Source organism: Melospiza melodia, chromosome 6, assembly GCF_035770615.1.
Source record: "Melospiza melodia melodia isolate bMelMel2 chromosome 6, bMelMel2.pri, whole genome shotgun sequence".
NCBI classification, from domain to species: domain Eukaryota; kingdom Metazoa; phylum Chordata; class Aves; order Passeriformes; family Passerellidae; genus Melospiza; species Melospiza melodia.
The window spans coordinates 20,473,436-20,575,151 of record NC_086199.1 but is presented as its reverse complement, the minus strand read 5'-3'; the positions used below and the strand labels follow the sequence as shown (position 1 = coordinate 20,575,151).

General features: G+C 39.8%; 2 protein-coding genes and 2 long non-coding RNA genes across 5 annotated transcripts; 1 reads left to right on the top strand and 3 right to left on the bottom strand.

Annotated features, from left to right (window-relative positions):
• The first annotated feature begins 10,003 nt into the window (after nt 1-10,003).
• On the top strand, nt 10,004-54,667 carry TSHR (thyroid stimulating hormone receptor). Its single transcript, XM_063160171.1, has 10 exons — nt 10,004-10,194; nt 20,513-20,584; nt 22,490-22,564; nt 31,652-31,726; nt 32,807-32,881; nt 35,589-35,666; nt 36,636-36,704; nt 43,290-43,367; nt 52,027-52,215; nt 53,006-54,667. Exons 1-10 carry the CDS (start codon nt 10,019-10,021, stop codon nt 54,408-54,410), a joined length of 2,292 nt encoding a protein of 763 aa, XP_063016241.1. The 5' UTR covers nt 10,004-10,018; the 3' UTR covers nt 54,411-54,667.
• LOC134420235 (uncharacterized) lies at nt 30,980-51,469 on the bottom strand. Of its 2 annotated transcripts, none has more exons than XR_010028285.1 (3): nt 51,427-51,469; nt 44,547-44,718; nt 30,980-31,164 (listed from the first exon to the last, which is right to left on the bottom strand). It is a non-coding gene; the product is annotated as an uncharacterized LOC134420235 (long non-coding RNA). The 2 variants fall into 2 exon arrangements; XR_010028286.1 differs by lacking the exon at nt 51,427-51,469 and adding an exon at nt 50,271-50,356.
• Nucleotides 54,668-56,215: 1,548 nt separating the features above from the next.
• LOC134420234 (uncharacterized) lies at nt 56,216-59,117 on the bottom strand. Its single transcript, XR_010028284.1, has 3 exons — nt 59,032-59,117; nt 58,385-58,436; nt 56,216-56,676 (listed from the first exon to the last, which is right to left on the bottom strand). It is a non-coding gene; the product is annotated as an uncharacterized LOC134420234 (long non-coding RNA).
• Nucleotides 59,118-63,654: 4,537 nt separating this feature from the next.
• Nucleotides 63,655-88,483, bottom strand: GTF2A1 (general transcription factor IIA subunit 1). Its single transcript, XM_063160170.1, has 9 exons — nt 88,327-88,483; nt 81,186-81,287; nt 79,335-79,539; nt 76,979-77,043; nt 74,748-74,823; nt 73,349-73,482; nt 72,143-72,463; nt 71,163-71,252; nt 63,655-68,172 (listed from the first exon to the last, which is right to left on the bottom strand). Exons 1-9 carry the CDS (start codon nt 88,354-88,356, stop codon nt 68,065-68,067), a joined length of 1,131 nt encoding a protein of 376 aa, XP_063016240.1. The 5' UTR covers nt 88,357-88,483; the 3' UTR covers nt 63,655-68,064.
• Between the last annotated feature and the right edge of the window lie 13,233 nt (nt 88,484-101,716).

The window sequence follows — 101,716 nt, the reverse complement described above, 5'->3', positions numbered from 1 at the left end:
TGAACCTGGCTATGTACTATGCTCTAACCCTCTGTAGTTTCTTCTGGCATCTACATTTGTCACATCAGAGCTCGTTTGTAATAAGGCTGTTTCCTTTGGTATCTGTTTACAGGCCTGTAAACCCTCAGTTTGTATAATCGTGTGTGCCTTCCCGACCTCCTAGCAATGATTTTTGCAGGCTTGCTTCTGAGAGTGTAAAAGTGCTTTATTACTACTCTGTGGTTTTGCATAATTTAAGGGTCCTTGCTGAAGACTGTGCTAAAGGCAGATTGAAAATCTAAATAAACTGTGTCTAGAGTTCTGTTGACAGCTTCAGATGACTTTCAAAACATATAAGGAACATCTGTCCTTCAAAAAAGCTGTTCTGATTCTTCCTTCAAAGAGCATGCATATATTAATTTTATTCTTCCTAGTAGTTTATACTTATGTACCCACTACTGTTCTGAGTTATGTTTTTGGAGTTGTTTATTTGAAGCTAAAGAGTATTGTGATTTTGTTTGCTTGTTTGTTTCCTTTTTTCATAAGGATGTTAAATATGTTCATAAGATTGCTACAATACATCTTCAGTTTGGAATGAGGATGATGAGAAATGATTTAACTGTGCAAAACAAACTACTATACTAGACAAAATTATAAAGAAGTTGTTTAACTTTATAAGAACAGAACCCTTTAATTTTATTAGATGGATTTGAAAAGTTATATCCCAGCATTCTGTTATCTGAAGTGCTGTGTTAGACAGTAACATGACAGTGCTTGCATTTAGAGAGGCCAGCATGGTCTTTTTACTTTGGGTTAGTGCTGCTTGATTAATGCTGTTGTGCCCCTTGAGTAATACAAATATATAATACAAATACAGATCTTGGCTAAAACGTAAAAAAAAAAAAAAAAAAAAAACAAATATTATTCTGACCCATTACATATATATAAATAAATGTGCATATATATTTATAAATAAATGTGTATTGAGTCTGAGGACACATACCTTAAGAGTAGAAAATCCAGAAGGACTATAACTTTTTTTTTAAGCTTAAATTCAATTTTTTAAATTTTTGTATTTGTCACCAATGATACCTTTTCATGCTATACTACTTGTCCTCCATGACAAGTCATTATTCATGTAGCTTTCAGGAAATTGTTTTGCTATTTCTTTCACAAGGCTATCAAAAAAAAAAGACAACACAAAATAAATAACTGTCCTACAGATTCATCTTTCATGGTACTCAGAAAATGAGTTCTTTTATGAACAGCCAGCATAAATGCATAAAAGAGGAGAAGCACCATGTGGTAGATGAATTGTCACCTAAGTCAGTGAGCTTGAAAGCCATTTTTTATTTATGATTGTTGTAATAAACACTCAAACTCCTCTATTAAACACGCTGGTCTCCTTATTAAAGGAAGTATGTGCCATGATCCAAGTCAAAGAAAAGTGCAAGATCTATCTGAAGTCTGAATTATGAGGGCAAATTCATTTTTGCTAGAGGTTATTTCTAAGGAAGTCAGAGATGACTGGAAAGCTGACTTTAGATGAAGAGGCACAGGGAATGTAAGCCTGAGGAAAAAAAATATACAAAGAGAGACATAAGTCCATAGGCCCTGGGATGCACCCATGGCTGCTGAGGTAGCTACTGGCAGGATGATGGACACCAAGATAATTCATTTCTCCATTGAGGAAAAGCTGAGAAAGCTGGGCTGTCTAGCCTGGGGAAGAGAAGGCTTGGAGGATCTCATCAGTGTGTGTAAATACTTGAAGGGAGAGTGTCCAGTGACAGGGCAAGAGGCAACGGGCACAAACAGAACAGGACTTTCTGTCATCATCGGGAAACTCTTTTCAGTCTTGAGGGTGACCAAACACTGGCACAGGGAGCATGAAGAAGCTGTGGATCTACATCCTTGGAATAATCAAAAGCTGTCTGAACACAGTTCTGGGGAACTAGCTCTAGGTCACCCTGCTTGATCAGGGGCTTGGGCAGATGGCTTCCAGGGCCCTTCCAATCTCAATGATTCTGTGACTCGGTGATTCAATAACTCTTTCTGTAGACGAATATACTGCCTGAAAACAGCTCTCATCATTCTGACCTAAACTAATTGCTTAAGGCCAAGAGATAGTTTCATCTTGCGCATCTCTCTGAGCACTCTTAGAATTGACAGCCTGAGGCTTTATAAGGCTTTACACAGCAGTACCTCCTCTTTATCCTGCAGCCTACTGGGTATTTCAATTTTCACAGTTTTTCATGGATTTTTCTTACAGTAAGGAAAAGCACAAGAGTTCCTCAATATCCCGTAACCATAAAACTCCAAAACTACCTTGAAATAGAAGACAGTTTTTTTATATGAACATGAATCTTCAAGAACCTAGAATAAAATTATTTCATATAGCTGTTCAAACACTTGATAAATGATGCTGTGTCAAAGCAGTGTGTCTAATGTATTTTTTTCTGAGAGGCCAGAAATTATTTGCAATACTGAAATAGAAACAGGTAGGAATTGGCATATCTTCCAAGCATCGAGTATGTCAAAACACATGGATTAGTCAGAAAAAAAATCCCACCAAGTCTTTTAATCTACTCTTTACTGATTTGTTTTCCCAGTTTAAACATTTCCTCATGCAGATGTTCCTAGATGTGGCTGTTGATACCTGGTGATCTATGTGGAACATTAATTAGACCTAATTGCTTCTCTGTTATAACCTGTTGTGGTTTATCTGATTTGTGTATAAACCATATAAGCAGTGAAAGGATAAGAGAGAAACTACATCAAATCTGGCAGATGATAATAATGTTATTTTTTTCAGAAAGCACCACAAAAATGATGGCATTTGGAGCCTTGCAATGCTTGAGATGATATGTACTAAATGACAAGCTGTGGCTGTCACTAGAGGGAGTGCCTGTAACAGTGGAAAAAATGCCTGCCAAGCCTTGCTGTGTTTAAATTAATAGAACATGCAGGGGTCTCTGAAAAAGAGCCAGAAAAAAAAAAATCTGCAATATACAGTGATTTAAAAGTGACTTTCTTTCCTATATGTTTATTTGAATCAGAGCACAAGATATTCTAATTGATAAAAATTACTTAATTTCTCTAGCCTCAGGGCATACAGGATTTTGCATGTCTGTTCTTAGGATTATATTTATAATTGTGGATTTACACTTGTTGGTAATACTTTTAATACATTAACTGGTTTTAGTATATAAAAGAGAAACATTTATTAATATTCTACAGGGTTGAAAAGTTGCCAGTCGCTCTAAGCTGCTAGACGCCATCACTTTTCAAAACTGATGTATCAAAACTATTGATTATTGTTCTTTTCTACAGCGTAAAACAGTTGCAGTCTTAACTAAGATAAGCAATTGTGTTCTATCATTCCTTCAGTATAGGTCATGTTTCTAAACCTACTATTTTCCTTACTATCCTGTCAATAATCCTGTTTGTCTACTTCTTGATGATGAAGTATTCCAGACAGTGCTAAAAATGCAAAATGAGATTGAATAATTGCAACATATTTCCATATTTGTGCCATGCAGGGTATGTCTTATTGCATGTAGCTACCTGTATTTTTCTATTTAGAATTTATTTTCTAATCCAGAGTTCAGAGACCTCCCTAGCCTGGGGTTATCTGTAGACTTACAAATACACTCTTAGTTCCCCCATCTCACTGGACGTGTTCTTGAAAAAGTTGAACAGAAGGACTGGGAACTGACTAGAAGAAGCCAGAGCATAGCAATGCAAGGCTAGCAGCTCCCTCAGGGCAGCACCAGGAGCCACAGAGGATCCTCCTCGAGCAGCAGAGAGGCCCTGGCAGCCCATTCCATTCCATTCCATCCACCAGCCCCACTAGGGGCTGGGCTGCTGGTGGCCTTTGGGGCAGCTACATCCCCAGGTACTGTCACCTCCTTGGGGAACTGGGACAGGCTAAGGCTGGGCCAGGATGGCAGCCTGGGTGGCAGGGCTGGCATAGCAGGGCCCATGTTTGTGTGTGGTGGTGCTGGGGCAGGACTGACAGCCCTGGAGGCTGACACGGTCCTGGGTTTTGTGCGGGCTGGAGGAAGGGCCTGGTGGAGGCCAGACAGGGGCAGTCAGGGCCATCAGTGCTCTCAGCTCTGACAGGCCGCTCTAGGAGGGGACTGCAGGCTGTGAGCCAGGCATGGCCACAGCACAGAGTGGCCTTGCCAACAGGACACAGTCCTGCAGCATCTCAGCAGGACTGGGTTGGTGATACTGACAGTCACAGCAAGGCAGGGAATGAAAATAGATCCAGTGTCCATTTATGAGGAGCAAGAGACAGCTGGAGGCAAGACTATAATGTATGTCCAAGGTCTGCCAAGGAGACAGGACTGGAGAGAAGACAATGCTACCACATAGGTCTCCAGTAAATGCAGGAAAACCAGTCAGCAAGACGGGGCTGTGGGAATCAGGCTGGGAATGAGTTCAGTGTTTGAATAGCTCAGACCTGAGCTGATCCAGACCCCAGTGTTGTAATCATATTGTTGTTATTATATTTCTAGAGTCCCATACCTTTCTGGCTGGATTTCTCATGAGCAGTTCTTCTCAGCAGTGCTGTTCCTGCTACTTCATCAGAACTCCACCAAGGCTCTCCCTGACAGGTTAACCCACCCCCATTTATCCCAGTTGCCTTCATGAGCCACAGCTGCTGCCCAATTAAGGACTTCACAGCTGTAGCTCATTTAGAACAACTAGGATCTGGGCAAGGCCACTTATACAACATATATGCTTTACAAGGACTCCTACTACACCCTGGAGCTCCTAGAGAGGGTCATGGTGCTGGCATGGTTGGGTTGGCCAGGCCAGAGCCCTGACAGAGGCAAACAACTGAACAGTGATTGCAAACTTGTAACCAGAAAATTCCTTAAACATGCTAGAAACTACAATGCAAACATCATTTTGCTTAGAACGTAACTTTTCCGAGTGAAGCCAGTACCCACAGAAACACCATGTGGTTAGCAACAGTCATTTTTCTACCCAAACTCTGTTGATGTTCCTGGCTCAGAATGTGCAAGCCAAGTCTTGAAGCACAGAAGGAGGTGTATCCAGACCTGGAGCTCTTCCCAGCTGAAGGTGCATGTTCTGTCCTGTTTCCTTCAAAGCTATCAGGCCTTCAATGACAGGAGTCCCTTCATTCTCTCATTTATGGTTCAAGCCCAGAAATCATGTATTAAGCAGTTCTTATTTATTTTAGAGTCTATTCTGAACATCTTTGTGTCAGCTTTGCCATTTTTTATATGGAATCTTTTATAATTTCCATTTTTGATCCCTTAGAAATAGCTGGGAAGATACTTTTCCTTCCATTAACACTTTCTGAACTATCACCACTACCACAGAGCTGTTGGCATGCCAAAGCTTCTGATGCCAGTATTTATGTGCATGCTCCTTTTCCCTAATAAATGAAAGGTATTCCAAAATACTTTGCTCTTGGTGAAAGAGCAACGAAGCAAATTACCCTTCCTCTTGTTTAGGAATCTGAAACACAATTATCATGGAGTAGCTAATTCAGGTTACCCTATTAGTAATGGTAAGTACACCAGACAAGGACTCCTACTAGACAAGTGAGTAATTGGTTTATGATAGGCTACTGAAATGACTCCAATCTTGGAACTACTTATCTTCCCACCAATAAATCTGTTTTTCCTTTGCTTTGTCCATACACAGTGAAATATAAAAAGTAACTCTGAAGCTGGAATAAAAGAGGGAGAGAGGCAGGCTGCCAGAGAGTAACACACAAGATACGGCAACAAATCACTCCAGCAGTACTGTAATTAGAGACGGGATACACATCTCTGGTCTTTTCTGGCAAACTAGGTCATGTTGTGAGAAGTAAGAACTCTGTTGTGCTCCGAGTCGTACTAGGTCATCAAAATTGGTTGTGAGAAAACAGAGATTAAGCTGGAAGATATTTGAAGCTGACAAACTGTCTCTGGACAGTGCCAGGCAATATTGTCAGGCTCACATCAGCTTCCACCAAAGGGAAATCCTGGGGTCCCCCTGTCACACCAGCAATAGAAACAGACTCTGTCCCCACATGTCTCGACGGAATTAATGTACATTGAGCACCAGTGTCCACCAAAGTTTATACTCTTGTGGTTCAAATGTGTCAGGCCAACAAATCCACACAGTCCAGAAAACACAGTTTTCCCATGCCTCTACCTGGCTAGAGGCAGGGCTCCTCTAAGCCTGGTTATCCTTCTTTCCCTGGGCATATGCCTTGGATGTTCCTTCAAGGGGATCGGACATGTCATCATCATCATACCTGGCAGTTCGGCTACGGGCTACTGGAGCTGCTTTCCTTCTGGTGGAACTCCCTCTCTCAGCCCTGTCTTCCTTCAATTCGCACACTCATTGTACCAGAACAGCAATTGGTTTTCCATCCCAGCTCCTCACGTTTCTTCCACAATCATGCAGGTAAAACCACAGCTCAGCTTGTGGGGTGTACCTTCTCTCACCATCTGGGAAACGTCTGCCTTGGGTACCAGAACCTCTGATCTGTACTGCCGAGGTTTGGAGAAGGTCTTGTTTAACCTCCTCTCTGAGCTTCTTGTGATTCTCCTCTATCTTATCCTCTAATTTCTGCAGACGTGTTTCCACCGCTGCGATTCTGGCATGTGTTGGGCCATGCACAGGATCTGCATATGCTCGGAGCTTCCTTGCCATGTCAAGCACAGTCTCACCCCTCTCATCCCTCTTCATGATGGCTAAGGCAGAAGCATATTCATGTGGCCCAGGTCGCACAAGTTTTTGCCACATCACAGACGTGCAGGATACCAAGTCTGGGTTCCTAGTTGTTATGTCGTCTGAGAAGATAATCTGAGAAGCTAGAGAGAGGTCCAAAAGACAACAGAAATTCCTTTGATGATACATTTGTTTTGCTGGATAGTTTTGTATGCTTTGTTGTCAGCCTGTGCCAACAAAAATATTTCTTTGCCAAAGGCAAAAGGTGCAAAGAGTTTAATTTCTCATTTTTAATAAGGTATACAGTGTCCCTGGGACAAGCTGTTACTTTGGCAGTAAGAAGAAAACCAGAGGAGAATGTAAACAGGTATAGCACTGCATGATTTTTGTAACATGTAACACATTAGGTGAAATTTAAGTGGCTGATTACTCCCATTGGGTAGAGGATCCAAGGCAAGCCTAAATCCACTAAACTTTTATGTTTGTTTGATCTCTGATATATCTGCATTTAATTTTTAAAAATTATGGTCATGGGAACCACAACAGCATGAGAAGAAAAAAGAAGGCAAGTCCCACAGATCCTGGCAAAAGCCTCCCTTAGTACAGTTGGACTCTGAGTTGGTGTTTCCAGATCTGGGAAAGATCAGCAGGATTGAATGGAGCACACAGTACAGAACCCTGAGCTTGCCCCGCTATCTCATTCTGGTGATTTGCCCTCAGAGATCAATAAGATCTCAAATTATTATGAAATAATACAATTGTGTCCCACAAATGATATCATTGGTGGATAAGAATTTTTATCTTGTCTGTGGTTCCAAAAACAGGAAGACAGGCTATGCTTCATGAATGCCAGGCAATATTACCCTGAGTATTGGACAAGTGTAGGTTTTGCAGATTGTAGCAACTGTGGTAATGTTGTATTTGCTGACTCTCAACTATGCCAAACAGTATATGTGTGTGTTAGTTTCCACAGAGGACAAGATGGGTGGGACAGGACCAGATGGGGTAGCAGCACAGAAGTAGACATGTTTCCACTCTCAGAACCTGTACTGCTTTGTGTCTTTCTTCTTCATGAAATGTGTCGTTAGCTCTTGGCTGGGAAAGAACATGATCCCGCTGCTGAGAGATGGCAACCTTGAACACCTTGGCAGCAGCCTCGAGCCAGCCAGTCTGGCTTACACCTTGATGGGGTTGTGTCCCTTAGCACTGGCCACAGGGTGAACAGTTACAAGCCCCATGGTCTGACTTGGCAAGACTGAGTCACAATTGTGTCTCATCTGTGCCTCTGTGGACTGTGTATCTCCCTTGTTCATTTACCTTGAAATTCAGTGCCTGCCTGTGGCTTCGTTGTTATTTAGTCAGGTTGGTACAGACACCAAAATGTGGTGGTAAGTGGTGGCTCTCAGGGCTGCAGGTGAGTTACAGATGTGAGCAGTGTGTCAGAAGGACATGACTGAACAGGGCAGAGGATAGCCAGTGTTTCTAAGGGAATTCATGCAATGCAGTGTGAAATTCTCTAGGACACTTGTGAGTGCTTCAGCTTGACCTCTCTCTGGGACACCCCCAAAGAATACACCATCCTAATGGGATAAGTGTAACTCATGGGATTCCTCACTTACACAAGATTTAACATAAGCCCACAAGATCAGGATTTATATTAAAATTTCTTTATGGCCATGGTATCACTTGCTTACCTTAAAAAAAGATGTATTGAGGGGATTAATTACATTTAGGAAACACATACTGGTGAACTGACTTAAAGTACTTTTAAAGAGCTATATCAAAATAGTGTCTGATGTGTTGTACTCAAAATGTTTGAATAACTAATGTAGCTGGAGAGGAACTAATTATCCAAGAATAATGTAATCTAATTTATACTGTGCATAGGTTACATTTTCGAGTTTCCTCCTCTGAAGACTACAAACATTTATGTTGACATTTGTCTTCTTGTATACCTACTTAAGGTGACAATAATTCCACTTCATTTCTGTCAAGATTAGATTTTTTTTCCCCCATTTTTTTTATTTGGTGGATGGATTTTATCTTGTCTGATAATGTGGGAAATGCTACTGTCTCCTCTTTTGCTCTATCCTGTCATTTTCAAAATCACTCTTTTGAACTTTCTGTGCTTTTTAAACAGCTATACATTTAGTGCATGTCTAACTTGCAGTCACCGAATATTTGCTTGTTGCAAAGGCCTTCTTTAGCTTCACCGCTTTCACAGGTGAGTTAGTATGGCTCTTACTCAGCCCCCTTCCTCCTGTTCCTTTTTGCAAAGATGCCCGGAGGAATGGTCGGGGTCCGACGTTTCGCCGCTGCCTTCTGGGGCAGCTCGGCGGGCCGGTCCCGCTGCCGGCGCGGCGCTCGCCCCTGCTGGGCAGGGCAGGGCTGGACAGGGCAGGGCTGGACAGGGCAGGGCAGGGCAGGGCTGGGCTGGGCTGGACAGGGCAGGGCAGGGCAGGGCTGGACAGGGCAGGGCAGGGCAGGGCAGGGCAGGGCAGGGCAGGGCAGGGCAGGGCTGGACAGGGCAGGGCAGGGCAGGGCAGGGCTGGACAGGGCAGGGCAGGGCTGGACAGGGCAGGGCAGGGCAGGGCAGGGCAGGGCAGGGCTGGACAGGGCTGGGCTGGGCAGGGCAGGGCAGGGCTGGACAGGGCAGGGCAGGGCAGGGCTGGACAGAGCCCGCTGGCCCCGCGCGGTGCCGGCCGCCCGCGGCAGGCGGCCCCGGAGGGAGCGCGGGCAGCGGCGGGGTCCGGGAGCGGCGCGGCGCTGAGAGCCGGGCTGAGAGCCGGGGAGCGGGCGCTGGGAGCCGGGAGCAGGCGCTGGGAGCCGGGGAGAGGGCGGTGAGAGCCGGGGAGCGGGCGCTGGGAGCCGGGAGCGGGCGCTGGGAGCCGGGAGCGGGCGCTGGGAGCCGGGGAGCGGGCGCTGGGAGCCGGGGAGCGGGCGCTGGGAGCCGGGGAGCGGGCGCTGGGAGCCGGGGAGAGGGCGCTGGGAGCCGGGGAGAGGGCGCTGGGAGCCGGGAGCGGGCGCTGGGAGCCGGGAGCGGGCACTGCCGGGGAACGGGCCCCGGGATACCCCGCAGGAGGGGTGCGGAGGAGCGGGGGGCCAGGTCCAGGATGGCGGGCCGGATGGGCGCACGGCTGGGGCAAGGAGAGGACCCTGCCCGATGGCGAGGGCGCTCAGGGCTCGCTGAGACCTTTCCTGACCCCGCTCAGGGAGGAGGCGGCGTTGTCCAGCGCAGGTGCCGCCTTTCCCCGGCAGCTTCTCCCGGCGGGGCAGCGCGGTCTGCCCGTGCAGCTCTGGGATCTCCTCGTCTCCTCGGAGAAGCGAGGGACGGCGGAAGATGCTGTGCCTCATGGTAGCCTTCCTTCACCAGTTGCTGCTGGTGCTGGTGCTGTGCAGCCGGGGCACGGAGAGGTGTCCTTCAGCCTTCTGCGAGTGCTCTGACTGGGAGGACTACAAAATCACTTGCAGGGACATCTACTTTATTCCCAGCCTCCCGGAGGACACCCAGACCCTGTGAGTACGTGGGGATGGTTTAGGGAAGCCAGCTGTGGGTGTTCACACTTTGCAGGCAGGAGATGCTCTGAGCTGATGTCCTGTGAGATGAGGAGGTGGTGAGAGGGCAGAGGTGCTGCAGATTACCTGGGCAGTACAGGAGAGTGGAACAGCAGTGTGCAGACTCTGCGTGTGGCAGGAGGTAGGAAAAGTGACTCTCAAACCTTCAAGAGCTGTGAAGAGATGGTTCATTGGATCTTAAGAGTTCTGTGAAAAATGTAGGAAAATAAGTAACTGGGCTGTTTGTGGGCAAAGTGAGCAGTAGGCTGGATGGATTCTGTGTGGCAAGTGCTTAGGGGATGAGGGGCAGGAAAGGTAGATCAAACACAATTTTGTAATTAAAAACCAATAGGAACTGGATGGGTCACCTCACAAAGACTTCCACAAAATCCTCTGTGCATTTTCAGTTTCTTTGTCAAAGGAAGAGAAAAGGAATCCGTGAGAACTGAGAATCCAAGAATACTGTCTGGGAGACAGGGCGCTTCAAATGAAAGTGTGGAGTATGGGATAAAGCAGCAAATTTAGAGCTTGCCAAAGGGATGGAGTAATTCAGGTAGCTCAGCCTAAGTGTTTGGTACATTGTGGGCACAGTAAGAGATCTTGTCCGGGTTCCTGCTGCCACTCCAGATAAGCATCTTGTGTCATATCTGAGAGTCAAATACTGTAATGAGACTGAAATGGCAGCTGCCAGCTGCAACTGAGCAGATGAATCACTCCTGCCTTTCACTTTGTTTCTTGAGGTACAAAAGTTTTATAGTCTGTATGGAAGTTTTATAGTCTTTATGGAACTTTCATTTGTAAATATAGATTACTTTCTGACAAAGTAAATTAACTCAAACTCAGTTGATTTAACTGCAAGGTAAAGTAGTAACAGATTGATTCATTTATGTCTTGATAATGATTCTCAGGAGACTTTATATAAATAAGAACCATTAAATTATTTGCACTTATTTGAATGCTTCTCAGATTTTTTAACACTGAAAGTAAAAACTTAAATTGGTCACTTGCCTAGAAAGAAAGAAAAAATATTGATGTTATTTCCATTATTTTTGCTTGCCTTTAATTTTTTGGATGGCTAGACTGCAGTATTTCAGTTAATAAGAGTTTAAATTATACACTTTTTTGTTATTATACTTTTATATACACAGTTTATTTAGGTTGAAATTGCAGTAATGCTATGGCATGCACCAAGTAGTATGTTCTTTGAAATCTACCATAAGTTAGAAAATATAGCAGTTTCAGTTTATGGGAGAAAATACCTTTGTACAGGCATTTAAAATAGTTAATAGAAACAATGAGATCACATAATGAAATTTGATACTTCCCTTGAAATATGCTGGTTTGATGGCTGAGAAGTACCTCTCTGCATACAGATCCGCAAATAAAGCACTTTGGCCACTGGAATTCTAGTGTTTTAAACACCTGTAGTAATGGGGGATGTAAAATAATAAGCCATTGTTTTGAAAAGACAAAAACACCCAGTGAAGATATTATTTCCATGGGAAAAGTAATTAATGAAAACAACAGAGAAATATTTTTCTGTTTATTTGGGGTGAAATTTAATCATGTGCACCTATTGGAGCGACCATTGCAAACTTCTCAAGATGTGTACTCCCTGCCATGTCAAGAAAATATTCCATGTAATGACAATTGTGATTTTATAGTGTATGGTAAAAGTGGTAGAATGTGTGCTGCATAGTCTTTTATTTGAAAGCAAATGGGAGAATTATCTGAAGAAATAAGGAAAACAGAATTTTTACACACAACCTTCCCAAACAAACAAGCAGACAAAACACAACCCAATCAAACACAAAAAAACCCCAGTTTTTTACTTCAGTTTGAAGTTTTCTCTCTGGATAAAGTGTGTTTATTTTCCTCCTATTCTCTTATTTGAATTGCTGGTGGATTGTACCCAATTCTGTAGTCCCTTGCTCTCTGCAAATGTCTTAATATTTCTTTCCCTCCATATGTTAAGTGGGAGTTATAACATTTACCTATATGTGGTTTTTGTTCAGAGTGCTTTCAGGTACTTCAGGTACTTCAGGTACTTCAGGCTGGATTATTTGCACTGGCAGTTAAAACACCACACAGAATTTTGTGAGATTGTAAAGTGTGTGCCCCTGATTCTGTCATGTTTTCATCTTTTTCTGTACAATAGGCAGCAGTTCTGAATCAAAGCCAAAAGATTCCAAAATAATTGGAGTTTCTGTTAACCTTAAGAAGAAATAAACTCTTCTTTGAGGTGAGATATGTCGCTGTACATATTGCACCGTTTGTGTTTAAACTCTCTACAATTTTCCCTAAATGCAGCAAGTTTGTTACTTTTAGGCAAAGTAATTCTGCTTCTTGGTGGTAATGAGTGAACCTCAAGATTGCCAATTTAAAAACTTTTTTGTGTGGCTATTCAGGTTTGTAGGGTTTGTAGGACTAAGAGACTGGTGAGACTAGGAACACTTTGCCAGCTTTTGGAGATGATGAGCTCTTTTCAATGCACAGGATCTTGAAACTCCAATTAAAGTTTCATTCTGATTATTCAATCAGAGCTGTTCTCATTTCTCTTTTACTACTTTAAAAGAATGGAGCAAACCGTTTTTTAAGAAATGCTTACAAGAAATTCCAATAAAAGTTTATTTCTAACTCTTTTAGTAGAAAAGGGGCATGAACTTAAGCCAGAAAAGTGTGTTCATTTTAAACTGTTATTTATCTAAATATAGTTAATGCAGGTACTTATCCAGAATTCCTGAATGCACAGATATTGATTTTGAATATGACCTTTTTTCAGTATAAGACTTTTTTTTGCTTACACATACAGATCACCAAAACCCCATGGAACATTTTTTCAAAGATATAATTGCATCATAATTCTTGAATTATTGTAATATGTTTCTTGGCATCATTCTGATGACACATTCATGATCCCAGCATCACCTCAATGCACTTCTCAATTATTTTCATTTTATAAATCTATTGCTAATTGGTTTTAATTCTTTTTCTTTGACAATAAAACTAATAAAGTTGTGCTTCTTATTCAGTGTGCATTACATCTCCTACATTCACTTACAAAAATAACCTAATCTCTCCCCTTCCCTTCCCTTCCCTTCCCTTCCCTTCCCTTCCCTTCCCTTCCCTTCCCTTCCCTTCCCTTCCCTTCCCTTCCCTTCCCTTCCCTTCCCTTCCCTTCCCTTCCCTTCCCTTCCCTTCCCTTCCCTTCCCTTCCCTTCCCTTCCCTTCCCTTCCCTTCCCTTCCCTTCCCTTCCCTCAATAAGGTTTCTATCCTGTACCCAGGTGCTATTTTCATATCAACATAATCAAATTTGATTGAAATTGAACAAGAGGATGTTAGGCAAGGACAGGGGAACTGGTATATAAATAGATACAAAACCAGTACAGTCTTCAAGACTATGCTCTTTAGATTAGATACTAAGCTACAGTTCTGCATTTGCTCCTGTAAATTTGCCGTAGGTAGGGTACTGCCTTCTGATTAATGCCCATATATTCTGTATATTCTGTAGGTAATATAGAATGGCTACACATTTCGAAATAATTTTTTAGTTGCAATTAATTTGTTTTCCAAAAAATATGTGATTATTTTCATTTGTAAAAGTATTTTACTATTTCTGAAGACAGAGCCAGATTTGAACCTTCTTAAAATAATTAATAGTTTTTTTTACCAAACACCATTATACTTACCAAGTCCATGAAATCGTTTTATCAATTGCCTTTCAGATAATGATTGAAATAATTCTATGTACGTGGCTGCAACATGAAATTTTTCCTAAATATTGTATTTTGCATAAAACTATACTTTCTTGTCAATTCTGATGCTTGTAATTGTACTTACCTACATATTTTGCTTAGAAAGGCATCGTTTTGCTTCTATAATCCTGCTATTAACACACAACAATCCTGCATTTGACATACAGTAGGTCCAATACGCCAGGTCAAAAAATTAATGTGTATCATTGTCTCAGTTAAATTGAAATGTGACAGTGAAAGGATTTGTCCACAATCCCAATGGTAAATTGAAGCACTCTTCTAAGGGTTCTTGAAGTAACTTACAAACTGTGCACTGATTTTCTGTATATACACAGGCCAACTCAAAGTGAGCAGATGAAGAACAGGATTGAGGGACTAAGGGAATAGAGAAATATTACCAAAATAATACTTTGTGAACATTGAATACAATATTTTCTTTCATTCCTTATCAGTCATTGGATCAGTAACATTTCTTGTACATTTGAAACATTTAAATTTCCTGTGTCATGGTACAGAAACCAGTCAAGTGCTAGGAACTGACAAGCACTCATACAGAAGCAAGCACTACTTCACCATTTTTGAACTACACACATAGTTTGCTCAACAGAAAGCAGGAGGACTGCAAGTAGTTATTTTTTAAATGCTGTGAAGAGATTAACCTCAATGAGAATATCACAGATTTTTACAGAAGACACTGGTGATAAGGCAGTAGAAATTAATTTGTATTGTTTCCTTGTTTGAGAAGATGATGAGTTTTGATCATCATAGTAGCAAAAGAGTTGTTTATACCAGAGTTAAAAAACCTCTTATTTTTGGAATTGATTTCAACAGTGGTTTAACAGACTGATTTTGTAAGTGTTACACTACACTGAATCTTGAATTGCTATTATAATCAGTTTTCATTACAGTGTTTTCTTTTGGCATAACATTTCCAACCCATTACACTTCAGAAGCACACAACAGCCTTCTCTTGAATTGGGAAACAGAGTTTATTGATATATCTGTAAAAGGAAAGAAAAAACTTAAATTTTGCCAAAAAAAAAAATCTATGTGACTACTAAGGAATTATTTACAGATTTTTTTGCAAATAGCTAATATCAGTGGAGAGAGCAACTTTTCATGAATCTGACTCAAACAGTCTGTTTATATTTGCAAAATCAAGAAATGTTTGATGTTTTCCTTAACATGGGTTTACAGAACCTCCAAAGAAGCTATAAAAGGTGATATTATATATAAAAGGTGATATTATATTTCAATTATATATTGAAAATTGAACTGTCTCAGGAAGTGTTTTAAAAATGTCTAAATGATCTGCCTTCATCACCAAGTGTGACTGAACCTTCCCACATGCAGTTCAGAGAGACTACTCTGAAATGCTAATCTGCCAAACCGGGAATAGGGAAAATGAAATACAGTCTCAGTTCTTTAAAAACTCAACTTTAAACATGCTTTTGTGTTCTGCTGGACTCAGCCCTTACATATCCTTATGTTCACAGACTACACAAGAAAGAGTCTCAAAAAAATTAACAGTATGTATTGTGAAGCTGCTAATGGCATAGCAGCTTCTTAACCACACTTAGGTGGCTACTATGTGGTAGCCAAAATTTAGAGAGTAGAAAAAGTAGCTTGTTTTACTCAAAAATGAGAAGTGAGCCATCTGCAAAAGGCCATTTTATGTCAACACCTTTTATTCTATTCAAGATTGTGCAAACCAGTCAGTGCCCTGGTACCTTTCCCAAGTCAATGGAAAACACTCAGGATTTTGCCAAGTGCAATGCTATGGACTCAAACAACGAAGCAATGAGACCAGCTATAATAAACACTACAATTTAAGCCTAAATGAGCTGCGGACACATACTAAAAGAAGATTAGTTCTCTCTTGAACTCCAGCTAGTGGGTGTCATCTCTGTGAATGCAAAGAAATAGGCATTTAAATTCAACCTTTCTCTTTACAAAGAAAGGTTGAATCACACAACATGAAAAGATTGAGCTAGTTTTTTCTCACAAATAAGTAGATACATAAATATAGAATTGAATAATTGAATTGAATTGAAACCTAATACTGTAATTTATCACAGACTCATACAATAGTTTGGGTTAGAATGCACCTTTGAAGACCATCTAGTCCAACCACCTCTTGAAGGAGCAGGGACATCTTCAACTAGATTAGGTTGGTCAGAGTACCATCCAGCCTGACCTTGAATGCTTCCAGAGATGATTTAGCTACCACCTATATGAGCAATCTGTGCCTGGGTTTCACCACAGTCATTGTAAAAATGTTTTCTTTACATCTAGTCCGAATTGACCATCTTTTAGTTTAAAATCATAATGCCCTGCCTTATTGCAGCAGGCACTACGAAAAAGTGTGTCCCCAGCTTCGTTAGAAGCCCTCTTTCAGTACTGGAAGGCTGCAATAAAGTGTCTCTGGAGCCTTCTCTTCTGCAGGCTGAAAAAGCCCAGCAAAAGAAAGCTCAACCTTTCCTCGCAGAGAGGGATTCCAGCTCAACCTCAACCTTTTCTCACAGAGAAGGGTTCCAGCTCAACCTTTCCTTGCAGAGAGGGGTTCCAGCTCAACCTTTCCTCATAGAAAGGGGTTCCAGCTCTCTGATCATTTTCCTGGCCCCCCACTGAACCCGCACCAGCAGGTCCACATCTTTCCTGTGCTTAGTACTCCAGAGCTGGATACAGTACTCCAGGCGGAGTCTCACGAGAGCAGAGGGGCAGAATCCCCTCCCTTGCCCTGTGCACTTGGAGCCTTGGATAAATGACATCTGCAGCCCTTCCCTTGTCCCCTGATGTAGTCATTCCCAGGCCACTGGGTTGGTCAGATGAGATCTGCCCTTGGTGAAGCTGTGCTGTCTGTCTCAAATCACCTCTCTGTTTTCCATGTGCCTTAGCATAGCTTGTGGGAGGATCTTCCCAGGAACAGAGATGAGGCTGACAGGTCAATAGTTACCCCACTCCTCCTCTCCACCCTTTTAAAAGATTCAATGCTTCGTTCAATGCTTTGTCCTTTCGGGTTGCTTGGAACTTCACCTGATTGCCATATTAAAACACTACACCCTCATATTTTCGTGCATTGTGATCACAGACGTACCTATTTAATTACTTTTGAACTAAATTTTGATTTTGACCTAAACTGGGTACTGCTGCCTCTTTTACCCTGAACTTTAAATTTTTATGATGGCCTGCTATAAAATGTACTCTAACTACAATAGAGAAGAGCTGTGTTTCTGAAATATTGAACTAAAAGCCTATAAATTTCTGCAAAGAAAGTTCAAACAGGATCATGAAATTTCAGAAAAGAGCAGTCAGAAGAGGCTCACATCCTACAGGGAAAGAGAGTAAGAATAGGCTGTAATTGCTGGCTACTGTTGCTTTTAATCAGAGAACCTCTAAGTGCCTATAATTGCTGCCAGCTGCTCAGCAGAGGTCAAAAAGTGAAACTGAATGTATGAATTATTAAGATAGAAATATAGATGAAAATAAAGGAATTTTTTTTTTGCCTCTGATCGTGTACATCGCATCTGCAAAAGGACATTCAAATGTATGAAATTACTTGCACACAAAAAATAACTACATAGCAGCGACTACTCTGTGTTTCCTCAGATCCTCCTTTTTGCCTCACTGGAAAATGTGTATGCTGATTTTTTTTTTTTCAGACATAACCTCCCTTGATCACCATGATATTTTAAAGATGATAGGGTAGCCTTAGAATGATATCATGGATATCGTTGCCCTTAGGTGCAACATCTCAGGTCCCATGGATTGATGTATGTCCAGTACATTTCAGTGCTTCTTTGGTCTATCCTCTACTTCAATAATGCTCCATTTCCTCAGGCTGCACAGCCAGGCAAAGGACTTCAGTGGCCTGGATGCAGATGAAAAGAAAAAAAAAAAAAAAAAGTTGCAGAGAAGTGGCCTGATTTTGGCTGGAATAGAGCTAATTTTCTTCATAGTACCAAATATGGTGCTGTGGATTGGATTGGATTTGGATTTGTGCTGGGAAAAAAGTTGGTTATTCAGGGGATGTATTAGTTATTGTTGAGCAGTGCTTAGAAAGTACCAGCCTTTTATGCTTCTCACGCTACCCCACCAGGCTGGAGGTGCACAAGGAGCTGGGAGGGCACACAGCAAGATGTCACTTTGCTTTGTTGAACCTCACACAGTTGCCTTGGCCCATCATTCCAGCCTGTGCAGGACCCTTTAGAGAGCCTTCCTACCCTCCAGCAGATCAACATTCCTGCCCATCTTGGTGTCATCTGAAAACTGACTGCGAATAGGATCATTCCTTCCTGTGAAGTCTTTTTTATTTCAATCCAGTCAGAAGCACTGGGTGATCACAAACTGAGCAAGGATTAGCTCCAACATTGTGGATTGGGGTTTTCTGTTTGCTATAAATTCACAAGTAACCAACCTAAATTCTCTCCTGTCAGTCTGAGAGTGTCCATATGTACCTCAGTTTGTAGGTAGAGGATACATTACTTTCAGTACTACTTGTTCCAAACACTGACCTGTACAATTTCATTTTGAAGGAATCTAGTATTTCTTTAATTAATTAGGGCTGGGCCAGTTTTGAGCGATACTTTATGTTATTCTGTTGGACTGCTAGTTGTAGGAAAGCAGCTGTGTAGTCTTGCATATTCAGAAATGATTCCCTACTTGCAGAGTTCCTTTGCTGTGTGAATCATTCCCCCCTTCCTACCACATTGGTAATACTAGCATTGGACACTAGGTGGTAATCATCTTCTGGTAAATTTAGCACAAATTTCACTATGTGAAATGCCTTTTTATAGCTATTTTTGCACCACTGAAAGACTATAATGCATTTATTTCAGAATAATTTAAAATATTGTTGTTTGTGTTGGATTTAATTGGACATAAAAAACTAGAAATGAATGTGTCAATAGCTGTTTACCTAGCCATTACTTTGTTGTCATATTTATTTCTCTTATGTAAAAGCTAAAGGTCATTGCTTCTTATAATTTTCTCAGAAAAATGAATTTTGAATGTAAAATTTTTTACTTTGTTTCAAATTGACAAACTCTCTCATATTGACATATGGTAAAATTTCCCCCCTGTATTGGTGGAAAATAGTTCATTAAAATACATAAAGCTTTTGTTGAGATGATTCAAATTATAAATCATATAATTTCAATCTGAAATTCTTTGGGTGGTATGTATTTACTTATTGTGTTTTGTAGATATGCATTTAAAAGCTTTTAAAATGAAGAGACAACTATGTAAAATATATATTTACTTCCCTAATATATCTTACTGAAGTAATATCACTGATACTGCTGTGGTTGTTAAAATAACATCTATATGGACATAACCCCTGGACCAATTGACGTTCCCATGGTTGGGAGCTTGTTTGGAGCCAGGTGTATTGAGGTCAGGAGAAACATCAACCCACTGTTGGAAAAGTAGAAGTCTTTACTCATTCTTGTAACAAATATATGGAGTAGAGAAGGTAGACTGGGGAAGTAGATTCTTCCCTTGGGATTATAGTATCATTTATACTTTATTCAAGACAAAACCTTGGAGAATTTCTGCATATATTGTTATTATTAAAGTCTATTTCTTGTATGTAAATTCCAGAAACTTGATAAATCTCAAAATGATAATATATTTGGCTATGTAAATCAAATATAATTGTAGTAATGAGATACTTGGCATTATGAAACAAAACAGAATCAGGAAATCATCCTAATTTGTTATTTCTTTTTTCTTTAACTGTTGTTAAATAGCAGCTCGGGGGAAAGTTTATCATTTGTTCTTGACTATTATTCAACAGATGCTCTGTAAGTGCATTCCCAAACTGTATTGGAAAACCAAAGATTAACAGCAACACGTTGTAACTCTGAGTTTAACAGCTATCATAGGCTGAATTTCAAAAGCATTTCCTCCTTTCTTATTTAGAGGAGTAAGTCTGCTAGAGATTCATTTTTTTAAAAGCTTAGCTATTGATGAGTATCTCCCTTAAATATTGTGGGTTTTTCTGAAATCTCCTGCAGATGGGTAAGGTACATGCCACCCCCGCATCAGATGTTAGAGGAGGAAGAATGTACTATTTATTACAAAAAAAAATGAAGAATTCTGGGGAGGTAGTTGCAATTGCTCTAATTCAATTTTGGCTGACATGCCTGAACTTCTTGCTCAGAATGAGGGATGGGATATTGTTGTGGAGACTGAAATTATTAAAATAATTCTCTTAATACTTCATTAACTTCAATGGGCAAATATGTTCTGTTGGCCATGCTCTGGAGTTTTGGAAGGTCCATTGTCACCACTGAGTTCTTGGGAGGGATGATGCAGAAAGCTGGAATTTAGATTGATGGAGCACAGCAATCAAAAAAAGCCACATAATGAAACAGGAATAGAAATGAGGCAAAGATGGCAACTCAGAGACCTGGCAAGATAAGAACAAAAACATTGGAGCAGAGCTGAAGCTGTGTAGGACTTGTTAATCTTAAATTGTAGCTACCAGAGGATATTAACTGTCAATTTTTTGTTTCTCTAGGAGATTTTTGGAGACTCATCTAAGAAAAATTCCAAGTGATGCTTTTTCCAATCTCCCCAACATCTCTAGGATGTAAGTTCTGTTCAGTTTCTGATACTATTCTTTCAAATTTTTAAAAATTACTCTCCTTCTCCAAAATTTTGTCTTTGTATATAAAAATTTATGAAATGAAAATATTAGGGTTTGGTTTCTCTAAGGAGGGATCCTGAACAAAGGAATCCCTGGGATTTTACACCCTCACAATTCAAGTGCCCCAGTGTCTGTGGTCCTTAACTCCTGCTGTGTCTCTAAGTGTCCCCCTCACCTATTATATGTCATATTTCATCCAGATATATTGAAATAAAGACTCCCTAAAATCCTTTAAAGTAATTGTTCTTTGATATCTGCAGCTTCATTTACCATCTCAGTTTAATCAGATAGGGTATTGTTTAGGTTTTTTTTGGAGAGGGAGGAATATCCCTCACATGATGTATAATATTATATATAAAAAGGGTAAACTTAGTTTAGAACAGAGTTTGATTCAATATAAAAGGGTGTCAGCCCTTCTTTGGCTCCAAAAGCTCCACTGCAATTTAAATTTTGATAGTGTCAATGTCCATCTGGATATTTCTCGTAGCATTACTACTACCACAAAACGTGAACTCCCACCCTCTTGATATAAACTTCAGGTTAGGGAATCAGTAGCTGTGTTTTAAATACAACTTTTATGTATATGTCTTGGCCTCTAATGTACCACATGTCTCATTTGCCTCTCGCAGCCCATAATTTCTGTGCAATGAAAATTACCAGATCTTTCCTGGTTTTGCAAATTCATCTAGAAAATGTTCTGAAGTTTCAACAGGGGATTATATACTGTGTTTATTATTCAAAATACAGCAGCTCATTTTGCTATATGGTGTCTACTATATGATTTCCACAAATAAACATGTTTTTATCTGTACTGAATAGAAGATTTAGTTCTCCTCTTTATGAACCTTGTTTAAACAAAAATTTTAGAGCTACAATTTCTCTTAAATGAATGCATGGCTATGTACTCTTGATAGCCAGAAGTAGAGATTTTTTTCCCTCTGTGCTGCTTTTCCACATGAATGAAAGAAAAAACATTTAAATTACATGCTTAATTACAAAGCTAATTCCTGTCAGAAAGGCATCACTGAATAAAGGTTTTATAGGATATTCAAATGTAATTGCAATTTCTGGTTTACACTGTTAATAAGGCAAATACACTAAATCTTGGTACAAGGGATTCACCTGGTACTTTCTGCCAACTTAAGAACATATTGAACATTCAGTATTTTAAAGGTCAGGGATTTTTTAATGTCAAGGAACATTTTTTCTGGGTTTAGGATGATGCTTTGGAGTCACATTCACGAGTACCTCACAAACACCCGGTCTGTGGCTCCTCAAAGTGTTTTCTCTGCAGTTTCTCCCCACAAAGGAGCATCCCAGAGCGCTCTCTGCCAGCAGCCCCATGCAAAGCACAATTCCCCTGTGCAGCACAGTGCCTTTGCCACCCTGGGCACTCTGCTGGCCCACAGCCAATGCCAGCACACAGCTCCCCACAGCCCACTGTGTCTGCGCCTCCTGTGCCCCCAGTGCCAGCTGACACTGCCCAGCCTCAGCTCAGCCTCCAGGGCCTTACCTGCTCCCGGCTGTCCTCTCCTGAAGTGCCCCACGGGTCACCAAGCTGCTCTCCATCAGCAGCAGAGGACAACAGGGGCAGCAATCTGGGGGATGCTGAGGTTGGAAAAAAGCAAAGAAAGGTGGAGAGAGGGAGAAGGAAGAAAATAAGGGCTGGGAAAATAAGCAGCCTTGTGGCTGCTGCCAAGTGTTGATCTGATTTAAATCCTGCTCTCTTTCTGAGTGCCATCATAGCTGGATGAGAAAAATGACGTGACAAATGAAGTGGCATGATGGCACTAGCTGTGGCTTCCCAGTGTCTGAGACCTGTTTATTTTTCTGTTTGCTGGTGTTTAGTTACATCTCTATAGATGAAACACTTCAGAGTCTGGAGGCCCATTCCTTCAACAGTTTAAGCAAAGTCACTCACATGTAAGTACTGTAATTAAATAAATGAATACAGTCATGAGATAAATTTGGAATATAATACACATGATGATGTTCATCATTCCTGTCTCCTATGTAGCTAAATATTCCTTTTTTCATTTCCTTTCTCCATAATGTGGAGTGAGTCAGTCTCTTTTTTGAGCTTATTTCATTGTGCTTGTTTTCCATACATCTTTTTGGCTCCCTTCTGTATCTTCCCATAGAAATGTAGATAAATGTACTGTAGATAAATGTACTAGTGGGAGTGCATAATGAACTTGATGTCAAGTTGAAATAAAATGGTAACTAAGAATTATTTCTGTCAATTTACTGCAGGTAAGTGTAAAACAGTAATATAAGCATAAGAAATAAAATCAGAAGGAGCAAAGCACAGAGCAAAATGGCACTACCTGGAGACATGAAGAATAAGTAATCATTCTGAAAGTGCACTAGTAAAATGAAGAGTGTTTATATGGTTATTAAGTGGAACAAGAATAACATGGAAAAAGGCTTCTGGGAAGTGTTTCTGCACCTTTTTGTTCTTCTGTTCTGACCAATCCACACCAAGTGACACGCTAAGGGCAGTTACAGAACTGCTGGGATGCATCCAGAGAATTCCTGTCATCCATCTGCACCCTGTCAAAATGAGAATGTAATGTATTGAAGAGAGAGCTCCAAAGGACCCCTCCTGTATCTGGTACTCTTCCATGTTTCCATTACTTATCCAAAAGGGGGACTGGAAAGTGTGCCACTGTTGTAAGGCTCAGCTGAATTTGGCATATTTCAGAGATCTTTGTTTGCAGAGGTTCCATGGGAGAGCACTGTTGGTCACCATGGTTCCAGAAAACACAGTAATTGAGAAAGGTCTTTTGTGTCCAGAAAGAAAACATGCCAGAGGCAGATTGATTTTTTTTAAGGTTGTTGCAAGAGGTGAAAACTACCACCCATTTTCACACTAATGTTTGAAAATGTATTTATAATGTTAAAGTAGATTAGACAAGACACATGGCAGCCTCTAGGAAATGTAATCCTATGGCTGGTATTTATTCCTATGGTAATAAACACTAGAATTTTTTTCCTGGAGACATTGTCTCTACCACTGCAGGCCTTTAAGGCTGTATGATCTGAAATTCCATAGATCTATTTAATCTTCACTCAGAGAAAGAGACTGAATTAGATGATGATTTAACACTGCTGTATTTTCTATGATTCTTTTTCCTTCTACTTTACACAGTGTGAATCAGAAAGACTAACAAAGTTACAGGAGAAAAATATAATTATTGTTAATGAAGATAAAGAGAGAAACTAATGCTGGAAAGTGTAAGTGACTCCTTTAAGAGAACATGAGCCTGACTGGCATATCTAGAAGCAGAGTGCAAGGATCCTGAGATCTACTTCAGGCCAACAACATGCTCCAGTAGTATTCCTGAGCTTCACAGCAAGGGTCTGGTGTGATATCAGTACTTGCCTGTGGTTATAACACCATTTCCTATTATGTTGATGTTTTTACCTGAGCCTGTCACGTCCATGTTCTCTCTTCCTCTTTCATAGTTGTTGTGTCTGTAAAATTTCTTGTTTAACGCAAATGAACATTTAGTGAAACATTGACTGGCAGCACATTTTATCAGCAATGAATAAAGTATCTGCCACTGTGATACAAATTCCTCATATGGCACTTCTTTTGTGGCTCACCTTATTAGAAATTAAAGATAAAATGCTCCAGAAAGCTCCAAAATCACACCCACTGCAGCCCCCAGGCCTGGATGTGTTGTCCATGACTGAAAGCTGCAGGTCTGTGCAGGAGTCAGCAGAGTTCCCAAGCTCATGTCACCCCTGGCACAGCCTTGTGGGGAAGCCATGGAGGGAATGCTTCCTGCTCCACTATACAAGGGTATGGTAACGTGGGACCCCTTCTATTTCTCACAAAGCATTGCCAAGAGAAACTGTAGACAGCATACAAGATTTTTTTTTTCCTGCACGAGAGCCAAAAATATTACCCAGGACAAGACATCAGAACTCTGCTCACAAAAGTTATAGGAAAACCCCAAGACTTTGCAGATAGCCCACAAAGAAGGGCCACCTCTACCACTTAAAAGAACTTACCAGGTTTATAAAATCTGTTTGGAAGTAAGGCACATGTATAATTTAATCAGGGGATATCCTAGCATCTGGCAAGTTAGACAGTTGCATATATGCTGTGAAAGAAAGCAATTTATAGATTTGACAGTTTTTATGAATTGTTTCTATAACTCCTGATTTGTTAAAACCTATCACTGTTGAGTTTGATTTACCTTCCAAACAGTGGGATAATACAGGGATAAATTTGCATCTTGTGCTATGCATTAATTTAATGCATTTACATAGTATTTTTAAAGTATTATTGCTAAAATAATAGTAGGTTAAGATTATCACAAAGTATTTTAAAGGAGGTTGAGATTAACAGTTTTTAAAAGTCATTTCACAGAGCTTTATTTTTACAGCTTGTTTTTCTTTGAACTTTCATAAAGTGCAGCTTTATATAAATAATCTTTTCACCCTAACTGAAACTTATACACACAGTTTCATTCTGAAAACATTTGTTTTTAGACATAAAAACTTTTAAAGAGAAAATTCAGTGTTTGTGGAAGGAAGAAACTAATGCTTCGCTTTAAGCCATGTGTTATGTGAATAGGCATCCTGTGTTCATCATGATCTGTCTGCCAAGCTTAGTTAGGGCACTTCAGCCTTGATCTTCAGCAACTCATTTTCTCAGTGCTTATTTGGCTCATGTACCTCTGTCCTGACTTTCTGTTCCTTCCAGACCTCAGGTCTTTAAGCATATTTTTATGACCCATATTTTATAAGGGTCATGTGTTGTTATGCGTCCATGCCTTTCAAGTACTGAGCAACTTCTGCAAAGTAAGGAAACTGATCACCTGCTGTATTTTAATGAGCCACATCTCATTTTGCTGGTAATTAATGGCAAAATTTCCACTCTATGAAGATGTAAATAAGGAAAACAATTCTGCTGGTTTTTTCCTCCTCAGTTGTGTTAAATTGGTCTCACAATGGTTTCTTGTTTCTTCTCTTTGTATTTACCACTTTTAAGCATGTCTGTTTACGAATTCAGATCTGTCTCGCTCATACAGTTACATAAGTATGTATTTTTTGTAAGTGTAGTTGTGAAAGGGTCTGATTAGCAATCAGTGTCTCTCTGTAGCTGCCTTACTAGTAGAACTGAAGCTTACATTACACTAAATAAAAACCTGTTGTAATTAGGTCTCTGTTTCTCAGGGAAACATTCCTGCAAACAGAACCTCATTCTTTCTTTTCCTCCTTTCTCTGTGTCTTGGCTCACCCTCCCCTGGTCTCTCCCTACTTTCTTCTCCTCGCTCATAAAGCATTCTCCTCTTAGACAACCACATTAAAAGCCCTCTCACATTTGGGAACAAGGCCAAAGGTCATGGTTCAAGTGGCTTGCCCTCATATATGTGACGTTATTTGGAGAGCGGCTGGGGGAGCACTTGCAGCCCTGCAGGGAGATGGAGCCAGGGGCAGAGCAGCCCCTCCATCCTCTGGGCAAGGGCTGCCCTTCTCTAGGACAGCTCATCATGCCAGGCCAGGGGATCCAGCACTGCAGGAAGAAGGGAGAAGCATCTGGAGAGAGGGAGAGGAATACTGAAGAGACTGATGGGGGAATGCTGTGTACCTGCAGTGAATTTCAGAGCTGGGATAGAGCTGAGCAAAACAATCCTGTTAAAATCTGCAGTCTGGAGTTAGGGAGTAGACTGTTGGAAGCCTAAGCCAGTTTTCTGGTGCCAGTGCTGCAAAGGCTTAAATAGGTGCATGCAGATGGGACAACATGGATGGTTTGGCTGCAGGGGGAGGATAAAACATGGAAGTAGATGAACAAGTGAGAGAAGCTAAGGTAGCTGTGAAATCACAGAAGGTAGAGAGAGGGGGCCCAGGTTACTACAATATGCTGTCATTATATTGCAGAAGTTCTATTATCAGTACATTGCAAGGGTTCCATATTGCTAGAGTTTTGTACCTCCTCGATGTTTCTTACAGCCAGCTCCTCTAAGCACTGACCCATCCTTGTCCCCACAGCAGCCAACTGACTCCAGCTCCCTCAGCCAACCAATCCACTCTTTTATAACACTCTTTTGATTTGCTACAGCTGTGGCCTGTTAACATCAGGCCTGCTCCTAATCCTCAATAATTGGCTCAGCTGCAACTCTTTAGGGGGTAAGATTACATTCTATGTTCTATCCCCCTACACAGTACAATGAAAAAAAAAAAGCTTATATAAAACATTTCACAATTGCTGACCTGGATATCCTTAGTCTTTGCAGGTATCACAATATAACATGATTGTATTCCTACTCTAAAACCAGATTTGCAATTTCTGAATTCTGGGTTTAAACAGACTCCAGAATGTATCAATATTGCAAGGCAGGTATGAAAAACACGTCTGGTGAATGAAATTTAGATTCCACTTCAATATGTAAATGTTTGTGCTTCTTTTAATGTTACCAAATTCAAGCAATTTTAAGTAGCATATTAACCCTTCTGAAAGTTAGCTGGCAAACATGTGTCTCATTTAATTAATTAGCCTAATATTTGAATAGTTCTTACTATTAGTTTCATTTTTAGATACATTTGGATTTGAAAGTAGTTATAGTTTTGCAACTAAACATAAGTTCATATTTATCTGTAAGTCTTGACACATATCTTTATAAAATCAAGTGACTTTCTCTGCACACCCATTCTTGATGAGATAAACTTTTTGTGTATTTTCATTAAAAATGAAAAGTGAATTGCTGTTCTTGGACAGTCAGGTGGTGATTTGATTGTAAACCTAGTACATTTTAAATTCCTAGTCTGAGTGCCAGAACTAAAATGTCAAACATCAAGTGTCTTTAAAGCACAAATAAGACAGTTATTTAAATGGTTTTTGTATTTCCAAGAATAGAGTTTGTAAAGCAACTTTGAATACTTTTGTAAATACTCCACTAATAATTCTATTAGATTGTGGGTAAGTAGCAGCATACTCTTTTTTCTTTTTTAATGAGCATCTCTAAGTAATTTCAGTTAGGACTGCAAAGTAAAATGTTTGTTCAGGACACCTTTTGCCTTTTTGCATCAATGGTTAACAAAAATGCCTTCTAACTGTCTCAGGTTTTCTTATACCTTAAAAGCACTTAATGCCCAGAAGGACTCAGAATTGTAACACTGCTGTATGCCATGATTTTTCTATTTTCTGAAGCTGCATTTCAAAAGTAATTTAAAATCAGCTCTCACAGACACTTAGATATCTGAGAACTAGCTTATTAGGCATTTGAAGTATACTCTTTGGTTTTATCTGCATTTTAGGCAACTTAAACTACTAACAGTTTTCCTAGAGCTGCTTTTCAAAAACCATAACATTTTAAGCTCACAAGTTTCAATATTTTCAACTCACCAATTCATAGAAGATAAATGATAAAAGTGGAAACCCTGGTTAATGAATTTACCGATAATCAATTTGGTCTTCTATCTTTATGGACCTTTTGGGATTAATCTTTACAACAAAGCAGTCTGTTGATTACGGCTTGAAATTAGGATCATACATTTATGTGTCTTTAAGTATAGTACTTATGCCTGATTACTGAAAAGAAATTGTGAAATGCAGTTTGTCCTGCTAATTGATGAGATCAGAATTGTTCAAATATCCTTTCTCCTTATGGGCTTAACTTCATAGGTTCCAATATTAATGGAGCAGTAGATATTCTTTAAGTCTGTGATTTTAGAGAGAAATTCCTTCCAGTACTCTAAGACTTATCATGTTTGAGTATTTAAAACAAGGACAGCAGCACAGTTCATTAATGGAAATGAAGATCTGTGGCAAGGAAAGGGTTGGAAAAGAGAAGATTGGCAAGAGAGAAAACTAAATTGGAATTAGAATTGTTTTCATTCAGAGACCAATCTTGCACTGAGAAGATGTTAGAAAACAGTGTCAGAGAATTCATGTATCTGTGTTTGTTTTGGTTATTTTTTGTCTACTGAAGAAGTGACATTTTCTTACAAGATAACAGAAAACTGTGAAAGACTTAAAAGCATTCTTCTTATAGACTTGGGCCTCTGTGTAAGCAGGGAAAGGAGATAAGAAGTGCAGAGATTGTACACCACAGCCCGGTGAAGGCAGCACTCAGGCCTCACTGTGTTTTGCCCCTGCCAATATGAGCCTAGCAGTCTATGTGTCTCTACTTGATTTTTTTTGAATCCTCCAGCCAGCAAGATGATGGAATAAATCTACTCTCTGCACTTCAGCTCTGTGTCATGGTCGCCTTGGTGTTGCCTACATTTATCCACAGCACACAAGATCTTTCTCCTTTTCACCCAGACAAAATTAGAGGCCACATATTCAGGGAAATAGGGAAAATTGGATTTCTGTCCTCATTTTTTCTTAAGTGTAACACCAACTTCTGTCAAATCACCTTTTATTTTTATACCTCTCTAATCTGTTTTCACTAGACACTTCTGAGCCTGGCTATCTGTTCCACAATGGCCCTTTTCTTCCTTCTGGGCTTTAAGGCACCTCTGCAATACAAAGAGTAGGATGAATTGCAAGTATAAATACAGTAGATATTAGAGCTTACTTCTTTTTGAATCCAAAAATTATCAGTTCAAGAAAATTGAACAGCAGGGATATAAACCTTTTCCCGATGTTTAGTTGGGATTCCCTCACTCACATTATTTAAGATTTTCTCTCATTACTGTGCTGTCTCATCTGGCTGTTTAAAATATTTTATTCCCAGATTAATTAGCTTTTAATTTGCATTGTTTAATTAGCAAATGTCCTCTCATGGTCCAATTACTTAATAAATCAAAATTGTATCTCATTACATTATTTTGTTCTTTTAATTTTAGTACCATCTGCTGATTTTGAATTCTTATTTCCAGTACCCTCATCCAAATAATTTAGGGAGAATGCTATGAATAGCAACAAACCAAAACCTGATGACTCTTTGATACTCCAGTGCATTATCCATTTGCAGGCTAAAGGCTGAACTGAAGATTGTCTTTCCCTGGAATATGCTTGGTCCACAGAGGATTATCAGGCCAGGAAGCTCACAAGTCCAACATTTTGAAAGCAGTCAGTGATGGAAAAAACATGTCAGTTAACGTTTATGAAGCAAATTCCACTGTTGAGAATGGATAGCTACATAATTATTAAAATAATTGGAGAGAAGCAAGAAACTGACGCTGAGAGGATTTGTTTTAAGTACAGAAACAGAGCTACAGTTCAAAGTAGCTAAGAGATGTGAAGAATTGTTGAATGCAGCACTACAGTAGCAGTACTAGAGCAATAAATGACATCAATTTTACACTCAAGTAAAAGGACAATCCTCATTTCCCTGCAGTGTTTTAGTAAACAGAGAGAAAACTGGTGCAGAAAGGTGAAGCAGAACTGTTTTGTCAGTACAGTACATGGAGAGTTTGAAATCTTTGTACCAGTGTCTACATAGTGATTTATCTACTAACGTCTGTCTTTTTTCCCACTTCTATTTCTTAGACAAATTGTCTGGGTTGATTTTATCCTATTAAAACAATTCCGGAGCCAGAGGTAGTCTTAAATCCCAATTTTCTGTTTCTTATATTATATAGGTTATTTGGCACAGTTAGACCAGGGCAAATTGAACACTACTGGTTTCTGCCCATTGGGTCTCTGTCCAGCAGCAGCACTTCTTTGACTGACTTAAGGCTGGAAGATCACTCACATAACCTGCACCATCATGCCCTCTAAATCTGTCATCTTTATCAAATTTCTCTGTATAAGTAGCTAGAAATGTTTTCTTCAGACCCATTGCTCCACTGCTAGTACCAGAAGGAAACCTGGCACAATTTTTCTACATGGTTTCTATTTTAGAAAGGCTGAGAGTTGTTTCAGCAGTGTTATGAGACCAGTGTCCAGTGCTGATTTAAGGTAAACAAATAGAAGCAAACATGTAAAACCATCCATGCAAAACTGCTGGAATCAGTAAAGAGTCCAAGAAACTAAAAGTCTGCATATGATGGGGGAGGGCTTTTTTAATAAAAGATGAAAATTGGTAGGTCAATTGAATCTACCTCAATACTGAGAATTTCAGCAGAGTCTGCTTGGTGCAGCCAGACTGCTGACTGTTGTTATAGCGAGAAAAGAAAGAAATCTGCTAGAAAATAGAAGAATTAGAAGTATTCAGGGAAATTGTACTAAGGGAAGAGACAAACATTTTAGAAAAATGAGGAAGAGTCATGACTCCAGGCAATGATGGTGGTGGCTGGAGGGGCAGCAGCCCCACAAACACACCTGCAGAAAGCACCATCATGGCCATAGCTGTGATTAGTGCCAGGATGGGTTTTCAACATGTGCAGACTAAAAAGCCATTTACAGACCAAGCTTTCTCTTGGGTGGAAGTATTTAAAGACTTTACTGTGGACAGAGGATATAAGGAATGAAGTCTATGTTACATCTTGCCTTTTTATATAGCAAACAGATATGCCATCCTCTATACTGCTGGGCATGGTTATGTAGTCAATGTTGTGGCCATTCCAAGTCTCAGAACAAAGTTGATTTAAGTGACTGAGCCACCACTTTATGAGCTCTGTAAAAGACAGGAAAAAATAATATAAAATACTGTCAGAGCCATGAAGAAAGCAAGCAGAAAAATTGCACATAAAATTATAAGGTGCAGAGATGGTTGTAATTTGATAAGATTATTATATACAAATAACAAAGGTTTTACTTTTCTTCTTTTTACTCAATGTTGCAGAAACAAAACCCCCACCATGTTCAAAGTAACAGCCATTACCACAGGGTATTTGTTTTGATTTTAGGACCCTGCAGACAAAGGATCCATAATCAAATCTTAGGTACTTCTTATCCCCTTGCTTCAAAAGGCCAGTCCTCAGGATGGCACCTATCCAGATGATAATGCATCATTGTAAGATTGCTCAGGTCTTGAGCTAGTGCTGTCCAGTACAAAAAGCTTATTTCAGGAATTAGGTCCCTGAGATTTCATTTTAACATTGCTGATTTCTGTTGTGATACATTATTAAATATTAATTATCAATGTTCCTCCCTTTTTACAGTGAAATTCGAAATCTTAGGAACTTGGATTACATAGATCCAGATGCCTTTAAAAACCTCCCACTTTTGAAATACCTGTAAGTATTTAGTACCTGCAACAAATTGGTATTTAAATCTCACAGATTACTCTTTACATTTTAGCAGTTTTGTTAGTTTGCATTTGATTTTGGAGCTGATTTTGCCATGTTTTTCCCTGTTGCTTTATTCTAATAACAGAAAGCCAGCAAGAGTAGGGGCTGGAACTCTTACTACTTTGGTGAGAAAGGAAAACATGTCCACAAATTCATCAGTAATTTTCCCATTTGTCTTATCCATTAAATATCTAGAATACACTAATATACCTTAGCAAAATTCCACAGCTAGCTCTTTTCTTATGTAAGTGCTGACTTATTCCATTTTTGTAGGAAACAGTGGGAAGAAGGGACACAACAGATATATACATGTCTTTAGTATTTACTACACATTTACACAGGGTTTTAAAGCATACCTGTCGGCCAAATGTGAAAAGCTCACCTATGGACACCTGATTTTATATCACCTCTGTGGCAGAAAGAAATCCTGAAAATTATTCATGATTTTCTAAAGAAACTTCTGTGATTTTGATTAATATTTGGAAGAAAGGCCTCCATGTGTATGTGGTGGGGGCAGTGGCAAGGAGGAAAGATTTGTCCAGGTTTTTCCTACAGATGTGAAAGTGATAAAAAAAGAAAGTAGTAAAAATATTCCATTTCAGGATAATAGTTTTGAAAATTGAGAACTACAGTTGTTTTCACTCTACAGGAGTTCAGAAAGAAGGGGCTTTAAGCATTTCACATTTTAGACAGTTTGCCTTTTTAGAGCTATATGAACAACGCTTAAAGCAGAGTTTTAATAATTTTCTTCCTATCAACCTCACAAGAAGTTTCCCTCTACAGATTCACCTGGCTGTCTTATTAATATGTGTTCTCATTTTTTAGATTCTATAATTTATCATAAGTCTGGCATTTTGAATTTTTTGTATTGTTCTTGCAGCCTTCTGTTTTGGATAGTTGATTATGAATGAATTGATTGACAGTAGAGAGGATGCAAGAACCATCCTGCTTTGTTGAACATTTTAAATACATTGTTCGTTGTTGTTCAGTGATGCAGTAAATTTTTCTGTTTCTCTTCTCTTTCAGTGGTATTTTTAATACTGGACTCAAAGTATTTCCAGACCTCAACAAAATCTATTCATTTGATGTGAATTTTTTGCTGTAAGTATCTGTCCTCACAGCTGGTTAGAATATTGCCATCCTCAGACCACATGAAAATTTATAATGAACATTTCTGGTTTTGAGAAAAATATCATTTAAGTTTGACAAAGTGGTTTTCCTCAAGCAATATTTCAATGATCATTAGCACCAAATCCGGAAAATGCCAGCTCCCCTAGCACCACACATTTGACCTGAACTAGAGACATGGACACACAGCACATTTATAACACACAACTTCTACAGGCCCTTTGCTTTTGTTTTGGTTTTGCAATGGCTGAATGAATATGAAGTGAGAATAGTGTGACACATGGGACCTGAGCTGGAATACATCCTTCTAACATCAAGTCATCCTATCAAAATTCTTCTAACAAATTTTGCTGGCATGGTGAAGCAAACTGCAGAATAATTTCTTGAAGAAAAAGAATAGGAATGTAAATGGGGACAAGGAGGTCTCCCACTATTATTCTTAAAGGTAGTATAGAAACAAAGAGTTCTGCTTTGAACTTTAAAATAAGCAGGAATTTCTTGGTATTTAAAAAGCACAGACAATATCCACCTGTTTTAAACTAAGTCAGAATTTTGAGCTGTAATCAAGCTGAGGAGGAAGAGTGCTGCAGATGAAGACTTGCAGGCTGAAACAAGGTAAAAGTATCTTGGTCACTTCTTGGTCCCAAAGAGGAGATAGAAATCTTATATTGTAGCAGTTTTCAGCTGGAAGAGAATGCTGGATGGGCTAGACAAAAGGCAATTAAAAATGAGGTGTGTTATGTTAAAGGTGACTTGCAAAGATGTGACTGATGATCCAGCACAGGCCGTGTTTCAGTGCTGCCAGAGGTGGTTTTAGTTGAGAAGGGTCAGTTCCACTGCATTCATGGTCTGCCACGGGCAAGATGAACCTCAGAGCAGCAGAGGAATGCTGCTTGTTCTGCAATGAGATCTTCCCTTCCAAGGATGTTCTGAGACCAGAAATAAGCTTTGTTCTAACACACATTCACCTTGGCTGTAGGCCTTCAAGACTGAAACCTGAGCCAGTCAGAGCTCTGAGTGAGATGTAACTACATCCTAAAAACTATTAGGGAGTTTCTCAAAGACAAGAAAGGCTTCAGCTTAGATTGAAATCTCTGCTAGACCTACTTCTAGCAGACCTACTTCTCTCTAGTAGAGAGAACCAAGAATTGAACAGGCCAGATGAAGCAAAGCAGTTTATACAACCATCTGTGTTCTTCCTTTAACTAACTCAGTGCCTTTCTAAGTGGCAGAAAGCCAAACATTGTTTTACTTCTGCCTTGATATTTTTATAGCAATAAGTAACAAAAGATAAATATAGGTCTTATATGCTACACAGTTTTTCAAGAATAGAGCTGTACTTTCAAGGAAGATAGTTCTATGACATATATTTCTAAATATTGCTATTCAATGAAAGACTTTTTGTTTCTTCCATCAAGAAAAAAAATGCTCTCGAAAAATAATAGGCTTCTAAATAATGAACAAGGTATAGCTTGGGTGAAACCCATTCATTATATGACTATTTGCCTTTGAGGTCAAGCAGTTTGCAAGTAAACATTTATTTAGAAAAAAATGAACCAATCTGCAAAATTTCAAACCCAAATAACTTGCGGTGGAAACCACCTATCAGGGAAAACTACCTGGAATGAAAATGGTTGTAGTACTGTTCACTGTCAGCACATATATATGCACAAATGTAGCACAGAAAAGGAATGAAGTTATTTCTGGCACATGGGTAATTGTTGACTTCTCAGCCCATGGACTTTATACATGGGCCTTATTAGGCTGTACCCATGCACAAGCTGAAGAAAAAGAAACCTTTGCACAATAATTTCATTTCTAGACTATAGTATAATTCAGGAAAAATCAGAAAAAGGGCAAACAAATACTTTGCTCTTCCCTCTGTTTCTGCTAGGCTTTTCCTCTCTCCTTTCTCCAGTTTAGTAATAGTAAATCTCTTTAGTTTTCCTTTCTCCCTTTTGTTACAACAGAATTTTGGTCTGAATATACAATGTACTTATTAAGAAGGCAAAGTAGGAGAAAAAAAAAGTATTTAAGAAATGAGTAGTGAAACACTCCTTTGGACAAGACGTGAGAAGAATCAGTAAGTTATTTCACTTACTAGTGAAAGAGATGTGCTAGATGCACTTCTGTAAAGCTGTAAAATGCCTCTGTCCTCAATAAGGCATTATCTGATATCTTATCTGAATTTAGAGAGCAGGATTTCAGCTCCAAAGCCACATGGGTTGTTCAATTGACACTGCAGCTAATGCTTACTCACTCTGCTGATCCTCTGGCTCATGAGACAGGGCCCTGTCTGTGCCATTGGCCACCATCATCACACAGGCTGGCTCACCTCTCCAGAACTACAAAACCCAGTCACCTCATGAGCTAGATTCCTGGGTGCTGGAATATGCTCAGTTCTTCATCCTACATGTATCTTCTGGCCTTAGATATAATTTAACAGGTTATTATTTTAAACCTATTTATTTGAATAAATAAATAAATTTATAATATCATAAATATGGCAATGTAATTTATTTTATAATATGTTAATATTAAAATACATTAAATTAATTAATTTAAATAACTACGTTTTAAGCTTCTATTTATTATCAAGGCAGATAATTAGTAACAAAGCTGTTCTCCAGATGCTCTGTTGGGCAGATGTTTGATTGTGGTATTTTGTCTCGTTTTTCAGTGAAATTGCAGATAATCCTTATATGACTTCAGTGCCTGCAAATGCTTTCCATGGGCTTTGTAATGAATCTCTAACCCTGTAAGTTCTTCCAGTTTAAGTCACAAGGCAATCACCTTTCTGGTAACTGACTATGGCAAAATGTTTAAAAATAAAACTATTCCTGTCCTACTCTCTAGTAGTTTGCAACAGAGAAACATCACAGGCAGTATCTATATTCTAGTTTGCATAAATTCTGTACTTTGACAGCTATTTGAATCAGTCCTGCTCTTTTCTTTAAACTGGCTTGACTACAGTAGTTTTTCTATGACCCTAGTGCCAGTGAATGCTTATATTTGAAAAAAAAATCAAAGGAGAAAGTGTGCAAAGTTCTCTCCCTTAAAGATTCATCAGGGTTATAACTGTGTCTAACTTTATTTGCAACCTCAGTGGTACATACCATGGAAACTAATGATGGCAAATATCAGAAGAGTTATATTTGAAAGAAAATTCTTAAATAAAGTTCAGTAATGCAAGTCAGTCAATGTGAGACAAAAGAAAGAGCTGATGGGAGTGAAATTACTGTAATGAGTTATGAACTGAACTGGAAGGAAGAGCATTAAAATGCAAACAGATGAATTCTAAAGAAATCCTAAAAAAAATCCTTTTGCTCTAAGGGAGTAAAAGAATGAATTCTAAAAATTTAAAGCATGCCTGGTAGTAAAATCAGGCCTTTTTTGCTAGTTAGTTCCTGTAGCCTTCCTTAAGCAATCCTAGCAGGATTTTGTTTCCTTGCTTTTAGTTTAAGAGTGGGAAAATTATAGCAAAGTGGTTTAGTCTATCATTGCTGTGAATAGAGGTGGATGGCACACCTGCCACATGGCAACCTTGATTCAGGTGCACTTCTGGGCATCTGTTTGACCTTGCACAGTAACTGCTGCTTCTTCAAGAGATTAAACTTCATCCATCCATGAATGTGCTGTTGCAAAGAAAAATGATGCATAGGATGTTAGGTATTCATGTATTGAAGCAGTCCAGAACACACTGATGTAATTTCTTCTTTGCTTGCAGAAAACTCTACAATAATGGTTTTACCAGTATTCAAGGCCATGCTTTTAATGGGACAAATCTGGATGCTATGTAAGTAGCAGGTAATTCTTTTCTTTCAGAAGAAAAACCGAAACTTCTCTGCTTATTTAAGGCTCTGAAATATCTGTCTTATTTTAATTATTTTAAAGGAGCAAAGAGAGGATGTTAATTTCTGCCAGCAATAACAGTATCATTGCTTAATGTCTTTTGCAGTGTGCTTTCATTTAGTATATATATCTATAGCTCAGAAATAAAATCATGGCAAGTAATTCCATTGTGAGTTTTGTCCTGGTTTGAAGGTACAGTAAAACTTTGATCAGTACCTTTTCTAAGACAATTTGGAAGATAATTATGCTTTTTTTTACAAGAGTGTTTGTGTTCGTAAGTGTAGCACTGATAATGGTAGCAGTTCTTTCACAGGTGTCTCTTACCAGCAAGAAAGAGAGTGGTGTAAGGTGCTGGGAGCAAGTCAGAGGAACCAGCCACTTACACTGGAAATGAGATGTACATCTCAAAAGCATGAATCAACCTTTTCCTATTTCCCAACTTCTTACTGTATTTCCTGAAAAAATAATCTTTAGTGAGTGAACATCCTTTTTACACCATACCCAAAATCATCTGCTTCAATCATTAAGAGAGAATAAATCTCAATTCTAGTGACCCCATTCACTTTGGCAGAGCTTACTCTTGTCTTACAGAGGTTTGACCAAAAACTCTGCCACTCTTATGAGTAAAGAGGTTTCTTCATCACGAGCTCTTAAATTAACCAGAGAGACATGAGGATACATATGATTCTTTTTAGTGCTTTATTTTAAATTTGGCTTAAATTCTATAAGAATTCCATAAGAGCATCCTTCACATGGTCCTAATCTTTCCAAACTGCCTATTTTATCTTAGCAGCTAGCTAGACTTCCTAAGTCTGAAAGGTTTGAGTTAAACCAAAGATCTGGAATAGATCTGATTTTATTCACACTAGTTCAGTTACTTTGAAGTTCCACATGAAAAAGGAAGTTTTCCATGATGACATAGTGCTTGTACTAGTGCCCACAGAAATTGCAAGATGTAAAATATGGCAAAAATAAAGCCAGTGTCTTGACTGAATCCCTCTAAGCTGCACGCAGCAATACTCAGAAACTTTCCAAGCCTTGGTCATTATATTAACTGTGTTGGCTCTTCCACTTCTTACATTTTGACAAAACACAGGTTGGGCACTATTTTGTAGCAATTTTTCTTGATGCTTCTCTCATAGTATGCAGGTACTGTTGCTTCTGTCTTCTTTGGAATTCTCCTTATTATTAAAAAAATCAAAATAAAATGTAGTTTGAGAAGCTCTGGAGTCCTAAACATCTGCTTTATTGAACTGGGAAGGAGAGAAGCAGACAGCACATACTAGCCTCTGTAGATACTGTTTGTTGTCATCATATTACAAGGGTTCCATATTGCTATACTTTCATACCTCCTTGATGTTTCTTGTAGGCATCTCCTCTGGGCACTGCCTCATCCTTCTTCTCCCAGCAGCCAACTGACTCCAGGCTCCCACCAATCCTCTCTTTTATAACACTCTTCTCATTGGCTACAGCTGTGGCCTGTTAACATCAGGCCTGCTCCTAATCCTTAATAATTGGCTCAGCTGCAACTCTTTAAGATTACATTCTATATTTCCTTTATTTACTTATGTTCTATCCCCCTATGCTGTTTGCTTATTTTTAGAAAAAAAAAATTATTTAGTGTTCTTTAAAGATATGTTAGTATTTTTAAAGGCGGAGAGTAGAGGGCTTTACAGAGAGATCTGGACAAACTTGAGAGCTGGGCCATCACCATCTATATTGAATTTAACAAGAACAATTGCTGGATTCTCCATCTGGCACGGAGTAATCCTGGTTATACATACAAAGTGGGAGGCTGGAGAGCAGCCCCACAGAAGTAGAACTAGGGGCCCTGGTTGATGGCAAGTTGAACCTGAGCCAGCAGTGCCCTGGCAGCCAGGAGGGCCAGCCCTGCCCTGGGTGCATCAGGCCCAGCATCAGCAGCCAGGCAAGGGAGGGGATTGTCCTGCTCTGCTCTGCACTGGGGCAGCCTCACCTCCAGGGCTGGGGGCAGATTTGAGTGCCACAATATGAGCAAGATATCAAAGTCTTTAAGTGTGTCCAAAGGAGAGAAGCCAAGATGGTGAAAGGCCTTGAGGGCAAGACTTATGAGGAGTGGCTGTGGTAACTTGGCTTATTCAGCCTGGAGAAGGGGAACATGAGGGGGAGATCTGGTGGCAGCCCACAGCTTCCTCAAGGGGGGCAGTGGGGGGTGCTGATCTCTCTCTGGTGACCAGTGATAGGAGACAAGAGAGCAGGATGAACCGGCATCAGGGGAAGTTCAATTGACATTAGGTGAAGGTCCTTCAGCAGAAGGGTGGTCAGTCACAGGAACAGGCTCCCCAGGGGAGTGGTCACAGCACCAAGACAGAGTTCAAATTGCATCTGGATGATGGTCATGGTCACGATTTTGTTTTTCATCATCCTGCAAGGACTAGGGAGTTGGACCCCATCATGCTTATGGGTCCCTTCCAACCTGGTAATTTCTGTGATTTATGACCCTAAGTGAATCCTACCACAGACTGACTATGATGCACTAGTGAATCAAATTTTAAAAGAAAATAAAACAACAAACAACCAACAGAATAACCAAAACTAGACTTATGTTCATGGGTTTATCTACCAGCAGTAAAAATGGTTTATTACAACAAACACTTTTCTCCTAATTAAATCATATGACATCTACTTGGAGCAGAACACTACTCTAGATGTACAAGGCAAACAAGGGAGCTGAACATCAGTGGTAAAGACTTTATCTGTTTGATAAACTACACTGAAATTTCTAAACTAATTTTCTGAAGTAGTTTGGTTACCTTACAACAGGATAAAGCATAATTTTGCTAAGTGCAAGCTTGGAGATTTGTTGTTTCTAGCAGCAGCATTAAGTTAATGTAAGAGGCAAATATTTAATTTTCTCTATTCTGACATTTCTAATTTGAACTCCTGTTTATCTACCACTGTATGGTGAACGAAGTGCCTGTTTTTCTCTGGGTCTGATCCAAGAGCATTTGAATTTAACAAAAATAGGAGCAAAAATAAACTAATAGGAAAAGGGTGAGGGAAATTTGAATGTGTTTTGAATGAGTATCTCAAGGACAAAAGTAAGTAAAAAAGCAAAACAATCAAAAACAATAATAAACTTTTGCAAATTATTCAAAGACTTAGTGTTCCATCCATAAATCAGAAGACATTTTGGGAATCTTGGAGGCTATCTTCTACTATGCATTATGCCTTTCTACTACTCTTGCTGTATTAAAATGTCTATTAATTAAAGGGGGCCAAAAAATTAATATAGAGGTATAGGTGAAAAATCATGGATAAAGGGTTTCCATTATCATACTGAATAATAGCACTACCTAGGTGATCTTGTCATCCAGCAAGGATCCACAGTACTGCTGTGTAGGTTTCATAAGGGCAGGGAAGGCAGGAACCAGGAATGAAGGGCTGAGGGATACTTTTACTGAAAGCATTCATCTGACACTCAAATCTCTCATCTTAACCCATCATTAAGTCCCAAACTGCATCACTCCTGCAAAGTAGTGCTGCTGCACCAATGTTTATTTCTGTAAGTTAATTGGTGAGGAAAGAAGAGTTTTTAAAAGATATTTTCAGTGAATGGCAAAATGTATTTGTGATGAGCTTTTACAGAACTATCTAAATTACTGAAGTGGAAAGTGTGCAATCTCAAAATCTAATCACAGAAATAAACCCCAAAAGAATATATTTACTTTAATATACACTTTCAGGGTTCACTTATAATGCTTGGCACAGCTCAGAGTTAAGATAAACAATTGTGTGGAAAAATCATATGATGAATCCTTAGTACTGCTCACTTGCATCTTTTTTACCTGTTCTCCCTTTCTTTAACCTTCATTTTATAACCCAGCTGGATGTATATATTTTACATAGCACTTGAAATGTCCTGTTGGTGTTTTGTGCCCTCAGAAGGTCCTGCTCAGCATCCTGCAGCCATGGAGTTTTCTGGTGTGGTCAAGGCTTAAAGCAATATTCTTCCTACTTACCCCTGACCCCCATAGAGACTGTTGGACACAAGTATAGGTGCTTTACTGCTCTGACTGGATTGAAAAACATGAAAAAGGGCCTTCATTTACTTAGAGCACTACAAAAACATCAGAATCTCTTACTCCAGATTCTGCACTACTGCTACAGATTTCCTGTAGTTTGCACTGAGGTATTCATGTCTATCTGATTGCCATCTACCAACTCTCCAAAATTACAATTATTCTAGTGTCCCCACTGAGGCTAGATATTACACATAACTATGTGATTTGTAAAACTTCTAAGATTTGTTTAGACATGTTGATACCACTGTTGTAGTTTTCTCTTCTGCAGGGAATTTAAATGACATTCAGTATCATTTTAACTATCAGTAACAGCAGGATTAATGCCACTTTCAGAAGGAACTGACTCTACATGAGCTTTTTTTTGTCAAATTATTATTTACCAAGGTCTTATTCTTTCCATCTAAAAGCAGTACCTATCAAAATAAAAGGGCCTAAGCAACTGAAACCAATTAGCATCAGGAAATTGTACATTCTGTTGGGCTTGACTCATTGATGTGAAAACTGGCAGCTAACACTGCAGTCCCTCCTTAGTAACACATGGCTCTGTACTTCCCAAAGTCTCTAGCTGTTTCTATTTGTATCTTTGAAGATTTTTATCAGACATATCAGCTATTATATTTCAGGTTTATTAGTCACTATGGTACTCAAACATCAGGGGAAAATATTTCAAAATTGGACAAGTAATTAAGTGGTTGTATAATAGTGTCTAGTTACTAAAGCAGACAGGTTTTATTAGGTTAAGCAGGTTTTTGTGTCCTTCAACACTACAACCTAGATGTTGAAATCTTGGATTAAATCTTAACTGTTGCTCTGGTATTAATTTTTGTATTAGTTTTGCAGACAAAATCACAAGGAAATTTGCACACTAATGGAAATGATCAGAACAATAATGTGCCATTTAGAGAATATGAAAATCAGTTCTCAGAAAACACAAACACCGGGTGATGCTAGAATGCCATATATTAATAAAGAATGAAAGCTTATTTAAAACACCAACAGCTATGAAGGTGATGTAAACTATTTTCCTCTGTAAGAAACAAGGTTTATGGCATGAGCAATGTCCAACGAATAGCATGCCAGAAGCATTATTTGGCTCCCTAAGACTTTCTGTTGTGTAACCCAGATGAAGTGCATTTACTTCTCATTTCTTACTATGGTGATCAATATAAACTTATATCCAGTGAATGTTATGAAAAATTTGCCAATGACTTCAACCAGGACAGGATTAGAATATTAACTTAATTTTTTCCACACTACAGCTAGCCAGCTGGGCAAGGGAAGGGATTGTCCTGCTCTGCTCTGGTGCAGCCTCACTGTGAGCAGTTTTGGTCACAACATAAGAAAAGATATTAAACTATTAGAGAGTGTCCAAAGGAGGGCTGGATGGTGAAGGACCTTGAGGGGATGTATGAGGAGCAGCTGAGGGCACTTGGTGTGTTCAGCCTGGAGGAGACCGAGGGGAGACCTCATTGCAGTCACAACTTCCTCGTGAGGGAAAGAGAAGAGAAAGACACTGAATTCTTCTCTGTGGTACCCAGTGACAGGACAGGAGGGAATGGCCTGAAGTTTTGTCATACGAGTTTAGGTTGGATATTAGAAAAAGGTACCTCATCCAAGGGTGGCTGGGCACTGGAACAGGCTCCTCAGGGAAGCAGTCACAGCACCAAGCCTGACGGAGTTCCAGAAGTGTTTAGACAACAGGTGCATGATGTGACTCTTGGGGCTGTTCTTTGCAGGGCCAGAAGTTGGATTTTGATGATCCTTGTGGGTCCCTTCCAACTCAGAATGTTCTGTGACTCAGTGAACTTCACAGACACCCTCTGACATGTGTTGTGACCACCTTCCTGTTGCACTTTTTATCTTACTAGCTACATCCCAAGCTAACTTGTGAATGTTTATAATGGGGTACCAAACATCCCGTTCTTTCCTTACTGTTCTTTTAACAAAACTTCAGTCTTAACTTTTTGCTTGTATATAGAAACTTCCACTTGACTATGGAGATTTTAAAGCATTTAAAAATTTTATTGATCTCACAACATGGAGGAAATTGTTTTCCTGTTTGCTCATGATGTGCTCCATCTGTAATTCCCCATACCGCATTCTGATGAACAAAACCAAAACTATTTGACCTCATCCTCACACATATGTACTTGGAGATAGTGTATATGCTCGTGCCCTTATGTGTATGACAGTGAGAGAAAAAATTTGGAACTAAGATAATAAATAAATCAGCAAAAATAAAGTATTTGTTGAGGAATTTAATTGCTTTTCAAAATGGAAAACCTGTATTTTGTTTCTTGGGTACTCAGAAAATGAAGTAACTGATTATGTTTCAGTATGTGGTTGGGAAAGGGTGGCCTTTATACATTTTGCCTTTGTACATCTGTGCAGGCAAGTAAACTCAAGATCTTCAGTAACCTATGGATAACTACTTCCAAATCACTGTATTTTGTTTGTTTCTGCAGCTATCTGCACAAGAACAAATACCTCAAAGTTATCAATGATGATGCATTTCTGGGAGTGTACAGTGGACCAACTCTACTGTAAGTAGGTGAAAATGAACTAGAGAAAGCTTTAAAAATAATACTGTTTTAGCTTACAATTTCTTCACAACCATTAGCATCAGAGCAGCAGGGACAGGAATGTCATGTTTACAAAAATAATACCAGCAACAAAGCCTGTGCTTTAGGGAACTGATTTATGACATGCTTGCATCCTACATTCCATATACTGTTCCTACCAAATATTCTTATGCAAGATTCTATATTACATCTATATTACATCTTGTCTTGTGGTTGTACAATTGTAATACAAAAGAAGGACTCTTTTTACAGGTGAGAGCCTGCAGAAGCACAGATTTTTGACTCTTGATTATTGTGGATATTTAAAGCATCAGTGTTGTTGCTGTTGTTATGCTAGACAGGTGAACAAGTAATAATATGCTGCAAAAGGTTGTGGGTGGTTAATTGTATGCTGTAAGAGCCAGTTAAGCTTCCTGAGCAAAGGCTAGCTTGGAGATGTAACAGTTACACAAAACCTCTTGGTTTAGGGGCTAGAGATGCTTTCCCAGGATGTGCCTATCTAAAAAAAAAAACTCCTAAAAATGAAAGAACTTCCTTTTTACCCTGTTTTCAAGTTAGATATCTCAAATGACTTGAATTTTTTCTAGTCCTCCATAACTATTGTGTTATCCCAGCTACCACTGATCCTTGATCTCAGGACATGTTTTATACTTGCAGTCTCAACAGCCAGCTATCCATCTCCTCTTAGAAGGATACACCTTCATGGCTAATAAGAGTCCTAGCAGTACTTACAACTAAAGAGAGATGTGGTACTTACTATAGTGTCATTACAGAGAGAGGTATTGCTTCTCAAAGGCAGAAGGCCAGAAATGGCATGTCAGCACAGTAAATCAACAGTGGATTGAAAAAGCCAGAGTATTTCACAACCTGATACCTTGTTATGTAAGTCCTAAGATAGAGCTCCTAGGATGGTGTCACAGTTTAACACTGGCCTGCACCTCAGCTCCACACAGCCATGTATTTGCCCCTGCACCCAATGGGATGAGGGAAACAATTGGAAGGGTAAAAATGAGAAAAATCATGGGTTGAGATAATGTTTTAATAATTTAAAAAGGGATGTTGAAAAAAAAAAAATCAGAGGGTCAAGAAAACAAACCAAACCCAAGAACAACAAGTGATGTAACAAAAACAATTGCTTACCACCAGCCCACTGATTCCCAGCCAGTCCCCTGGCAATGGCAGTCTTGGCAAATGTCCACCCAGTCTGTAGTGCTGAGCATGACTTGGTAAGGTCTAGAATATCTCTTGGTCAGCTGGGGTCACCAGTCCTGGCTATCCTCTCCCAAATGCTTGTGCACCCTTAACCTCCTCACTGGTCAGATAGTGGGAAAAACAAAAGTGTGTAAGTACTGCCCATGGAGAGCTAAAACACCCCTGTATTATCAACACTATTTTCACTTCCAAATCAAAAACATAGCCCCATACTAGCTACTGCAAAGAAACTTAACTCTATGCCAACCAAAACCAGTACAGAATTAATAATTCATATTATTAGCTTTTAATTATATTTTATTGTAATTTTAATAGCAGCTTAGGGGCTTGTGTTACCCACAGATAACCAGGAATTATTCTGGATGTGTGATGTGGAAAAGGTTTGCCATAAAATGAGCAACAATTTAAAGTGAAATCCTTCCACCTGGACATATCTCTTAGCTGATTTTCAGGAACTAGAATTACTTTAACAGGAACAAAAGTTTCTGACACTCCCACATATGCATTACCTTATGAGGGCTGAAGTCAAAAGATGAAAACTGAGTGAAAACCTAGTATTTGTGGTTGTGTCATGTCAATGGCCATTAACATCTCCCACAGGCAACAAAAATGTCCTTGCAATTGGTGCCTTAGTACACACCCCCACTATGCCATCATGACCAATGAGTTACTTACAGAGAGACCACAGATTTGTTAACTAGGGTAACAGTCTGAAAAGCCTGACCAATACAGCCCTTTCATATTCCCTCGGCCAGTGAAAACAACTTAGCCTGGTCTAAGGAATCGTTTGTTAAATAATTTTTTGTTCAGGCACCCTGCTGCTTTACTTTCAAGCTGTTTCATCTTGAAAATTAACTCTATGGAAAATTATTGTGAGAATATTGTTTTTTCTGGGACAATGAATGACATTGCTTCTAGTGGCAGCAATATTCACAAAAAAAAAATAAATTAAAAAGGGAACATTTATGGCACTCTAAAGATAAATTCTGTCTTGCCTCCCTATCAAGCTGGCAGAAGTTATTGTCTGGAGTTCCCTATATGCACTCTTCAGGTGAGATAGGAATTTATGGTAGTTGGAATGTGTGCCTCAGAGATCATGCTTTTTTTCTGATCAGGATTTCAGCAGCAACAGCAACTTTAAGGCTGAAATACAGACCATGGATCCACCCTAATGGGGTAATGTTCCATTTTGGCTTTAAAGAAACTTTAATGAGAAAGATTTAACTACAAAGAATTGTGCCTGACTATATGTATGTTGTGTGAGTTTGGCCATGCTCTCAGACCACCTAATTAAACATACTCAAGTATTGAAAAGCTAGGTAATTTTTTTTTTCAAATTTGCAGTTTACAACAGCAGAGGAAGCAGGGATTGTGTTCACTGAATAGGGGAAAACAGATGTCAATAATTCTGGTTCCTTTGTCACTGATGTATACTCAGATGTATGTGGATGCATACACTGATTGCTCCCTTTAGAAGACTATTTTAAGACAATGATGACAGTACACTGCTCTTCACCTCAAAATGAAACCTTGGCAAGCATTCAGCAACTCGGTGGACTTGATTTACTAAATGCAACAAGAGCTGCTGCCGAGAGCAAAAGTTCAACAGAGTACAACAAAAATACAGTCAGGCTCATTATTCAATTAGCTTTTGAATAGAGTCCAAATTCAAAATATTACAGTCACCCAAGGTACATGTGAGCAGTTAATTATCTGTAGAATGAAGAATTACGCTTTAAAGCATCATTTCCCAATCTAGGAATGGTTCCTCCCATGGGACATAAGCAAGTCTTTGAGCAAGAGGACCACTCTGTATTTTGCTAATCAAACAATGCCTATTTTTAGATGTAAAAAATCTTTCACTAGAGTTAAAATAGTATGTGTAGTTTAAGCCCATCTATTATATATTTTATGCTTTACCTATTCCAGTTGTCAGAACTTTGTATATTATTAGGTAAAAAGTCTCAATTGTACTATGATGCATTCAATCTCATTTTCTTAACTACCCGTCTTTTAAATTATTGCTATTATTGGATTTCAAACTACAATGGCAAGCTTCCAGCAATGAAAAGGATTATTGACAAAAGCTAATATCACTTAGATCTAGTTCTGAAATAGTGACTTCATAAAACCAACAAAGAATTAGACTGACATATAATAACCCAGGAAAAAAGAAAAAAAAAATCTGAGCAACTGAGTATCTGTTTAACACTTCTATAATATACAGTTGATTCAGAAAACAACATCTGTGAATTCATAAGCTTTGTTTTATTCCCACATTTATCTGAACCTCTCCAATGTGTCCTTAACATTCAATATAATGTGTAAATTTCAGCTGAGATAAGCAACAGCCTAGAAATACAAGAAAATATGAGAGGACGAAACAAAACCACTGCCAAGCCAAAGTGTTGAGACTGGTTGAGAGCACTTTGGTTGCTGCTCCACCTCACAGTGTAGAACTCTACACAAGCACTTGCAGTACCTGAGTGGGCTGCAGACCGTGGCTACTTAAAAGCTCAGGTCTGGTCTGGCTTTAGGCAAGCTGAGAATGTTGCTCACCTGTTCCATAATCCTGAGCATTTGACACCTCCCACAAGAGTGTGTCTGCCTGGTTTCTGTCTCAACCTTGTGGGCATTTGTCAAAGGCCTTGTAGAAGTTCCAGGAGACTTTGAGCAGATCGTAAGTACAATGCTCAGAGAAGTTTGCAAGGCAAGACTTATTTTTACAAAAGCCCCTTACATGCTGAGTTTGCCCAGGTATATCATATTCAGTGTGGCTTCTTTGCTGCCTTTCTGCAGAAGAGCAAAGCTGAAGGTTCCACAACTCTTTTACCAATTCAACTACTTCCTCCTCCAGCTTCAGAACTATTCTGGTGAAAACCATCCAGTCCTTGTGACTTGCTATCAATCATTTTATCAGTTTCCTGCCTAGCTTGTTTTATGGTCACTTCAGTTTGAGACAGATCCTCTTGACAAGTCCATCAAACCTCTTGCCCATTCTCTTGTGTTTCTTTAAGGGTGTAAGCTGTAGCTAGGCAGTGCCAGCAAGACACTCCTACATGCAATGTAAGCACTGTTGTGTTTAAACATCATCTTAGTTATCAATATGATTGGATGTTAATGAGACAGACATAACTGCAGTCAGTTCCCATTTTTCTCAGCAGACCAAAATCAGAACTGATCATCCTTGACTGACTGGGACTGATCATACCCGGCTGATCAGGGCTTGGTAAGAAGCCAGGACAAGAGGAAATCACCTCAAGTTGTGCTGGGGGAGGTTTAGATTGGACATTAGAGAAAGATTTTTTACAGAAGGGCTTGTAAAGCATTGGAACAGTGCTAGATTGATGGCTGGATTGATGGTTGGACTAATGATCTTAATTAAAAGGTCTTTTCCAACCTTAATGATTTTATACACTGGCACACAAAGATCATTCAGGACAATGTGTCTTCTCTATGAATGTAGGCACAGATACTATAGTCTGGACAACTCCAACTATTCTGATTCACATGGCTCAGAGGATTAGTAATTATTTATAAATATTTCCAATCTAGTTTGAAGACAGCTGCTATGCAGCTTGAAGTAGATTGTGAATCCGATTAGATCATCATCAAGCCTAGATCTGTAAGGTAAAAAAATCCCTGAGAATCCAACACTTTCCTCTTGGCCAGCTGACACACACACAAGAAAGTGTGGGCCTAGGTAGAATAACTAAAGAATTATCTTCCATTGGGAGACAGATTGTCACCAGACTCACAGGAAACTCTTTGATTTGTGATAGCAGTGGTACAGAGAGGTCACAAGGCTTTTTGCTGGCAGACACCACATACCAGCAGTTTAGGGACCTCCCAAACTGGGATTTTGGAAACTTCCAAACTTCTGAGCCATTGTGTTTAATATGGCCTATGGATGGGACAAAGTATCTATTGCTAGCCCTGCACCAAAATTAATCCTAAACCAACAAGAACTTCAAGGCATCTCTTCCTGTAACTTTTCCCCAAGGTCCTCAGTATACAACAGATTGTTTAAAAACAAAACCTACAATACCTATCTGCTTATATATAAACCCATAGGCACATACACAAAAGAATTCACAGAATTTGGTAAGATAGAACAGCAATTACAGTTTTACAACTAATTCTTCCAACCCTTCTTTTCACTGACTAAATGTTTCTTTCACACTTATAACATCACTTGGTAACACTCTTGAGTTGCCACAGGCTTTGCATGTTCACCTCTGCTCCCTGGGAAATTGCTTCCACAACTGGAGCCCTGCTACTCCCTTCTGTTCACAGCCCTCCAGGAGCTGCAGCTCCATTCCCTGTGCATGCAGAGAAACTCCTCTCAGCAGCTGTTTCCAAACCATGAGCCCTTGTCCCCCAGGGTGTTCTTAGTGACCCAGACAATTCTCATGGGAATGTTCCCATTTCTGATGGGAATGTTTCTGATGGGAATGTGAATAAAACCAAACCAAAAAGGTACATTGTTCTTGTTACTTAGCTTTTTGGCCTACGTGATGAACCACAGCACTGATTTTCACAATTATGCAGCTGTGTAAAAAATTATGCCTTCTCTTATTTTTAAGTCTCTTGCCTCACATTCTTAAGTGTGTTTGGAACTCCATTCTTTAGAACTCCACTGAGTTCCAAAACTCATCTCACAAGAGTGAATAATCATTACCAATCACCTTCACAATCTGCATAGCACTATAGTCTACTACTGCTGCTTCCAGACATAGCTGTTCCCAAGAGAAAAGTCCTCATCTGCACCTTATTACTTCATATATAAACAACTTGAAACTTTTATCATCCTAGTTGCAGCTTTGCATGCTCTTATTACAACTGCATATACTATTTTTAGAACTGCAGGTAATATTTAAGTTACAGTCAGACTAGATTTACAAAGTGAAGTTTTCTTGATCCATCTTCTATTTCTTTCCCAAGAATTCTCAGCATTCCATTTTCCTTCAACATTACTAAAAACACTGATCTGACATTTGCAAAGGACTCCAAGAATTTTCCAGAGTGCTAGCTAAATTAAACCCCACTGTCATCCATGTAAGGTTGAAATTGCCTTTTTTCCTAAATGTACTTTACATTCATTAATTTTGAAGCATATTATTTCTCTGCTCAGTCACGTACTATTGCAGAAGCCTTCTGCTTCTTTAGACAATCAGGTTTAGCTTTCACTACCTTGTATTACTTTGTACCAGAAACAAGCTTTGTTGCAGCTCCTCTCACTTCCTTCCCAGACTGTTTATGAGTATTTCAGTAGTACCAGAGCCAGCCTCACCTCTGTGGGCCCTGCTGCAGTGACCTGTATACTCAGATACCAATTAACCCTCCATTCTTCCTCTCACATGAAGTCTTGTCATCTGTTCTCAGGCTTTTGGCTTTTACCCCACTCTCTTTATTTTTCGTTTAATCCAGGAGAGACATTCCCCTTGTCACATAACAGATTAGTTACCTCAACAGCCCTTGATATCTGATTTTGTCAAGGCTTGTCAGATTTCCCAACTCACTGCACAAACAAGATCATCTTTCTCTATAAGCTTGTGCCAGCACATCTTCAAAAAACACTCAAAAGTTTGTGAGTTGTAATTTCCCTTTCAAAGAGTCTTAGCCTCTCCCATCACTGAGTGTTTAACCTACCTGCAGATAGCTGCCACAGCCATAAGAACTTGATGGAGACCCATGAGGGTCGCTGAAAAGCCAGCCTTGTCTTGGTAAGATCTACCCCAAGATCTAATTTACCAAGATGTTTTGCTGCAGAAGAAGGAAAAGCATTGCCAGCAGGTCAGGGCAGGTGATCCTGCCCCTCTGCTCAGCCCTGGTGAGGCCACAGCTGGAGTGCTGTGTCCAGCTCTGGCTCCTCAGGCCAAGAGACTTGGAGCTGCTGACACAGGTCCAGTGGAGAGCAACAAAGATGATTAGGGCTCTGGAGCATCTCTCTCACGAGGAAAGGCGCAGGGAGCTGGGCCTGTTCAGCCTTGAGAAGAAATGACTGAGAGGGGACCTCATCATACATCTGAAAAAATTTCTTTGTTGTGAGAGTGCTCAAATGCCATAACACAATGCTAAGGAGGCTGTGGAGTCTCCTGACCTGGAGATGCTGAGAAGTCAATGGGGGACAGCTCAGAGCAACCTGCTCCAGGTGACCCTGGTTTGATCCAGGAGGTCAAATTGGATGATTTGGAAACTCAACTACTCTGTGATCCTTTAGAATGTAAAATGATAGCAGACAATATTCAGACTTTTCTAAGAGCCATTTCAGGCCGTCGGTAGAAATACCTATGAAAAAGGACTCCAGAAGAACAAAAAAGAATTTCATGTCGTTGAAATTAATTAGTTGTGACATATTAAAGAACATATGATAGTTAGGGAGCTTTTAGAAATGAAAAAGTCCTCCTACTAAAAGGAGCAGCATTTTCTAACTCAATTTAAAAACAAATACAAACAAACCAAAAGGAAAAAAGAAACAACAGAGCAAACCCAAATATTGTAGACATGTAAAAATTGTTTAAAGCATAAAATTGGTTCCAATTTCCTTTTGGGTTCAAGAAACCAGACAGTGAGCAAGACTTCTAGAGGGATAAGAAAGTGTAGAAAAACTAGATTTATTTATTATGAGAGTGTTCATGACAAAACAATGCTCAAACGATGCTCCCACCCTAGAACTCTTTTTACAGATTTACTTCTTCACAGACTGTAATTCTAAAAACATCTTAACTTCAAGTGTCACTCGAAGAGGTTTTGGGACAAAGCAAAAACTGAGTAGGAAACACTAGCAGGATGAGGTGAAACTCACCTGGCAGTCAGAAAGGAAAGCCACCTCCCCATCAACTGTGCATCATCCCTCTCATAGTCCACCTCAGCAGACAAGTAGAAAGCAACAAACGTAATACTCAGTTTTCTGAGAGATTCAGGATGGACTACAATAGAAGATTTGAATTTCGGTATATAGAGAATATTCTTGTAGGAATTGCAATGCTTTCTATTAAAGTGTGCCAATAGGTTAAAATTAATCTAATGAAGTCTAAGAGAATATAACTCTTCCAATGGAAGATGTGATTTCTTTTAAGAATTTTTAAAACTGTGTGGTTGCATATGTATTTGTATCTGGTTGGCTTTAAAGGTGTAATTTTAAAAGTCATTATATTTCTTTATAATACATATTCTGTGCTAAAAGACACAGAATGTGTCTTAAACACAAGAGCTTTAAAAGACAGTGAAAATCATAGAGAAGTGAACAGCTTTCTTGAATTTGAATGGTATCAGAACTTAGCAAGGCAATATAAACCCCCCACCTCCTTAGGATTTGATTTTTACTGTAGAATTCTGTGAAACTCCTGAAGAACAGTAACAATAAGAAAAAAACCCCTGATCTAGTAATCTTTTTCTTTCTTAGGGACGTCTCCAGAACAGCTGTTGCCAACCTGCCAGCCAAAGGATTGGAAAGCCTGAAAGAACTAATGGCCAAAAATACGTGGACTTTAAAGAAATTACCAGCTGTAAAGGTATTTCTTCAGCTAATGCGAGCTGACCTATCATACCCAAGTCACTGCTGTGCTTTCAAGAGCTGGAAAAAAAAAAGTGGGTGAGTTTCACTAACTGGCATTTATTTTTTAAAATATATCAGTAAAAACAATGTTTATAAAAATACATCTACTGGCACTTTTGTAACAATTTTTTCTAGGTATAGACAATGTTCTTTCAAACAGGTTACAATTGCGAAGTGGCAGAACAATTTTTTTTGTAAGTCTTTTTGTAGCAGTTCCTCCTCTGGCTGGGCCCAGAATTAAGGTGAAACAAAAAAGAAAAGGGTAATGTTCTACAGCAAGGCCTGGGAAAAAAAGTGTTGGATAGGTTATAGTCTCAAGTCTCATGTTTTCTAACTGGAAAGCTGTTAACTACTGAAAATTTTTTGACTGCAAATACTGCTGCAACACATCATGAGGTACAGAATTCCAAATTCCAGCACTGCTAGTCAGCTGTAAAGAAGATAGTGAACAGAAATTAGACTGGAATTTCTGGGAGAAGCAACAGTGGAAAAGAAAGTAATATTGTATGTATTATACATGAAGTTATAAAGAGTAAATAAATGTCTTCTTACCTACTAAGAATGTAGATCTCAAAAAAGAAGATGGATTATGGACGTCAAACAAGTAAAATTAGTGCTGGGGATAAAATTAAAAATACAGTTAAATAAAAATAGCCCAGAAAAGCTATAGTGTTTTATGGTCAGTTAACAAAAATATATTCAATCACATTTTTATACCTACATTTTCATCCAGGATGATTTGCTTTTGAAGCATTCCCTTTGTTCACAATCTGTACACCAGTCAGACTGTAAATGCCAGCAGTGATTTTCCTCTCTACTCTTTCAGGATCCTGGAGTACCTGATGTGTAACCAGAGCAGCCACAGCTTTCAGAAGAGATCAGTCAAGACTCTCAGAGACCCATTTTACAAAGATTATGCAGAAGAATACACAGACCACACCAACGCTGTGTATGACACAAACACCAAGTTCACAAGTTTTCATGAAAATCCCCATTATTACATTTTTTTGGAGGAGCATGGAGATGGAAATCTTGGCTTTGGCAAAGAGCTCAAGAACCCTCAAATGGAAGATGTGCAGACCTTTGACAGTCATTATGACTATCCTGTCTGTGGAGGCAATGAAGACGTAATATGCACGCCAGAGCCTGATGAGTTTAATCCCTGTGAAGATATAATGGGATATCAGTTTCTGAGGATTGCGGTGTGGTTTGTGAACCTGCTTGCCATCCTAGGCAACAGTTTTGTTCTTTTCATCCTTCTCACCAGTCATTATAAACTGACTGTACCTCGCTTTTTGATGTGTAACTTGGCCTTTGCTGACTTTTGCATGGGGCTGTACCTCCTCCTGATTGCTTCAGTGGATCTCTACACCAGGTCAGAGTACTACAACCACGCCATAGAGTGGCAGACGGGGCCTGGCTGCAACACAGCTGGGTTCTTCACGGTGTTTGCCAGCGAGCTGTCTGTGTACACCCTGACCGTCATCACCCTGGAGCGCTGGTACGCCATCACCTTCGCCATGCGGCCCGACCGCAAGATCCGCCTGCGGCACGCCGTGCTCGTCATGCTGGCAGGGTGGCTCTCCTGCATCCTGCTCGCCCTCCTGCCACTGCTCGGAGTCAGCAGCTACAGCAAAGTCAGCATCTGCTTGCCCATGGACACGGAAACGCCAGTGGCTGAAGCCTACATTGTGTTTGTTTTAATATGTAACATTATTGCTTTCATCATCATTTGTGCCTGCTACATAAAAATCTACGTAACTGTGAGAAACCCCCAGTACAAGTCAGGGGACAAAGACACCAAAATTGCCAAGAGGATGGCTGTGTTGATTTTCACAGACTTTCTGTGCATGGCTCCCATCTCTTTCCATGCTCTATCTGCCATTATGAACAAACCGCTGATAACTGTCTCCAATTCCAAGATTTTGCTGGTACTTTTCTACCCGCTCAATTCTTGTGCCAACCCCTTCCTTTACGCTATTTTCACCAAAGCTTTCCGCAGAGATGTGTTCATCCTGCTAAGCAAGTTTGGCATATGTGAGCATCAGGCTCAAGTCTACAGAGGTCAGACAGTCTCAGCCAAAAACAGCAGTGGGTCTTATGGGCAGAGAATCAGCCGAGGGATAGGTCAGGCTCTTACAAGCATTCAAGACCCAGTAAATGATTACCTTCCCGCTGTGACGATGCAGAACCAAATTCTCATAGAAGAATGCAAGCAAACTGAGCTCTAACATCTCAAAGTATCACAGCCAAAACCTGGGCAAGAGGTGATTGTGCATATGTGAATCAAGCGAAAAGATAATATTGTCCATATCCTTTTCCCCTAGGTTATGCTTTGCTATAGCTGAAAGTACCTCTGGAGTGGTCTTCTTTCAGACAAACCACTTATTTGAAACTCTTATCAGTGCAGGGCAAAGCACATGGTCCTGATGATAATTCTAGAAGTAGATGTGAATGCTCTATAGGAAAATTTTATATATATAAATATTAAAAAAAATATATAAAATATACTCCCATCTTAAAAAAAAAAGAAAGAAGCCCAACAGTAAGACTTGGGGGTAACTTACATAACTTATATGACTGAAAAATATTGGATGAAGTTGGATAATTAAAATCATATTTTAAAAAAAAATTAAAGGTTGAAGCTCTTAAACACCTATATGTCAAAAGGTTGGGTTTTTTTTCTAACAGCAAATTTCTAAAACTTCCACCAGGCTAAAATGGAAGAGGTTTCTTCTCATTCTGTCATCCTGACCTGAAATAAATCTAGTCTTTTGTTTGCTGTTTAGTTTGGTGTGGTGGGAAAACAAGCTTCTTCTTCATACTGCCTTTATAGTGGTAAAAGGCAAATTATGGCTGATTTTGCAGCTGCTCATAAGGTGACAGGTAAGAAAAATTAGGGCATTTGTGTTCATTACTATCACTCTCTCACTTTTGGATAAATCTATTTAGGAGCTGGTTTATCTGAATTTGTTTTGAAGACCAGGCTACCCAGTCAAGTTAATGATGGTTGTTTAGGGTTTTTTCGGATGACTCATCCAGTTGTTACCATATTTCAGTGCTGTTTTATCTGAGCATGTTTATTGCCCTGAACACCCTGCTTTCTTACCACTTCTGCTGTCCCTACTTACCTCCCTCTCACAGGGCAGAACTTTCCTTTGAGCCTTTTCTATGTTGAGCCACCTCAAACCTCAACTTAGACCAAGGGAGTGGATCACACCTTTAGGTTCCTTCCTGCCATACAGTTTACTGCATTGAAGGCGGACTTCTAGCTCCTCAGCATGTTTTGAGAACATCTATCTTGTAGTGAGATCTGTAAACTATGAGAATCCCACAGTTATCCTCTGGCTGACCACAGCCTGCTGTAGCTGGGACACATGCTCTCCACAGCGTGTGAAGGAAATCCATGCTCAGACCCAAGGAACAACCCCCAGTCTACAGCCTTACAGCATCCTTCTGCCCTACCTGCTGCTAGATGGGGCCAGACCAAGGGTAAGCTTGGCTGCGCTTGGCTCATTCTTACACCACAAACAAATAAACAGAGGCCTGGCCCTCCACCTCCTGCAGACACCAGGACTCAGGGCAGGAGCTGCTCTGCACCAGCTGCATTGTTAACACCAGAGTGGCCTGAGTGCCTGGCTTTGCTGGCAGGATCACACCTGGTGCCAGCCAGCTCCACAGACTGGCTCTGCAGAACTGCTACCAAGGTTACCATGGATCATTTCACTCAGCTATTTGAAAGCCTTGGCATAAGAATGAAAAATACTGTGTGAATATTTGCCTGCAGGTAGGTATTTTTAAATTAATTTTGTAATATCTATGCTGGTTTTCATGGAATTATAGTCTTTGAGGAACTAAATTAAATTGATCAGACAATAGTCAGGGATTATATAATATGGGCTACTAGTACCCAAAAAACATAATGGTAAAGCAGTCTGAACTGCTGGCTACTGCAGCTGGAAACAGAGTATGTACATGGCATTTGCAATCACTATTTGATTCTCTATTTCCAAGTATTTAAAACTCAGTTTGATTCTGTATTTCTGATTATAAATGAAGGCTGCTTCAATGAGCAGAAGCAAGGGCCTAGATTAATCAATTCCATGAGATGGTCTTACAGAAAATAAATAATCATTCACTGTTAATGCCATTAAAAAATCTACAGTACTGTATTATAGACTAATTTAGCTGTTTATTTGGGGGAGAGGCATATTTCCATTTTATGCTGATTCTCAGCAAACTCTGAAAGCAAAACTGCTGAAATCCATACAAATAATAATTTATTACCTGCTCTTCTGTAATCTGGAGTTCCCCAGTGTTACAACAGAAAGACTTCTAAAGCTTCTTAAGAGTGCAGATCAGGAAAATTCCTTACTCTTGAAACAGCTGCATTTGTAATGCTCAGGCCATGTCCGAGAATCCCATATAAACATGGGAGTTTCCAGATGCAACAGCCTCCCTACCAGGTTCTGCCACCCTCCTGATACTGGAACAACCCTTAAAGGGAGAAACAGTGAGTGAGTGCCTTTATTTAGTACCTCAGCAGCAGCAAAGACAGTCAAGCACTAATGGACATTTATCCTACAGACTTCACAGACAATAGTGTACCAGTGAAAAAGAAAACCCAAGCTTAAATCATATTCTTTTTCAGAAAGAAAGACTTAATCAAAAATTATGTTAAAAGTGCTTTTAAAAGTAACATGAATATTTCTTTCACAGAAACTAGTAGGACTTCAGAAGGATGTGGTATGTTGGACGGGTACAGGTTGTTTGTAAACTAATGCAGCTGTTTGCTGTGACTAATGGATGACAGATATATTTACACATTATTGAACTTTTCTGTCTCTCATTATTGCATATACATTATGCCTGTTAAAAGAATTCTGAGATACTGCCTTTATCAATGAAGTTTGATATTTCCAGTTTGTGTTGCATAGTCCTTCTTGTGTTTAACTTGGTAAAAAATATTTTAGAAGCTCTTGGAAAGGTCCAGGCAAATACAATTTAAATTAATTTATTTGCCAGACTTTTTCTTGTAAATGTTTGTATCCTATAGGTATTCTCTTCCATTCCTGCTCTGATCAATTCCTTGAGCCATTTTTGGGTTTGTACACACCTTTATGTAGTACTTGCTATTTTAAATCTGTCTCAGCAAGTTGTATTATTTCTGGCATTTAGTATGTATGTTCTCTAGAATACTTCAGAAATAATGCAAAGCATGGGAATAAAATGTTTTGTTTGAAATTGGAAGAGGCTCAATAAGTATTTTTTGGGAAATTTTAAATTTTCTTCCTACAAAAGAAGTTAATACCATTTCTTTTGCTTTTAACTTCATTGTTCTCCTTGGCTGACCTATCCCATGACACACTGTCTGATGCAGGTTTGGGGGTTTTAGCTCCATCACTAGCTGTGAGAGGGATGTCCTAAATGGCCATCTCAGACAGTGCAGTAGGGATGGAATGGAACAGCAGTAGTACTGCTCAGCTCAGGGGCTCCACAACCATCATTCATTACATCCAAGATAATCTGAAAGAAACAAAAGCTGTAAAGTGGAGATGGGGCCTTAGTTATGAACACCTGGAACTTTCTCTGAGCGATTCAATGGCTTTAGGTGACCTTTTGTAGTCTCCTCTCTCTCCAACAGAGAGAGATGTGAATATTTCATAGAGTAGGTATTGGTTCTAGATGACGTCATCTGCAACAGGTCAGCTATAGTCAAAAGAAAGCACACCCTGCTTTGCTGTTGGTGTTTGGATTCTGAAAACAGCACAAGCAACCAAAGATAAATTTCACATCACTAGCATAGCATTTTGGTCTATTAACACAAATGCCCTGTTGCTTCCTTTCTTGTGGGATAAATAAAGTATTCATGCTCACCTTACAAAAAAATCTGTACTAAAAAATCTCCTTAAAAAGAGAAGCTTGGTTGGAATAGAAGTCCTATGCTTATGTGTTAATATGAACCAAACTCTCCCTCCCAGGCTGTTTGGGAAGGCTGATGAGTAATAGCAGCATAATCTGTATTGTTTTTCTAACAGATGCCAGGCGTCTGCACTCTAAAACCACTTGGTAATCAAATGGTTTCTGGGTTGCTGTTAAAATTGGACAGTGAGGCACAAAATTAGTTGGGCATTATGCCTTTCCCTTAGGCACCCTCCTCCTCCTTTGTACGGATTCTGAAAACATGACATTACACTGCACTTACATGCAGGCTTTGTGGACTAAGGCAGGAGCTGCTGAAGGGCCCTCATCATGCCCTGGAACAGAAAATGGTGAAGAGGTCTTAGTGACGCACACTGGGAGATTCTGACAACACCATCAACCTGGAATTCAACACTTCTCCATAAAGCTGGAATACTTTTCATCTATTTAGTCTCTTCCATCTGACTGGAAATCATGATGTGAAAGTAAACAAATGCTCTATGAGGTCAATACACAGAGTATTTATCAGAACCCATCAGCTCTTAACTTCCTATTCCCATTCCAGACCTGCCCCCCTTGTGCCCTCATATACACACATTGGTTTGAATTACCTCATTATCCCAAATTTCTAGGTTCTCAGACATGATACTAATCCTGTGTAGTTTTGTAATGCCTGGCCTCTTTCCACCCTGAATAAATTGGGTAACTATTCCAAAACATGGAAAAGTGAACTGCATGCACTGGACTTGGATCTCATTGGGGCCACCCTGAACTTACTCCTTCAAAGGGTTTAACTTCCATGGGATTAATATAATCAACTTGAATCTTACCCCACCTTTCTGAGAGGACTTCTCTGTGCTGTCTCAATTATATGCAACGCCAGGGCTTGCACTTGTGGCCATCTCAAGTCATATCCTTACTGCTACACACCTGTGGAGTTCTGCTGAATTCCACTGAAGCTCGTGAAGCTTTGATAATGAGTTCAAGGAGAAAGAACCCAGTAATTTTGGTTCTCAGTTATTCAATATGCAGCTGTGATGAGGAGTATCCTTTTGTTTTTCTTCTCTCTTAAGGAAAGAAATATGTTGTCAACATCATTAACAAGCTGTATCTAAGAGCTCACTAAACAGCCATTAGAAAGTGACTGAAACTATTGGATTGTTACTCACATATATACTGTGATAGTTTTTATAAGACCTACTTTGCTGTCTGTGTGGAAGAGCTTCTGTTTCAAACATTGAGACTGATAACTGACTGGACTGCCAAGCCCATGCTGGTTGTCTTACAACTTCAGCTGAAATGACAGTGGCTTTTCTTTGAAAAGTGAAGAAAAATTGCAGTACTCGTGTTTTATGAAGGCAAAGCTGCAACAAATTAACTGGAGCAGTAACATGAGTTTTAACAAAAACCTTCTCACTGCAGGCTCTGAGGTGTTACCTGAATGTCTGTCTGCCCCACGGCCTGCTGCTGACACATGCAGGATAGCAGGGGAATACCAAGCAGCACTAAAGCTGTGTTTGTGCTGGTTTCAGTCTGACTGTAGTAAGAATTCCCTAAGTTATATGTGGATTACTGCTGCTGCCTAGAGGGAGCTGTGGAAACAGCAAATTAATTCTTTTTTAGCCAACTACAGATTTGTGACTAAACCCTGCAATGGTCAGTATAAAGCAGCAAGAACAGTATTTTCATTAAGAAGCAATTAGGAAAGCGTCTGACACATTGGCACGTACACTTTCCCCATGAAAAGTCCAGAAGGGAAAAAAAAAGGTGTTTTTCAATTTGTATGTACACTTCTCCTTTGACATGAAAGTAAGCTTGCAGTCTCTCCTTGATTTTTTTAAGGGCTGGCTGCATTGTTTTATCTTTTCCTCTGTACTGTTTCCTCATTCCAGTTTCTCTTTACATCTCCTTCCTCTGCTATTGCAAAACCCCACACTCAATTTTAAGAACTACTTTATGTTTCCCACCTGCTATCTGAAGTGATTTAGGCTACTTGGCAACACAGGAACCTCTGAGAGAAATAACAAAGTAGCTTAAGGACATGAAAACATTTAGGACAGAAAATGAAAGCTAAAAGATACTCTGAACAAAGATTAACAGTGGAGCGGTTCTTAAATTTACCAGATCAAATTACTTTCTCTCTGCCCCCTCCCAAAACCAACTTGAATGATACATGCAAAAAATGTCTGTGATATGAATATACTTCACCTTTAGCTACCTGATTTTTAACACCAGTATCATCATCCCACTTACCAAGCCCTTTGTCAACTCTTTAAACATACAGGGAATTTCACCAGATGCTGATTTAATGTTTTAAGACTGAAACTACTTATTAAAATCAGACAGACAAATTCACCTCACAAAAACTAGGCCATCAGAAATATTATTCCCAGCATTAGGGCTTTTTCTTCATTAAAAGCATGAACAAAGTGAGCTCAGGAGGAAAGGGCTCCCATCCTACAACAGTTTGAATTTTCTGAAACAAAAGGCAATCTGTGCCAAAACAAACCTACAAGCAGTATTCCCAGCAAATGAATTCTTCAATAAATCCTTTTTAGAAATGCTTTACTTCCCACAACACTTTGTTTCCCAGAATATATTACCTGGTGGAACCAGACAGCCCACCTAGAGTCAGCCAGTCGTTCCTCTGAGGGGAAAAGTGTCTATGAAATACTCACATGCTGGTACAGCAGGACACATAAGGAGTTCAATCTGCAGGGGGCTCACAGCAGGATTCCTAGGAGAAATGGAAAAATCAGCAGCTAACAGCCTTAGCAGAGAGGACTGCCTTCCTTATTTTGGTGGCCAAAATGGCTTTCCCCATCACAAACAAGGAAGGCTGTTCTTTACCTTGACATTAAATCCAGCAGCTCCAGTACTCGTAAAGCAACATCCAGACTCTCTTGGGATTCCAACTGTCTTATGTTCCAGACATATAGAGGGATTTTTCCACAACACTGTTCTCCTTCATGGTTCCTCTAGCAAAGCAAAAACATTTCTACCTTGACAGAATCACATCCATACATAATATTTTTTGCTGTTATGAGATTATTTATTATTTTTGCAAAATAATGATAGTCCTTGTTTTGAATTTGCTACTGAAATATACTTATCCAAATGAAACACCATGCTTTCAATTTCAGTAAATTTTTATTCACCAAACTGAATTAAAAAGTAAAACAAAAACTGGAAGTATTTTAAGCAGGTATCATTAAAAAGCATATTAAAATAGCAGTTCATGAATACCCATCTTCAGAGTGCAGTTTTGACCTATGGAAGTGAATGGGCAATTCAGAATCATTTGTAACGTAAAGCACTATTTGCATTTATTCTCTCTCCGTATTATCTATTTCAGATAACCCTCTTTCAGGTCACACAAGGGCATACACATTTTCTACTGTGTAAAAAAATGTAATTACATAGCCACTTTGCACAAAAATAACTGGGAAAGTCTTCACTCTAAAGAAAAACATTGTCCTAAACCAAATTTCCTAAATGTTATATATCCACACTGAAGGTCAAACGTGGTTCAACTGCAGTTCATCTGAGAGTATTACAGATGTCCTTACCTTTGAAAGGATTAGATTTTGGCATAATCCCGTTAGTGGTACAGTGCTGAAATCTGCTCTGAAAACAAGGGGCAAGTCTTTAAGAGAGCATTTTACAAACAGGAGTCTGCATTAAAAAAACAATACACACTCAAAAGCTGATGCAGCTTACGACAAGTTGTACAGAATAGCGTAGAGGTGAAAATAAATGGGGATATACTGAAAGCTATGCTAATATCCCAAGATTCTTATCCTCTCCTACCTCTGCAATGACAGTAACTAAGCCATATAAAAATCAGATAAAAAAATAATGCATTTTTAAATATACTTGATTGTGCAAAACTTAAAAAATTTGCTCAGCCACAGCTGAGAGAACACAATTAACATTCAATTGCAATACTCTCGTATTTTCTCACAGGAATGAAATCTAGCTTTTTTGGTGTTTTAACTTAAATTTGCTACTAATTTGTCAACATTCTGCTTTTTCTCCTCTTTTATCAGGGTACTTTTGAAAATCTTTTGTCCAAAACAACAGGCCATTTTTCTGACCTGTTTGTTTCTTCCAACACCAATGATCTCTTTTGGAAAAACACTGGATTTTTAAATAATAAGTAGTTATTTATCCAGAATCAACTCCAACTCCATTTCAAGTAAGGCAAATTTTATGGAAAAAGCAGTATTGCATTTTTTTTAAGATTTCCTTAAGTCTTGAGGGCTGGAGAGTAAAGAGGAGTATTGGGGGGGGCAGAGGAGGGGGGGGTTCATCCTTGAATACTAGGGAAAAAACAAAACACCACTCCTCATGAGGCTTCGTTTGCTATATCTTGACAGCACTGTAGATAAAAAATTACTTCATAATCATCACATTCCAAAATACACCCCCCATACAGGCAGTATAACCTACATTTATTTTCTTCCTAATTATTTTAGAGTTTGACGTTCAAGATCTAGATTTAAAAATAAATCACAAGTCATGTCTCAAGATACTGCTTTTAGATAGGAACTAAAAGGATGTCACTTGCTTGAAAGCAATTCTGTCAGATTAGATTAACTGATGAAAACAAAACCTTATTCACTGGCCACTTATCATCCAAGAACTCTGCATTTTACTTCTCGCATTTCCACATACAGAACTAACACCAAGATGTCACACAGAATCATAGAATCAACAGGGTTGGAAGGCACCTCTGGAAAGCATCCAGTCCAACCCCCCTGGCAGGCAGTGTCACCTGGAGCAGGTGACACAGGAACTAATCCAGGTGGGTTTTGAATGTCTCCAGACAGGGAGACTCCACAACCTCCCTGGGCAGCCTGTGCCACTGCTCTGCCACCCTCATTGTAAAGAAGTTCTGCCTCACATTGAGGTGGAGTTTCTTGGTTTGGCCCATTGCTCCTTTTCCTGTCGCTGGGCATCACAGAAAAGAGTCTGGCACCATCTTGACACCCATTTATATGGTGTTTACAATATGCAGGAATGACATCTCCTCTGAGTCTTCTCCAGACTAAACGTGCCCAGCTCTCAGTCTCTCCTAAGAAAGATACACCAATCCCTTGGCCATCTTTGTGCCCCTTTGCTGGACCTTCTCCAGTAGCTCTTTGTCCTTCTTGTACTGGGGAGCCCACAACTGGACATGGCACTCCAGACTGGCCTCACCAGGGCTGAGCAGAGGGGGAGGATCACCTCCCTCAACCCACAGGCCATTGTTCCAAGGCACCTCAGGATACCACTGGCCTTAATACCAAGTTGTTTAACCAATCTTTTCTCAACACCTCAACCTTAGGTTACCACAGGGTGAAACCCTTAAAAAAATATGCAAGTCTGGCCCCATGATTAAGCTGTGAATTTTTTTATAACATTGTGATGGTATGAAACAGAAAATCTGCACGGCAAACTGAACAAGTGAAATTATTTCTATGTGATAAAAACCAATGCAGAATCTTCAACATTATTATGGGTTAGTAATAAGCCTCATATATGAAACAAATGCACATGCAAGATAGTAAATGAAGTGGCAAACATTTTTAAATAACATCTTTAATTAAAGTTTTTGCAAAGGCAAAATATTAAACTTAAAATAGGTCTTAGTACATCAAAATACTAAGTTCTCTAATCGTATTCCAAGCATGGCCTTTGAAACATAATATCCTGTATATCACAGAGGAGCAACCTTGATCTGCAATTGTACAGAATGAATTTTACAAACATAATAAATATATTTACCCCCTTACACATAACAGTATATGTACAACAGCAGTTGACAATAGTAGCTCAGAACAGCAAAAAAGGATAGTCCCCCACTCCATAATCTATTGGTACCCTATGCACTCTGGAACATGTCTCATTGGATGACTGTACATATAGCTAACCCAAGGTAGTTTTTCCTGTTTCAAAAAGCTCCTTTTGTTCCACAACATCTAATCCACCAAATAATAATTAAAAAACACACTGCATGAACTGCCTGAAAAAAGTAGACGACATGGAAACCAATGTACTGGTTTTTACACATTTCCCAACCAATCACAGCAATGGGAAAACGAGACTTTAAATGCCAGACACCAATACAGAACAATATGCAAGTTTCTTCATCTTGTATAGTCACTCATCTCCAAGTCTCAGAAGAACTCTATACTATCAGATAGTGGTGCATGGGTGGTGTGGGATGGCACACAGTAAATCCCACAGTGCTGTGTAAGGCAGCCCAGTATCAATCCAGTGTGCGATGCCCTAAAACCACTGTTCATTTCCTGGACATCTTATTGCATTCTATCAGGAAGCTTTTGCTTTGGGGGAAATTCTGGGGGGGTTTATTGTTTTGAAAGGAGCTTTTACAAATTGAACAGATTAAATCAATATAAACTTCAGTTAACAAGGTCTCTTAACTCCTTCACTGAAATTAAGAAATTTTACTCTGGTAGTGTTATCTGGTAACATAATTACTACTAACTGTCAAGAGGTGAAATTACTTTCCAGACTCAATGAAGTTTACTTTAACACTCCTAATTGTGCAGCAAAAAGATAAGAAAATATTTATTTTAAAAAAATCAGTTACATGACACAACACGTTTTTTGCTCTCTTCTAGAAAATGTGCTTCAGAATCACATATCAATCCTGGAAATAAACTCGGACCACAACTGTCACTTTAAATAGCGTTGAGGAAACTGAACGATGTTTAAAAGCAAGTTATGAGTACAATGCAGGAACAAGGATGATGAAATCTCAAAGAAATCTTGTTGCTAACAAGCAATTGAGGGGGAATAAAAACATTTTATTTAAATAGTCCAATAAAGTTCCTTATGTGACTAAATTCTCTATTATCTCCTTAAAAGAAAACATTTCATTTTGTTTTCCACTTAGATGGTTTTAAATGATTGCACACACTAAAACCTAACAGAATTAGCACAAAAAAGTTCCTTTTCTGATTGAAGCACTGCAGGAAATTTACTCTCTCAGGAATCATTGTCATACTGGCAAAACAAGTATTCTGCAAACTGAAAAGGCACAAGACTCAATTTTGCCCAGTTGCTCTACAAGTTTCCATCAGCCATCATGGTTATAATTCTGAAGTTATCTTCCCCATTTTTTTCCATCATAAAAAAGGTGCTCCATTATCTGTGCAAATTTTAACATAAGCCCTCTTGAAACCATTAATTGTTTCCATAATACTGAACTATTTAAATTGGAAAAAAAAAAGCGCTATTTCTAAGGGGGAAAATTCACTTATGAACATGGGAATCCCTTGCCCTCTGAAAGGAATGGTTTCTTTTGAACCTAATGAAATGGTCTGTTCAGTTATATAATTAAAACCATGATTAAAAATTCAAGTATAATAATAAAATTAAGCAAACTACATTCTTACAGCAAGCTGCTACAATAAAATGAAATTAAAACATGCTTTTTGACTTAAAAAAAGAACACTTGATGTAGCAATAAGAGCACAGTTTGGTATGTGCATGGTTTGACTGGCTTTCCCAAAACTTCACAGATATTTGTATTTGAAGACAAAACCTATCTGAAAAGCATACCATACAATTAGCTTGCAAGAGGCTGTGCAAGTTCAGAAAGCTTCTAACATCCTTCAGAACAGTCTAAGCTTAATTACTTTTAAAGTTCAGCTACCCTTTAAAATAGAGAGGCTATGCAGCTTCTAGTATATGTATGTGGGTGAGAAATATCACTAAGTTGTATGAAAACAAGGTGTTGTATAAGTAAACTGGCTTCCAAGAGTATAAAAAGGAATCTATAGCTAAAGGGATGTTTTTATCCTTTTATTGGTTTGGTTGTGCAGCATTATGGGAATTTTTCTGAAGTCTACTACTTAAGACTTATTGGTAACAGACATGGAAAAGGTGACGGAAGGAATTAGTTGGTATATTATTGATTTCCTTGCAGTTGTACATAGAAGTGTCAACAGCAGTAAAAAAATAAAATATCTGCGTTGTTCAGAAGAAAGCAAACACCAATCAGTTTGAGATACCTTGAAAGCCCCCAGGTAAAAATGCAGTCTAAATGATGATTCCATTACTGAAGAATCAATTACAAGAATCATCAATTAACTTTTCATAAAGCTTATGAATGTAGATGGCTTTCAAACAACCATATGGCTGTAGACATAGCCCACAGGCAGTTTCAGTCATTATCAATGAGAGAGCAGATGAACAAAATCACAGCAATAAAATCTTCTTTACAATTTGTTGTGATTTTTCTACATACTACTGAGACTACAAATGCACTTGGAGGCAAATGAATCAGAGAATGAAAATTAAAGCAGTTGTTACATCCTGCTGAAATACACTTGTGACTTTGTTAAATAATGTTTACAATATCTCATTCTCAAGCCAAAAAAAAAGTCAGAAATCATGCCTGCTTCTCATGGTCTTAGCGAATTCAGTAAAAATTATCTTTGTTGTGTCCTTTTTTCATCAACTTTTCAAGCACCCAACAAAATGCAAAATTTTTTTGAAATGGTGAGCCACATGAACATTCCTTCCTCAACAGTTTCTGAAGTATAATGCCCATTCCCTCCCCTCATTCAGAAGTAACTGCATTTCCAAAAGCAGGGTTTGCAAGCATGGCCCTATGCAGGAAGAAAAGCTCTTCAACTTCTGAAAAGAGAAAGGGAAGGAGGGGGGAATAACTTTGTTGCTTTTCACAAACTGAACACAAAAAAACCCCAAACAAACAAACAATAAAAAAGGCAAGTGAAAAAGTGACTACACAAGGTTTAGTGCATCTGACTGCTCAATTTGCTGTAACCAAGACAGTCTAAAGATACTCTAACAAAATTTGTGTTCTTAAAAGCTGTGCAGCTCTCTTCATGAAATTATATGCCATCTGGAAACTTTAGAGAGATTAACTGCTGCAGGTAATTTCTGGCTGTACTTTTTAGTAAAGCAGATCTTTGATTAAGAGTTGCAGCCATGATGTTAGAATTTTTATGTGATTTTCTGTATTAAAAATTTAGTCATTCCTGTGGGTCTGTTGAATTATTTATGGGTGTCTGGACTACAAACATAGTAAGCAGGTAAAGGAATGCATCTATTATGGCATTACCTAGATATTGGATTCAAAAGGTCTCCAAACCCTTTAAAAAATGTTTTTGTTAAAAAAATCAAGGGAAACTTTTTAAATTCAGTGATGCTGAACCACCACAAAACAACAAGAATATAATTAACAAGTTAAACAATCAGACTTTTGTGGGGGATGAGGTGCTTCAAATTTGAAAAATGCAGCCCTAGATAAAACCTATCACATGAAATTAAAATAATTTTGAAACATAAATCATTTTACCATTTTTTAACTGCTAGGAACAACAACCTGTTTATGGGGAATGGCATTGAAAACAACAAATAGATATAATAATTAATGAGCATATCAGAATTAAAAATATTTTCCTTATACAAGTTATTTAAAATTTAACACCTTAATTCTTACCCTTCTGTACAAAGCTTGCACGCAGTTTAAGTAAGATTCTGACCATCCTCACTACCAAAAGGAAGTGTTCAAAGCAAAGATTTGTACACACAATAAGCATTTTCAGATTAATAATCTATCAAAGGGAATAGTTCCTTCAATCAGTGGAAGAAGTATTTTAAAATCTTAAATCAAGGGCAGGGGGGACAAAGCCTTACATGCTAAATACCAGCTGTAGGTACCTGTATGTAGAATTGATAATTAAGGTATTCCTAACACACAAAACCAGCTCCCAGACAATGCTATAGCTGCTACAGTCCATGGCTTGCTCATCTGAAGTAGTGTCTTTGTTGCCACATTTTACCTTTGTTCCAATACTTTTGTTTATTTCTGATGTGCAGATACACATTTTGATTGGAGTATATATCCAAGTCTCAACTTTTCCTGCTTTTGTTTTGTTTTTTCCTTTTACAGGGAGTTCTTTTGTTTTGTCTTTTAAAACTTCACCATTCTGCGTCCCCAATGGCTTTGGAAAATACATAATCTCTTCCATTAAGATTCATGATGCCATCTTTGAGATGAAATTTCCATTTGTTTTTACTTCTGTGAATCTAAGAACAAGGCAAAAACATTAACCTATTACTCTGCATCAGAAATAGGTAATAATGCATAAGTAAATTATAATGGTAAGAAAAATAAAAATAACTATTAGACATACATTACTGAATTATTAAAAATACTGAGTGCCACATCCAGTCTTTCCTTAAACTCCCCCAGGGGCAACAACTCCACCACCTCCCTGGGCAACCCATTCCAATGTTTAAACAACCCTTTCTGTGAAGACATTCCTCCTGATGTCCAGCCTACATGTTTAATTTAAAACTAAAGAAAACTGAACAAAATTCAGCCTAAAGGTTAAATTTGGCAAAATTAAAAAAAAACCCAAACCAACAACCCCCCCCACCACATACTTTAAGCACAGAGCAAATATTTGCTATCTATCAAAAACTGCATCTGAAAGACCAAAAGACCACCAGATGACCAGATACTCAAAGAAAGCAAAGACTTTTCAGAAAGCTGAAATACTGTCCAAAAGGAAAGGTTATCATAAACTTCTGCAGACAGAACAAAGATGTAATTCTAGACCAAAGATGGTTCTAGAAGAAGTTAAAATTTTATGTAAGCCATAAAAACAATTTATGTAAGCCTGCTGCAATTTTTCCAGTTTTATCAAGCATGGGAAGTCTCACCATGTACCATTAATGCTGTAGAAACAGCAACGTGGCACCAAACAGCTATGACCATATCACTCTACTCATTATTTCTAGTACTGCTTGATCTGTTCTCACTTTAAGCTGAAAAAGAGACAGTCAGTGGCAAAAGTTAGTCAGCAAGTAAATGAACAAGGAAAGTCTGGCCTATATACACTACTTGCCCTACTGAATGGCATTCCACAAAAATCCCTCATCTGAAGCATTTGAGCTGCCATGAGGTTAGAAGGAAGGTCCTCAGATGAATAACTGAATAAAGATGAGAAAACACAGGTAAGATCACAGTTTCTACAGCAAAAGAGAGTTCATTCAGCTAAGGTTTGTGCTGGTTGGAGTCCACACAGTTTAAGAGCTTACTAAGGATCTGAAAAATGACAAAATGTACTGATGTTACAACCAGTTACTGAAGAGCTGCAGAACAATGTCACTGCCCTAACTCATTGTGTAAGAAAACAATGGTGGCATTCAAGGCACATGAAGACAGTAACAATGGGGAAAAAAATCAATTTTAATTTACACAGACAATAAAAGTCGTGGGTTTGAACTAACAATTTCAAGTCAAGAATGAGAATCCAATGCTCTAAGACTTTCTCATGAGAATATCAGCTCTGTGTCCAGTGGGGCCAAAAACATACACAAACTAATGCAGAACATTGCCACACCAGAAAATAAATGGAAGTGTTACCTGTGTTTCTCCCTAAACCTTATCTACCCTTACAAGTAAGATACAGAAAAATTAAACAGATTTGCTGAATGAAAGTAAGAGCAATCAAATATTTGAACAGCAATCAAACATTTGAATCAGGTACAAATAAAGTGCAGCTCTGATTTCAAAGACATGACTGAGGAGGGTTATGATCATCTGCAGTATCATAAACAGCACCAAGAAAGCAAAAAAGAAAAGACTCTTTAGAACTAGAAGGTATCATATCAAACTGGTGAGTTTAAAAACGAGATGATCCTCCACATAATACATTTCTAAAACTTCTTGTTGCAAGGCAAAATTTTCAAGGGTTCAAAAATAATCAACTTGGTTTCTAACAAGTAGAGGAAAAAATTCTCTGTTGGCCATTTGAAAAGAAGGCACTTTCTGTTCCTCAAGAGACAGTTCACAGAGGGATGTTTGTAAAAAGCTCTACATGAGCATTACTACATGTCTGTTCTTGTCTCATAGTTCCAGAAGCACCCACCATCAGCTGATGCAGGGCACTGGGCAGGAGGGAACTGCTCAGATCTAAGCTGATCCTATACATTTTAGAGACAAACTGAATAATGATTTCTTGAAAAGAGATGAAGTCCTTTCAGAGTACGTGGCACTGGAAGCTAACAAGGGACACTGCTCCCTACCAAGTTCCTAACTTCTAAGAGGTGAGGATTTCAGAGTAGTTCCTGTTGCTCAGTTTCAGCAGCTCCCATTAAGCTTTTCTACCTGCTGTTCTGAGGTCCCTCATTATTCCTTACAAATTGCCTCAAAACAGTTTTGGATTACAGTCTAGAGAAGACAGATGGCTGGGATGCAGGTCTTAAATTCTGTGTTGAATCTGATGGCAAGTCTAAGTAGAGTCTTGGCATAACTGAAGACTTGCTAACCCAGTCATTCTTTGCAGCACAGGAGCTTACAGATTTTTTAACCCCTGCTTTAAAAAGGATCCCTATTTGTTGTAGCCCAATTAATCAAGTACAGCAGAAGGAAAAGGAAAAAAAATCCACATCAAATAATCTGTGTACTACCTCAGCCAAAAGATTCTGATATCATCTAGACACATTTAAAAAGTTTCCAGCACAGATGAATCCAGGGAAAATCTGATCCCCTGTAATGACTAAATTCTTGCAAGAGAGTTCAGCAGAATTTAAAGCAAAACAAGCACAAGCATTCCACACTGCCATTTGATATAGCACAATGCATAGCACAGAAAGAGTATTCTCTGGTAACCATCCCATCATCCAGAAGAGATACTTTTAGTGATCAAGGAACAGTTTTCCACAAGTCTAAATCCTGAGGACTACTTTTTCTGTTTATAGCCACAATAAATGTACAAACTTAACAGTTCACCTCTCCTGGTCCCAGAAGACTGCCCTTTTATTAAAGGGCATAAAAAGACACTACAAAGAAAAATAAAATGCAGCCAATTTTTTCTAAGTTTTACCTATTACCAAGTTTAGTACAAACATGGTACACAAACGTGTTTTAAAAACAATAGGTAATTCTTACATTTCCACTCACATTATAGTCTGTACTTAATAGTTAACAAGATACTACTTAAAAATTTTAATTTGATACTAAGAACAGAGACAGTAAAACTCTTTGATTGTTTTCTATACAGATTTACCTTATCATACTGGCACACAACAACATTTTCTGTATCAAAGAGTTCTTGTCCTTCCTCATCACTCACGTCATCTTCACTGTTCAGAGGCTCCTGAAAGAAACACATGCAAAAAGTTGTGATGGCTGGCAAGATTAGAGCTGTTACTTCAATTATTAGCATGAGGCTACAGTGTTGTCTATGAACTGCAGGACCCAAAATGCAATATTAGACTTTCCAACAGAGTGCTGATGCCTCCTACCCTCCCCCCTGAGAAGATACCCTTATGAATTTTAGTCTGGAACTTCAATGTGCAGGCCAGATTCTAAGCACTGCAGCCTTTTAACACACATCTACTCCATTCTTGCTCCTTCATTGTAAATGTTCATGCAAAAGTATGAGATTTTCATTTTTGTAAAGCATCAAGTGGTAAGAACCACGGGCGGAAGTCCAAATCCAAGCCAACTCAAAGACAAAATTAAGAATACTATGCCTGTTCCTGTCTCCTTATTTTATTAAATTAAGGTAAGATGTGTTTCTAGAAGATGCTTCATAACAAAATTTGAGTTATCAAACTTGCTCCTGTGTAACAAAAAGTAATGGAATAGCCAATGAGATACAGGTAGACCACACCTGTTGGTCCCATCACTGAACCAAATGCTGCTCTCCTTTTTGTCTATCTTAGCACTCTGCTTTTGTACACACTTGGTCCCAAGCAGAGTTGACCGTTCCTGTTTGCTCATGAAGGTTATATGACTTCATAACTGACCTCTCTATAAAATCAAAAATATTCCTATTGAAGTGTTTAAATGGTGCTGGTCACAGCTAATTTTTGCTGTGTCCCCCACACCCTCCCCGGCTGCACTGCTTTGCTAATATACACAATTTCCACAACTCAATAGGGTTAAAAGTTATATTTTCAAAATTACTGAAGTAACTGTATTATTTGATATAGACAGTTTTCCTGAAAATACCAACAAAAAACCCCATAATATTACGTTTACCTCTTCAACTTGGCCATCTTCACCCCCATCTTTTTCTTTCTCTTCCTCTTCATCATCATCGTACTCTTCTTCCTCATCATCCTCTTCTTCAGACGATGTGTCCCCTGTTCCATCAACTTGGAGAACAAGTGGTGCTTGTGGTTGTGCCTGTTGCTGCTGTGGCTGCTGCTGACCAGCTGCAGGAATCTGTGCTTGAGCTGGTGTAGGGGCAGCCACTGTTGTAGGTATAACTTGAGTTTTATTTCCTGTAAACAGGATCTGCTGAGGCTGAATAATCACTCCTGTCTGCTGGGAAAGCCCTCCAGGGAGAGGAGCCAAAACCTGATGGAATATCACTGTAAGTACTGTGGCTGCTAACATGACAGAGCACCACATCACAGACTCAAAGGAAACAATTAGAGCATATCAATCTGACTTGAACTAATTACAGAAGAGTTACAAATATTCCAGTTATATCAGGCACATAATTTCAATTTTAATCCCATACATTCTTGCACTACTTGTTGTTAAATTTTCTGCATTCTGCATTACTAAATTTAAGAAAAAAATTTAAAAGTCTGTCCATTCTAAAACATGAGCACTACCACCACACCTGAGTTCCAAACACAGCACTGGAATGTTTTAATTCAAGCAAAAGATTATTTTAAGAAATGTTCTTTATAAAAAAATTCAACTCTTCACAAATTGTTAGTCATTCTTAAACTGTTCAACTGTGCCAACGTGACTTTGTGCTAAGGCAGTTTCAACACACAGCTGACCTTGTCAATGAACAATAATCTTCCTAAAACATTGTATTTACTACTGAAATAACCAAGGAGTGTCAGTTTTAGGTATTTTATTCTGTGTGTGAGGTGACTCAGAATCATTTAAATTAATTTAAAAGTACGTAGACTACGATTATGCACGAATATAACTCATCAGGGATGCACACAAGGAATTTTAAACTGCAGCCAATCAACATCTGGCAAGAATAAAAGTGACATTAAAAACAACATTTCAAGATTGTTCTTTATAGAAAAAAAAAGGCCCCACAAAAAAAACAACCAAAAAATCCATGTCACACTTGACACAACCTTCTCTTTTTTTTAAATTGTACTGTTTCTGAGTTTGTGTTCTAGTTCAACTTGTTCACAAAAATATAGTAATTAGTAATTACTATAATGTTTTTTTCTTCCAAGTGTACCTATTAAAAAAAATCTCCTTTACCTGCTGAATAACAGGTGCTTGTACTCCACCAGGCTGCATTTGGGGTATAACCTGCTGCTGTAGAACCACTGGCTGCTGTGGTTGAATAATATACTGAGCTCCATTTGCAGTTCTAACTACTTGGAGGATCTGGCCTGTAGTAAAATAAGTATCAAATTAATCAAATGTACAAGTTCACTTTTTAAATTGTGTTAGTTTAGAAGCTCGTTTCCTGGATGAATACCAATGGCAATTAAAAGAGAGAAATGCTAAAACAATTCATCAGTGAAAAGACAGTATGCAATTCCAGCTGGGCCAGAAACAAAGAATAGGGTTGTTTACCACCTAAATATCATCATTTGTTTTTTACATTTCTTATCAGAAAGGTAAAGTAAGAAGCGAGAAGAAATTAGATAATCCTGAACTTTATACATTTCCCTCAGATGGATCTCCTGCTCTCCCTTCACAGCAAACTGCAAAGTCCTATTTACCGAAACAGTTAAATGTACCTGAAAGAAGGGACTTCCCCAGCCCTAGTCTAAGAAATTGCTATAAATGCTCAAAATTGAATTATTACTACAAAAGTAACAAATGTAGGCTGCAGATTATTTTGTGCCATAACAAACATAGATGCACTTCCTTAAAACTGGGAAAAATTTGATTCTTAGACCAGCTGCACGTTTAAACTTACTCCACCTATATACCATTAAACATTATAGTGTTTAAAACAGGAGGGTAAAGTCCCAGGTGATCCTGGTGAGCATAGGTGAATTATTCCAGCAAAAGCAGCAACTAGATCTAGAACATGAGATTTCTTAGGCCTTTCTTTACTTCCTGTGCAGTACAGAGCTATAATCAGGTTCACAAAATCAACATAACATGAAAGGACATGAAATATCAGATGTGCTGTTCATCAAAGTAACATTTAATTATATTCTAAATGCTTGGCATAACAATATTTAGAAACTATAAATATGAAATAAAGCTAGCATTGCTAGCTAAGTTAGAAATTCCACTTTGCATGCTTAGCAGGCATGAAAAACCTTAAGACATTACTCTTCTGAAGTCACAGAAGCAGTGATCCTACTTCATAGTAGCTCAGTACCTGAGCTTGGATCATGCATCACAAAGTTCAGAAATACACAAAGGGGAAAGACAGCAACATCAATCCCTGTGCATCTAGAATTTCTCTAAGTGGGAAAAACCTAGACAGATTCTAACCTATAACACCATTAGGGCAGGACCACAAGATTCCTAAGAAAGTCAGTGAGCAAAAAGCGCAGGAATCAAGTAAAGAGACTGCACTACCTTGTTAGGGTGGATGGCCAGATCCTGCTTTTTAGCAGTAAATAACAGGAAGTAAGGCACAGAATGCTTCCCTCTTAAAACTATAGCTTGTTCTCAATATTAAGACAGTTACCTGAATTTGTAAGTATCTGCTGAACTGGAGTAACACCAGCGGGGAGAGCCAACGTAGCTGCAGTGGCTGCAGCACTCTGAAATACAGGAAAGGCGTTTTAACCACCAACGTAATATCGACAGTGTTTCATCCCACAACATGCTGCCTGAACATACTGAACTTTTTATTGCCATTTACAGTGTTTGCACACAAGTTCCTGCAGCTATTAAAATGAAGACATTTCAACTACACATTATACTACATATAAAAATTATTTTATTTTCCTTCTCTAATAGTAAGAAGACTGAAGCAGAATCACTAAATATCACACCCTAACGCAACTTGGTTTCTTGCTTTATCTGCAAGCTCAGCAGATAAACCTCTGCCTTTCTCTGCTGATCTACTAAAACAGCACAACACTGCATTGCTCATGTGGCAAGTTCAGTTACACTCTTTCAAAGCAGCTAAGGCTATGGGCCTACAAATCTGAAGGAACATAAGGTACTGACTGAAGCAACAACTGTGCTGGCCTGCCTTGTTTTCACAAGGCACAGTAATCAGGTTTGCACTCTTCTTCAAGTCTCACATCACACAGCTCCTCTGAGTGAACCTACACATACTGTGTACTGACTGTTCACAGAAAGACTGACTTTTTTTCTCTCAAGACAGCTGGTTCAAAGATAAAGTGGAACTATCAATGAGTACTGATTTCAACCTGCAAGGAAACAGAGTTTCAACACAGTTAGGGGAGCTCCAAACACAAAAATCTGTATTAAGTCCTTAACTTGCAGAGGATGATGGACTTCTCTAGAGGCCTCTCCATTTCAAGGGTCCCACTTCAGCTGCCATGGAAAAAGCTACCTTCCCCTACTATAAGGGAACCATGACCAATTATTCTTTGTTACTGAAAGGATTTAAACTTCATTACTGGGTAAAATGCACATTTCCTGTTTAGAAGTAACAGGATCTTCCCATACTGTCAATATAACAGCTACATCTCCCAAGATTAGAAATCATCACACAAAACTAAAATATGCTTTATGCATCCTCACATCCCAGACAAACACAGATGAATGAACTCTCATTACTCTCTGCCTTCCAAAATATTCAAAGTCTGTCAGATCCACTCTTTCATATCAACTCAAATGTTTCTAATGAACAATATTTCAAAATTGATTGTAACTCTTTGCTGAACAGTAGTTCTCTGTGGTAGACAAAGCATCAACATTTTGACAGCAGTAGAGTTTAAAAAGCTTGGCATAGTCGTTTTTTCTATACCCTGAGATAACTGACACAGGATAAAAACACATTTAATTGTTGGATTTGTAAAGTTAAAAATCCCTCTGAAATGGTTATCAAATGTAAGAAAAAGGTGAAATGTTTATGTGCTCTTAGCTTGTAGGCAAATCATGCTATTCAAGTAACAAAGTTCAGGCTCTTTTCTGTAACAAGATCAGCAGAAAACAGAAAAGTTAGAGAAGGCTGTTCCGCTTCAAAACTTGTTGCATCATGAAACTTTGCTTCATGGGCTTCTGCCATAGAAGTGGTACGAATGTAATGAATTCTGGTCATAATACACATAATTAAACTTATACTAGGGGTTATCTTCAAAGCTTTGCAAACAACTTATTTCTCTTTAAATTAAGCCAGGGTCATTTCTCTTTAAATTAAGCAAGATAAGATAAGCAATATTAACCTCTAGAGATACAGAGCGTAAGAAAACTGTGCATGATGAGAGTCAGTTCTATACACTGTTACATGATTAGTGAATGGAATTAATGTGACCAGCAAAGATCTATGTGAAATGCTAAATCATTTCTCATTTAACATAAACTAATGTTTCAGCACATTTAATGCTTTTTTCTGCATCTAGTAAATACATTATGTTTGCATCAGTTACTAGTGGTCTATTGGTATATGAGTATATTAGTATATACCAATATATCAATATTGGTATATATCATCATGGAGATTCATACCAGCAGTATTCCAATTTCTGATTTTAAAAAGTTTTGGTTAAATATATTCAAGCAGTGGATCAAAGTAAGCCCTAGATTTGTCAGCAGAAGTCATACATCTCTGCTCCTAGACTGTAAGTGCAGCAGCAGAACTCAGAAAGGTGGCAGACAGGTTTGCCAGTGAGCCCTAAATTACTTTTAAGCATCTGATGACTAATAGAAATTTGTATTTACTGTTTAATCAAAACAATTTACATAACGACAGTGTAAGCCTGTATAAACTTCTTCTCTTACCATGCCTGATGCATTCATATGTGGTATCAGCTTGGAATCTGGCACAATAACCTGCTGTTGAGGTGCTAGAAACAAAAAAAAACAGAGTTTAACGAAAAATACAAAATCTGCCCAAATAACTTCCAAGCCAGAGCAACTTAGAAATACTATCACCTAAATGTCAGCTGAGCTTCACCACAAAACCAAATACTAAGCAGTCTCTGGTCTTAGTAAGTTTTACTTTCAAGACAATATTCAACAGCAGCTCAGAGGGGTGTTATGACTACTTTGCCTTTACAGTACAGATCTTACTTCAAGGGCTTCAGCTACCTATTCTGTATCTAGGTAAAAGCAAGATTAAAAATGTATTTCTGAAATTAGAGGTATTACTGAGATGTTGATAAAATTTACGATGTTCAATACCAGAGTTCTACAAAAACAAAAAGCTAACTCTTAAAACAGACTTAAGCAAGAATTATTCCAAGATGAAAAGTAGCAGGATGCTGCAGTTAGCCTGAGCTATGCACAGTCAGCATAGTTTTAAGCTCATCATCTTCACTGTCTTCTGAATGCAGCAGAAGCAGCTGAAATGTGATAAACCACCTCTCCCACACAACAAAGCAGCCTTGGTGCACTAAAGGAAAGGCTAGCTAAACTATACCAACAACCTGTTGATCATCTGGAAGCGCATATGGCCAAGTTTATGGAACAAGCAGCTTGCCACTGCTATTATCAGTGACAGTAAACTTCAAAATGACACCAATTTGAATTAATTTGTCATTGACAAACTGTTCTCTACCCAATCCTTTAAACAAATGACACTTAAGACTATTAGGAATAAGAGTTTCTAGGAAAGATTCTAGGGTAGGAAGCCTCAAAACCTGTATAGAGATCTGAGGGCATGTTCAATTTTCAGGGAAATGAAGGAGGGAAAAAGATTAAGGAAATCTCATGAACCTGTGGCAGGACCACAGAAAGGACAGCAGGAATCACCATATTGATCATCCTGATCCCTGCCTGGGACTGCACCAGGTCATGTGAAGAGCTACTATACCATCTCCACCATGGAACAGGGAAGTCAAGTAATTCAGAAAGCTGCATCTCTGTCATGGAAGTGCTTTGATAACCTCATTTCATTTAGTCTCCGTGCTGTCATTTAGTTGTAAGCCGCAACAGTGGGCAGCAGTAAATCAGGCTGCAGCTGCCCCGGGAGCACAGGGAACCCCTCCCTCCATGTTCCCGCGCAGGCAACGCGGGCCAGCGGAGCCGCGGCCGCTCCGCCCGGGGGCCGCCAGAGGGCGCCGTGAGCGGCCGCCCCCGCGGGGACCCCGAGCCTCTGAGGCAGCCGTGTTCATTGAGAGGCCTTCATCTCAAAATTAATTTTATCCCAACGCACAAAACTATTTATGTCTAGCCAAAATAAAAAGTACTATAAGAAGAAAACAAGTAACCAACACCCATGTTTCCCTCCCTGTGAGAAAAGTGCCACAAACCAACCACAAAAAACCAACCAAAACGACATCATGGAAAAACTGATCACATCAGTTCTATGCTGTGTTGAATACGTGGTGGTTGGGTTTTGGGGGTAGACAGTGAAGGATATCAAATCGTATCTATCTTTCGTGCCTATGACAACATAGGTTTTCTGATCCATGAAATCTGACAAGAAGACTGAAGTCTGCGACTACCACAGATAAGTATTTTATGTTACAAATTTAATACACTGAAAACTCAATCAAGCCTTTCATAGGTGGCAGATATGCTTACTCAGCATACATGCAGTAAAATCCAGTAGTATTTATTTCAGTTTTCTGCTGAAATTATAACAGCTGAAAAAATTTTTCATTAAATTATTAATGAACACATAAGATAGTTACTACAAGAAACAATACTGTTACGCCTAGCTAAAATACACCCTGTGCATCCACATGTACACAATGTGCAATTTTTTAAGACCAAAAAAAATCTACATATACTCAGATTATTATAGAAGTATTTTTCATGTCCTAGCATTGGGTGATGCCAACCAGTAATGGTTTTTTGAAATAATTTCCTCCCAATGACATTACCACCTCATGACTAAACTCTCAATTGCTTATATTGGCTTGAACTTAGAGCTGCTAATGGAGTTTTGAAAGTTGTGCATTCTGAAAGCATGTTATGTTACAGATGACCAAGAGAAGAATCCAGCTTTTTCAAAATCTTCTAAAGATTATGACTTAAATACCAAAACACATTTCCCCCAGCTTTCCTGACCCATTGAATAGAGGCCAAGTAGAAAGACAGAAAGTTAACCACCAGAGAAGCATCCAGCCCTAGATTTAGAACATGCTAAGGAGCTGGACTAACTTCAGAGTGTTTAGAGATGAAGTCTGACCTTGCTGAGATGCTGGAATAAGGACTTGCTGTGGCTGAGACTGCTGCTGCACAGTCTGCTGCGGCTGAGGTGTGTGATGGTGGTGGTGATGATGCTGCTGTTGCTGCTGCTGCTGTTGCTGCTGTTGCACCTGCAATAAAAGCTGCTGCTCTTCTGAATGGAAGCCATCTACAGCCTTAGACTGCATTAGCTTGTTCTCCCACAGCTAGTTTGGAAAAGGAAACAAAAATATCTGTGTATAACTTTTACTCTATAGGATTTGTAACAATATAATGACTGACAGTACTCCAAAACTGAGTTTCACTGTTTATTTTGTGCAAAAAACCCAGAAAACCTTCAGGCAGATACAGACAAAAGATAACTTCACAGAGTTAAGAAAAGGAATTAAATATCTCTCTCCAGTCCAAGATTAAACTTTAACATTCTTTCTTTCTTCCAAGTGTGAAAGATTCACAACAACCCTAACAGAAGCATGAATTGAGATAAACTGGTAACTTTAAGTAAGACTTTAAGCTTTCCATTTTCCTATATTCCTTCTTTTTACCTCTTTAATCACAAAAATAATTATTTATTACAGCTTTCCTCAAGCCATTTCTCCTTGGAACTCCTCAATAACATTTCCTAAAAGACTACTGCCTCCTACAACAGAAGCTACCAGCATACCTAAGATAATGCCTCTCTACCATCATTTATACAGTTTCTACCACAATATCAATATCAATTCAGTTTCTCCAGCTCTACAGTTCTTTATGTCAGCTGACATGTCATCAAAGGACAGACGCAGATGCAAAAAAGCAGCTCTTGTAAAAAGAGCAACAAAGAGTATTCTGTAATACATTAGAGTCTAGAAGACTACAGGCACTCAGGATTCATGATTTCAAAATCTGCTTAGGGTTCCTCTTCAATACTTCATTTTCCTTCTTGTCTCTTTCCTCATTAATTTTTTCTGACATCACTTGCAGAACACATCTGAGACACAAATACCACAGCACTTTTTCATAGCTCTCACTGTGTTTCCACCAAGACAGGTCATGGTCTCATGGGAAACATCTTCACCTGTTTCTGTCTAGACAAATTCAAAATTTGTTTCCCACTCCATCCATTTTTTAGTACTTCAAAAATATTGTGAATGTGGGATACCATGCTCATGAAGAACATGATACAAAAAGTCATCTACTTTCCCAGTTTCCTTTCTTTTTGCTGTTTTGTTTTGCCATTTTTTCCTTTCACCTATAAAGGGCTTTTTTTTTACTCCTGAAGAATTTGAAGAAAGCTACAGGAGACCCACTAAAATTCAGGTTAACATCCTGCCTTTATTATGGACCTTTGATTCAAACCCACTCCATGTAAAACAATTCTGAATCAGAGCTTCAGGCAAGCATGATGCATACAGTGTGATTTATTACACACCAACCCCTCAAATGACAATACCTTTGAAACTACAAACCATACATGCAAAAATCTGACCATGTATCTAACAATGCATCTCTTCTTCAGAAAGACAAAAACATCAAGAAAACATCAAACAGGGCAGGCATTTTATTTTTCCTGCAGAGAAACAAAGAACTATGTGTCTCTAAAACAAACATATTTTTCCCTTTTTTAAAAATGCAATGTTTTGGGGATCAAAGTAACACTGCATTCAGATGACTGCTGTCAGATTAGGGAAAATAACAGGGTGAGCAGATCTACCTATACAACAGTGCAATTCAAATTACATGGGGATACAGATATGCAGATTGCAGTGTTTAATTAACTAAATATTAGTACTTATACTGTGAACAACAGTAGCCAGATTTGGAAACTAACTGCTGTATTGGTCTATTAACAAAAACTTTAAGTTCAACTTACTGTTTTGAGTTCCATGAGAACTTGTTCATCCACTCCTTCATCCAGAAAAACTTCTCTGACATCATTAATGACATCTTCAATTACAGACCTGTACAATTTAGGCTTTAAAAAAAACAGCAACTAGTCAGCACTGTTTTGAAAAGAATCTGTCACTTTAATATTAAGATAAGATTTCCCCCCACAAAAAACTGCATTTCAGAATACACCACGTTTCCAAGTGACTGAAATATCCAGGAAGGTATAAATCAGGAAGAGCAGTTCAAACAAGGTGAAATGGGAAGGGACTGCTCACGATATTCTGTGACAACTACAGCACAAGAGTTATCAAGCCATGAAGAATATAATTTAAAAGAAACAAGGAGATTGTTTTCCATTCAGTTAATTTGTTTTCTGCTTGAAAATGTAGATGCCAAACACGCAAAAATGCTGAGATGAGTGTAAAATGCATTAAAGAACATTTGAAGTTTGAAAGTAAATTAAAGACAGGAAAAGAAACTTGTTAGTACTTGCACCAAGGATGGCTTAGAATGATCTTGAGCGGAAAACCACTGAAGGCTCAAAAAATGGGAAGGATTCCTGTGAACATCCTGCTCTTCCTTACACACTTGTTTTCAGAAACTCCTTAAGATACTAGGTTAGACAGACTTCTGTTTTCAATCACTACTCATGCTTTTACATTCTGCACTTTTCATGGGGAAATACTAAAAATATGCTGTTATTATTATACTGCTTTCACACCTAAACTATGAAAAAAAGTAAACTGTCAGTTCATTTTAGGTTGCCAAAAGAAGTTCTGGAGCCTCCATTCCTGCAGACACTCAAAAGCCATCTGGACATCATCCTGGGCTCTAGCTGGCCCTGCTCGTGCAAGGGGGTTGCAAAAAGACCTCTAGAGGTCCCTTCCAACATCAACCATTTTGTGACTTTTAAAATGAAAGTACAATTTAAAACAGAGAATGCAAACATTTAACATTATCAATTAAAACACAACACTTAATTCATAAAACCACATGGGAACTGCACTATGCACATGCTGTACCTTTTAAATAGTACAGCTGAGACCTTTCATTGTATGTATGAACCCCAATGGGATTTTGGCTAGGCTTAAATATCTGTGCTATCTAACTGCAAGGCAGCCCTATAAGCTGTAAATTATGGTTGATAATCTTGCAGCCTGCAAACCACATATACTTCACTGCCCAAGGTTGCTGCTTGGCCTGTGAGCAGACCAATTTTAAACTGAGAAAGAAAGTAGCCACAACTTTCTCTAAACCATCATTCTCCTCAGCCTCAGTGCCCAGCTCCCTTAAGCAATAAATCCTGACTGATGCCACACACATCAGATATGTTGTATATATGGAAAACAACTATCCTGTACCAGTGCAGTGGGTTTGTACTCCAGGAAGGCTCAGCCTCCAATGCACACAGAGGAAATCTGCACCAAACACAAGCAGATAGTCCAGAGGTGCAAGAACTACACAAATGTACTTAAAGGCCCTGAAGCATTTATTTTATACACAGACATTTTCTTCATGTATTCCAGAAGTGCTGAATTTGTTGCAGACATGCTAAAAATTGTATTTCACATGTTATGGAATTGTTATACCTAAATTATGGAATAATGTAGGTAGACTAGTAGCCCATGATTTACTAATCCAGGGAAAATTTGAGTGGTGTCAACAAGCACAAAAAAGAAACTGAGTATCTTTACTTTTAGATGTAGAAGGGCGAAAAGGGAAAATAAAACTTGAGAAAATGCATAAAGATTACAAGGGAATAAAAGAACATATCTGGAACTTGGATATAAGCAGTCTGATGGCTGCCTAGTGCATTATGCCCTTACTGCTTAAAAAAGCTCTGCACTGGGGCATGCTCAAGTTATTTTTTTTTTGTTACAATCCCTGCCCCAGCCCCTTCTCCCAAAAAGTACAAAAATAAACCAAAAAAGTCTCAACAAAACCCAACATACCACTCCATGTTATTAATCACATTGTAGCTTTAAAACATGCTGCTGCAAATCAAGTAGCTGAAATGTTATCATTCATCCTTTTATTACTGGCTTTCAAAAAAAAAAAAACCTACTAAAAATTTCTGGCTTCAAGTAACAGAGGAATTTACCATCCTTGACAACTACATTTACAGCAGCTATGTCCACAACTTAATTTCTTCAAAAAAACCAATATATACCATAGTGCATACTCTCTTATCCAGGTTTGAAATACTTCATTAACTGAGTTTATAAACACTGAAAGAGTCTTTCAAAGCCAGACTTCTTTTGAGTGCTCATATTTTAAATCTGTGTAATAACTCAGAAATACCAAGTACCATTAACAGGATTATGTTTCCATTTAATTCATAACGTGCAAAAAGACATTCTACTTAATAACATTAAGTTCTATTATTTCTATAATTAAACAAATTGCATAAAGCTTATACAATTCAACTAGCACAGAAATACTACTTAGCCTATTCCATATATTGTTCCTTATTACATTAAAAGCATCTGTTCCTTAATGCCAAACCACATTCTGCAAATAAATAAGCTTAACCTCAAACATGTGAGTTACTTTATTTAAGTCAAGAGAACTACCTGTATGCCTAAAATTACAATCAAAATTCCTGCAGGATGGAGGGTGCATTTTCTCCTTTAATCCTCATCTCCCTAAATTACCTATTAGGTCTACTTTTCTAATAAAATAGATTTTACACAAACAGGCCCTAGTAATTTCCACCAGTAACTACTTCCTCTTATCTCCAGTCAGGTATTTTTGTAAGGTTTAGTCACAGAGCCTTCTGAGTCTATAAAGCCCTAGAAGAAAGAGACCAACATTCAGGTACAACAAACTGACTCCACAGCCCAACAGTCTGCATGGGAATTTCCTTTTATCCCTAGGGAAGTAAGCGAAAAAAACAAAATTCAAGCAGTTATTGGTGTCTAGTGTCCAGCATTAGCTTAGCAAGAGCTCAGAAAGGCAGGTTAAGAGCACAGATGTTCACTCTGCCATTGCTGACACAGGATCCCTCTGCACTGCTTCCACCAGCCCAAGCAAGCAGCTAAGTGCCCTGAAGGGGACAGTCCTGCAGGGCTGGAGTGAGCTGAGTGACATGTGGGGTACCCAGCCCAGCAGCAGCCTGTACATACACCTGTCCTTCTGCAGGAGCCTCACAGTGCACTGGATCTCAAAATGGCTCAGAATTTTCACACTGGTTCTAATCACACAGTAATAGACAAGATACACTCATGGCTCTGTGATTAGGAGGAAGAAAAGAGAAAACAAAACATGTGCATGCTTATAATGAAACAGTGTCTGTCTGATTTTACCTGTACACATTTATATAATACTGAGAAATACCCTGTTCACTTAAAATTCTCTTTTGTACACTCCTACTGAACATCCAGCCAAGGTGGAACATCTCCCATACTGGGGGCAGCAATGCCTTCAAGAGACATTCACAGTGGAATTCTGCAGAGAATCACAGAATGCTCTTTTCCTACCTCAAAAGAGGCATATCCAGTAAAACTACAAAACAGTCTTAAGTTCCAGACTTTAAAAGAAAGCACACTGTACTGTTTTTAACATACACCAAGTGTTAAGTTTAAGCAATATTTATATGATGCTGAAGCTGTTTATATAAGCCATCTAAGAGTCTGAGGTTGAATGACAAAACTATTTGCATACACTGCTTACTCAAAAAATAAACATGGCAATACAATTACTGAGTAAGTCTAAAGATGGCATAGTAGGTGTGCTTTCCAGTAAGTTTCTGCATTCAGTCAGAGAAAGCAATGTGAACAAATGGAAACTTTAAATATTGCTATTAAAATAATTGTGCTTTCATCTGGTTTATATTAAAGTGCCTCCCTCATAAAGAGTACATTGCTGTAAATGTCAAGCTCTTTTAAGAGCAAAATACTCAAATCACTCTTCAATAAACACTACTCCGAGCACTTACTACAGATTAAAGACAACAATTAAAATTCCTGATTTATTAGATACAACCACAAACACATAGAAGAAATCTGGAATCTTACTATTTCCCCCTCCAGAACATAAGGGAATGATTATATTTTACTTTCTCTGTGCATCTTGAAAAGAAAACTCTTGAGTATGGTGACACTGCTACATGCAACTCCAAATCCGGGAGCAACCAGCAAGCTATTTTAAGAAATACCACATGCCTTTGGGGGCTTACACTTCCTACATTCCTTCCGCTTCAAGGCTACAAAAACTGCAATCCTCTGTAATTATTATCACAACACTTGGGATTTCAGCAATGTGGATTTCCAACAACCAAGATGTGATGGAGACACAGACCACAGCATGCTCTGTACATTTGGCAATGGCTCATTCCTGTTGCTTCTGCAGCTCTCTCTGAAACATGCTAATCTTTCTCCCAGCTGTGCAGTTGCCGCTGTAAGCTGGCCAAAGGCAGCCAGCAGAGAACACTGTAAAGGTAACTACTTCTAGTCAAAATTACACCAAAGATGTGCATAAAAAAAGTAACATATATAATCTACATTGTAAGCATTAAGATTTGAGTTTTTATGTTGTTCTGGACTTTTACAAATGTATTACCTTTATCACCCATAAAATCTTATACTATATATAGCTGTTAACATCTATTATTTGTCCTTTATTACAGAGAACAGATTCCTAGCAATTCAGATTTGATCAGATGCTGATGTGATGCCATTGACACATTAGGCTCCTAGTCCAGCTCCCAAAGTCACATGGTTGAAGCACTTCAAAACGTTCCTACTCATCTTTGGCAACCCTTGGCTAAGTAATGTATTTCCTGCTACTGAATGAGCTCCAACTTGATAAAATTGTACAATTTTACTACTTAACTGAAAAGTAACCTAAAGCATACCTATCTGAAGCAGGCTCATTTTAAGCTTGGCTTTTACTATTCCAAACATTGACACCTTTCAAAAGAACTTCCAGTACAGAATTACAGCGAAAGAAAAGAAGTCTTAATAAATTGTTGAGTCAAAAATATTTACAAGTCCTCTGGAGATTACTCAACATACGTATTTTTTTTGCAATTCAGTACTACCTCAGTCAAGAAAGAGAAGAAAAACCTCTAATTTAGTACACAGAAATAAAACCTTATCTTACAATAAAACCACAAATTGGTAAGTTCATAAACAGAAGGACAACTAAGATTCAAATCACACACATTCAATATGCATCCTCCTGAGTAACTGCCCTCCGTGTAACAGCTGACTACTTTCCTAGTTTTCTGATACAAAAGCTGACAAAATATCAAATCAAAGATGTTTCCTTGCAATTGCATAAACCTAACTCACAAGCATGTCTCTATGCTTTCAGATTAGGAAAAGAAAACTAAGACACTTTGCGTTTTCTATTGTATATTTGATAGTATACCAAACACTGTAATGAAACTAAGTAGTGAATATGCCAAAACCACTGCTTCTGCCTGGAATGCAATAAAATATTTGTACGCTTTAGGCATCAGAAACACACATAAATTATTGAGCAGCATCTGCAGCCCATGACCCACGAATAAAACTTGAATATTAACTTCACTTTTGGGGAGACAGCTGTAGTCAGACCTTGGCAATGCGCCATAAAATAAATACCACAACTCTCCTTGATACACTGGCTAAGAACCGTTTAAACACTGCTTTCCCCACGCAGCAGAAAAGCTACTTTGAAGACTTTACAGGAGCACAGGAACGTGTTGCGAGCTGTACGCCAAGGACAAAAAACCCCAAACCCTGAGCAAACAAAAAATCCCACAGCAAAACCCAAAACCAACCAAGCAAAACAAATAAAAAAAATTTAAAAAAAAAGGTAAAAAGGGCAGAACAAATTCAAACACACGAGCAGATGAAAACTGTCTTTGTGCAATGCATAGAAGCAGAAGAAAGCCCATTTGCACGGGCTAGGAGACAGCCTCGGAGCCGCAGAGCACCGCCGCTCCGCAGCCCGGCGGGGAGAGCGAGCGGTGGGCAAGGCCGGCCGGGATGCAGGACCAGCCGCCCGTCTGCCTCCCAGCCTCCGCCGCATGCACCTCCCAGCCCGCGCTCCGCGGCTCGCTCCCTATTTAAAGGCTGATGTGGTGTTTAAATGGAGAGGCGGTGACGTGGGGCTGGAAAGCACCTTCCCATCCGAGCAGAGTCTATATTAGAGAGCGGCAATAGCGCTATATAAACAGGGCAGCCACAGGGAGGAGGAACACAAGGAGCAGGGAGGCAGAAAGGCAGGGGGAAGCCATGATGGATCTGAGAGCCACAAACAAGGGGGCCGAGCCCGCCGCCGGGACGCCGGGTTTGTCTCCTCCAGCGCTTCGGGGCGGGGGTCGCGGCCGGGGGCGCGCCGGGGAGCGGAGCGGCTGCCGGGGGGGCTCGGTGGCAGCGCAGGTCTGTGTGACTGCTTGTTGCAAACCTCTGTGAGTACAAGTGCAGCAGCGAGCCACCCGCCAAGGTGCAGAAAGCACGAGAAGGGAACGGGGGAGAGGTTTGGGGATTTTTTCTTTTTTTTTTTTTCTTTTTTTTTTTTTTCTTTCGTTCTCTGTTTTTAAAATAAATACTGCCTCGCTCGCCAGAGTTGAAGGCTTTCACTCGGCTTAGCCGATCCGGCCGGAGTGGGATAAGTGCTTTTCAACCATCGTCTCCTTCTTACAAAGCAACATAAAATGGCTCCAGCGGAGCCCAGGCGGGCTTCCCCGACACCGCAAAACCGAAACCTGGCTCGGGCGCCCCTTCCCCTCGTCTCGGGGCGGGCGTTAGCGCCCGCGCTCCTCCAGCTCTCGCCCCTTCCCCGGGCGCCTCCCGCGGGCGGCAGCGGCGGCGCCCCCCGCCCGACGGCCCTTCCTTCCCTTCCCCGCCGGACCCCCGGCCTCCCCGCGGGGCCGCCCCCGGGCCGCCGCCCCGCGCCCCCACCGCTCCGCTCCCGCCGCCTCTCTCCCCGCCGCCGGGCGCCACAAGTTGGCTGCCGCCGCGGGGGCGAGGCTGCCCCGCGCCCCCCGCCGCCCCTGCCCGCCGGGGGGCCGGGACCGCCCGAGGCGGGCGGCGGGAGGGAAGGGAGTGCGGGGGAGGGGGCGGCGGGCCCCGCCGGCCACCTCCGCCCGCGCTGCCCCCGGGGCCCCCCTCGCCCCCCGACCCGGTCCTTACCACGGGGTTTGTGTTAGTCGAGCTCGCCATGTCCCGAGCCCCCCGGGACGCCCCCAACCGCGGGGGGGAGTCGCCCCTAAAACAATAAACCTGCCCGGCTGCGTCCCCCCAGCGCCCGCGCGTTCCGCCCCGGCTGACGGGCGGCCCCGCGGCCTGTGCCGGGCTCGCTCGCGGCCCCGGGGCTGCAGCCGCCGCGCTGCCGCCTCGCCCCTTTATATAGCGCGAGTCGAGCGCTGCGCGAGCGGCCGGCGAGCGGGGGACGCGGGCGGGGGGGCGCGAGGCACCGCGAGAGCTGCCGCGAGACCGCGCCGGGACCGGAGGCGTCACGTGGGGCGCCCCGCCCCCGCCGCCATGACATCTACCGAGGCGGAAGTGGCTGCGCGAAGTGGGGCGCTCGGGCCCTATCGAGGCGGAAGTGGCTTCGCCTCTCTCCGGAGCGCCGTCCCCGCCCGGCGGGTGATGTCACGGGGCGCGCGCGGCAGGCGGCGGTGGGGCGTTCCGTGGTCGCGCGCGGGACGGGAAAACGGAATCGTTTGGTTTGGAAAAGATCTGTGAGACCATAGAGTCCCGTCAATGGCGGAGCACCACCCTGTCAGCTAGACCAGGGCACTGAGTGTCATCTCCTAAAACCTCCACGGATAATGATTCCACCACGTCTCTAGGCGGCCCATTCCAATTCTAATCACCTTTTATGCGAAGAAATTCACCCTGATGGCCAACCTCAACCTCCCCTGTCCTCCTGCCCTGTCACTGGTTGCCTGTCAGAAGAGGCCAGTCCCCACTTGGCTGCAGCCTTCTTTCAGGTGGTGGTAGAGAGCGAAAACCTGAACCTCCTTTTCTCCAGGCTCAACACCCCCAGCTCCCTCGGCTGCTCCTCATCAGACTCCTGCTCCAGACCCTTCCCCAGCTTTGCTCCCCTTCTCTGGACACGGTCCAGCCCCTCAATGTCGTCCCTGAAGTGAGAGGCCCAGAACTGAGCACAGAATTCAAGGTGCAGCCTTGCCAGTGCCAAGCAGAGGGAGAAGATAAACACCCTGGTCCTGCTGGTCGCACTACTGCTGATACAGGCCAAGATGGCATCAGCCTTCTTGGCCACCTGGGCACATCCCGGCTCACGTTGTGCTGCTGCTGACCAGGGCTGGGCTGTGGTGGCCATGCCAGGGCAGAGTGCTGGGAGAAGGGCTGGCCGCCCTCACAGAGGAGGTGGCTCAGGCCCTGCTGTCCATGCTGAGGGTCACAACCATGGCAGGCGCTGCAAAAATGAACACCTCAGTCCCTGGGAGGTTGCTCCAAGGCAATTAAAAACCACAAGTAATCTACAAGGCAGAGATGGCTCTTCTGGGCCCACAAGGAAGAGGTTCTGAGCCCTGCTCAGCATTGTGAGTGCTGGTGCTGTCCCTCCAGGCCCATGTGCTGCTGTTGTAGGCAGTATGCCACCACCCGGGCTGGTAGCTGAGGCTGGAGGTGGCCGGGAAAAGGGACAGAGCACAACCTAAGAATTTACAGCTGTCCTTCCTCAGGGTCTCGTCAAGGCCCACAGGTGCTTACTGACCTGCAATGTTGCTGTTTTTAACAGTTCTTCATCGAGTCAGTGGCAACAGGATCTCCCATCTGTGCAAAAGGTTGTCAGAGCTCTGCCACCTGGCTTAACTTCCATTTTCCATTCTTTATTGTCTTTTCTTCCATTCCCTCTTTATCCTCTTTCTCTATGGTAACCTATGAGAGGCATGTAATATGGGAAAATCTTCTCAATTCTGAGTATTGTTCCATCGGTGTTGACCACTCCCACCTTCCCTCAGTCCTTAGCACAACTTCTGAACTCCACTCAGATCTCCACTAATAACTCACTTGTCTGAAGTCCACTCAATAATAAATGAAAAATAAAGTTGAATTCTGACTTGGTGTACACAAGGCATAGTAGGTTACATCTCTTCAACAATTTGTGGTGGTGTAAACTACATTTGTTATGTAACCTTTGGCCTGAAGTCCTCTGTATTCATTAGCCCTAGTAACAAGTTCAAGAACTCCTGTCTGGTATCTTTTGATGGGGAGGAGTTTGTTAGTGGGTATAGTGGGTACAGGAGGCCTTCCTCTCCAGTTCCTCAAAATCTTTCATTTCTGCAGTAACACACACTACCTTCCCTGCTGGAGTGCAGACTTTATATAGGGACATGATTGGTTAGTTTAGAGTGGGTCCACTAATTAAGTCAGTATTCACTGTGCACATTGCTGGAGCCCTGGCCAAAATAATAGCATAATTTACAAAGTTCTACCATTCTCACCTGTCCAACCTCACCTTTTTGCTGGAGTTTTCCACCTGCATAGCACAGCCAACAGGACTGAGGAGGATCTGCCCATTCTGGCCTAATTCATGGTCTGATGAATGAATTACAGGGACTGATTGAGATGTTGGTGTTACTTGACTTCTGATACCTCTGATAGGAATATCGTAGTCTCTTGCAAAAAGTCTGTATTTCACTGTGAAACAAAACTGCCAAAATGACTGTCATGTTAACAGGGAAGAATCAGCAGGAATCACTCATACCCCTTTTCTCCTCAAAACAAGGCATTGCATGGCTACAGTTTCCTACCCTGGAACCACCTCCCAGTTTTTCAGAGTGGCTTACTAAATAGTTAAAAAATTATCATTTGGGCATGTTAGCAGTACTGCCTCAGACTGGTGTCATGCTCCTTTCCATATTTCATCACACTGCCTTTGCAGAAGATAAGACTTGTGTGCACAGCCCTCTCACAGTTTCTCAGGCACTAATACCCAGTTGTAGCAGAGCACTGCAAACCCTTGAGTGCCTCTGAAGAATATTGCTGTGAACAAAATCAAGCTCTCATGAGAAATGCCCCATTGAGTAAGACTAATGGTCCATTTAATTCCCAGCAATTCAGCTGCTGCTTGGGGAGCCAAGCGAGTTGGCCACTTCCTGAAGTCTGTTCACCCTGGCTGCCTGCTCTGTGGATGTCAGGGGATTCTACTTCATTTAGCATTTTGTTCAACTGGAATAACACACATGCTTGTGTATAGTGCAGGAGCAATGCTGATAGTCTGGGAAGCATCAGAAGGCATAAGCTACAAAACAGCATTGCTTTTATAGTTATCTGTATTTATCAGCATTCTCCTTTGTTTGCTGGGCAAGCATGAATCTTCCTAAGTTTGTGTGTTACCCTGCCTGTCATCTTTCTCCCTGAGGTTTCCACCACTGACAACTCAGGGTGGCTTCACCAGGTTTAGCAATAATGTCAGCTCTACTGCTGGCTAGGCACTTCTGTTTTAGCTATTGGGCTGGCTAGACTTGAGCCCCATAGTGAAGATGGGCATTACATCGAGAGCAAAAATGATGACGTTTGGGTAAACTTTCTCCCTCAATGCAAAAATCATTCCAAATATGGGATAGTATTGGGAAAACCCAATTTGTGCACAAGATCAAAAGCTGATCCTTGATGTGTTAGAGAAGGAAATAATATAGAAAAGTTCGCACTCAATCCTAGACACAATCGTATCTCTTTCTCTACCAAGTGTTTGAGACAAAGACAAACCATCTTTTACAGCAAACATTTTGCTCTCAGACACACAGTCTACATTGAGTACCTGAATGATTCCTGGCCTGTTCAGAAGCATCCCTGGCTTCTCAGCAGGGCAAATTACTTACCACTGCCACAATAGCTAAATTAATACAAAGGGTCTAGGACAGGGGGATATCTATAGTTCATCTTCTTTGTAGTTCATCATGGAATTACTTATTTTAGAATAGAGATTTTTGAACTTGTGAATAGGAAGCTGCAGGCGTGGGGAAGGAATAAATAAATTTTCTTCAGTATGATTTTTGGGTTGACCACCCTTCCCTTTTAAGGCTCTTGGCAAGTACTAATTGGTTCTTCTACACAGTATATCTTTCAAGAAGACATTTGCAAAGGGACAACTGATGTATAAGTATTTCTAATGAGGGAGGGATGGGACACACTTGAATCTAGAAAGTCAAAGATGCAAAATGTCTGTGATTGCCACAGAAAACTACCAGCTAGCAACTCAGCTGGAAGAAAGAACCACAAAATCTTGATGCTAAGTTAAAACATATTCAATGTAAGTTGCAATCTTAATTTCTATTTTTCTCTGTTGTTTAGTTGTTTTTTTAATTGAGTTTTTTGTGGTTCATCAGAAAATTGTAAAAGAAAATTAAAACCTGAAACTATTTTTCTGCCAAGGGTAGACCATGCCTGATCTCATTTTTCTTTGAAATAATTGAAATAATTTTTGATCTTAGAGTGAAGAATAGAGTATGTAGTATGAGGTGTTGCTGACAACACTGGTTTTTAATTTCCTAGTTCTTGAAACAAAGCAAAACAAAACAAAACTTGTTTTATTGATGACTTCTGATTATGTCTGCTAGTTCCCCTTCCCTCTGAGGGGGGTGGTGAAACAAAGAAAAAAAAAATTGGTCTTAGCTATATTACAGGATGACAGAATGATGCTCACCCTCAGCATGCCTTCCAGAGGTGTCATCATTGCCTTGTCCACATTACCAATCTGCTCTTGTACTGGTGAAGTCTCCTGCTTCAGGCATGAAGACAACATCAAATTTTCACCCAGTATCTTTATTACACTCTTACCTTAAAAACAAGCTAAGCCGTTGAACACTTTTCAGAAGGCTTTGGCAACACATTGTACTATTAGTCAAAAAGTAAACCTTCTCACCCAGTCTCTGAAATGGCATGTTTCCAGAAGAACGAGATAGACATTTAAACTTCAGATTGCAATAGCATGTGTTGAAGGATAAAACAGGAACATACACAGAACTAAGGCAGTCTAAAAAAATGTTCTTAAGGGAAAATGCTTCTTGAAGTTATGTTCACACATTATGAGATTACATATTATTTTCTCCTCTAAGTTTCTCTTACTGCTTCCATTCACTGTACCAGAGAATACAACCTTAAATGAAATTTTAGAAATTTTGTTTGTTAGTGAGGGGTGGATTTTTTGGTTCTTTTTGATTCTTTGGAGTTTTTAGGTGTCCATACAGAGCTAAAATCAAAAAATAAGTGCCCCAGCCACAATCCAAAATGCTGGGCACAGGCAGAAGTTAAAGGCAGACACATCATAATGAATCTTTTCTGGGTGCAACAAGCCCTCAGGAGTCAGAAGGAAGGCTGACACATAACAAAACTTACATTATATGTCTTTCAGACAGTTTTCAGTTATTGAATAAAAATTCCCTAATTAAATGGTATAAAATACATATATTAATTTACATTCTCCTAACAGCCTGCTCAGCCTGATCTAGGAGCTGGAAGCTAAAACCAATAAACATGTCCCTCTTGTGTTCAGCAACAGGTTTTCCAGAAGGGTTTTTTTAGCAAGGCAGAAATGGAATGACATAGCTCACATCACCCTTGTTGCAAGGTACCTCTGTTCTTCTACTTGGATTACTCTCATGTCTAGAATTTGAAGCACAGCAATATAATTTACCAAAGCAACTAACACCAGTTTTAAGGGTCTAGTATATGTACAATTCAACAGCCCTCCTCACAGCCCACGAGAGCTAAACCTTCTCATCCTACAGGAATGTATTTTGAATCATGATCTTGCAGAGGGTAGACAATGTTTCAGTGAAGTCTCATCTTTGAAGTGCTAGAGCAGGCAAGGCCTTCAAGAAAGTTGAAAAAAAGTCCCTAAAATTCTGAAGGTTAGAGGTTCTCTGAAAGGGTGTGAGTTAAAGGAGTGCCTCTGAGTTACACATTAAGCTTTTATTTCAATGTTAGTTTTGTAGAGTCTCAGGCCTGCTCTGCTCTTACTGAAGCAAAGTAGGAAATACAAATATTATTTTCTTTAATATAGTCTGTTTACTGTCAGAACACATATAGTTTTTTGATAACAACTCATATATACCCCTTTCTTATTAGGGCATGTCTAAACTGGACAATAAAATTATGTGCTTAGTTGTCCAGTCAGAGCCAAATAGTTACCAACATAAGAAATCAATCTTCCCTGCCCCAGGCAAAACACCTAAATTGCAACTTTCACAGAAGACTTACATGAGCATGTGACCAGGTGCTACTCATTACTGTAGCTCCTTCTGTCCCCATCAGTTTTCAACAATCTCTCACCTCTTCAAAGACTGAAGAACAGCCACAAAAGCCAGTGGGCCGATCAGAGATTTTCTTCTAAGGCTGCCACTAACAACTGCTCAACCCTCTCCTGTCAATGCCAGGGTTTCTCTTCTAGCAGAATCATAGTTCCCTACCTCACTTATACCCAAACTCCATGTCAGATTTTGCAAAACCATTCCTTTCCTAGGACCACTTGTGCCTCCTCTGCTTAGGAAATTGACTTTCCTCGAGGAATCATTTCACACCTGTGCACCATGGTCTTTATAACATCTGTTTCTAGTAAATGATCAGCTGTAGCTGGAGGAAACAAATAGGTTTTCCAGGCTTTTGCCATATGCTGCATTTATTTTACACCTTAGCAGAGGTTTTTGCCATCATGGATTTTGTGGACCAGAGATTGAGGGGTTTTTTCATGTTTCTGGTTGACAAAACTACACTGAATTTGTCAAGGCAAAACTTGAGACACTGACTCAGTTTTCTCATGACCCCCAAGTATTCAGAAATAATGAGAATTTCAGGCATTTGTACTTCCTTCCCATACCACTGTGTGCTCATTCTGTCTCTGTGCCACCACGCTCTGCTTTTGCCAGTTCCTTGCTGTGCTTTTTTTTTTTTTTCCCTCCTGTGTTGGCTAATTTTTAACCTGGTTCAGTTTCCTGATCTGGTTCATAGGGCAGCCTTACAAAAGATGTGTTAATGCGACTGAAAGAGCTGACAGGAGTAGAAATAAGTGACTAAAGGAGGAAATGCTTCAAAACAACATTGTTGCCAAATGCTTTGTCATGTAGAAAAGTCTCCAGGCTTCCTTTTATCGAAGAAGAATTGGCCATTACTAAAATGCATACCCTGCTTGCTGTAATCAAACTCTCATGCTTGTAGCAGGAAGATTACTGATCTTAGAGCATAGACCACCCCTTCATTTTTCACATGTGTGCATGCTTGACATAACGCTGAAGTCTCCACAAACTGAATGATTCATAGTTTGAATACAGAGTACCAATGCTTAAATAGCAAAAAAAAGTCCCTAAAATTCTGAAGGTTAGAGCTTCTCTGAAAGGGTGTGAGGTGAAGAAGTGCCTATGGGTTCCACATTCTGCATTAGTACCTTGCTGAAGTAGAGCTGTTCACTCAGACTGTAACTGTTATGAATCACAGCTACTCAGCTGTGCAAAATATTGCTGGCTCTGATTGTGAAACCAAATAACAAGGAAGTCAGATAAAAAAAGCTAGACTTAAAATACCAATTAGTCTCCTCATATACAATGTCCTACTTTACTCATCCAAAGCAGAGCTGTACATAGCATGCTGATAAATGTTTTTACTGATTACTGCCATATATTCCATCCAGAAGCTATGATGTGCAAAGGTCCACAGCAGAACTGAATTATCTTTAGCAAAGTTATTCCTGGAGTATACAAGCATCAGAGGATGAAATATCCATAGAGAAAAATTTGCAGAGTGACCTATATAGTGTGCCTTTGGAAGCCTTATGTACCTCAGGCTCCATGTGGTGACCTAAGATAGAGTGATTCACCTGGGGTACACCAGAATGCAGATATGCAGTGTGTAACTATGGCCTGGTGCTGCTCTGTGTGAGTGATAACTCTGTGATTCCTTTGGGAGTGTGTGTGTTTGTGTAGCCTCAGATTCCCTGGCACAGCTGGCAGAGTGGGAGACAGCACACAGGCTGCTGCCACCAAGCAGAGATGTGCTCTGATGGATTCTACTCTGTGGTTTTTCCTTCAGCCACATGTTCACACGTCTGCTAAAAATGCTGTTGTGTGAGGCAGGTTTGTTCCACTTCAGATGCTCACTGCCTCCCACTTAATACTTCTGTTCCTTTGTGCCCAGGGGAGAGGCCTTGCAATCCACACCAGCTTCTGGGTTGCTGAGAATTTCATAGAGCTGATTTAAGGGCAAGGAGTTGACAGCTTTCATGGAAAAACCATAGGTGTACCCAACACTTTGCAGCCTTTTCAGAGGTGATCCCATGTCCTCTCTGGGACCCAGCATGAGAGGCATCAGACAGACAAGCAGAATTTTTTTTTATTTTGTCCCCTTCCCTTAATGAGTCCCGTGGTTGGTTTTCACAGGACTGAGTGAAATTTGCAGAAAACAACTGCAGTTCAATTTTGGCTGAATTTAGTTTTCCTAGTGTGAAACAGTGAACATAAACTAGCTGGAACCAGACTATGGCTTATGAGTAGTTAATGTGGAGTTCTCATTCTGAGGCAAATTATCTAACTGCAAAGCTGCATTAGTGTGAGAACTGCTGGGCACCTGGAGTACCTGGCTTTAAGAGAAAGGAAAACAGCAGGAATGAGCCAGCCCAGTTCATTCTGTAGTGGAGCTTTAGGACCCAAGGCATTTATTAATTAATAAATGAAATGGGTTATATAATAAATGAAATTAACCTGTGACCCATTTCTAGAACTCCTCTCTGCTCCAGTCTTCATGGCAATTGATATATAACCTGGGAGTCTTTGGCATACCAAGATTTTGACAGCTGCCAACATGTTAAAAAATGGGAAGCTGCACTTATAGACTGGAACTCAAATTTTCGCTTAACTTCTTCCTGCTCCCTGCCTTGCTGCTTTGGATGAAAGGGAGTTCTTCCATTTTAACATCATCTTCCACTACAGGTCCCCTAGATTTGCAACATGGCCTACTGACATCAGCCATCTCATTTCTCCCACTGAGACTCTGGGCAGATTAGTGGTCAGTGTGGCTGTGTCTCTGTTGACAGAAAATATTTCTAGTGAGGCATCCCATCACATCTGCAATACTTGCACTATTTTATGGTATGAGCAGAACACCTGCTGAACAGAAAAGAGAACTTCCAGTTTATAGAGTTTTTACACAGCTGGATTTTTGCTGGAGAGACTGACCCATGCTCTGACCCATCTGTTCAGATGCAGACAAGTTTTAAAGTTATGGGTGAGGACACAATGCTGCCTTTATTGGCTGAGATCTGTAGGCACAAGGGATGATTTTTCCCAAGGAGTTCTAGCTGTCACTGCAGCCAGCCCCTGGTAGTGTGTACTTTGAGCTCAGCTGGGCTCAGCTCCCATTAATGTTTTCCTTGGCCAGCTGTCAAGGAGGTGCTGATGGGTAACATCTAATGTGAAGCAAATGAGAGTACCTTCAAAGCCAAAGTGATAAGGTCTCTATCCACATCATCTGACCAGTTATGTAAATATACGAGTGGTCAAAGCAAGTCCCTTGCCCTGCTGCCAAAGCCAGATGAAGTTGGGGATGAAGCTGGAGGATGCAACCAAGTGGTGTAGAACTAGCAAGAGACTTTGTTTTAGACCTGACAAAGCAAGATGACCAGCAGTAGTGTTTGAACTGTGCAGCTTATTCTCTTTCCATTACTGTAGACTTCTGCAAATGTTCGTGTCCCTCCTGCCCACTTTCTAGCTATGGCTTTCAAGATAAAATTCACATCTCTTTCTGAATGGTGTGCCAGGCTATAAAGTGCTATATTGATATCAGTGTAAATTGCAAAAGAATGAAGGGCATAGGGCAGGCACACTCAAGGTCTGTCACCCTGCAAATGCTGTAAGTCTGCTAAGGACTTTGAAGGGAGAAGGTGTTCTGGGTTGTGGAAGCAATGGAGGGACATTAGATCTGCATTCAGCTGGGGCTCCACCATTCCAAGGCAGCCATTTAATGTTGTCTTGGTTTTCCTATCATCTTAGAGGTACAGTTCTTTATTTAACTCTTCAGATAGCTTGATTTCTTACTGTTTTAAAAGGACTGTGTAAAATTTAAATAGAAGTTAATAGGAAAGAACAAAGCAATATCCTAAGATACATAGGCCATGGATGACTTGAAAATATCATGTCCCCTGAAGTATATCTTAGTAGCTCCTAAGTGGAGCTTCTACATGTGGCTTGAATCCAAATATTCAGACCCAATTAGAAAACATAACCAGCCTGAATTACCACTGATTTTATCAAAGATGTTCAGTTGTTGTGACATAAATGTGAAAAAGAATCTTTCTCTTAGGTAGATTTTTTTAAAATTTATTTTCTTTTTGTATAGGAAAATGGGGCTTTTTCTACTAAACTTAAGGAGGAGAGTGATATCAGGAAGGCAACTGTAAGAAACTCTGATCATGGCTGCACTGCGAATGTTTCTTTTCTAAGCTGAAAGAAAAAGAGGTAGCCACAAGAGGGAGGCAGAACTCCTATGGCAGTATAGTAACTCTAGCAAAAAAACAAATCAGAAATACACTTTCAAATTTTCCTTCTTTGAGCTAAAACTGTGCAGTAGCCCTTGCATTGAGAACAATAATTGTTGGCTGTAACTCCTATGAATGTAGCCTCAGTGCATGGTAAATCCGAAATGGTTAATGTAAGCTGAAAATTAGTAAATAATAAATCATTTTCCTAAACCTAAAATTTAAGTCAGAAACTACTTCAGGAGAGATTGAAACTGATTGTCATGTGCTTTTTTGTAGATGGGAACTAAGACTGCCCCCATTATTCAAAGGCATATAGCTGTATGTGTGCCAGGCTCTAATACAGAAAGATAATTTTGTTTCTGGAAGAATACTTTTCATAGCAATTTGCTTCTTAGCAAATACATTGTAAGGATGTATTTAAACAGTTCCATTTCCATAGCACCTCAGCAAACAGATAAGGAACTAGCCTCAAGTGGTGCTATTATTTATCCTATTAAGTACTTTCACTGGGTAACAGGCCTTCTAGATTCAGTGAGCTCAACAGAAAGCAATTTGGATGGAGGGAGAGGGTAGGTCTGGTGTCTAATTTCTGCTCCAAGGATATAATATACTCAACAGAATTTCATAAACTGCACTCAAGGATTGACAAACCTGGTCAATACTCTAAACCCTCAAAGTCTTGAGTCCTTCTTTTCAGTCTTTCATTGTCTCCACCTCTGTACTCACCCTCTAGGTAGCCTCAAACAAGGAGAAGAAAGGGATCCCAAACACCTTCATTTCCCAGCAGTGCAGTGTTCTGACAAGTGCACAGTGTTACAGTACACCGTGCTCCTTGTGAGTGCAGCAGCAGGTTGGAATCAAGAGAGGAAGAGTAGGGGAATATCTTGCTTGAAAACCCAAGCTGGACTTGGCTGTATAGAACTGTGGTAGTAAGTATGGAATCAGCTGAGGTAGTCAACTCTTACACCCAGTTTTGAGATCCAACTGATTTACAACGGGCCAAATTCTGCATGGAGTTCATAGTCCTGCAAACCTGTGAGGCTTATGATTCCTTGAGGCTGCTTGGAGTGCAGCAGGCCAGCAGTCCAGGCAAGAACCTGGCAGTGACCGCTAGAGAGCAACAGTCCCTTCCCTTTGGAGAGCCCATGGAGTGTGAGCACGCAGCTAGGTACCTGTTGTTCCCATCTGTGGTTCACTTCTCCAGGGAACACCCATGCCACGGACCCCAACTCGCCAAGCAGAACTGTCAGTCAACTCACAGCTTCATCATGCTATGTCTGCTGGCCCTGAACAATTTGAGAGCTGATTTTGACAATGTGGTTCATATCCAAATCTAATTCTATTTGTTCAAAATCCTTCCAGTCTTCTGTAATATTCATATTATTTTTTACAGCATTTGTTCCTTTGTTCCCAAGATCAGTATTTGTAGACTGGGATTCCCCAAGTCACATTTTTTTTGCATAGTTCCTGACTTGTCACAGGACTTCATGAGGTATTAGTACACATTTTTCTTTGCTGAGATTGTAACTTCAGCAAATCCCATTTTGCCACCAGCTCTCCCTGGGTGTTCCCCTTGCACCGTCACTTCCTGAGAGCCATAGCAAAGGATACCTGTTAAGAGTGTGGAGAAAAAAAAAATCAACCAAACCTGCTGCCTGCTGCAGTGAGAAACAAGGTTTGGATAACAGGGAGATGGGCACAGGAGATGCCATAGCAGTTCAACTCCTAATCTCAGTTGAAAACTGTCTGTCTGCAGTTTTGCTTTTGTTTTGGCTGGCCTGAAGTCAGAACTCTGCTATTCTGCCTGCATCTGTGCACTGACACGAGGTTTTCCCACTTCATTCCCTTTCAATCTGAGGACTCTCTGTATTAGTACAATTACTGAACTGACCATGCCCTAACAAATTTGTTTGCTTCCACAGAGGTGAGCTCTCCTTTTCAGTCCTGCATCAGGAAAACCTTTACAAAAGAGCCTCCCAATTTAAGAAGTTACTTTCAGCTGTATTCAGCCTGTATTCAACCTTTTCCTTCAAAAGCTGTTTAGGCTGAGCTGACTGCTCCCAGTTTATCTACAGCCCCTGGGGTAGTAACAACTGGGAGGCTGCAGAAGGCCCCCAGTGGGGAAGGACCAGTCTGCCCAGACCTCCTGAACCCCAGCATGTGTCTGGCACTTGCTGAATTACCCCAGTGCTACTGAAGGCAGTACTACAGTCACCCCTGTCCATCAGGCTTTGCTGTCTCATTGTTCAGAGCTGAGAAAGACACCTTTCATAGCTAGTATATAAAATACTATTCCAATTACTATTTTATATACAGCAGTTGCTGTTAGGCTTCTGATACTGTGACCAAGAGGACAAGAGTTTTTTCTGGAACTGGTGCACTTCACTTTTCAGACACATCTGCTGTGACCCACACCTGCACCTAAGCTGAAACAGTGGGCTGCTCCTCCATCTTTTGCTTCATATCCAGCTGACCTTCAGCACTTTTTGTCTTAAACATTTACAATATATCTGGACTAGTCAGGATGGGCAATCATGGCAACTAAGACTACTGAAAGAAAATTGTGGGTTTTTTTCCTCTCCAAATTGTGCTATCTCCCTCTAGTGATGTCTTTTGTTTGGGTACACATTGCACTGGCACTCTGACCTCCCCATCTCTTGTAGGGTGTTATTTTGGCTTATCTCTAAAGACTACACTGTTGCCAAGGAACTTTGAGCTCCTTGGTTTTAAAATGTCCTGGGTTTCTCTAAGTTTTTCTTTTTAAAAACATTATGCATATTAGCAAGCTATCAGGGTTAATAAAATCCTGCCCTCCCAATTTTATATGCTCATTTCCAAAAGTCACTGAGTATCTGAATTGTAGTAAAAAACTCTTAGCACTAACAGCTGCTGAATCCTAACTTTGTTTCTTCCGGCTGACCTGATTTACTCTTGAATAACAAATATGAGGCATTGTACCTTGTGTACCTCCATTTTCTGACACTGTAAAATGGTTGACTTACTGTCAGTTGTACTGAGCTCAGAGCAATACTCTGAACAGCACTTATGATGAGTATCTGATTTTATTTGGCCAAGAGAAGCACC

What these genes read in the sequence shown, in the direction of transcription:
- TSHR (XM_063160171.1), top strand. Translation starts at nt 10,019, where the DNA reads ATGCTGTGCCTCATGGTAGCCTTCCTTCACCAGTTGCTGCTGGTGCTG. An exon ending in CCGGAGGACACCCAGACCCT is followed by an intron (nt 10,195 to 20,512) that starts GTGAGTACGTGG and finishes TTGTTTCTCTAG; the next exon opens with GAGATTTTTGGAGACTCATC. An exon ending in TTTGATGTGAATTTTTTGCT is followed by an intron (nt 32,882 to 35,588) that starts GTAAGTATCTGT and finishes CTCGTTTTTCAG; the next exon opens with TGAAATTGCAGATAATCCTT.
- GTF2A1 (XM_063160170.1), bottom strand. Translation starts at nt 88,356, where the DNA reads ATGGCGAGCTCGACTAACACAAACCCCGTG. An exon ending in AAGCACCTGTTATTCAGCAG is followed by an intron (nt 72,464 to 73,348) that starts GTAAAGGAGATT and finishes ATATTCCATCAG; the next exon opens with GTTTTGGCTCCTCTCCCTGG. An exon ending in TTGTGTGCCAGTATGATAAG is followed by an intron (nt 68,173 to 71,162) that starts GTAAATCTGTAT and finishes CCTTGTTCTTAG; the next exon opens with ATTCACAGAAGTAAAAACAA.